At 35.9% G+C, this 121896-nt stretch overlaps 1 protein-coding gene and 1 long non-coding RNA gene across 3 annotated transcripts; both read left to right on the forward strand.

Annotated features, from left to right (window-relative positions):
* Nucleotides 1-55993: 55993 nt before the first annotated feature.
* Nucleotides 55994-106517, forward strand: LOC149537412 (DHHC-type zinc finger family protein). Of its 2 annotated transcripts, none has more exons than XM_089802907.1 (10): nt 55994-56225; nt 74291-74384; nt 86023-86117; nt 86260-86427; nt 86550-86622; nt 86740-86792; nt 105267-105358; nt 105535-105587; nt 105693-105818; nt 105982-106517. In XM_089802907.1, exons 1-10 carry the CDS (start codon nt 56077-56079, stop codon nt 106294-106296), a joined length of 1218 nt encoding a protein of 405 aa, XP_089659033.1. In that variant the 5' UTR covers nt 55994-56076; the 3' UTR covers nt 106297-106517. The 2 variants fall into 2 exon arrangements, with proteins under 2 accessions (XP_089659033.1, XP_089659034.1); XM_089802908.1 differs by having other exon boundaries at nt 105935-106250.
* Nucleotides 106518-108527: 2010 nt separating this feature from the next.
* Nucleotides 108528-109121, forward strand: LOC149537413 (uncharacterized). The gene is made up of 2 exons (XR_016356572.1): nt 108528-108664; nt 108845-109121. It is a non-coding gene; the product is annotated as an uncharacterized LOC149537413 (long non-coding RNA).
* The last annotated feature ends 12775 nt before the right edge of the window (nt 109122-121896 follow it).

Raw genomic sequence — 121896 nt, forward strand, 5'->3', positions numbered from 1 at the left:
GTTAAGAAGATTATGTTGGAAATTTTTTTTGCAGATGATACATTATTTATTGGAAATGATGATTTGCATAAATATTTTTTTGTGGAAATGAGTAATGAATTTGAAATGTCAATGTTTGGAGAGATTAAATTCTTTGTTGGCTTACAAATTCAATAGATGAAGGATGGTATCTACATCACTCAATCAAAATACATCAAGGAGATACTAAAGAAATTTGGAATGGAGGATTCTAGACTAGTTGGAACACCTATGTCTATTGGACATCTGCTTTCCAAAAATGATGATTCCTAGAAGGGAGATCAAACTACATATAGATTAATGATTGGAAAATTTCAGTATGTAGTGCACACAAGACCTAATATAGCATTAGCAGTTGATATGATGGATAGATTCTTTGCTAATCCTAAAGAAAATCATATGATGACAATAAAAAAAATCATGAGGTATTTGAAAGGTACTAAGGATTATATTTTTTGTTATAAGAAAGGAGGCAACTTTGAATTGAGAACATTCACTGATGTTGATTGGGAAGGAAGTGTTGATGATAGGAGGAGCATCAGTGGTGGAACACTTTTTCTTGGAAAGAGGATAGTATCTTGGATAAGAAAAAAGCAGAATTGTATCTCTCAGTCTACAACATAAGCATAATCTATTGCTGTAGTAGTCAATTATTCCAACATTGTGTGGTTCAAACAACTGTTGTTAGGTAAGTAGGAGGAGAGCAAGGACCAAGTTGTTATCTTCTGTAATAATACCAATGCAATCAACATATCAAAGAATCCAATGATGCATAGCAAGACTAAGCACATTGCAATAAAATATCATTTCTTGAGAGAATTGGAGCAAGACAAGGAGGAGAGATTGAAATATGTGAATACAAAAGAACATATTGTAGACATATTCACCAAGCCATTACCTAAGGATGCATTTTTGTATCTAAGAGGTAAGATAGGGTTTATTCCCCCATCTAAAGCTCACTAATCATATTTTAGTGATGCATCAACCAAACATGTTGCAGATCAAACAAGTTGATGAAGTACTGTCAGATTAGATTGCATATGAATCTATACATCAGGTACATATTAACTACATTGATTATTGTCTTTGGCATAAGATGTTAAAGAGGGAGAATTTTCTATCATATATCAGAGAAATTTTGTGAATGTTTGAGATGTCAAAGATGGAGAATTTATCATTTTGTCATATCAAAAAATTTGAGTTGATATCAAAGAGGGAGAGTTTGTTGTCAGAAGGAGATATTACAGTCATTGCAATCAAAGATTGATGACAAAGGGAGTGCACACTAATAGAGGGAGTTCTCATAGATGAGAATTATAATGAAACTAAGGATATTATCCTTCTAATTTTCTTTGAAATTTTTATGTATCATGACATGTTGTGTTGTCATTAATGCCAAAGAGGGAGATTATTGAATACAATCATTCAATTGTATGTTGGCTTTGATGTTACACAAATATCAAGTATATTTTGAGCAATTAGCTGCTCTCACTTAGGAGTCAAAGTAAGTTCCACTGTATGATTAGAGTTTTAGTGTTAACCAAGTTCAAACTCAGTGTCTACTGAGTTCACTAGACCGCCTAAGGAAAGTTTACATGCAACCAGTGTTAACCAGTTCGCTCAATTACCAAAAAAAAGGTTGGCATGGAATGAGTGTTAATTGAACTCACACAGTTACCAAAGAAAGTATGAAGGAAAGTCATTTCTGAGTTAGTGTTGACCGAGTTGGGTTGGCTGACAAAGGGTTTTCCTGTATTAGTATATTTGATCTAGTAATTTTGTTGGTTAGTTTTGGCAGACTCATGGGATGAATTTCATTTGTTTGAAATTGTATTCAAGTTGACTTGATAGGGTAAAACATATAAATATAAGGTCAAGTTGAGGATTGTATTGAAGAAGAAGCATGAGATTGAAAAGACAAATCAAGGAAGCGAATTGGAAGGATAACAGAGTATCCAAGTTGTCCAAGTTGCAAAGAATGTTTTGATCAAGGAGGATCAAGTATTCAAGCTAGAAAAGACATCTATAATTAGAAAATACAATTGCATCAGAAATCATGTCATATCATTGTTACTTTCTAACAATTGTAGCAATGAATAAATCTCCTAAGAGAGTTAGCTTAATAGCTATTTTCCAAATCCTCTAACAAGGTGGAATTTATAGATTGAAGTGTCTAAAGACCTCTAACAATCCCACTCCTAATAGGGTGAACTAAATCCTTTAACAGGGTCACACCTAACAGTGTGTTTTGTAACCTTTAATAGAATTGGCTCCTAACAAGGCTCACTTCATAAGAGTGAAAAATACTAACTAGTTGCAATTGGTGGTTTTTCCAAATTGGGTTTCCACATTAAATCTTAGTGTCTCTTGTGTTCATGTTATTTTCTTTATAATTTTGTATCTAATTTAATCAAGGTTAATCACATTAAACATCTTAAGAAGCAATTATTTTTGTGTTTGTTGAGTGACAATAATTCTTAGTGTTAATCAACTGTTCCTGTGTTAACTGGGTTACATCAGTGTTCCAATTTTAGCAGAGTTTGGTTTTGAATTGTGTTCACATCTTAAGGGATCTTGGGTTTTTTTTTTGGTGGTAACTAATTCACCCCACCCCTCTCAGTTACTCCTCTTATATTTCCAATAGAAGCATGAAGAATGGTAGAAGTGGTGTGAAGAGAACTAGAATATGTAAAGGGAATATTATGTTGTGAAGGAATATATGAAGGTAATGAAACAGGCAGGAAAAATGTGGAAAGAATGGGAAAAGGAAGACTCATAGTTGTAGGATTGGAAACTTGGGATTGATGTGGTAACAAGTGGCAACACATAACTAGGAACACTAGGAATAGAAGTGAAAATTGGTAAGGAAGTTTCAACACTCAAAGGAGGTGGAACATATCCTATCTCTTGAGCATTATCCACTAAAGGTTTAACATTAGAATCAATAAGATGAGAAATGCTAAACAAGAAGGAAATTACATGCTCACAATTGTGAATGAGTTTACTCAAGGCTTCTATTGCAAGAACGGTATGAGGATTATGATTCTCTTGAGCTAACCAATTTTTCAAATTAATTAGTAAGATTTTGGAGTTGAGTAGGAGGAATATGTAAGGTGTCACCATTATCATGAAAAGATTGAGATGAATTATTTTCCATGGTACAATTAGGTTCATGAGGAGCATATTGGTCTCAACAAGATTCCTTGGAAAAAATGAGGAATTGAGATCAAAGTAACCAATGAGTCTAAGACTTCATCTAATCAAAGTACTATAGGTGGGACTCAAAGTAATAAATTTCATGCACAAAAAGATAAAGAACCTAACAATGTAGCAAAGATAGTGTAAACTTTGAAAATCACAATGTATACAGTGTAGATTTAACTAGAAAATGCAATCAATGAAATACAATTATTTTTAAATTTTTCTCTTTTAATGATGAAAAGTAATCAAATTTATAAAAAGGGAAAATCTAACACATAATTATGCAAAGTAAGACTTAACACCAATACCAAAAATTTAATAATCATGAAAGGTGTAGGTTCACCAAGATGTAACATAAAAGATTAAGAGAAGTAAATGAAAGAGGGACTTTTAAGCATAACCTTTTGAATGACCTAAATTAGATTAGAACTACACAAAGAGAATGCAAAGGGGTGTCAATGCTTAATCAAAATAAATTTCCAATATGTATGTTCAAAGGATCTCTTTTTTATAGAATGTTCTTTCCCTTCAATGTCGTGTGATTAGTTGATTTGATTAAGTATTTAACTAGTGCAAGTATATTGACCAATTGAACTAAAAATACATGTAAAAACATATATGATATCTAATAACTTGAAAATATCATATCTAAACCTTAATAGTGAGTGTTATGAAATGGAAAATATGGAATTAAACTCCCCTTTGGAGCCAATGGGAGAGGCCAATTCAAATCTAAAAATGAATTGTCAAATTGTAAAAAAAATTGGACAATACCACATCCAAGCCCCTAAAAGTGAGGTTTGTGGATCCTAAAAATATAGGAGTCTCAAGAAAAAGGTTGGAGGGTCCAAGTCAACTTGGAGGGTTTGGGTTGACCTAGGTTCAGGTCGAGGTCAACCTCAACCTTTTTTGCACAAGAAAACTAAATCAAAGATTTTGATAGAAACATGAAATCCTAGTTCCAAAATCTAAATTTGGTGCTCTCAAAACCTATACATTTGGTCCTACACACATGGAAAATATATTTTTTTGGGGGGAGGGGCTTTCCTTGTTCAAGCTCTAATTTAAGAATTAACCTTGAAATGAGAAAACATGTAAAAGTAAGACAAATGTAAATATTCTACTTACTTGCCAAATCTCTATGGATGCATTTAGATTTGTTGTCCAGAAAGATGTATTAATGCTTATATTTATATGTATGATGTAGAATGATAATTTATGATATACTATGTCTCTATAAATATAATGGATCTCAAAATTCTAAACCATAGAACTATGGATGTATGGTCTCGAATGCTTGAATATAGATCTCCTTCCTTGATGGCTATCTGAACTATCTCTAATGAAGAAATAAGCTAGATCTTGAGAATGAAATGCATGGATGATGACATGAAAATTAGGGCCTTAAATTAATTTTCACTTGTTACACTTGAACTCCTTAAATTCACCTTTAAAGGTTGCTTGGAAATGATGACTTAAATGAAAGTAGGAATCTTGGTCTCAAATTGATTGCATGGGTGGAATTTGTGGATAGGAATAATATATGATCAAGTGAAGTGAGTAAGCCTCATTTTGTAGAAACTTTGGAATCAAAATTGAAAGATTCAATTACATTAGGTAAGAAAATAATTGAAAACCCAGAGGAGCCCAAAATCTTGAGGCAAAATGCCTTGGTTTAAGGTTGATCTCAACCTCCACCTCAAAGTTAAAAATTGAATATTCTATGAGAACTTAGGAAAAAATAAAAAATAGTTTAATTTTAAAAAAAAAATCTTAAGGAAAAAGTAATAAATTGAGCATAAATGCATCCATTTTCTAGAAAATTGCCAAAATCAAGGGCTAAATGGTATACCTACAAGTACAAGTCTAATAATAGGTCTACAATGCTATCACATCTTCCTCACAACCAAAAAAGGAAAGATATAAAGAAGCATCCATGCCATCTCCCACATGATAACATGTGGACATAGGCTTGTGAAAGAAAACATTTAGTAAGATAACCATGGTCAAAGAGAGATCTAACACAAAACAAAACCTAAGCATGTCCTTCTATATGTACACCTATATACTTTAACTATGCCAAGCATTTTAGGCTTCATAAAACCCCAAGTAGGAAGCCATAAAAAAAACCAAATCCATTAAGTCTCTTAGACCAAGAAACAATTTTAGCATGTGATCAACATGCTTTTAAGCATCTCATAATCAAGATGATCAAACCAAATATATATTGCTTGCCCCAAGAAAATAAACTCAATAGAATATTTACCAAACTAAATTATCAACGAATGTCATCATAATAATTCTTAAAATGTGGAGATAACCATAGACTAAATTTTATCAAAATTGATACTCTTAAAGTATCTGTATATTCATAGATCAAAATCCATGTCCACTAAAGATAATTATTAAAAAAAATACTTAAATTTTACAATGGAAATACTTCTCAAATAGTAAACCACTAAGTAGACGAAGGGGGAATGAGAAGTCTCAACAAGATATCCAAGTAATCACAACTCATTCTAAGAACAAAATCCTCTCAAGTCTATACTAGATGAATGATCACCATACTTCCTACAAAAACCATCAAGTGTCTCAACACATATCTTTAATCACAAGAGAATAATATCATCACCTATGTCCCACTTATGCATGAGTACCTATAACTAATCAATTAATCCCAAACTCCAAATATAACATAACACCTTCATGAAGTATCTGTAAGAATTTTCCTTAGGGAAATATTCACCCAAGATCAAGGAACTCAAACACAAGCACAATAGTAGACCAAAGAAAGTATGATCAGAATGATGATTTATTCATTCAATATGGATTGATACAAATTGATATGATAAGTACACTAGGAGTGCCTATATATAAAGGCCTCTAGAATGCTTCTAGAATGCCCAAGAGTCAGCAACATAATAAGTCATACAACTAGGCACATGTCCACCAGATATGGGTTATCCTCCATTAAGCATAGGAGTAAGTGTCATGATGAGAGGATAAGCCTACAAAGGTGTAACACAAAAAATAATGTTTAAGACAACATGTGCTAAAATGAGAGTGCGAATAATGGTGTTGTCTACATGACAACTCAGTTAATGATGCAAACTCCAGTGTTGTAGACTCCAGTGTTGTCAACATGACAACTCATAAGAGTACGCAAACTCCTAAATGTCTCACCTAAGAAATAATAAAATAATGCATTAACCTAAGTAAACTTGAGTAAAGTGTAAATAGTAAATACTTATTTACACCAACACCCCCCCTTAAGTGCAACTTAGGGGAATACACTTAAGCTTATGAAAGCTAGGATGAAATGCATGATGGGTCCCAACTACTAGGCCATGTTAGGTACCCATGTACATAATGTAATGCATAACACATAATGCAATGCAATCTCTCTGTAAAAAGGGAAAGAAGGAAAACCACATGGGAAAAACCCTCCCCCAGAAAGAGAGATATGTACAATAGAGAAATGGGAGAAGGACAAAACTCCACTCGAGGAAAAAGAATCCCCCACCCATAAAAGAGAAGAAGAAGGAGCCAAGGTAGTCCCCCCCCCCACAAATGTAGTGTGCCGATCAGTGAGAGCTGCTCCAATGTAGAAGTTGATCCATGAGTGTTGACTAATGTTCCTCCCCTTTGGAAGAAACAATGGCAGAGGTACATGTGAGATGCTTTCCTTATGTGTAGAAAGAATCTCGATGATGAAAGGTGTCTCTAAAAATTGTTCAAGTGTCCCTCTATTGATACTGATGGTGACTCCTTCCAAAACTGTTGAGAAGAAGTGTAGATCTAGCAAGGATTGTCATAGAACCTATTTCAAAGAACCAATAATCTCCTCAAATGATAGAGAGACCTCCTACAATTGTTGTACATAAGAATCCATAATCACATCAGCTTGAGAAGACTGATCATGTAGAGAATGGACATTAGGGTCAGAGTGAGCCCTCACAACAACTGTAGAAGGATCATCCTCATCAAAGATAAGTGATATATTATCAAAGAAGTCTCCCAAATATATGATGTGTGACTCCACAAACAAACCTAAAATGTCTGACAAGAAGTCATCACCTAAGGCTAGAACTAGAAGACAAAGTGTACTCTACTGTGCTGAAGTACATGAATCGGTCACTATGGCAATATATGAAGAATTTTCCTCAAAAAGAAGATGAATATCATCAAGAATGTCTCCCATGTCCTCAATGTGAGACTCCATGAATAGACCTGCAATATTTGGAAGGAAGTCATCCCATGAAGTTGAAGTAGGAAGACATGGTATATCCTGTTGTATTGAATCCAAAGCATCTATGACTGGAACTGGATTAGTAGAATCAATAGGAGTATCAAGAGGTGTGATCTCAACTGGAGTTGGAGGAACCAATACTGAAGCTATCAAAGATAAAATGTCATCTAGAAAAGGAGGAATTGTGGGATCTCCATATTTTTTCCAAAGAGCCATCTGCATATCATATGGGTGAATGAGCTTATTAATGAAATGCTTAAAATTAGTACTCATATTCAATACAATAATATCCCAGAGTCTATGAACAAGTGGTTGTATTTTAGTGTCAGAGATAAGTTTGTTGGAGGATAAATAAGGAAATACTTCCTTATGTTCATTGCTTAGATGATCAATGACTAAAGCACTCTATTTTTTATAGTTCCTTTTTGTTAGTGGTGGTTTGATTCCAAATCGACATGTAATTCTTAGATGATCAATGACTAAAGCACTCCATTTTTTATAGTTTCTTTTTTTTAGTGGTGGTCTATTCCAAATTGACATGGTTGTATTTGAGTGTCAAAGATCCATTTGTTGGAAGATAAATAAGGAAATACTTTCTTATGTTCACTTCTTAGATGATCAATGACTAAAACACTCCATTTTTTATAGTTCCTTTTTTATATATATCCTACTGCACTGAATCAGGAGCATCTGCAACTAGAACTAGATCAGTAGAATCAACAGGAGTATCCAAAGGTATGATCTCAACTGGAGTTGGAGGAACCAATACTGAAGCTGCTAAAGATAAAATGTCATTTGGAAAAAGAGGAATTGTGGGATCTCCATATTTTTTTCCAAAGAGACATCCACATATCATATGAGTGAATGAGCTTATTAGTGACATGTTTAGTATCAGATCTCCTATTCAATATAATAATATCCCAGAGTTTATGAATAGGTGGTTGTATTTTAGTGTCAGAGATTAGTTTGTTGGAACATAAATAAGGAAATACTTCCTTATTTTCACTTCTTAGATGATCAATGACTAAAACACTCCATTTTTTATAGTTCCTTTTTGTTAGTGGTGGTCTAATTCCAAATCGACATGTAAAACAAAACTCCTCCATGAGATCAATAAATGTACCCCCCAAAATGCAGAAATATTCAATCACCCCCCCAATGTATGATTTGGCACTTAGTGTGATAGCTACATGCCAATTTAGGGCCTATTTTTAAAAGTAGTATTTTTGTCCATGGAACCTATAATCTAATTGCAGATTTGGAAAGTAGACAAAAAATTATGAATTTCAAAAAAAATAAAACCTAATTATGTGTCTAGATGAGCCCGTACAGAGTATTTGAAGTTGCAAAATGTAGGATTGGATAATATAGTCACCAAAAGACAATTTTTGAGAAATCTATGCACAAAAACTAGAAAAGAGCTGACCACTAAAAAGTTCAGGAAATTCTACCCAATTTCAAAAAAAATTGCACCTGATTTGAAGTCTAGATGATTGAGATATGGCCTCCCAAAGTTGGACCGCAAAATTAAAAAACAATCTGGAGAGGGGTTGGATCAGCAAAAGATGGGGTTAAATTTGACAGTCATAAAGCCATCACAATAGTTCAATTTTTCCCTTGAATGACAGTCAAATGGCCATCAAATTTAGGCTCAAGAACTAATGATGTCAGCATAATCGAGCCTTGCACTAATGTCAATAGTGCATATGATGATGTCACCTATACGGATATGTACGGACAAATTTGGCATGTCCAGGCTGAGTTGGCATATGGATCCATGGATTGGGTGCTGACTGTACATGCCAAAGTATGAATGTTGACTGAATTGCGATGAGCTGGTGATTACGTCAGGCTACCACATGTACAGAAGGACGTGGCAGGTTCTCCAAACATGGTGCCTACTAGTAACGCCACATGGCTTGGCCAGGAGTCTCCTTTTGCGGTTGCCAAAAGGTATTCTTGCAGCCCACTGGGAACTTTGAACTGTCACTAGGAATGTGGGGTTTAGTCCCACATTCAATGTGGGACTGAACTCACCACAATTTATAAACCAAAGCCCGCGCTAAGAAAATAAAATGATGAGGTTGCCACTAAGTATATTGACGCTGGTAAGTGTGGTCACCAGTTTCCTATGGCCAGTTTGGTGGAATAGTACTCCCATTGGATTCAAAAAAAAATATTTTGAGAATTTCCACAAAACATTGCAGAAAAATAGTAGAGAACAAAATTGCAGATTTGAGAAATAAATAAACATATCGATTAAATGACCATACCCAAATTCCAAATCGGTGCCTTTGGGTGCTAGTTTGCAAAAAAAAATTGCCTCACGATCAACTTTAGCCTAGCATAGGTGAATTCATAGCCAATTTACACCGAATCAATGTTTTAGATGCAATGGTGAGGTTCGATTTGGCTCTAGATGCTCTCAATTTTTACAAATTCTCTAGATTTGGGTCGAGGTGCTGAAGCAACTATGGTCTCAAATAGCTATGTAAAGAGAATCTCCCTGAGCTCTGATACCATGTAAGAATTTTCCTTAGGACGAAATTTGCCCAAGACCAAGGAATTTAAACACAAGCACAAGAGTTAACCAAAGAGAGTATGATCGGAATGATGATATATTCATTCAATATGAATTGATATGATAAGTACACTAGGAGTGCCTGTATATAAAGGCCTCTGGAATGCTTCTAGAATGCCTAGGAGTCAGCAAAATGAGAAGTCATACAACAAGGCACATGTCCACTAGATATGGGTTATCCTCCATTAAGCACAAGAGTAAGTGTGATGATGAGAGGATAAGCCTACAAAGGTGTAGCAAACAAAATAATGTTGTAGACAACATGTGCTAAAATGAGAGTGCGAATAATTGTGTTGTCTACATGACAAATTAGTTAATGATGCAAACTCCAGTGTTGTAGACACCATGTTTTAAATTAGAGTTGCTTACTCCAGTGTTGTCAACATGACAACTCATAAGAGTACACAAAATCCTAAGTGTCTCGCCTAAGAAATAATAAAATAATGCATTAACCTAAGTAAACTTAAGTAAAGTGTAGATAGTAGATACTTATTTACACCAACAATATCAAATATATGATCATGTACTTAAAAGAAAGAAAGAAAACCAATCAAGATTAATGCCATAGCTCTAATAATGGAATGAGGAATATAAAGATGACATCATGACCTAACCATATTCTCCTATGAAATAACATGTTTCATATGATCATGTTAAATAACCAAGACAAGGATAGCCATCTTTTAAAAAAAAGGATAACATGTCAAAATAAACATAAAGAACTCCTCAACCAAGACTCCTTGAGTCTTGCAAGTTTTCAACACCTCCTATCACCACGAAGATAGCTATCTCCTACCAGTGAACCAAAAACTATGAAATACCCTTCTATAGAAACAAGATCTAAGACATCCTACTACTACTTGCAACACTAAAGAAGACCGTCCACCATCCAATGGTGAATATACATGAGTGCTAGTAACTCTCACTAAACCATGATACTGAGTTACATAAGACACTATGATAAACTACACTATGTCAAGATCTCTAGGACTACACATATACAACTAAAATTTTAGTAACATCGAGTGAAACCAAGATCTCCAAGACAAAAATATACATTTAATTTCCAATAACTATCAATTAGGACTCATTCCTACATTGTAAAGTATTACTATCAAAAGTGTCCATTGAAAAGTACAATCAATAATTAGAAAATATATCACTGCATCATAATAAACTACACACTCTAAGTACCAACACCACCTATAAACATAAACCAACCTCTCATATAAAATACAAATACAACCAACTAAGAAAGTCTATAATAACTATGAATATAACATGGTCAATACATGTATTCTACATATCTATCTTCCATTTGCAATTAAATGGGTGACCTACCCACATAATTACATAACTCATAGATCCAAACATTGAAACATGTAAACTGGCCATCATATTAGTAACCTAAAAATTGACATATCAATGAGAAAAATCATGTAGACCAAATGACTCCTAAATTGACATTCGACTTCCTTTCCAAATATGTTAAGAAGTCTAATGTATTATAGTTAAGAAATCAAATAATCATCAAAGAGATAAGTAACGACCTCCTAACATTTAACCAAATTTCCACTAATCATCGCAAACACGATTATGTCACGTCAATGAAAACCATGCACATGTATACACATAATATCACAATAATTTTTTTTAAACCTATAGTAAACTATCATAGATACGAGACTTTGAGCCTCACACATGTTCAACTATTTCAATAAGTCAAACACAAGTTGTATATCTATCACCTTAAAAGTCCATACTAAAAAACACTTAGAAACCTAAACCAGAAAGCACCAAATGAGATCTAATTGATTATAGAAATATGAATATCTAATAAACAACATGTACTTACTCAAATTTTTCCTCTCAACTCATCTATATAAGCTCACACTCACACCTTGAATCATAAGCACCCATAACTAATTAAATAAGTATAAAACTCTTCATGTTTACCAAATTGATAAATTAATTGCACCAATAGAAAGTACATTCAACATACTCTGTAATACCCATTAAAAATTAAAAAAAAGGTTGACTTCGTATACAAAACTTATGACCAAAATAGTATAAAAGAGAACATTTAGCTTCCAAGCCTTGAAAACATGTCTAAATAAAACTAAACCTATCATTTCTTCTAGTGCTTAGAATCAATTTTCCAATGAGTATAAGAATTTGGAAAAAAAATCTTGGGTGAAAGTTATGCCTCATTAAAAAATATCATATTATACTATAAAAGAAATAATTTGTGAATCTCACAATATTTCCCAATTTTCCTCGATTTCTATTTTTTCAAAACTTTGATTCTAGGATCGATCAACTATGAAATTGAATTTAATTCAACATAAAATTAGTTTTAACATGCACTAACTAGAAGTACATAAAGGTTTCGAAACACATTAGTGGGATTTTATATATTTAATACATATGTGAAAATATGAATAAATGTGGCAATAATTTTAAAAAAAATGACACACTTGTTTGCTATGAAAAATGTGAACTTAAAAAAAAAAAACCAATTCGGTGATCTATGTGAATCAAGTGAATAAACCACTCTTTGGTTCCTTCGTAAAGTTTAAAATAGTAATAGAAGTTAGTAAACATCAAAAGGGAAATGCTTTACGAATAATAAGGATCCCATGATAGCAAATCATAGGAGGATAAACCCGAGATAGGACAAGCCAACCAAAAACATAAAAACAAATTTTTTTCATTCCCTGTTCAAATAGTTTTGAAGCATTCACCAAGCTTCATGAGATCAGAGCTAAAGAGATTGCAAAAGCATAGACAACATGGAAAGTCTTGGAAAATGAGTTAAAAAAAAAAATTGGTTTCAATTTCACACCAGCTAAAGCAAGGCCCCAAAATTGTATAGAAGGTTGAGGAGAAGAGTAGAAATTAGTTCACCATAGAAAGAAAAAACAAATGTGAAGAATTTTAGAAGGGTAGTCCCATAAAAAGAACTATGAGATTTAAGCTAGGTTTACAATTAAAGACATTGGTAGAAAACCTTATGAGAGGAGAATCATAGATAAGGAAGAGATGCAGCAAGAAAGAAAGCATGAATCATATTTTGCATCCATAAAATACACAAAACAAGGAGAAAAAAAGGTATATATTCAAACTATCCCAAAAACCCTAGACAATCCTAACTTTCATTTGTCTAGATCAAAATCATTTTAGAAGTCAATAAAATCCTTGTTGGGTCTTGTAATCCCTATTTCAAACAACCCAATCACCAAAGTCAAGAACAAGGAAATAGTGATTATTTTAGCAAGAGAAAAGACGCATACATTCTACCCCAAAGAAAATTATAATTTATGTAATCAATATCCATAGATAAAATCCCCAAACCCTAAAAAATCCCTCCCTCAAGGTCCAAAAAAAAAAATCAATAGTAGAATTGGCCTCATTTTTTTGATGAAAATTGGTCGAATTTTCTGCTCATGTTGGTCAAATGTTCTACAAATTGTCTTGTTGTTATTTTTCTCATTGAAACTTTAACCAATCCTTGTTAATGTCAAGATGTCAATGAAAAATTTGGTCAAAAATGGCCTTCCTTGTATGTAAGAAGGGTGATCAAACTTTCAACCAAACTTGTTTGAAGTACCCCCCTCGATTGATGAGGATGTCAAACCCACAATGACATCGTGGTCGATGTTTTGGTTGAAAGTGCGAACAAACTTGGTTGAAATGGCTACCTCTATTAACCAAGATTCCAAACCCACGATAACATCCTAGTCAATACTTTGGTCAATCTTTCAACCAATATGTTTGCTTAAAAAAACTGAAGATAAATATCCAAAGTAATCATTGATGACAGCTTGATTGGTGGTTAGGTTGGATATTTATCTTTAGTTGTTACTATTTATTTGTCAAGTTGTTTGGAGAGTTTTAGAATGAAAATCCAAAAACTCCAATAGCAGACCTAATTGGATACTTATAAAATGAAGAAGAATACTCATCTGGTAGTGATATCACATGAGATACAACATATTTGTCATGACTAACTGGGAACAATCAACTATATAGGCAACATCCATAGATGTGATTAAGGAAATGTTATTGATTTGAAAATCATTTGAACGCACCTTGAAAGCTTGCACTAGGAATTTATCAAGTATCGTATATAGTTATGCAACCACCTTTCTATTGTTCCCCTACCATCTCAAAAACCTATTCCCTTGTTCCCCAATTAGGTAACTCCAGAGATCTACGATATAAATTTAAAACTTTTCAATGAGAACCAATAGAAATATGATACCACTTTTTCCATTCCTAAATGAATGTGCAAGAAAGTAAATCAATTCAAAAATGTGTCAAATAATAGAAAGAAAATGTGAAAGAATAAGAGTACCACCTCACCCATAAAGGAATGCACTTGCAAACTTAGCTCTAATACTAGAGTACTCACACAATAACATTTCCTTGCATTTAATTAACAAATCAGATTTGTCAAGGTATGCCAATAAGGATTTCCCTTCAATATGTGCTCAATGGGGAATGAAAACTCTAATTAAACCTATGACAAATTCTTAAAACATAACCTAACTCTGAAGAGCATAATGAGAGGAGGGAGGGGTAAATCAACAATTTAGAACTTTTAAACTCGCAAAAGTTCTCTAAATTAGTAATTTAGAATATACATTTACTACCATTCCTAAATATTTGGGATTATCTAGCATCAAGTAGGACAAAAAATGCAAAAAGTTGTCATGTTTAGCAAGAAATTGCAAAAGTACAAAAATACAATTTTTGAAAAGTTGGCATAAAAATCCTTTTTAACCTCCCAACATTCATAATCATCAAGAGTTGGTTTGAACCAGTTGGTTGAATGTATTTAAAACTTATTGTATCCCTCTCATACCAGATCATCAAGTTGTACAAAAGAATCATCATTTTTATGAAGGAAAAACCTTATTTCTGGAGCAATCTTGTCTTGTACGGTCTTGTGTAGATTGGTGAGGATAGATAATGTACATGTGAAGTTAGATCTTTTTTAATATTTCATTTTCACTTGGTTTGGTTGAATTTGATTAAGTTTGGAGATAGCTACAACATTTTCTTTGACTGCGGGTCTGAAACCCTCAATTCAAGGGTTTGGAGCCAAGAAATGACCTTAACTTGCAATTTCACAATTGGAAATTGATGCCATTTAGTGAAATAAAAGTAGGTAGGATTTATTTTAAGACTCCAAAGTCTCAGGGTAGGAAAAGCCCATTTTCCACTTCAAACTTGATGCCCTAGGCTAAATATAACTATGTAATTAGCCTTAAAATGTAGTGTTTGAGCAAGTGATCAAAAAAAGAAGATATTGGGTTATATTTTCTTGATGGAATAGTTAAAACTTGGTTTTTAGGAGGTCACCAAATCAATAGATTAGTTTCATGCACCCAATTGAGGCAATTCTAGCAAGCCCTAGCCTAATTTGATCACCTAGGCTAAAGTGTTGTTTGTGGTTGCTTTATGTTGTTGGAGTGAAACTGATAGTTGGTGCTTGGGGAAAAGTAAGAGTTGTATTTGAAATTGTTAAGTCCATTTCAAGAAGTATTGAAGCCACAATCTTAACCCTATTTGGAGAGAAGTTGCTAGGAGAGACCTAGCCTACAAGGAGGCCAAAAAGCCATAAATTTGCAATATAGGCAGTCAACCTTTTGATGAACAATTTGGTGATTGAAATAAGTATAAAATCCTTCTTTTGAATGAGTATAGGAATCCCTAATCCTTACATCAAAATATTGATGGATTTGATAGGTTGTAGTGAAATGTTATGCGCATTGTTATCATAATTTGACATATAAAATAGAAATAATCAATTTATGTTCAAAATTAACACCAAAAATGAAATTTCTCAACTATTCAATTTGATTTAATTTTAATTTGACCAATTTACCTATGTCTAATCTCATGCATTAGATTATTTAGTATGGCTTTTAGATTCTTGTCATAGGTGTGCAACCACGACTTTATAGCCTTGCTTTAAGGCAAATTTTTTGGCTTCATCTATGGGCTCTACATTGAATTTTGTGCCCTATATTTTTTGCTTAATAAAATATGTTTTGCATGTATGATTTGTTTAAACAAAATTGTTTGCAACATTATATAATTTTTATATATATGAAATTCCATTGCTACTACTTACAAGTTGAGAGTGAAGTTTCATATAGCCGCCAAAGTCAAATTTCTGTTGGCTAGCCTTTTGTACTCTCGCTTGAGTAGCTTTTGATGTGTCCTATAGTCTATGAATTTTTTTTAATTTGTTAGACTATATATTTAAAAAGATCACTAATTAGTGTATGATTACATTCTACTTAATACTATCATTACATACCTTATTTTTCTCTCTTCTGGTTCAATTCCTTTATCCTATAGCCTTTTCTCTTTTGCATCATCTATTATTTCATTCCACTCCATGGGTGGAATCATAGAAGGATGCTTGTATTTTAGGTTAACCTTTAGAGCCCTTCTATATTGGTCCCTCATAGTCTTTATATTTTTTGATGCTCTTTTAAGAAGTAGGGCACTGCCAAAAATGTTTTTTCCAAAGAGGTCCTCAAATGATGTAAAGAGCTGATTTTTTAATTCAGGACCCTGTTCATTCCACCTTTTTTTGAAAAAATAAAATTGCTAGATCAATAACTTTAATATAATAGAATAAATGGAAGAAAAGAATAATATTGTAGCAATGATATGAATTTACATACGTTTTATGTATGGTGGGTCCAAATAGTTTCAATGTCATTTCAAAAAGAGTATCATAGAAAACATCATTTCCTACAAAAATATCATGAGATTATCATTCCAAAATGAGTCATGTATAAGTAGACTACAATTACACTATAAATAATAATAATTTTAAAGCACCTTGAAGCTTTGATAATTTTAATGGAAACATAGTTTTCTTGTTCAACAACAATGACCCCGAAAATGAACCAGTACTAGTAACACCAGCTGATCCAGGAAATGGTTGAGCTTCACTAGTTGTGGTCTTTGTTCTTCTATCAATTGTAGGTCTATCTATTAGTGTACAAAATAGGTCTATGAGTATAAAATCCACCCAACAGAAAATAAAATAAAAATGCATGATTAGCACATAACAAAATATAGCAAAACAAGGTTTTAATAGTTATACTTGCTATAGAAGATGTATGCAAGCTCCTTGTTGCCAACAATGTAGTTGGTAATATCAGAGCGTTGATCGAAGAAGGTGTCTGCACTTCATCAGGAGTTGAAGAATACATTATTAGCAAAGACATTTGTAATGGATAAAGACCAAATGGGATACTAGCTAGAAGCATCCCAAAGGTTAAATGAAAGGTAAAAGGCTTAAGGATACTTACATGAATGTTATGCACTACAACCCTCACCATATTGACCGCTCGGTCTCACAGGTGTCACAAAATCCTGTAAGAACACATAATATTCTAGATCATGATCCATAAGATAGTATAAAACATAAACATCTATTGAAATTTTATTATTGCTTAAGATTAATTACTGCTACCTTCAAATAATTGACTCTACATATCAATTCATCTTTGAGTGACTCTGTCTCCTCAATTTTGTTTTGTTCGAGGACAAGGTTAAGAATTTCATTACTATATTTTTTTATATGTTGTCTAGTCATGAAGAAAGGGTTAGCACTACATGTGATGTCATCTAAAAATGACACCTCAATTTCAAATTACATTTGATCTGCTCTCTTTTTGCTTTTCCCTATCAATAATTATCAAGTTGTGACATCAATATTAGTAATATTCCATCAAAATAACTCCAAATCCATAAAGAAAAGAACATAATAATATGATTTTTTTTCTATATAATTTATACAATTACAGTAATTAAGGTTTACCTTTGTCGAAGGAGCTATCTGAGGAACATCCCCACTTGTGTCTTTTGGTGGATCCATCTTGCCTTGTGACAAAGATTAATAATTCTTTGCAATCAATAGTGAAATGAAAGTAATAGACTTAGCAAAAAAAAATTATGACCTCTAGTTGATTGTCAACAAAAATTCAGCAAGAAAAAATTGTATTCATTTATTGAATTTTCTTCTAATCTTTTGACCTCTAGTTGATCTCCCTATTTTAGACATGCTAGATGTCTCACTTTTGTCTTCTATTCTCACATTTTCCTCAGTCAAGGGAGATAGTTCAAACAAATACCTATTTGGTGATACTTGTAATCTGTAAAATGAGAGACATACTAGGACTAAAGTTGATGTTGACAATAAAGAGAAGATATGAAAATAAAAATTTGTCTCTATATGGTCTATTGGCTTATACTTGTCGATCCATGTCACTGTGCATGATCCTGGTCAAAGGTGTTAAATAGCTTGCATATGTATAAATCATTTATCTTAAGTTAGCCAAAAATTACATGATATATTCTACAAATTATGTAGAAGAAAAAAATTACATGATGCATTCATGAAAATAATTATATATTTTTAAATTCCTTACCTCTACTTTATGTGTGGTAGTTGTGCAAAATCATTGTATATACTCCACGATAGTAGAGTTCAACACATAATAAATTAATTATAAAAATATACAAGTTAAACAAATTTCTATGAATAAATCAATACATCATACTTGACATTGATCATACCTTGACATACATTTCATTGATCATCATTTCATCCATGTCATCATCATCATTGCCATCATCATACTTGTCACTTTGATCATTGTCATCACCACCACCATCTTCATCACCATCATCATCATCATCTTCATCACCATTATCATGACCATCATCACCTTGATCATCACCATGATCATGATCATGATCATGATCGTCAACATCACCAGAATCATCATCATCATTGTGTAATAGTGATTTTTTATCATCATTTACTTCATCTTCTAATTCTTTAGTATCTTGTTCTTTTGTCACATTATACTTTATCGACCTTCCTCTTGGATCACATCTAATAAAAAATGACCAACCCGATTTATGTGGAACACCAAAGTAAGACACTTGCTCACATTGGCTTGGCAGAACATAAGTCTCATCTTCAACTGGCTCAAATGACCTTGTATTAATCATTGTAAATCCACTATCGTGTTTAATAATAGTCCTATTAGGATCATTTTGATTCAACCATAGCTTGTACCATTTGACAACCAATATGACTAATTTGAATGAATTAAAGTCACACTCAAGTATATCATCCAAAATGCTAGAGTATTGATTTTTAGATTGTTGAGGATGTATGTCATTTCTAGATGAAATATTGGTGACCTCAAAGACTGCACTTATCCTAGAATCACAATTTTGTTGTAGTGTACCTAGATGACATCCTCATCTTTAGCAAAAAAAGGAGGATCATATGAGGCATCTTGAATTCGTGTTGAAGAAATTGTTGGAAGAGAAGTTGATAGTTAACTTAGAGAAGAGTAAATTTATAAAGGAGCTTGTATACTTGGGGTTTGTAGTGTCCCAAGACAACCTAAAGATGGACAAAAGAAAGGTGGAGGCAATCTTGAGTTGGCCTACACTTAGATCTACTACTGAGGTTAGGAGTTTTCATGGTTTGGCTTAATTTTGTAGGAAGTTTGTGAGAAGGTTTAGTGAAATATGTGCACCAATGAATGACACTATCAAAGGAGGCATGAAGACCAAGTTTACATGGACCAAAGCAGTAGATGAAAGCTTTGAGAAGATGAAAAAGGAAGTGGTAACACAACCTATATTGGTTTTGCCTAGTTTTGAGAAACCTTTTTTGGTGGAATGTGATGTTAGTAACATAGTAGTAGGGGTAGTCTTGAGTCAAGAGGGCAGACTAGTGGCATTTTTCAGTGAGAGGCTGAATGAAGCCAAGATAAGGTATTCTTCATATGATCTAGAACTTTATGCACTTGTCCAATCCCTTCAAAATTGAAGACACTGCCTATTTCCAAAGGAGTTTGTGGTCTTCATAGACAACCAAGCACTGAGTTTTATTAACTCACAAGAAAAGCTAAGTGTAAGACACATAAAGTGGATGAAGTTCCTACAAGCTTGTACATTCAAAATAAAACATAAGAAGGGAACAAACAACAAGGTAGCTAACACCCTGAGTAAGAGATTGTTAACAGTCCAAGAGGTCAAGTTGCAGAGCATAGGTTTAGAGGGATTCAAGGACATATATGAGGAGGATGTTGATTTCTCAAAATCCTAAAAGGTATGTAAAGACTTTGCTAACCATTTTTATAGTACATTATTTGAATACACATTGCATAATTGGTTACTATTTACAAGGCCACAGTTGTGCATCCCAAGGGGATCTATCATAGAGAATCTAATACAAGAAAACCATAATGGAAGCGTGAGTGGACATTTCAGTTTGAATAAAACCTTGGACCTTGTGGAGAGGTTCTACTACTGGTCCAAAATACGAAGAGACATAAGAAGATATGTGGAGCAATGTAGAATATGTCAAAAATCCAAGGGGATTTCCTCAAATGTAGGACTCTATCAACCTCTACCCATTCCCAATAGGCCTGGGGAGTATATTAGTATGGATTTTATAGAAGGGTTGCCAAGAACCAAGACAAGACTAGATACTGTGTTTGTAGTGGTGGATAGATTCAACAAGATGAGTCATTTCATCTCATGCAAAACAACATGTCATGCAAGTAGCATTTCTAATTTTTTTTTCAAGATGGTGAGAATCCATGGCTTACCAAGAAGCATAGTGGGAGATAGGGATGTGAAGTTTATGGGGCACTTTTGGAAGACCATATGGAAGAGACTTGGAACAAACCTAGAACATAACTCTACCTACCATTACCAAATAGATGGTCAAAAAGAGGTTATAAATAGGGTCCTAGGAAACCTTTTGAGATGCCTGACTAAAGAGTGTGGGAAAAGTTAGGAGCAGGTGATACCTCAAGCAAAATTTGCTTGCAATGATAGCAAAAATAGAACCAAGGGTTAAGCCCTTTCCAATTTGTGTATGGCACACACCCTAGGGGTATCATGGAGTCGAGGGACTTACCTTCACATGACAACATTAGTGGGCATGCTAATGATTTCGTCCAATCTATGAAAAGGTACATGATCAGGTTAAACAAACCTTGATGGAAGCAAATATGAAGTTGAAAGAAAAGAAAGATGAAGGGAGAAGGGAGTTACAATTCCAAGTGGGAGACCTAGTAATGGTTTACTTGAACAAGACCAGACTACCCAAGGGAGTGCCAAGCAAGTTGCATATGAGAAGGATTGGGCCATGTAAGATACTTGAGAAGTATGGACCCAATGCCTATAAGATAGACCTACCAAAGGACATGACTATCTCTCCTATTTTTAATGTGAAAGACCTTATACCATACAAGGGTCCCAGGGTAGATTAAGGATAGTTTCAAGAGGAACTAGACAAGGATGTTGTAGACTTGTAGGTACCAGAAAGGGAGCCACCACAGGTGGAAAAGATCTTGGACTCCATAGTGAAAAAAGTACAAGAAATAAGGTGTACAAGGAGCACCTAGTGAAATCGAAGGATAGACCTAAAGCTAAATACACTTGGGTTGCAGAGAGTGATTTCAAGAAGTACAATATTAGCAAGGAGCTCATCAATCCAAAGGTACCTTGAACTCTCCCCCTCTTCTTGACATGGGGAGAATGGTGTAGGAGAACCTAGGGGTAAGGTCAAACCCTAAAGGCATTTTGGTTTTTACATGGTTTTACTAACCATGGAAGCAATAAGGAATACTTATGGAGTCTGAACATGAGTGTAGGAAAGTTAATTTGGTTGATTTGAGTCTAGGAGTTAAAGTTGTCAAGTAGGTCCTAGGAAGCAAAAAGTTGCTCAAAATGCTTAAACTGGCAAAATAATGTGAAAAGACCCAATGAGTGGTTAAAGTAGGTGAAAAGTGGTCATTTTATGATATGAATCCATGTGGAAAGGTTTGGAACCAAACTGGTCAAGGATAGAGCCTTGGTTTGTAATAATTGTAAAAGTCATCAAAAAAGTTGCTCATTAACAACTTTTCAATTTTGCAAAGTTGCTTAGCAGCTTTTTAGGTAGTTTTTGGAAATGAAATACTTGGAGTAGTTATGAATTGGTTCAATAGGCAAGAAGGAGGGGGAAGACTATTTAAACATTCCTCAATCCACTCCTAGGAGTTGGATACTTGGATGTATGAACAACACCTGTTAATGCAACATTGTAACAGTTTTTGTGAACTAATGAATTAGAAGAGTTGATTGTGTTACTATTTGCTTTAACTTGGATTTTTTGGATCATGTTCTAAAACTATACAAGGTTTTTTGGATTCAAGATTTTCATTTCCTTAGGTTTAGAAAATCATTTGCTTTGTGTGATACTGCTATCTAGTTTTGAGTTGTTAGCATAGAAATGGCTATGACTTGAACTTCCACGGTCAAACTTTCATGGCCTTTGGAAATTAGGAAATAGTCTTTGTACATGTTGTAAATATGGAAGTTGGAGTTTGTGCAAGGTAGTTGACCATGGTTACAAGTGAGCCCTAGGAAAGCTAGCAGAGCTTGGTAAGGCACAATGTATGCTTGTAAGGAGATACAGTAGTGAATACGGGATTGTTAAGAGTCAATCTCTATAAGGTATGGAAAAAGTAGGGTAACAAGAGTGTTGAATTCAGAGGAGGATATAGGAAGTGAAGAGGAACACCTTAGAAGGAGAGAAACCTTACTTTTACCTTAGAAACCATCAAAATAAGGGTTTTTAGAAACCATATTGTACGGATAGTATTGTGACCTAAAACCACCAAAATCCTTTAGATTAGGTCCATAGGAGAAAAATTCCTTTAGACAGCAACTAGCCTTATTAAGGGTTTTTGGGAGGAAATGCTAAACCATTATTTTTAGGAGGGCGAATAGGGGCTCTTAGCACTATAAGGCCAATTTAAGCAATTTGGAGTTATGGGTGTGATGGACCTAAAAGAATGATACAAAATGGTGGGGAGTGTATCAATGAACTCATTAGGAGAGCCTAAGCTTGGTTAGAAACTAGAATTAACAGTGTGATGAGATTTTCCCTTGTAGGCTTAGATGTGCCTAGTGGAAAGAATGAGGAGAGAAGGTAAACTTGAGTTGTTGGGGAGTTTTCTTGGAGGGAGGGGATATAGAGTGTGATTCCATAGATTAGGGTTGAAGAAAGAACCCTGGGAGGCCATTAGATAGCCTCAATGGAGCCAGTGAGCTCTTGTGGAAGGAAGCTCCTCATCAATTTTTCTCTTCCAATATTTGATATCTTTTTTATCAATTTCTTTAGATGATAACCACCTAAAAGAGATTCAACATGCAAGAACATATAAAGAAGATTTTAGATAAAAATATAAAATAAATTACATAAAAACTAAAGCAAGTATAAATATAATATTGTTGACATTACAGTCAAGTTTGTTTATTAGTAACACACACTTAATCAGATAGCTAACAACTATTGAGCTTATTGTATAGTTAACAATGTTAAGTAAGTAATTCAGGCTCTACTAAGTTCTATAGTTGCTACTAAGTACTAGGAACAACATTTAGTTTGCGTCGAGTAGTTTCTACCAAGTTGGTGATTATTAGTGTAAATTGAGCTTCTTATTGTTTACCGAGTTTCTTAGTGCAAACTAAGTTCTAGGTGGTTATTGAGTTCACGGATTCAACAATGTGAATCCAGTGTTGACCAAGCCACACAGTGTCAACAAGGTGATTCAATTTATATTGAGCTCTTAGTAATAGTGATGACTGAGCTATGCAGTATGAATCAAGTGATTCAATTTATATGTTGTGTTTCATAGTGTTCACCAAGTCACCAGTGCAGACCAAGTTTAGACTACTTGGAAGTGATTAGTATTGAATGAGCTTTTAAGTCTACTGAGTGCATAACGATTCCAAGTGTTGACAATGGATGTCGAGTATCAAAACCTCACCAAGTTTTTCTTCAAAACCCAAGTACCTACAGTTGGGTTGACATTGTGTATTATGGTGAAACTTGTATTGTAGATGACTTTGATGAATTATAAATTGGATTGGTATATATGTAATGTAATATATCACGTCCAATATAGAGAAGTATCGTAAACATATTGAAAATCATAGAAGTGTGAAGTGAAAAGGCTACAACAATATAAAAAGAATATATATCATTGAAAGGTGATCATTACACTCAAAGGAATCTCATTCAACAAATCAAGCTGTAGATCAGAGATCAACCACTGGTTCAGCCTAACAAGTGGAATAATTCAATTCTTTCACAAGGTAGATTTAACAGTCTTTTTTAAATCTCTTTACTGAGTGCATACTTCATTGTATGTTTGTAAATTATTTTGCAAGGTGGACTTAGCAATCCTTATTGCTCCTAATAGGGTAGATCATCATAAGTGATCATTGTAAGCCTTAACAGACCAGATTTATATTACAGTATTAAAGCTTCTGGGTACCATCCCCACCCTAGTTTTACTTTCTATTTGGAAGGTTTTTGGGTCACCATATTATGTGTCAAAGTGTTACGAATGTTTTAATGCTTTCAATTTTTTCATGCATGCAATTAGATTAGAATACACATAAATGATTAATTGGTAAATAAAGATTAAGCTTTATAAGTTACTGATTCACCCATCCCCTCTCAGTAACTTAGCCTATCATATATTTCCAACAATTGGTATTAGAGCTTTGTGGATCTTAGAAGAAGTTTAAAAGCTTGAGCAAAGATCAAAGGCTATGGAGGTATTCAAAATTCATAAGGCTATAGACAATGAAAATCTAGATTTGGAATTGGCGATTGGGAAACTTAAGAAAGCAAAGGATCAACTCTCTCAATCATTAAAAAGAAGAAAAGATCTTGTAATACAGATGAATGACAAACTCTACATTGAAGAAATAATTGAAGACATCCATTCAAAAAGTAATTCAGATGAAGCTAATGAGGCAATCAAAGAACTATTAGAAAATAATGATACACTTCAAGAAGAAGTAAGAAAGTTGAAAAGAGAACAAGAAATTAAGTCAGTAAGATTGTGTGAAGTCATGGAAGAGAACAGACTTCATTGATTAGCTTACTAATGCAAACGAAGAAATTATAAATTTAAGATCAAAGAATGAAAGATTGCAGGATGATCTAAATACTGAAAAACAAAGCAATAAAAGGATGATGAAATCTCAAGTAGACATGAATCAATTCAATGAAAAAATCCATTACAGAAAAAGGGGCAAAGAAAGAATTGGATATACAAAAGAGGGTGAATCATCCAAGCAAGGAACTAAAAAGAATCAAAGACCTACTTGCAATCACTATGGTAAGATAGTTCATACATCAAACAAATATTAGAGTAATGACAAAGCTAAATTCAAAGGAAAATGCTACAATTTTAATCAACATGGTCATAGAGCTAATGAATGCAAGGAGAAACCTAAATTTGAGGGAAAATGTTGAAGGATTTGATCAACACAAATCCACAAATCCTTCAAATACCTGCTTGCAAAAACCTGTCATAGAAGAAAAAGACAAGAGGAGGTAAAAGTTTTGCTCTAAAAAATATGCTAATGTATTTTCAAAAATGAAAAAGATAACCAAATACAAAAGAGATCAATCCTTATAAAAGGAGATCAAAACCCAAAAAAGGGTAACCTAAAAGGAAAAGCTATTTAATAATTACTAATTAATTATTAAATAGAGATACAAAAAGGATGCATAAAGGGAAATCTTAAGATGGGAATAAAGAAAATTTAATAAATGGAATTAATCAATGCGATGAGCAATAATATAGCTAGAAACAATGCAAAAAGAGCAAGGAAACTACATGGCAATGCTAAAAGCAAACTTGGGTCCTGGCAACAAGGCCTGATGAGGTACCCAATCAGAACAAAATCCTTGTGAAACAGAGAAATAGAGAAAACCAAGTGGGAAAAAATCTACTCCAAAAAGAGATAGCAATAAAAGAAGGAAGGAAGGACTCATCACTGAAACCCCCCAAGGACAACTTCCTTCAACCCAATCATAGAACGCAACTGAAGATACCACATGGATGCAAAAGGTTTAGTGAAGACGTCTACAACTTGCTCAACAGTAGGAATATACTCCAAGCTTAAGGCACCATCCTGAATGAGATGTTGAATGAAGTGCATGTAAAGCTCAATGTGCTTGGTCCATTGATGTTCAACTGGGTTCCGTGAAATGTGTATAACACTCTGATTGTCACACCATAGAAAGGTGGGGTTATTAGGAGAAAATCCAAACTCTGTCATCAATTGTCGAAGCCACAAAACCTCCTAACTAGCCAATACAATTGCCCTATATTCTACCTTAGTAGATGATAATGCATGAGCATGATGCTTTTTGCAAGACCATGTGATAAGACCAGAACCAAGACAAAATAAAAAACCAGAAGTAGACTTGCGATCATCAATATCACCAACCCAATCTAAATTTGTGAAACCAACAATGTGAGGATCTCCTGATGTGTAGTGAATGCCATAAGATGTTGTACCTCTAATATACTACAAGATATGTTTGGATTCTTGTCAATGACTCTCATGAGGATCATGGGAGAATCGAGAGACAAGTCCAACCATAAAGGAAATATCAGGACGTGTGAGTGTCAAGTACAACAAACTACCCAGAAGTTGTCTGTATAGAGTGAAATCCACTATCAGAGTAGAGCAAGTGGTAGATAAAACAACACCTAACTGAAAAGGTGTAGGCGCAGGCTTGCAATCAAGCATGCCAAATCTCTAAAGCATATCAAGAGCATACTCTTGTTGGAGTACAACTATCCCATCTGAAGACTGAACAACTTGTAGGCCCAAAAAATAGTGTAGAAGTCCAAGATCTGTAATCTCAAACTGCTCTCTCAATGCTTGATGAACACCTTGTATCATGGAGACTGAGCTTCCTATGATGATGAGGTCATCAACATAAACCACAAGTATAAGTAATTCAGCCCCATGATGTTGAATGTAAACTATAGGATCAGAATGACATCATGTGAACTGGAAAGTGAGCAAGAAGGAATCCATCTTCTCATACCAAGCCCTAGGGGCCTATTTGAGACCATATAAAGACCTCCAAAGCTAGCATACCAATGAAGAGTCCTGCACAAAATGATGAGGCTGCTCCATATAGATCTCCTCATGAAGGTCTCCATGCAAAAAGGCACTCTTCACATCCATCTGAAAAACTGTCCATCACTATGAAGTTGCTAGAGAGAGTACAAGGTAAATAGAGTTCATCTTGGCAACAGTGGCAAAGGTCTCAGAGCAATCAATAACCTCAACCTATGTGAAACCCTTTGCAACAAGACGTGCCTTGTACCTATCAATAGAACCATCTACAACATACTTGGTACGGTACCCCAACAACACCAAACCAACTTTCTTCCTTTTGGAAGAGTACATAGATCCCATGTGTGATTCTTCATCAAAGAAGAATACTCCTCGATAGCCCTATCCCACTTTAAGTGTCCTGTCACCAATGAAAAATTCTAAGGATCATCAAAAATGGCATGACTCAAAAGGCCACTACCTGTAGTCTACGAGCAAGTATGACGAACATCTGTAGGATCACCTGCCAGAGGTCCAACCACATCAACAGTATCACAAGCCCACTTGGGCACTCACAGAACATCTAGTGGAGGAAGCAAAGGGGATCAATCTCAAGATCTTCCTCAAAAGAGGCATAATCCTGTAGAGGAGTAGATGAAGTACTGGGTAGTGAAGAAGAAGCTAAAGATGGAGGATCCATAGAAGGATAATGCTTATCAAACTGAACATCCCACTGAAACAAGACATCTCTATAATTATGATCAAATAACCTGTATGCCTTCACATCCTCACAATAGCCAACAAAAATGAGTGGTCAACTCTTCTTCTCCATGGCTTTTTGCTGAGCATCTAGAATAAATGCCCAAGCCTCACTACCAAAAATGTGGAAAGTAGAAACATAAGGCTTGACATGAGTCCAAGCCTCCTTAGGATTCATGTGTTGCAATGCCTTATGAGGCATCTGATTCTAAATATTGTTTGCACAATTGATAGCCTTAGCCCAAAAAGAAGAACTCATAGCTCGAGATTGTATCATACAATTAGCCATCTCCCATAATGTCCCGTTCTTTCTCTCAACAACCCCATTATGCTGAGGTGTATAGGGAATAGAGAACTGATGTTATAAACCATGCTTAGTGCAAAAATATCTCAAATACTGATTCACATATTCCCTCCCATTGTCAATGTGGATACGCTTGACTGAAAGACTAGACTGCTTTTCCACAAAAGTCTATAAGATTCGAAATGAATCAAAGACATCAGAATTGTACTTCAAAAAGTACACCCATGTGCATCTGGAGAAGTCATCAATGAAGGTGAGCACATATCGGGCACATGAAAAAGATGGAGTGGGAAATGACATAAAATCACTGTGTATCAACTCCAATGGTGCCTTAGCACATGTGGATCAACCTGCTGGAAGATAATCTCTGTGATGTTTGCCAAGTGCACAACCTTAACACACACCATCAGTATAAGAGATCTAACTGTGTATCCCAAGAAGCCGAGTCATCAAGGTCTTCCAGGTGTGATAATTGTGAGGGGTCAGAAGTTCTAGAGAAGAAGTGGTGTCAGCCATTTTTTAGAAAGGGTTTGTTATATTTATTTTTTCTAATATACTAATATAATAATAGAAAATAATATAAAAACACCCCCCCACAATGCAATAAACCAAACCCCAACTTACAAATAGATTGTGTAAATGAGATAAGAGGAAAAAAAGCTTCTAATACAAATAAAAAATACATGGTGCTAAATATTGGTGAAAAGACTAAGAATCTGGAAAGTTCTCGAAAAGAGCTTTCCAATGCTTTTTTCAGATCGAAAAATGGAGATATAACAAAGAAGTTATGCCCACTAGAAGATAACAATAGACTTCAAACACCAAAATAGGTATCAATTTGGAAAAAAATCCTACAAAATTCTTTCTCCATCATCTCCATCTTAGAATTAGCTTTTTGGCACTTTTTTGGAACTAAAAAAGACCCCCGTATGTGAGAGTTATCGTAAAAAAAGCAACAGCCCCCCCAAAAGCTATAAAAAATTATTTTTTTAATAAATATTTTTTAAAGAAAAAACCACCACGAGTGGCGACAGAGCGGAGCCTTGGTGGCTTGATGTGGCAATAGAGTGAAGCACGACCCAGGTAGAGGAGGAGCAGCGATGGAGTGTGGCGTGGGTAGAGGTGAGGTTGAGGCGGCATGGTAGGGTAGCATAGTGGTTGCATGTGAGTAGCGGTCGAAAAACTTAACGTTGACACCTGCACTGGTGCCATTGCCAGAAAAAGGTCTATCAGTACCAGAAAGGGCTTACGAGCAGAAAAAAAAAAATTTGCACCTTTTAATTTTTTTTAATTTTTTGATTAAAAAATTGCATCGTAATGCGTGTAGAGGTCGTATGACCCTGTTGGGCAAAAAAATTTGCTTCCCGAATCAACGTTGTCCAACTCAGACAAACTTTATATGGAAATAGGGGTTTTGACACCTTATGGATCCATCTGGGAGGTCTGTTTGGCCTCAACCTACTCCCAAAATCAGTGACCCCCCTGTTTTCACAAAAAATACTCGAAAAAACTCCAGATCTATTCTGTCAAACCCTCATTCTTCTTTTCTCCAAATATCGAACAAGTTGCAGCAGATCTAGCTTTGATACCATGAAGGATTTGATCAACACAAATCCACAAAGCCTTCGAATACCTGCATGCAAAAACTTGTCACATAAGAAAAAGACAAGAGGAGGTAAAGGGTTTTCCTCTAAAAAATATGCTAATGTATTTTCAGAAATGGAAAAGATAATCAAATACAAAAGAGATCAATCCTTATAAAAGGAGATCAAAACCCAAAAAAGGGTAACCTAAAAGGAGAAGCTATTTAATAATTACTAATTAATTATTAAATAGAGATGCAAAAAGGAAATCTTTAAGAAGGGAATAAAGTGAATTTAATAAATGAAATTAAATCAACACTTTACTCTAACAAATGTCACAAATGCAAGAAGCATGGGCACAAATCTTCTGAATGCAAAACTAAGATATTAAATTCAGCAGAATAGATTGTAAAAGCTATACTTGGATGAGACTACAAAACTTGGTGCAGATGTCATTACTGTGGAGAATTTGGAAACTTTGGAATAAACTGTGTAAAATATCACATGAGGAAAAGAGAAACCACTAGAAGATATTGCATTTGTACAAAACTTGGTTATTTTGCCAATAACTATATGAACACTGGAAGAATTGAAGATGAAAATAAAGCTAAGGCTGAAAATACTAGAAAGAAAATGAGACAATAGTGGATTCCTAAATCTTCTAAGAATGCAATTTCAAGCAATGAATCACATGTCACTCAAGAATTGGGTGACTCAAGCATTTCTACTTGATCTCCCACAAGGATAACTAGAACTAGGATTTTGAAAAAGACATCTTTCATCAGTTCTAGTTAGCTAAAAGAAAAGATCCATATCAACATTCAAGATGCAAAGGGATCATCGTGTACCTGAAGAAATTCTGAACATTATTGTGTGAAGTCAGGTTGCAAGACCCTACCGAGCAAGGTTAGGAGTTACTAAGTTATTGTGTGGACACTGAGTCATGGATGACTCTGTCGAGAAATTAATGCAAGCCGAGTTGAAGATAGTCTATCATTGAGGAAGTGATCGTACCAAGCATTTATGGTGATTGAAAGGCAAAATTTGATAAAAAGGGCAAAATTGAATTCATTTGTCACTGTGAATTTTCAAGAGCTATTTGTGGAGAGCCATTCAAGTGCATCCGAGAAATCTATGTGAATTAGTATTGAAGTTTTATGTGTTCTCACAAACCCTACTAAGTGATGGCATCCTCTAGTAGCAAGACAAAGAAAGGGTCCAAGATGCTAGTTCGAGGATTCGAATGGAAAGCACCAGATTTCAAATTGAGTCCAGCTATTGCAGAAATTCTTGATCCAACCAGAGCTCAGTCTCAAATTCCATATAAGGTACTTCTGGTAAATGATATTCGTTCACATTTTTGATGTTCGATTCAAGATATAGGAACCCTAGAAATGGATTAAAATTTGGAGAAGTTGTGTGTGAATGGTGTGTTAAAACCAAAGGATCAATACTTGGAAGTGAAGGGTTTAACCCACATTCCACATATGGCCTAAGATTTTCAGATAAAGTGGATAAGATTTATCCTCAGCCATGTGCATAAGAGGTAGTTATGGTTGGAGCAACATATTTTGATAACAAAGAAAATGATTCATCTGATCATAGGGCTCCCAATGTTGGCCAAGGGAAAAACCACCAAAATCCCAACTCAGGTGGAACTAGAGAAGAAAACCCTTGCCGAATGGGATGGAAGGGGTGTGAATATATGTTGTGTCATTGATAAGGAGCTAAAGTTTGGCATACATGTAATTTCACACAAGATATACAACTCTAGTTAGCTAAATAGTGTATAATGTGAAGCTGTGGATCTCACTTTCAAATTGGTCAAGAAAAAAATGTCCTTTGACCTTGCTGAGTTGATGATGAACTAGTTCAACAAAAACATGGAAAGTGTTAGAACTTCAAAGAATAACTCTTGTAAGTTTGGTTCACTCTTAACCTATTTATTTTTCTTTGTGCAAAAGTTCTTCCCATAAAAAAAGGTACAGTTTTATGGAGAAAAGATGTACCTATTCTTTATCAAATCAATGAATACATAGCGAAAATGGGAGAAAATTATGTTAGTATCATGGACAACTATTTTGATGAATTCAAGGAAAAGATGAACAATAGATTTAGGATACCAAAGAAACTTGTAGAAGATTACAAAGATGATATTTGTTTTACGGTTGATTGTGATAAAGTATATATACAAGCAGTCAGACCGAGAATTGTATGGTTCAAGCCTCTAGGTTATGAGGTTAATATAGATGAAACCAAAGACATCATTGAACCATTGTTAAATGAGCCTGTGGATCCAAAGGGCACATATTTTGGAGCATATGAGGAAGCCAAAGCTAGAATTGAATTAGAAATAAAACTTCCTCAAGTTGTCAACAAAGGTAAAAAGAGGGTAGCTAAATTGAAACAAACTAGTTCTACTCTCCTGTTGACAGAAGGTAAAGGAGATGACATAGAAGAAGATGAAGAAAAATTAGAAGAAGAAAAGCTGGTTAAGAAGAAAGGTAAGGTTATTATAACCAAACCTGCCAAGGCATCTACTGCAGTGTTTACAAGAAGGGCATCTAGGAAGAAACTAAAATTGGATGAAGAAGCAGGAGTTGTGATTTTCAAATGGCCTCACCCATATTTCAAGAAATATTGAAATAAATTGATTATGGTGCACAACTTTACAAATTTTAGATCATTAAAGTATGAAATTAGAAATGTAGAGCAGAAGCAACAAGTTGAAAACATGGTCATAACAAGGCTAGGTAAATGGAAATACTCTCTAGACCAACTTGCACAATAGATTCCCAATGAATTAATGAAGAAAATTAATCCAAGATGGGAGCATCCAAAGCAAACTACAAAAGATATATATGAGAAAACTCTAAAGCAACTCATGGTGAGTCTAACTGATAAAGAAGTGAAAGAATCCATTAAGAAGAATGAAGAAAAACTTACGTTGAAATTAAACACTTGTTTGATATTGATCAATGACATTGAACATGTGGTAAGGAATGCCACTAACACATGGAAGAATATCTATAATCTTCATAAGCACAATGATTTTTTTGTCAATGTCAGTGAGAATAGGAAGAGATAATTGATGATGAAGAAGTAACAAATTATGACAATATAGATGATGAGGAACAAGAACAAGAAGCCATTGAGGAGAATCTCCCTGAGATTTAGAGCATTAAGGAGACTGACCCTGAGAAGATTGTAGCAGCGGTGATAGCCACTCTTCCTCACTCTCCAAGTGAAGCATTAAAGACATCAAGCTCAAAGAAAGCTACTACCAAGTTGGTTGTGTCAAACATTGAGGCACTCAACCAATCTTTGCACCTGTTCAACTCAATATTTCATTGACAAAAGTGACTAGCACTTCATCTATTGAGTAGTCAGTACTCCTCCTCCATAAATTTTGGTCACTCAGCAACAAGGTATGGCCTTAATAAGTGCAATATCTACTTTTACTATCAGACCTTCTATTTCTACCATTGTTTCTATTATGAGCATGTAAATAATAAGTACTAAGACAATTAAGAGCAAGCCTCAACCAAGTACAAAAATGTCTAGCAAAGGCAAGAATGAGGAAGAAGACATTGATCTTAATGAGGATATAGTTATCCTGAATTGGGATATCTCTAATCTAAATCCTGATCAAATGCATATAGTAGGAGAGCTATTATAGAAGAAAGCTAAGCAACAGAGGCTTAGAGAGGAAAGAAATAGAGAATTTCAAGTGCTTGAAGATGCAAAGAACATTCTTGTAGAGGCACTCATCACTGAGGTTGACACTTCTCAACCTATTTTGGCTTAGTTAGTAGAAGTGGTCCAAAAATTCAATGAAGATTTGATAATAACAAAAACATGCCACATTGAGTAAACAGATCTCATATCTCCAAATGGATTGACACCATCCACTGGTAATGAAAGCTTGAGATTACAAGGTTCTTCTTTAAAGTGTGGCCATATTTTTTCTATGTCTTGAAATGCATAACCATCTGCATGCATTCATATAATGTCATTTTGACTTCTATTGCGTGTATGGTAATCCATAAATTGTGCCAAGAAAGTGCACTTGAATAATTGTTCAAGACATGGAATAATGAGAATGTACTAAAGAACCTTGTGAGACACCTTTTTTGTTATTTGATTTGACCGATATCTACTAATATGACAATCAGAGCATTCTGTTGCAAATTCATATTGTTTATGATATATAATGTGATCATTGGAACATGCATGTATTGTCTGATACTTCATTCCAATTTGATTCATAATGGTAGATAATTCTCGGTATGAATGAGATAGAATGTTTGATGGTGGTAATAAAAACTCACCTATTAACCTAAAACAAAAAATATGAATTGTTAATATAATGAATAGTAAGGGTATGCTAACATTGAAGATGAAAAAAATGGCATACCTTAGCATACATGACATTGTTATATTGGATAAACCAGTCACAACCTTTAAGTTCACCAACAACACTATAGTAGAGAGAAGAGTTGTTTGGAATCCTTGGTATAGGGGCTCGTATGCCTTCAAGACCATCTTCATCATCATCATTAGATGCACTAGTACCATCATTGTGATCATCTTGATTAGTTGCACCAATACCATCTTCTTCAATCATGTCATCTAGCACATTATTATCTTCTTCCATGGGAGCATTATCCTTAGCTTGGATATTCACACCTCCATGTTCCTCTAGTTGGAAATCCATATTCACCAATTGATGAAAATCGTGGCCCATTTCAACATGACCATGTTCCCTAGAATGACTTTGGGCTATTGTGATTGGAATTCTTCAATTCTTTAAGCCCTTACACTTTTTGCAAGGACAATTACATTTATCAACTTTTGTTCAGAATTGAGACCACAATCTAGTAATTGTCTCGTTATTTTGTTATGGGTTCATATTGCCAGGTGTGGTCTTTCTTCAGAGGAAAATATATCACATTTTGAAAGAAAATTTGGTATAATAATGTGTATATCTATAAAAATATTGGACATGTTGTACTTGTAGGAGTTGAGAATCCAACTCCGGAAATGAGCCAAGGTCACCTGCATGCAAATAGCTTGCTGAAGAGAAACCAAAGGAGCAAGAATTTGAAGCAAACAACGCAAGAGAAAATATTTTGCAACAGGAAAATGAAATTGCTATGTGAATGGATGATTTTACAATGAGAGAGAGACCGCTTATAAAGGCCTCAAGGAAGCTTGTAGAATAAGCTTGGAAGGTGGTAGAAGATAAGGTTGACAACTAAGAACACTTTCCACAAAAAGGTGGAACATGCTAGAAGGGAACTAACTCCCGTGTTGTCAACAAATTATCTCTACAACTATTAACTACATGCATTTACCTAAGTAAGCTAAGTAATAGAATAATTAATTAATAAATAAATAAATAAATTTTTAATCTAACACCCCCCCTTAAGTGCAACTTAGGGGAATGCCTTAAGCTCACAAAAACTAAGATGAAATGCATGATAGATCCCGGCAACAAGGCCATGTTAGGTACCCATGTACAATGCAAGAGAATGCAACATCTGAAAATAGAGAAAGAGGGAAAACCACATGGGAAAAACCCTCCTCCAAAAAGAGGTAAAAATAACATGCTGAAAAAAAAATGAGTGAAGGAAAGAAGGCCTCAACCAATCCCCCCAACGACAACTTCTATAACCTCAAGCATAGATCGCAACTGAAGATAGCATGGCGATGCAAAAGGCTTAGTGAGGATGTTTACAACCTGACCGACGGTGGGAATGTAATCCAATGTAATAACACCATCCTAAATCAGTTAATAGATGAAATGCATATGCAACTCAATGTGCTCGATACGCTGATGCTCCACCAAGTTGCGTGAAATGTGGATGGCACTCTGATTATCACACCACAAAATAGTGGGACAATTGGAAGGAGAGCCAAACTCAGTCATCAACTGATGAAGCCATAAAGCCTCCTGACTAGCAAGAACTGCAGCCCTGTACTCAACCTCTATAGATGAAATTGCTCGAGCATGCTGCTTCTTGCATGACCATGAGATAAGAATTGAGACAAGGCAAAACAAAAAGCTAGAAGTAGACTTTTGATCATCGAAATCACCGACCTAATCTGAGTCAGAGTAGCCAATAATGTGTGGAGTCCCCATAGTGCAATGAATGTCATACATAAGTGTGCCTAGAATGTAACACATAATACACCTGGCATCTTGCCAATGAATCTTATTAAGATCCTGTGAAAATTGAGAGACGAGGTCGACTGCAAAGGAGAGATCAGGACGAGTGTGTGTTAGGTACAATAAGCTGCCAACCAACTGCCGATACAAAGTAGCATCCATTGAAGGCAAAGATTAGGAGGTAGACAAAGTGACACCCAACTGAAAAGGTGTAGGAGCAGGCTTGCAATCAAGCATGTGAAAGCGATGAAGCATGTCAAGAGCATACTTCTACTGATACACAAAAATCCCAGTAGGAGACTGATCAATCTGAAGACCAAGAAAGTAGTGCAACAAACCAAGATCAGTCATCTCGAACTAGTCCATCAGTGCATGCTTAACATCCTAGAACATAGATGATGAGCTACCTGTAAGGATAAAATCATCAACATACAAAACAAGAATCAAAATCTCATCTCCAAGATGTTGTATGTACACTGTGGAATCGGAATGGCAGTGAGTGAAGCTTCTAGATAGTAGAAATGAGTTCATCTTCTCATACCAACCTCGAGGAGCTTGCTTTAGACCATACAATGAATGTCAAAGCCTGCAAACCAAGGTGGGATCCTATACAAAACATGGAGGCTACTTAATATAAATCTCCTCAGTAATGTCACTGTGCAGGAAGGCACTCTTCACATCCATTTGATAGACTGGCCATCCCTGTGAAACTATGAGGGATAAGACAAGGTAGATAGAATTCATCTTAGTGATAGGGGCAAAAGTCTTAGAGTAATCAACACCCTCAACCTACGAAAAACCCTTCGCAACAAGACAAGCCTTATGCTTATCAATAGAACTATCAGCAATATACTTAGTACGATAAATTCACTTGCATCACACTTTCTCCCCTTGGGAAGAGGACAAAGATCCCATGTGTGATTCTTCATCAAAGAAGAATATTCCTCCTCCATTGCATTGTCCCATTCAAAATGTCTTGTCACTTCTACAAATGTCTGAGGATCACCACTAATAGCATAATTGAGAAGACTAGAACCTACGGTATGAGAATGGGTGTGACGGGAAGTGGATGGGTCACCAGCTAGAGATCTTGCAGCCTCAACTGTAGCTCGAGCCCATGGAGGCATGTAGGGAGGATCTTGTGGTAGAGGTAAATGTGGATCACCATGATCGTCATCCTCATCATTTGTGGAATAATCTGGAAAAGAAGAGGGAGTAGTGGGAGTTGAAGGAGGCGTTGGAGGTGAGGAATAAACTACAGGAGGGCTCTCATCAAATTGGACATCCCATCGAAATAGGACCTCTCTGGAATCATGATCAAATAACTTGTAAGCCTTTACATCCTCACAGTAGCAACAAAAATTAGTGGTCGGCTCTTTCATTCCATTACTTTCCTCTGAGCATCAGGTACAAATGCATATGTTGTACTCCCAAAAACTCTGAATGATGATACATCAAGCTTGACATGGGACCAAGCCTCCTTAGGAGTCATATGTTGAAGTGCCTTGTGAGGCATCTGATTTTAAATATAGTTGGCACAATCAACTGCCTCTGCCCAAAAACATGAATCCATGGACCTAGATTGAATCATGCAATTTGCCATCTTCTGTAGTGTTCTATTCTTCCTCTTGGCCACACCATTCTACTGAGGAGTGTAGGGCACTAAAAGCTGATGCTGAAGACCATGCTCAGAACAGAAATCTCTGAAAGCCTGGTTCACATACTCCCCCCATTGTCCGTGCGTATCCACTGAATAGAAAGCCCAAACTGCTTCTCTACAAATGCCTTGAAAACTCGAAATGAGTCAAAGACATTAGACTTGTACTTAAGAAAGTACACTCACGTGCATCTGGAGAAGTCATCAATAAATGTAAGTACATATCTAGAACCCAAAAAAGAAGGAGTAGGAAATGATATGAGGTCACTATGAATCAACTTCAAAGGTGCTAAAGCACAAGTGGCTCGTCCATGTGGAAAAGAATCTCTATGTTGCTTGCCAAGTGCACATCCTTGACAAACACCATTTGGACAGGAAATCTGGGGAAGCCCAAGAACAAGTGTCTGTGTGCTCATTTGCTAAAGATATCTGTAATTGACATGCCCAAAAAAATCATGCCAAAATTTGCTTACTAAATCTGCATGTGCAACTAAGCATGAACTTGTGTTATTAGAATACTCAAATCCATCAAATCTATAGAGGCGAGATGCAGAGTCACCACTCCCAATAGCTACAATCATCTCAAGATTATGTAAGTCTCGTATAACCACGTCATGTGGTGAGAACTCAACTATCTTACTAGAGCCAGAGTGGAAAATCTTATAGATAGACAAGAGGTTCGTCAAAATGTCAGGGACACAAAGCACATCCTGAAGAGAGCCCTTGACTAGATCAATAGAACCAAAACCCAAAACTAAAAGTTGAGAAGAGTTCCCAACAACAATTTGTGTGGTTGCACAAGGAGCAAGTGAAGTGAGCAACTTAGGAATGTTTGTGATATGGTGAGAAGCCCTGGAATCAAGAATCCATGTAGGTGCAAAAATCATAGCTCGTGCAAAAAGAGCATGACCTTTCCCTGCAGGTGGGGATGTAGATTGAGGAGCTGAAATCTGATGCTCCTGCATGGCTTCCTCTAAAGCCTCCAATCATTTCCAACACCTTGAAACTGAATGTCCATCCCTCCCACAAAAATTGGAGTTCTCACTGGATTTCTTCTTGGTCTTGGAGGTAGACTCACTTGACTTTGAAGAATCTTTACCCTTGGGAGGGTTTGCTGGAGGAATAGCTAGAGGCTTAGGATCAAATTTTGATGTGTCTTTCTTTGATTTTCCTTTCTTCTTTGATTTCCCCTTAGAATTATGGGCAACCAATGCTTGGCTAGAAGAGCCAGAGGCATCCACCTATTGGATCTTTGCCTGTTCCCTAGTCAACCTATCACAAACTATTTCAAATGTAGGCATCCTATGTCTATCACCAAGGACATCCATGATGGAGTAGAAAGTAGAAGAAAAAATCTAATACTGTCCCCTCAGCTTTGAGAGTATCAAAAATATGCACTCATCATCGGTTTTGTTCTTCCCACATGCCTGTAAAACTGCACATGGAGATTTGAACTTCATCAGAAAGTCCTCAATAGTGGGAAAGTTGGCTGGTGACAAAGAAGTCAACTTTGCATCCAACTAAAGTGCCAAAACTCATTCACCTGACCAAACAAAGTCTAAAATTTCTACCAATAAGCTTGTGGAGTAGTCAAACCATTCAAGTGAAATAGCAAATTGTCTGAAATGTTGAGTGCAATCAATCCCATGGCTTCATCCATTTTGTTCTTGTGTTGTAGAACCTCAAAAGGGTGCATAAGAATAGGTTGGTGATCATCCAGACAAGACCATACACCTCTTGACATGAGAGGCCTAGTCATTTGTGCCTACTAGGTGTGGTAGTTGTGTGGTGTGAGACGAGTCATAGACGGATCCGCCATTGAGAGAAAGAAAAGATAGAAGCAGAAGGGTCTTATCTGAAACAAATTATAGAATAGAAAATACCCCCCCATAAATGATAATATCCCTCAAATACCACAAAAAAAAAAACTATGGAAAGCAAAAAACTAGAAAAGAACCTAGATTGTTGATGCAGAGAGGAAGGAAACAAAAGCCCCTACTTAGATGCCAAAAATGGGAGCTCAAACAAACTCATAATTTGATAAAACTAGCACCAGTGTCTTCATCTCTGAGTCATCTTTCTGGTGCTTCTTTCAAATCAAAAAAAGACCTCTGTATGCTCAAGTTATAGCCAAAAAACTAACTACTGCTCCAAAAAGACCACCTTGCTGGAAAGTTAGTCACTATGTTAAATTTGACATCGTACGACCATCACTAAAAAAAATTTGGTGGCCAGATTGTTGATGTCAATAGTCAGATTGATGATGTCACCTCACTAAAAAATTACGTTAGCATGGGGTTTGGTAGTAATGACGTTAATAGTCGGTAAGATGATGTGTCAACCTAAAAAAGTGACATCAGCACCTGTACGGTGGTCAAAAAGTGACGTAGGTAGTTGTCAGCACACCAGAGTGGTGACAGAGAAATAACCATCGGCAATGGTGGCACTTGGGAGGAAAATTTGGTGGTGTTGCTGTCCAAGGCGGAGCAAAGGCTATAGGTCAACGGAGCTGTGTCCACGAAGCACCTAGGCCTATCCTTCTTGAAGAGTTTTGGTTTTCTTTGTTTATGATGTAATAAGGATGTGATGTGTTAACACCATTCATTTTGTGTGGTCAAGGTTCTCTTTGGTCACTTTATCAGCCAAGAGAGCCCTTAGTCCACTAGGTTGAGTTTTCTTGGTTTTTGAGTGTTTGGGCATTCAATAATGGAAAACAAGTTTGTTTCACCTTAGACATGAATTTCCTACCATTCCTAAAGGTTTGGTATTAGTTGGTGTCCATTAGGATAAAAAATGCAAAAAGTTATCATATTTGACAAGAAATTGCAAATATGCAATTTTGGAAAAGTTGTCAAAAATGTCTTTTTGGCCTCCCAACATTCACAACCATCAAAAGTTGGTTTGAACTTATTGGATAAAGGTATTTAAGACTCATTGTCTCCATTTCATAACTGATCATCCAATTGTATGGAAGAATCAACATTTTATGAAGGGAAAAGCGTATTTTCTAGAGCAAATTTGTTTTGTACGAATCTGTACGGATTTGTATAGATAGATGATGCACATTTGAAGTTGGATGCCCATGTTACCTTTTATTTTCAGTTGAGATGGTTGAATTTTATTGAGTTTGGAGGTAGTTATAGCAATTTTTTTGACTGCGGGTCTGAAACCCTCATTCCAAGGGTTTGAAGCCAAGAAATGGCCATAACTTGAAATTTCACTGTTGGAAATTGATACGCTTTGATGAAATGTAAGTAGGTAGGATTAATTTTCAGACTTCAAATGCTCAGGACAGGAAAAGCCCATTAGCCACTTCAAACTTGATGCCCTAGGCTAAATATGACTATGTATTTACCCTTATAATGCATTGTTTGAGCAAGTAATCAACAAGGGAAGATTTTGGGTCAGATATTCTAGATGGAAGTGTTCATTCTTGGTCTTCAGGAGGTCACTAGACTAATATATTAGTTTTATGCACCTAGTGTAGGTAGTTCTAGCAAGCCCTAGCCTAATTTGATCACCTAGGTTAGAGTGTTGTTTGTAGTTGCTTGTATTGCTGGAGTGAAACCAATTATTGTTGTTTGGGAAAAAGTAAGGATCATATTTGAACTTTCCAAGTCCATCCTAAGAAGCCTTGAAACCACAATCTCAACCTTTTTTGGAGAGAAGTCACTAGGAGAGACTTAGTCTACAAGTAAGCTAAAGGCCACAAATTTGATATGTATGTAGTCAACCTTTATATGGAACGTTGGGTAATTGAAACAAGTGTAAAATCCTTCTTTTAAACTAGTGTAGGATGCCTTAAGTCTTGGGTCAGCATATTGAGACTCATAGTGCCTTGGAGAGAAGTAGGAACCAAGAAGTGAATTAGGAATCTTAAAGAAGGAAGAGTTGAAGTTTGAGCTGATAGTGCATCAACACTTTAATCCAAATTTGAACTTTGGATTGGGAAGAAGCTCTTGTTGTGTAACTTTGCATCATAAATGCCCTAGAAGGCAAATCAAAAGAATTTTTTAATCTTGAAACACACCTTCTCACAATAATATTCGATCAAAAACAAATCCCATGTAAAGTAACAAGACAAAATCTCTTTAAACAAACTCGAAAAGACATTTTTATGTCAGACTGTGTTGAATTCAAGACTTCTCAAAATCAATCAATCTGAACAAAGAAGACACTTTTATGTCTGAACTTGTTGAGCCTTGACTTGGTTAAATACACATCTGACATTTAAGGACTTTGTTCAGGCAGGCAGGTGAGACGTCTGTGTACAAGAGGACAAAATTGTTTGTTCTATATAACCATGTTTCTTGATAAGTTTCTTAAGCATATATTTTACTGCCTAGTACTTCCAATAGCTTATATGATTCAGTAAGATTTTATCAAATAGAGTGAAGAATGTGTGAAAATGGGCTTTCCTCATCTATAATTGTATGTAAAGATATTTTACAATCTCTGCTCAAAAATAATGAAACAAACATCCAAAGAATGTGTGAAAAAGGGCTTTCCTCATCTATTATTGTATGTAAAGATATTTTGTAGTATCTCTACTAAAAAAAAATGAAACATCCATTTTTTCCATGGTTATTAGTGAGCTATCCCAATTCAAAACCTTATTCATAGGAGGAAAAGAGAAAATTTGAATAGAACTGTAGGATATTGAGTTGGTGAAATTTCTTATGAATAAGTCTTCTCAAATCTAATAAGACTTCGTGTTTAGCTAGGAGAGATGTGGAAGAGTCCCCATAGTTTATTTGGTGGCCAAGGATGATAAACTCATTTGGGAAGAGTTAGAATGATTTATCATAACTAATTTAAGACTAACCTACTTTATTCTTCCTTATCTTTGATAAGCATCTCAATAATATATGACAAAGAGTTAAAATGATTTATCATAACTAATTTAATTTAATTTAATCTAATCTTTCATAAAAAATTATACATATTGGAATAACAACATTTATACCACTAGATCATGAAAAAGTATATCAATAAATGTGAAAAGGAATACAAAAGGATTGAATGAATATATAAACATGTTATTTGGAAAGGGTATCCATAGCTATGAAATAGCTAATTTCATGTACTCAAGTTCTTAATAATATAGAGCTATTATTTTCGCTTATAGACTATTTAAGGATTTTCAAAATCAATGAAGATGAATTTGAAGCTGCCATCAACATATTGGTTTATAATAGAATCTTTGAAGAGGGGTTATGTTCATGTAAATCTCATATTAGAATAATTCCTTATCAATATGATTGTGATCTTCAAAAGAAAATAGACAATAAGAGTTAAAAAATCCTTATCAATTTGATTGATATAGCTTCCACGATGATTTTGGAATCAAATTATAACACTAGTAATCTTTGACTTGTTTGATTCACTTGATCATGTCATCAAGATATGTTCATCAAAGTTTTTTTTACCTTTAATTCATTTCATATGATATGATATATCTATTATATGTGTTCATCTTTTCTTATAATCAACTATTGATGACACATGTTGGTAGTAGATGGTTATTTTAAACAACATTGAAGTTGTTAGTTTTGAATGTAATTTCTATGTTCAATATGAAGAATGTGAGATGATGTGATGTATCCATAATAAGTCATGTTAGTAGTCAATATTTTTAATGCAAATGATCTTCGGTTTCTTGATTTACTTGATCATGTGATCTGGATATATCTCATCATTCAAGACTTTTTCTTCAATTCATATGAAATGTTGTAATATATCCATTGTATTTGTTCACTTTCCTTTTAATGGTCTCTCTTTTCAAAAATGATGACACATTTTAGTGGTCATTTTTTTCAAACAAGTTGTGATGCAAATAATATTTACTTTCTACTTTCTTTGACTTGCTTGTGAAATGAATGTGTTTCATCTATTTCTTCTATTGATATGACATGGCATGATGTCATATATCTATTATATTTGTTCTCCCTTTTCTTCTAATCAACTCTTGTGAAAGAGTCAATTCATTAAAGAAAATTAGTGAGGGAGGCAAAGGTAGTGGTATGGGCAAACACACTCTTTGTGTTGGTTCATGGAGGATGTCATGGAGCTTGGTGTTGGTGCAAACTTCTCCCTGTCCTAAGAAAGGTAGGCCATTGAAGCTTAAATATTGGCATAATAGATTGAATAAACTTCTATGCTAAAAAAAAAATTCAAACATAAAAAAGAAATTTGTTGAAATAAACACAACAATGCTTTTTAATCAAATATCACAACCATTAACTTTTATCACAATATTATAAATTATTCAAAATCCCAAACATGCACAAGAGAAACTACTCCAAGCCAAAATTTAGTGAACACTAAACCAAAAATACAACTAGGTAATCTACTTAAATGAATGAATAATATATTTCAATATTTTCCACGGGGTTGAAGCAACCTATGGGACCCAAAATAGAACACATCTCCAAAACATGGCACGGAAGCCTCAAAATCATTTGTAACCTCCTCTTTAGATCTACTCTTTGAAAGTGAGTTTTGATCAATAGCTTTGTTGTTTTCTCCAACTTTTTCCCTTAAACAAGTGCTTAAATTGTTTTTTTTTAATATGTCTCTGTAACTTGTATAGACGTCATTATACATTGGGTACTCCATGACAAGATGTCATATTACAAAATATACATATTATCTTTGCTCGTTCTTAGAAACAATACAAGAACTAAACAATAGAGGCCAAGAGATGTAACATCCTCTTGAGTTCCATATACATAAGAGATAATGTAAGCTACATCAATAGAATAGCTCAATTATCAATAAACTTAGTACCCACTAAATTGAATTCTTGTAGCTATCCTCCTCACATTGAAATCAACCTCCATGAATACAAGAACATAAACAAAAAAAAAAACTAGGTAATCTACTTTAAATAATGAAAGATTTCAATATTGTCCACGTGGTTGAAACAACCTGTGAGACCCAAAATAGAACACACCTCAAAAACATGATTCAAAGCCTTAAAAAAATTTGCAATCTCCTCTTTATATTTTCCCTTTGATAGTGAATTTTGATCAATAGGTTTATTTCTTTCTTTGCTCAAATAATAGCTTACATTGCTTATTTTCAAAATGTCTTCGTAAATGTTATATATGTCATTATACATTGGGCACTCCATGGCAAGATGTCAATCTATCTCTACCAGTCTCATATTACAAAATATTCTAGTTTTCCCTATCTCTCCAAGCACCTTCCAACCAGTTATTGAACCCAACTTTTGGGAGGGGGGGCCTACAATAATAAAGGGCTCTCTCAATAGCCAAGAAAAGAAAATCTCTCTCTCCATCCAGCCACCTTCCTTCCCAATCTCTTAAGTTCCCATGAAGAATACAAGAACTAGAATAAACATAAGCCTAGAAATGTACGATTCTCTTGAATTCCACATACAAAATTCTTGCATAAGCTAAACCAATAGAATAGCCAACTTGTCAATTAACTTCATACCTACTGGATTTAATTAAGCCCTCACATTGAAATCAACTTCCTAAGGATACAAAGACACAACCTAAGATGACCCTACATCAAAGAGGCCTAAGGATCTAGTATCCTCTTGAATCTGAAATGCAAAATGCTTACATAAGAAAGTATGTGGAATAAACCAAATAGAGTAGCTTATCATTGGACTTAGTACCCACAAGATTGGATTCCCATGCCCTCATTTCCCTGAAGTCAATCTCCACCCAACCATCTTTCGTCACATGTATGACCCTCAGTGTCTATAAATGTAAATCATTCAGTTTTAAGTGGGATAGGTACCTATAACATCTCCCTTGTTACTATTTTGAGTTGTAATCAACTATATGTAAGACCCCACAACTCACCATGGACAGATCAACTTTCTTCTTTAATATGAACACAATATGATGATTTAGGTCCAACTTTTCTCAATCAGCCTGCCTTAAAATCTTATATGTAACATCATTATGGGTATCAAGAATTACATAAAATAAATGATACAATATTCCAACTATCTCAAAATGAGATAAATGCAAAGTCTAGTGACATTGAATGCATTTATATTGTTTAGACAATATATGCTTAATGAGTCCAGTTTACTAATAGGAGATACAAACATAACATGCTAGTTTTAGAAGCACTTGAAGTTGTTTGGTTTAAGTAAATTTGACAGATTGATAATTAAAGCATTGGAAGCATTGAGGTAAGTCACTTAGCATGGTTTGAGTGAGTTTGATTGTTTTATTATTATTTTTATAGCACATTATAAGTAAATTAATTCAATGTTGGGGTTTGGATGCTCAGTTGAGACCATGGGTGAAGTTGTCCCTATTAAATACAGAATAGGGTAGATAATTACTAGAATCAATAAAAAGGCACATACATACCCATTAAGACTCCATAATCCCCCATGATGTTTAGTGCTTAAGACTCCAAGGACATGACTATCACAGTCGTGCACTAAAACAAGAAAAATAAAATGATATGAAGTATTGATGGAGCAGATCCATAAACAAAATCTAAATGAAAATGTATCAATGCAAAATGCTCTTACCTCAAACGGCTTTTGCATACATAGACCACATCCAACCTCCTCTGGCTAAATTGATCGTGTAATGACACTTTTTTTCTTTTTCTTTTTTATTATGAACCCAATTTGGTTGAAATTTTGACCAAATCGTGGAAATCGAATTTGGTCAAAATTTTTACCAACTCGGGCATTAAAAATAAATAAATAATTCAACAAGACAATTAAGGGCTTGGTTGAAATAAAAGGTCAAAATTTGACCTATAATGTATTAGTGAATGGATACTATCTCAACTCAAAATGTGAAACCAGTAGGTATAGATATAAAGACATCCTTTTTGAATAATCAAGATTCCAATGAGGAAAACACCCAAATCATAAGAAATGATTACAATGAGAGAAAATAATGAGCTTGTAATGAAAAAGGGGTGCATGTCTATTGGAATGACCCTATATCTAAAATTTCGTAGATGGTAATATGGCTTCAGGATCATTGTAGGGAACAAGTGAGTATTTCTTCATTCTCAAAGTGTTTATTTTATTTACATTGTCAAATCTCTCATATTAGGAATACGCTTCTTTCAATTCCTTACTATTTATATAAAGGACATTCATTATTTTTTTAAAAAATGGGAACCTAACTATAGTGAAATATTGACGAATAAATATTTTCTCCACTTGGATAGAATACAAATCTCTTCATCTTGAAATAAACCATATTGAAATACTTAAAAAGATTGGAGAAGATCTAGGAAATCTAATAGGGATTGAGTCAGACTAAGTTAAGGAAACTAAAAATATCAAAATTCTTCTCAATGTAGAAATAGGCAAGAAGACTTTCAATCCTAAAAAGCCAATAACTAATAGATTCATATATAGACTATCATTTGAAAAATATGAAGGTAAAATAAATTAAACACAAATATAGACAATTATAAAAACAAATATCAAATACAAAGAACAAAAAATCTAAAATATTTATTAAGGACAATTCCCCATCAAGGAAAATATTTTAATCAGAAAAAAAGTCAGAAAAAACATAGGAAAGGAGCCCAAATGACTGAAGGTAGAAATAGTAAGGTGAGGAACACTGAGGAAATATTCAATGAAGGAGAAATTAGAGAACTAGATAGCAAAACTATTATTCAACAAAGCAAAGAAAAAGGACAAGGGAACAAAGAGAGCTCATAAGTAGAAGGACAAGGGGTGGACTTTAATAGATACATCCAACAAAAGTTATCTAGATTACAACAATGCAATCGATGTCAAAGGGACAATTCATTCATCAAGGAAATTAATAATAGCAGAAAAGAATATAAAAAGATAAACCATGAGATATTATTATTCATAATGACATCCAATACCAATTTATTTTGGATGAGCGAGAACACAAGGAAAAATATAGCAATTGCATATAAGAATGAATAGTAGAACAAAAAAATGAGTAGGAAAAGACAAAAGGAAGACATAGAGATATAAGAGACAAAACAATATAAGGAAATACGAGAATCATAAAAGAGAAGTTGAAAATGGACATGGGTGGGAAAAAAATGGATTAAAAACAATCAAAAGACATAAGGAAGTAGCCATTAACAAGGACGAAATAGAACATAGATCTTCAACTTATACACAAATCAATATTCAGAAGGATCAAGAGTGAGTTTGTAAATATTTATTTGATTATGACAACAATCAGATAGAAGAGGTCAATTTTATACAGGTTAATCAATAAGATCGTGATTTTGAAAAAGATAACACCTAGAAAAATTTATGTTTTACTCAAAATGATCCAAAAGGATCAGATGTGAAGAATATATATGAATCATTAGTTCTAAGCAAGGGGCATCTTGGCATAGAAATTGAGGATCTAGACTTGTAGATAAGGGTCCAATCCAAGTCTTCTTATATCCCATCAACATCTTCAAAACATTGGGGTAATGTCACTATTGAGAAAATACCTAAAAAGAGACCCTACAAGTTTTGGCAAACTCCCCTAAATAGAAAAGATCTATTTGAGGAGGTAGATGGAATTCAAAAGGAAAATAACAAAGAAAAATTCGAGAGAATTAAGGGTCCTAATATCTTGATAGAAATGGAGACTTAAATGCATAAGATTATGGCAATATATTTAGAAGATAGATAACTCAACAAGGATAAGGAAAAAACAAGAAGGGTTGAGTTAGAGGACACTCAATTTTGGGAAGAATTTGGGGTAATAGATGACTTTGAATATATCAGAGGAAAAAATAAGAAGAATGGAATAGAATCAACAGAAGGGGTAGGGAAGGAATTGGAGAATGAAGTAATAGATATAGGGGATTAGTTATTGCAAGAATTAGAAAAGGAAGAAGAAATCATAGAAGATGTAGTGATATCTAAGAGCATAAAAAATGTTAGTGAGCATGTGGATAATTTAGGCATCTCATTCAACCAAGGTGGTTTGCAAGTACCAAGATGTGGAAGAAAAAAAATTAAGGGAGGAAGAAAAACCCTTATCGAGTTAAGATCGCCAATAAGACAAGCAAAAAATTAGAAAAAGATCAACGATATATTGAACGTAGGGAAGAGGAAGTTCCTTCTCAATGAGAAATGAAAATAACTACATGGAATGCTAGGGGACTAAATGCCCCTAGCAAACAACACTTATTAAAGTGCAACTTAACTATATTTGATTAAGAAATAATTTTAATCCAAGAGACTAAATTGAACAAGGAAGAGGGAATAAATCTAGGAAATAAGTAAGGAAACTGGAAGGAAGAACTTCTTGAATCAAATGGAGCTTCAGGAGGAATAGGTATTATTTGGAACACTTGGAGAATAGACTTTTGCAAAACAGTTGCCCATAATAATTGGACCAGCGAAAGGGTCAAAAGCTTTAGAAACAACCTTCATTTGACACTTATCAATGTATATGGGCCTATTCCAACAACACATAAGAAAGAAACTCGGAAAGAAATTACTAATTTTATGGAAATTAACCACATGGACAACGTTTGCATTGGAGGAGATTTCAAAGAAATCCTAAATATGGAAGCAAAATATGGTGGAATCCAAATGGTCACACAGGTCATGACAAAATTTAGATAATGGTTTAACATTAATAAATTAATGGGCATACCTCCAAACAATGGTAATTATACTTGGAATAATAGAAGAATCTAGGTTTTTTTCCACATAGCAAAAACATTAAACAAATTTATTTTCGAGGGGGGTCCAAGCTCTTTGAATCTGACATTTCATTCTACTATATTGCCACATGTAGGATCAAACCACTTTCTAGTCAGAATAGAATTTGAGGAAGACCTGAAATTGGTTAGAAACACATTTAAATGTGAAAAAATGTGGTTTTTGGATAATAATTTCATGAACAATATTCAACAACGGTGGAAGGAAAGCTCCTTTGAGGCTCCAAAATGTGTTGCTTTCTGTCCAGACTTAAATTACTAAAATAAAATATATTAAAATGGAACAAATAGCATTTCAATAATATCTTCAAAGAAAAATTAGAAAACGAAGAAGAACCTAAAAAACTAAATGAAGAAATAATGAAAAAAGGGATGGATAATGAAATATATAATAAAGAAAAAAGCTACTAATAAAACAAGAAAATATATTAGCTAAAGAAGAAATATTTTGGAATAAAAAATTAAGAGAAAATTGGCTAAAAGAAGGGGATTGAAACACAAAATATTTTGATAATAGCACCATACATAATAGAAATGTAAATAGAATTACTAAAATTAGAAATATGGAAGACAACCTGGAGGAAGATCCTACAATTATAGTAGATTATTACAAAAACATCCTTAGTAACCACAAGCTCTAACTGTACGATCCAAAATAGTATGTTAAGGGTGATTCCCAGAATAATCACAGATGAGGATAACAATATTCTAAACAAACCCCTTACAATAGAGGAAATTAAGAAAGTACTATTTAGCCTTATTCAAACAAATCCCCTGGTCCAACTAGATTTCAAGCCTCCTTAGATTACAAAAATGTAGATACATCTTAAATAGTCAACCCAAAAATATTTACACCTAGAAACATCAATGCGAAGCATTCTTTGGATTAGTCTTGACCTTTTCTATTAATTAGCCTCATTGCAACAAATAGTAAAATACAACTTCGAATTCTAAACTCTTACAAACCTACAAATTAAGATAGTGCAACACTCATAGATCATACACGATAAAATCGAAACCAAAACTCACAAAATTCATATACACAATAAGGTGAACATTCTCATGTAAATACTTATAACAATCTTTTTAATATATACTAGTTTTTCATAATTGTCACCTTTTTAGATATACAACATAGTAACTTATTGTCATGACTAGACCAAAATAATGTTTGATTATCCAATACTATAATTAAAATACTCTTTGTTGTACATTTTAGCTTCTCACTTCAAGTTGACAATAATAACAACACTAAAATCACACAATTCTTCATTCGGTACCATAATGAACTCATAAAATTATCCATCTACTTGACATCAATGCACATATCAAGTTGATGTCAATGATTTGACATTTAATGCACAATGCTAACAATCTCCCCTTTGGTCATTAATGGAAACACCAATGCAAGATGGGATATTGCCCAAAATTATCTACCACTTTGACATTAAGGAAAAAGGGCACAACACCTAAGAACATGAAGCAAAGGATTCTTTGGTCTAGTTTTGACCTATCTTGATAACAAGCCTCAATGTTAGCAAACAAAAAAAAATCATTGACCATACATTCATCATAAAATCACAAGTCACTGATGTAGGGCATTATCCAATGAGTACTTCAAATTATCTTTCTTGCAAATACCAATTTCTCACACTTGCCACGTTCAAGATATTACACATTGACTTATGATGATCACCATCAATTATTAGAATAACATCTAATCATCCAATACAAAACTTGGAATGCTCTTTCCTAAATAAGAGACATTGTCAACATCTTAGCCAAAATGACCAACATTTACCATCATAGGCGATTGTACCCTTGTATTTTCTTTTATAGAAACAAGCTTTATACTAAACCACCAAGTGGTATTACATGAAACCATGAGATATATTACAAAATTACTAGGCTCACATTTAATATTGGGTAGTGAGTTTTTCCTTTAAAAATATTTTCCTAAAACTAAATTAAATGCATTTTCCAAAATCACATACACAACATATAAAGTCACACCAAGAATGTTAACTCCAAGTGATGCACATCTATTGAGGTCCCTCTAGGTGCAACACAAAGATAATAAACTAAATATTAGACACATTATGAAAGATGGACAATACTTAATTCTTAACATATATGACAATTGATGCTTTAGCTTTTTGGCCCTTTGTACACAACAATAGTGTTAGAATTATTTGAAATTGCCCAAATATTTCAACTACCTCTAGATTTGATCATTAAATACCTACTTATAACCATTGTAAATTTAACAAAACATAATTATATTTGACAAAATGAAACAAGAACTTGACTTTCATTAATGCCCATAGGGCCTGTTTAGTTGCTGGAATATGACCAGAATGGTAATTGAGAATTAGAATATATTTTCTAACTCTTCGTTTGGTGCGCAGAATGGGAATGGGGAATAGGAATATGTATTCCCATTTTAGCCCAAAATGAGCATAAGTCCATTCCCAAAAATATTTGTTATTGGATTGGAGAATAGAAATATATCACTGTCATCTTGAGATCTTTGAGTACTAAGTCTCCCCTGGTGTTCTCACAGGTGCCAACGATGCATAGCTCAGTTGAAATCGAATAGGACTAACCATGGACATCGTGCCTACATTTCCTATGTTAGTGGAAACATTGGATTTAGGCAATTTTCCAGCTTACAAAAACTTCCACAAGGGTTTGGACAACATACATGCTTGACATTGTTGCTCCTAAACAGGTGTTCAAAACTATTTGCTTTACCTGATGGCTCTGGAAATTTGTCTTCCCTAGAAGGATTGAATGCCTATGGTTGCAGAGAATTATTGCTGCTACCCAGTCTCTCATGCTTTCAGTGACCACCCAGGTCAGTTTTTCACACAATGTGTTGAATGGTTTGTGTTTGACCAAGTAAGTTGTTTCATATTCTGTTATCGGATTTCTGCAAACAGATTAAGCCATTTCGTGTTTTTCTAAATGAAGACTAAATTTATTATGACTTTGATGCTAACAATGAGAGACAACCACATTGAGTTGTGGCCAGTTTGTCACACATCTTTTTGAACAATGAAATTAGGAGCTTTAAATCCAAAAGAAGTATTTGAACATTCTATGCAATGAGGGTTTTTTTACTTTGGCTCAATCATGTTCCATACAGTTGAATTCCCTGGGTTTTTTTGGTAACCAAACAAGAATGAGATTGCCATTTTTCCGTTCCCATTCCCCTTTCCCCATTCCCCATTTCCATTTCTATTCCTATTTTCCATTCTAATTTCTTATTCCTATGCTTGTAACCAAACTGGCCTTTAAGGTTTGTTTGGTTCGTGGAATTGTAGAAATCATGATTTCTACAAATCTTGAATTAGCCAAATCAAAGATTTACAAATATTGAAAATGAGTTTTGTAATTTTAGTAGAACTATTGATTTCTACAAATCTTGAAAATGATTTTTACAATTTTAGTAGAACAGTTTGGTTCACTTGGAATATGAAGATACGTTCTTTGTGTTTGGTTCCTCAAATTGAAATTGGAATTAGGTTCCAACATAGAACAAAAGTTCAGTGTCCTCAGGCTGTTATGAAATACTCTCCAACTAGTTCAAAAAACTCTCGATCCAAGTTGGTTCTTGCTATCTGGTTGAACTAGATCCAGTGTTTTCAAGTTGTTTGAACTGGTTCAACACAATCGTTAGTTAGTATAGTGTTCTTCAAAAGATCAATATATTCCTGTGGCCTTCATAATCTAGTTTATAGTGTTTAATACAACTTCCCTACCTTTTCGGTATGTGTGCCTTGTCGCATACTTTGCAAATCTCAAATCTTCCACAAAAGTGATGAAAGCAACTTTTAGTGACTCTCCTTCACAATGCTTGATATATTCTAACAACAACCTCATAATTGAGTACTCAAAAGAATCAATGCTTGATCTAAAATCTTTCAAAAGCTCACACTCAAATACTGCTACAATATCTTCAGATGTATTTCCCTCCAAGAAACCTCCTATATATTTCTTTGTAGTTTCTCGGTTGCTAGGGGACTAACGACCTAGCATAACAGATATCATTTCTTCAATAATCTTTTCCAGGAAAATTATATGATCGTTGTCCTCTTTATCAAGCCTAACATCTAAATTTGGTAATAGCTTCATTCCTAGAGAAGACAGGACAACTCGAATTCAGGTTTCTTCCTTAACACTCCAACAATCTACTTTTGAAAATTGCATACACTTGTTGATGAACTCATTTGCCAGTAATTCAGATGCAATTGAGAGAATGGCCAGACATTTGTTGACATCAAAGAAATACACCCGCTCGCCATACATGAGTCGAATGCATTTTACATACCCATCAAGGGCCTGTTTGGTGAGCGAAATAGGAATACGTATTCCAAAAATTGTGAATTCTTTTGTTTGGATGCACCAAAACGAGATTGCAATACGAAGCAAAAATGGAATACGTATTCCATTTTTGGCCCAAAAATGGAATACGTATTCCATTTTTGGCCCAAAAATGGGGTTTTGCAATTCCACCAAAATAGGTGGTATTGGAATACGTATTCCTATTCCATTTTTTTTTAAAATTTTAGAAAACATAAATTTTCGGATTTGCGAATTCCCATCAAATATTCACTGAACCAAACGGAGAACAAGAATATGTTCTATTCCAAAATACGTATTTCGGAATACGTATTCCTATTCTGCTCACCAAACGGGCCCCAAAGTTATGAGAAGTAGTTAATGATGGTCGGTCAAACATTTTCACTTTGAAAAACTCTGAGCACTTTATTGTTGAGCATTGAATGATGGTTTCATCATGTCTTTGTGTGTTTTAGTTACTAGTGGACTTCAAAAAAGGGTAGATTGTAAATTTTCACACTTTCCAAAAAAAAAAACTAGATTTTGATTTTCAATTTTAAGTAGTTAGTAGAAAGTATGGTAACATAGTTTTGAGGTAAAATTAGATTTCTGCATTTCTAATTCCATTTTGAAAATTTGGACAGAAATACAAAATTATTGGAATCCATTTTTGCAAAAGCCAATTCCAGTCTAATTCCACAAACCAAACAGAACCTTAATTCAATTATAAGATTCTTGAAAGCTAAATGTGTAACCACTATCTTCTTTTAGCCAATGACAATTCTTAAATCTAAGATGTCTATTATACGAGACTTTTCGTACCATGTAGGGGTTGATTAATGATTCGATTAAGAACTCTAGATTTACTAAAAGATAATGACATTTCCACTAGAAAGATGACAACAATAACTTGCATAATACAAAGCATTAATTATTGATTGGACATGAAATATAGAATGAGATACCTTGCTTGTATATGATGTGAACATGACCTCAATGTAATTAACTTCTAGAATGCCAGAGTCTGCCATTGAGGATCTAACTTAACATGTAAAAGGAAATTAATTACACTATAGAAGGCCTTGACTAGTACTAGGCATTATGCACTCTAATAGACAACACATATTAAAATTGAGATGAAATGCAAGCCACTTGAATTACACAAACATATGATATGCAAGTTGAGTAACATATGAAACTAGAATATCATCTTAGATTGGTTGTCAAAAATGAGATCAATCTTGAGGAACATTGAAATCGATCTACTATTAACATGTATGGCTTGAGACAATGTGTTCAAGTAAACTTTCTCACTTTTATCTTCTCGATATAATCAAATGCACTTGGTTGGTGTCTAAGGATACTGTTTAGGACTTTATTAGCTCAATAAGTGAATGAGTTCTCCTAGATCAAACCCTTGTTAAGTAATTATTGATTCTTAGAAATAATAAACACATCATTCACATATAAGTAAATGGTGAAGATGACAATCACGTGTATTAATTCTTCAATTTCATTTAAATTGAATCATTCTTTAATAATTCTTCCTATAACCATATATTTCATATAATTCTCAAGTGAATTTAAGTGCACATTAAATGTCTATAAATATGATGACATAATACCATGCCATACAAATGTATGACAAGTCATTTCATTATGCCTACTAAAAGGGAGTAGGAAACTTACAATTTGAAAATTTAAAACTTCAATCTCCATTATGGAGTTGAACCATGGTAATTTGAAGCCACTTGAAAAGAAGCCTTTGTTACTAAAGTAGTAATTTTAAGGCACAAAATAATTGTATGGAAGTAAGTGTAAATGATAATATCATAATAGCAAGTCTCTTCTAAATATCTCAAATATATCTATCATTTAGAACTATTTTGAAAATATGTTTATATTATCCACTATTACAATTTTCACTTGTAAATGGCTATTTATTTAAGATAAAATTTTCTTTATTGTTAATATACTATTACACTTCACCCCTTTTATTATTGTAAAATGTCTCCTCACATTAATTAAAAACAATACTTTTGTAATGTCTATAAATGAAAGATATTAAAAAATAATAATCATAATAATAAATAAATAATATCTAGAAATGAAGACTAATCAAATAAATTTCCATTTAAATGTTATTGCATTTTAATTATTTAACCAAAATAAATATAATAATAATAATAACGACAATTGACTTTTGAAAAAAACAACACACCGGAATATCCCAATTTAATTAGCCGTGCAAACTATCTCCTACTTATTAATATAAATACACTCAATGCTCTTAAAGAATTAAAAAGAAATTAACAATAATTATTAAAAAATGGACATCAAAATGTTCTTTTTCCACGTCAGGTTTGAAAGTCAAAATCCATTTGTGTATGTACACAGTGCACACACAATATATGGTATAAAAATACGCGTTTACATTGGAGCGCTATATTTGTCCGAAGATCCTTTCGTTGGATAAAAATGGTGGAGTGGAGCACAGGAATGTGAAAAGGAAAACAGATGCAAAATCCATGGATCTTCAGTGGGTGTTACTATTGCACGGCTGCTTGACAATCTTAGTACTTGTCGCTTTTTTGTGCGGACAGTGGCCTATGTTTGAAGGCACATTTGTGGAGAAAATCAATTATTTCATCACTTCGGGACTCTACGATTTAATTCTGTATGCAAATATACGTTTCTCTTTTTAATTTTTTAATTTTTTAATATTTTATTGTTAATTCGATTTGATAAGATTTAAACTCTCCGGTCATATTTCATTATTCGCTATTCGTTATTTTTCATGAAGATTTTGATTTCAATGAACGCGAAAGATATTTTGAATTTGTTGATTGTCCAGTGATATTTTATCCAGTTTCGAACTTTATGGGGCGTGGATCGATTGTGTAATAGTATCTTAATTATCTGCAACATTAGGGTTTAACTATGTCATCTAGATAAATTCTACCAGTATTTGCTAGTTCCACGATATAAATAATAATATAACAGATATTCTGCTGTGTTATATCTTTTTATTTACAAAGTTTAGGTTTAGTTCAAGTAAAGATGCAATTCTTAAATCTTAAGTCTTATTTTGCCTTTAATATATAGTGGTGGTTTGCAGTTAAAATGTCGAAGATTAATTGATTTACTTAAAGAGTACAATGTTTTACGAAAAAATAATTTATTTTGAAATCTAGATTACAGCGTGTTACAACACAATCTTATAATTTTAACTGTTGAAAGTTTTTTATTATTTTTTTTCGTTGACTCAGTTACGGGTAGAGTTCTTTATTTTCTTCAGAAATTTGTCTTTGAAATTTTATTCATTTTCTTTTTGTTTTTTAATTGGTTTATAGAGTGTTTTATTATTTTTCCTGACAGTTTAAATTTAATTTTCAGATATTGTCTATAATTTAAATTTGGAGAGTCTACTTATTCTTTACATTTTATTCTTGTTTTTATATAGAGGATATGAATTTTTTTCTCAAAGCATACTATTTAAATTTTAATATATAGTTATACTTTAGGTTTTGAAAGCGGTTGATTGATTTCTGTGCTGATGGGCCAACCAAAGATTTCAAGGAACTATAAGCAATTCTACTGCGTTCTCTATTTCCTTTTTGTCTCGCTTGTCTTTCTTTATTCTTTTCCCCAGTCTGTTGGCAGTCAGTTGAAAGTTATGGACATCTCCATCTGTGCTGGGGGATCCTAGATCCAACCTTGTCATTCTATAGGCAGATGTGGTAGCCTGACTAGGATCCTTTTGCACTGAGGCAAGTGGAATTCCCACAAATAAGTTTTCTGAATTTTCTTACTTCATTAGTCTAAAGGTGGTCTTAAGCTTCTTGGGCTTACAGGTCATTTATGGTAGCTGCCCGACAATGTTATCAACGAGCAAGTTTAGAACTGCGCCTTTTCTCTTTCTGGTCAATGTACTTTCAAACCAAGATGGGGAAGATGTAGTACACATAGCTAAGGAGTTTTGGGTTGAAAATTGGAGAGCTCTCTTCAAAGGAGTTTTGGTCACAATTTGCAAGTTAAATGGCAAGATGTTGCTTATCTTGATGATGGATCATGGAGCATGAACCAAAACGCTGATGAATAAAAGTGTGTGTTACTCAGTTAAAGCTAGGAGCTATTGAGAATCATTACGATGAACTGTGAAAACCTAATGTATCTAAATGGGAGGAATCTTGTCAGATACATTCTTGGAAGAATCCCATATGGCAACAAAAGAGTCAACATCCATTGTTTCTATCTCTTATTCTTGTTTATTCGATACTCCTATCACCTTCTCTTTCTTATTATTGTTCTTCCCTTTTACACTTGTGGTTTTGGGTGGGCCATCTCCACTAGTCATTTCTGTAACTTTTCTCATATCAAGTGGCTTGTCTCAATCCCCACTTCCTCTTGGAATAGTTATTTGTGGAGTCGGATTAGAGATTGTGGAAGAAGAGGTTCCCACTAAAGCTGGATTGGTTTGTCCTCCAAGCTTTTGCCTTCCTTTGGTATATAATGTGGAAGTATCTACCTTCTTCTTAGCTAACTAGATTTGTGTTCTGTTTAGAACTACAACATTCCTAGTTTAGAGGTCCTTATGCTCTCTAAGTTTTTCTTCTATGGGAGCGAATGGTTTTATCTGGATTTGAGAAATGTAGATAATGTTAGAAAGTAAAGTCCACTAATATAACGGAGACGGGGGGGGGGGAGGGGTGAATTAGTTATCCAACTATTATAACAATTATCAACCTTAGTAATACTTAACCATATGAGCAATATAATCAGCAACCATAACAAGATACTCATACGCAATAACACCACATATGTTAACTTGGGAAACCCTTGATCGGAGGGAAAACCCTGGTGGAGATGGTACCCATAAAATGATGTACTAATATAAACGTTCCTTGTTAGAGGATGGACTCTGTTAAGAACCTATGAAATACATTTAGTACATATCAGTCCTTATTAGGAGACTTTTAATCCCTGTTAGGAGATTCCAACCCTGTTAGGAGTTGTAGAAGGTAGATGGACCCACTTTCTAAACAGCTTCAGGGGCAAGACCACTGAACTCACTGTCCAACTGATCTCCGTATTATTCCTCGTAGAATAATAGAAATGAACTGTACTTGTACTTTCTCTTACTTTGTTCTGTCAACCAAACTTCTCTTCTTCTTTTGATCTCGATACCAGATCACCAATTTCGCATCCAATAATCCCTTGGATCGCTTACTCGCATGTACCAAATACTCTGCTCTTGTTCGCACACTTCGCACTTCATCCATATACAATTCACACTTTACCAAAGGGAAAATAACCTTCCTGTATACCATGTCCTCAAAACAATTTCTTGAGTCGGCCTTGAGGCTTTCCCAATTAATTATAATAGGATCTCATTAAGATAATTAATTATATTTCAATTACACAACATTGTCGGCTCACAGTCTTTGCAACTTCTCACACGTACATCAGCTTATAGTCTCTACAACTTCTCACACGTGCGACTCCAAACCTTGTGCACTCGTTGACATCATCATTAGGCTGTCTACTATCATTGTGCAACCTCTCGTAACACGATTCTATCTTTGTTAAGAGATACAATCCCAACATCAAAAACTGCTTCTTAGATACTCTGTTTGTATACTGATCTTTGTGAATCAAGCATATCTTCTGCGTGTCTCCAACTTTCTTGATGCACACTTAACCACATCATCAGAACACATTGTAGAACATGTCCTTAAGCGCGCTTGACCTGATCATCAATTCTCTGTTCGTACGACCTCTATCTCTATCTGTAACTTTGCCAATCTTCACAGAAATACTGCTATGTTGACATCAATGCCAAACATAGTCATGAACGCAACATGTCAATCATGCTAACAATCTCCCACATGCTCTAGCAATGCTTAGGATACTCCCCCAAAGGAATACTATCAACATTCATGCTAACAATCTCCCCTTTAGCATTGATGGCAACATAGATGAAAAACATCTAGGTTCCAAGAATACCAAAACAACACTTTGTTGCTGCTGATGTTCTCCTCTTTTCAAATCCTCTCCATTAATCAAATTTGAACTTCATTAGAACACTACTTTGTCTGCATCTCTTTCTTTAGGATCGACATCAGTTGTTCAAACTCTAATTCTCAAGAACAACTCTCAACTTCTCCCCCATTCGATGTATCTCCTCGTCGACATCAAGAATACTTTCTCCCTTATTGTGCTTAGAGGATCTTCTCCCCCAATCATGATATTTTTCTATGCAAATCTCTCCTCGTAGTACTAAGGAGATGTTTTTCATGCATTCTCTTCCCCATTGACATTAATGACAAATGCTTCATTATGTCAATCATCTGCTTCAAGTCTTCAATCAGCTCAAGTGTCCAAAGACACTATTCTAAAATAACTACCAAGAGTCCTTGATGACTCTGCTCATCTCAGATACTCCCTAATACAGGAAGCATCGACATTCCATCTAGTCAAACAATAGTGCTTTGTACCACTAGACTAATGCAATCTCTACATCATCTACTCTGAAGTAGGCAGGGGCATAACCCCAAGCATACCTCGCAAGTACTCAAATGTATCTTTAGGCAAAGGCTTCATAAAGATATCCGCAATTTGATTTTTGTACTCACACACTCCAATCTAATTTTCTCTGTAACTTTTTCTCTCAAAACATGATACTTAATAGAAATATGCTTAGTCTTAGAATGCAATATAGGATTCTTAGACATACTTACTATACTTGTGTTATTACAATGTATGATAACAGGTTCTGAAAATTTTATTGCAATATCTTTCAGCATATCCTTCATTCGCATAATCTGATTACAATTGTTTGCTGCTGCCACATACTCTGCTTCAGCTGTGCTCTATGAAATACAATCATGTTTCTTGCTCAACCAAGAAACCAATCTTCGTGGACAAGAAAAAATGCTCCACCACTAATGCTTTTTCTGTCATCCATACTGTCTACCCAATTCGCATGAGTATAAGCACACAAAGTGAAATCGCTTGATCTATCATGCCATAACCCATAATTAGGTGTACCCTTCAAATATCTGAATATCCTCTTTATTGTTGCATAATGAGATTTCTTAGGATGAGCTTGAAATCTTGCTACTATGCCCACTGCATTTGCTATATCTGGTCTGGTGTGAGTCAGATATTGCAAACCTCCAATCATTGCTCTATAATTTTTCTGCTCAACTGTAGGTGTCTCATCCTTGCTAGATAACTTGTGACCAGTTACCATTGGTGTACCAATAGGCTTACAACTTTCCAAGCCAAATTTATTCAACAAGTCCTTTAAATACTTAGCTTGTGATATGAAAATTCCATCTCTGTTTTGCACAATTTGTAAACCCAAGAAAAACTTCATCTCACCAATCATACTCATTTCAAACTCATTCTTCATCTCTTTAGAAAACTTATCACTAGCTTCATCGGTACCTCCAAAGATGATGTCATCAACAAATGTCACAATGCTCAACAAACCATTTTCAATTTCTTTCAAATACAGATTACTATTTGCCATACCTTTAGCAAATCCAAGGTTTGCCAAATACTTATCCAACCTTGCATACCAAGTTCTACATGCTTGCTTTAGACCATACAGTGCTTTCTTCAATCTGCATACCATGTCTTTTTCTTTTGTTAAAGGAAATCTTTCAGGCTGCTCAATGTAAACCTCTTCTTCAAGTTCTCCATTCAGAAAGGCTGACTTGACATCCATATGATACACTTTAAATTTCCTATTTGTTGCATAAGCCAAAAACATTCTTATTGCTTCCATTCTGGCTACAGGGGCATAATTTTCTTCAAAGTCTATGTCTTCTTGTTGTGAATATCCTTTGCATACCAATCTAGCTTTGTTCCTCACAACTTCACCTTGTTCATTCATCTTGTTTCTGAATACCCATTTAGTTCCTATATCATTATTGTCTTTAGGCCTAGGAACCAACTCCCATGTTTCGTTCTTCACAATTTGATCTAGTTCTCCCTTCATTGCTTGAATCCAATGGTCATCCTTGCATGCCTCTTCTGTGCTCTTAGGTTCAACTTGAGAAATCATACATAATTCCTCATGTACTCCATTTTTTGTCATTACTCCTTTGTCTTTACTTCCAATGATTTGCTCTGCAAGTTGATTCTTTGCCAAATTCTTGTTTGGTGTAGGAGTTGCTATCTCAACTCTTATTTCTTCTCTTGGTTCAGTTCCTCTTTTCTCAACAATTTGTACATCATTCTGCAAGTCATTGTTAATCTCAAAGAAAACTTCTACATTCTCTTTAACAGATCTAGGGTTATCTTCTTCCTCATCAGAATTATAACCCATCATTCTTTCTTTAAACTCCAAACTTTTCATCCACTTTCACATGTGCATACTCAACAATTGACTTAGTTCTATGATTAAAACATCTGTAAGCTTTGCTTTTTAATGAATAACTAATGAACATACCTTCATCGCTTCTTCGATCAAACTTACCAATATCATCATCTCTCTTTATGTAACACTTACTTCCAAAAATTCTGAAATACTTCACTAAGGGTGTATGACCAAACCATAATTCATAAGGAGTCTTGTTTGTACCTTTTCTGATCTGCACTTTGTTCATGGTGTATACTGTTGTATTGACTGCTTCCCTCCAAAATGTCTTAGATACATCACTCTCAAACATTATTGCTCTTGCTGCCTTTGATACAGACCCATTCCTCTTTTCTGCTGTCCCATTTTGCTCAGGAGTCTTGGGTGATGATAACTATCTCTTAATTCCATTCTCTTCACAAAACATGTTAAAATCTCTAGAAGTAAACTCTCCTCTATCTGATCTCAAACACTTAATCCTTACACTAGATTCATTCTCAACTCTATTCTTGAGTATCTTAAACTTCTCAAATGCCTTAGATTTTTCCTTAAAAAATGCTATCCACATCATTCTAGTGAAATCATCAACAAAAATCTTAAAGTACCTTTCTCCATAGAAACCTCTTGTTCTGGTAGGGCCACTCAAGTTTCTATGAACAATCTCCAACTTTTTTGTAGTAGTGAATTTCTTGCTGGGAAATGAAACCTTCTTCTGCTTAACAATAGAATTCAAGTGATTTTCACATGAAGATAAGCTTGTCTCTAATTGGAAAAAGTACAATTGCCTTTATTAAATAAAATCACCTTAGGACAAGGTAATATGCCAAGGGCGCCATCGATGACTAAAAAATAGGGACAACTTAAGTAAAATTTAAAGCATCAAACGTTTGCATTTATTTAAACACCACTCAAGTTTGTGAGATCAATAATTAAACAAGACTTAGCAATTTATCTAAAATATATTAAGGCGTTATTCAAGAGGGGACATTACAGTCCTCCCTTCCCTAGATTGTCGGTCCACTAGCAGTCATAAAGTTGGATGTTGTAGGGTCTCCTCGCCTTCCTAGATAGCATCCTCAAGGAGCAAATCTTTCTATTTCTTTTGATTGGTTATGCAAATCCTTCTATTTAATCATATATTCACAAATCATTTTGTTTCTCAACTTCTCTCTCCAATCTCCAATGCCTTTAGGAACCAATATCAATTTACCTTCCTCATTCGAGAGTATGTTGCCCCAACACCCTTTTGTAAGAAACATGAAAAATGTTCTGAATTTTACTCCCTTCTGCAACATCCAATCTATATATACTCGTCAATATTTTATAGAGTCCATAAAAACTTGGCTTCAACTTTTCTGCACCACTACTCTTCAATGTAGTCTGCTTGTTTGTTTGTAGCCGTAAGAAAGCCAAATACCAAACTTGAAATGTTAGCTCAGCTCAATGCCTGTTTGCATACATTTTCTGTTGATTCTATGCTTGTTGGATATTATCTTTTAATGCCTTGAGAATGTCCTAGTAACCTTGAAGTGTCTCCTTTGCCTGAGGAACCTTGCTGTCATCAAATATTAAATCAATGAAGGATAATGGTTCGTATCCATACATGGCCTTAAATGGAGACATGCCAATTGTCATCTGATAAGTAGTGTTGTAGCAATACTCCCCTAAATGAAACCATCTGATCCAAGCCCACTGCTGTCTTGAAACATAGTTTCTGAGGTAGCCTTCCACCCATTTATTCACAATTTCCGTTTGCCCATCTATCTGGGGATGGTAACTGTTAATTTGTGTCAACTCTATTCTTGTAATCAAAACAACTCCTACCAACACATACTGACAAACTTGCTGTCTTGATTGTTGATAATTGTCTTAGGTAGACCATTCAATTTGAGCACGCATTGGAAAAATAAATCAGCATCTTGTGATGCTTAGATCAATAGCAATAGTGAAGAAATGAGAATAATTATTGAATCTGTTCACTGCCATATAGATACATTCTTTGCCTTGAACTCATGAGAGTTTAGTGATGAAATCCATAGATATTCCCTCTTATGGGTGATTAAGGGTACAAACTACAAACACACACAACTTAATAGAGAGATAAGCAAAAAATTACAAGAGCTGAACAATTGCAAGAGCATGAAACTTGATTTCTATTGTCTTCAATGAAATGATATTACAATATTAAAAAACATGACATACTACAATCACATGGACATGTTTATTCCAATAATTTGCAAGCCAGTGCCACCATATACACCATCAAAACTGCATAGATAACCCTATGGACTTTCTTTATATAGGAGGATTTTAATCACCCTAGAAGGTTCTAGAAACTATAACTCTTAATTTTGAGGCCGAACATCCCTAAAATTCTATTATTTATCTTTTCTGACATTGGAATATGCCCCAAACAACTTTTAGAACTCAAATGAGTCTTTGAATGAATTTTATTTGTTTCTATTTTGAGTAGTGCAACTTCTAAAGACCATAACTCTTCACTTGTTGACCCGATTCGCTATTATGACCTGACTTCAGAAATGGTGCAAAAGGCTGTAAAGGTTTGAGTTGCAAAGCACTACGTATGCCAAGGTTTGACCCCTTTTTAGAGCCTTTAAAAACTTCAAAATTGAGTTTGAAGTTTTTCACCCATCTTCCAGAATTTCAATTATTGAATATCTTGTGATGAGTCTTTACTGGTAGACCGATGTTAACTAAAGTAAACCTCTAGGGAAGAAATTAGAACATTCTGAGCTCCAACAAACAATTTACTAAAATAGAAAATTTCTAGAAATAGTAACTCTACACAAAGATTGCCCTTAGTGAAAAATTAGAAATTATTATTGGGTGAAGCAAGATTGCTCTTACACCCCAGATGCTCCTGCATCAATGGGTAAAGGTTGTAAAAGACTTGTTGGGAAAGTGTGTTTTGACTTGTTCTATTGGCAGGTCAAACATTCACAAACATGTTGCAACACATCATTCTTAAGACCCTTCCAGGAAAATGTCTCCCTTAGTTGATATGTCTTGAAGAAACTTGGACGTCCAGCTAGAGGGGTTTCCTGTAGCAACCTCATAATGTTACGCTTCAACTTAGATTCAGGTGCCAAGTAACTCTTTTTTTGTAATATATCACATCCTTAATTACAAAATATCTCTCATCTTGCACCTAGACATCCACTAAATCACAAGCAAAAGAATTTTTATTATAGACGACCAACAATTGAGATTTCCAATGAGCCGAAATATCTGCGAGTAAACAAAAAATAGATCTCCTAGAAAATGCATCAGGTACCACGTTCTTTTTCCATTTGATAAATTCTTCATCAAAGTCATATGTTTGAATCTTGCTAGCCCATTTTTGTTGACGTTTAATTAGTTTTCCTGGTTCTACTACAAATGTGATAGCACTGCCATAATATGTGGCATGTGTTTCCCAAATGGCAGTGACCTTTTATTAATAATGAGCAAGGGCTAAGAAGAGACATGTCCCTTCATGCGACATGTCTATTTTTCAATTTGACAAATAATATAATAATAAATATAATCATATATACACACACATATATCATTATTATTATATTAATTTTTCTCATTTTATAAATTTATATGTAATTATATATCATATATAATTATATATAGTCATAGGTTTATCCGATTGAAGCTACCAAACATCAACACTTTTGTTCCAAAAACAACTTCACATTATTATGACCAGTCCTGACACTAAATTTTGCCCTTGCCAAGAATTGTTTGAAGTTGTTTAGGATAAGCATGATAGCCAACATTTCTTTGTCATAAGTGGAGTACAACTTCTTTGGATCTCGGATCCTTCTACTTTCAAACACAATAGGATGCCCATCCTGTATTAAAATTGCTCCAATCCCTTGCTTGAAAGCATCACACTTACAATAAATGGTTTTGTGAAATTAGAGTGTGCCAATGCTGGACATGTGCTCATAATTTCTTTGAGTTTGTCAAATGTAAATTGTGCCTCTATATAACATTAAAATGTCCCCATCGTAGTAAGATGGTTAAGGGAGAGGCTAACTGTGAGAAACCATGAACAGACCTCCTGTAATAGCGACATAAGCCCAAGAATCCTCTCAAATCAGTCATGTTCATAGGAGGCAGCCAATCCATAATTGCTGGTATTTTCTCTTGGTGTACCTTAACCCCTTCAATTCCTATTACATGTCCCAAATAAAGAATTTCAGAGATTCCGAATTTATACTCAGAAGCTTTTGCAAACAATGGCTGATTTTCCACGATACTCAAATTTTGAATGCCAAGGGTCAAATATGAAGTTTGGTGTGTAAATGACTTGTATGACACAATTGAGAGCATATAATTCTGATAATTATATCAGGGCAATAACGCTGGTGAAAGATAATAGGAAATGGTGATGTAATATATTACAATAATAGATAAGACGTCTATTATTAGTTAATGGTTATCTTGTAAATATCTTTAGCTTTAGTTTGCTTTCGTTTTTTGCTTTCTCTGGAATAGAATGTTTCTATTCTTTACGATCGTTTCCTAAGGAAACATCGTCTCTTCCTTTTGTATAAATTGACCTTTCGGTCTCTGTTATTAATAAGCAAGTATTTACCAATTACCTTGTAATATGGTATCAGAGCTAAATACTTAAATTTTTTCAGAAAAATTTATAATTTCTTCTTGAAATTATTTGTTTAAATTTTTCCAAAATTATTTCAGCTAATTTCTCCAAAACCCACCTAGGGTTTTTCTGCTTGGAGAAATTCCTGAATTACGAGTCTGCAAATCGCGTGGAAATCGTGGCCATTTTTTGGAGACTCGCGTTTTTGGGGTGAAAATCTGCATGTTTCTGTATCAAATCTTCATGCTCTTAGCCGTCTCAGTCTGTCATCATGCTCTGGGAAGCAGATTCGACCATTTTTCATCAAGAAATCTGAAGTTTTTTCAAGCTTTTTTCAGCTAGGGCCGTTTTTTTTTGAAACCCTAATTTTTGGGGTCGAAATTTTTTTTGTTTGCAGATTCTTGGTGGGTTTTTCGAGAGCTCAACTGGGTTGTCGTCCGTTTTTTCTGGGTGCCTCGATTTTTGAGCCAGCGGATTCAGAAAACAACAGTAGATTCCTTCTGGGTTTTTCGAGCTCTCTTTTGGTTCATTCTCTGATTCTTCTGGGTCTTCCGTATTTTTGCCTCGAAGAATGTGCCTTAACAGATTTTCACAGTTTTTCATTGAAAAACGTGCCATGGCATCTCTGACAAATATTCTGCTCAAGCATAATTCCAAATTCAATGGTCGCAATTATGGAACCTGGAAGCAGCGCATCATCGCAATGTTCGAATATCGAAACACCGATCAACTTGTTCTGGGTGTTAAGCAGCGTCCGACTTCTCCGGGTCCTGATCAAGATACATGGGATCTGAACAATCGAGAGGCAGTAATGCTTCTCAAACTCTCCGTAGCTGATGACCAACTTTCTCAGATTCCATCCGGCAAGACAGCGGCCGAAATCTGGACACATCTAAAAGGTCTTCATGAGACTTCCGACAAGAGCAGAGCCTTCTTTCTGAAAAACACTTTGTTTTCTATTGTCATGGATGAGCGCACCTCGCTCCAAGCACACCTGAATCGGATTCAGGAAATCCGTGATCAGTTACTTGCCATTGGTCGCAAGATGGAGGAAGAGGATATTGTGGTAATCACTCTTCGGAGTTTACCAAATTCCTATGAGCATTTTATCGAGACTCTCAACATCACATCTACTGGTGTTGATCTAAAGTTCATTGATCTCTGCACCCTGCTACTTCAGCAAGATCGGTGGAAACAACAGTTTGGTAGCAGCTCCAGTTCCACCTCCACTGAGCAAGCCTTTGCTGCGAAATCCTTTCAGAAGGATAAGGGCAAGTTTCAGCAACCATCTCAGCAGAAGTCTTCTGCTCCAGCATCCGATGGTACCAAAAAGAAGAACATTCAATGCAACTATTGCCACAAGTATGGTCACATGAAGGTTGCATGTCGGAAACGCTTAACTGCCCAGTCTAAGCAATCAGGTTCGCAACCCAAAGCGAACAGTGCAGAGCACACTGAGCAGGTGGAATCTGCCTTTTACGCCTTCATGGCTAAAAGACCCGCAGATCATGTACAGTCATCTGCTTGGTACATTGATTCAGGTGCCTCTCGACATTTCACTCACCGCAGAGACTGGTTTACTGACTACCAGCCTTATTCAGATTCTGTTATCTTTGGTGGTGGAGAAGAGTACACGGTTGTTGGTAAAGGCAACATTCAAATTCAGTCTGTTGGGAGGAAGCTCATATTCCTTGATGTGTACTACGTTCCAGGGATGGAACTAAATCTACTCTCGGTCAGTCAGTTGTTGCGACATTCTCCACACTTGGCAGTCACCTTTAGTTCACATCAGTGCACCATCACTGATCGGGCGACTAAGTCTACTATTGCAGTTGGTCTTGAGGATTATGGTCTTTTCAGACTTACTGATTTTGGTGATTCTCTGGACTTAGCTATGGCTGCTCGGCGATCTTCCATCAGCACACTTTGGCATCAGCGATATGGGCACTTAAATGTGCATTATCTCTCACAACTTGCTCGGGATGAGCTTGTTCTTGGTTTGCCAGAGATTCAAACCCAACACCTTGGATTTTGTGATGCATGTCAGGCTGGGAAGCAACATCGCACACCTTTCCCCAGTGGCGATTCTTGGCGAGCTTCTCAAGTACTTCAGCTTGTTCATGCTGATATCTGCGGCCCTATGGTCACTCCTTCTGTTCTTAGGTACAAGTATTTTCTGTTGTTTGTAGATGATTTCAGTAGAAAAATGTGGGTGTATTTCCTTAAAAAGAAATCCGATGCATTTATTGTATTTCAGAAGTTTAAACCCTTAGTTGAAAAAGAGTCTGGAAAATCTATTATTACTCTTAGATCAGACAATGGGGGGGAATTTTGTTCTAATGTTTTCTCCAGCTTCTTGGATACACATGGCATCCAACGCCAGTTCACCACACCCCACACGCCACAACAGAACAGTGTAGTTGAACGTCGGAACAGGACAATCACCGAGATGGCTCGTTCCATGCTCGAACACAGACATGTTCCGAAGCGTTTTTGGGCAGAAGCAGTTAACACTGCAGTTTATCTGTTGAACCGGTCACCCACAGTGGCGGTCAAAGGTAAAACTCCGGAAGAGGCCTGGTCAGGTCGCAAGCCCAGAATCAGTCACCTGAAGGTTTTTGGCTCTCTTGCTTTTGTTTGGATCCCTGATGCTTCACGCACCAAGTTGGATGCCAAGAGTCAGAAACTGATGCTTGCTGGATATAGCAGTCTTCACAAAGCCTACCGCCTTATTGATGTTGAGACATCTCGTCTCATATATAGCCGCGATGTAGTCTTTGATGAGCAACGAGGACCATTCATGCCTGTTTCTCTTGTTCTTGATCCAACAGACCAGCCTATGCAGGTTCATGATTTGGGAGTTCGGCTTCCATTAGGTCCACCTGATGGGAGGGCTCCAGTAGCTCCTACAGCTCCAATCCTGCCAGTGATACCTGTACAGCCACCTCCGGCTTCTCCTGCAGGATCACCTCGTTTTGAAGATGCTTCACCTGAGTTTGATCCAGATTCTTCTGATCAGGATCCTGCTGATCAAGCATCTCCTAGTACTACTGTTGGTCATTCTCCTCTCCGGCCTAAGTGGTGGGCTAAGACACTTGCTGATCTTCATGATGATGAGCTCATTGATGGGAGAACTACTCGGAAAAAGAGCAAAACTATAGATTCTGTTAACTTTGCTCTTATGGCCAACATTCACAGTGTGTTTGAACCTCAAACATATTCCGAGGCTAAAGGAATTCCAGAGTGGGAACATTACAATAATAGATAAGATGTCTATTATTAGTTAATGGTTATCTTGTAAATATCTTTAGCTTTAGTTTGCTTTCGTTTTTTGCTTTCTCTGGAATAGAATGTTTCTATTCTTTACGATCGTTTCCTAAGGAAACATCGTCTCTTCCTTTTGTATAAATTGACCTTTCGGTCTCTGTTATTAATAAGCAAGTATTTACCAATTACCTCGTAATATGGTATCAGAGCTAAATACTTAAATTTTTTCGGAAAAATTTATAATTTCTTCTTCAAATTCTTTGTTTAAATTTTTCCAAAATTATTTCAGCTAATTTCTCCAAAACCCACCTAGTGTTTTTCTGCTTGGAGAAATTCCCGAATTACGGGTCTGCAAATCGCATGGAAATCGTGGCCATTTTTTGGAGACTCGCGTTTTTGGGGTGAAAATCTGCATGTTTCTATATCAAATCTTCATGCTCTTAGCCGTCTTAGTTTGTCATTGTGCTCTGGGAAGCAGATTCGACCATTTTTCATCAAGAAATCTGAAGTTTTTTCAAGCTTTTTTCAGCTAGGGCCGTTTTTTTTCGAAACCCTAATTTTTGGGGTCGAAATTTTTTTTTGTTTGCAGATTCTTGGTGGGTTTTTCGAGAGCTCAACTGGGTTGTCGTCCGTTTTTTTTGGGTGCCTCGATTTTCGAGCCAGCGGATTCAGAAAACGACAGCAGATTCCTTCTGGGTTTTTCGAGCTCTCTTTTGGGTCATTCTCTGATTCTTCTGGGTCTTCCGTATTTTTGCGTCGAAAGACGTGCCTTCACGATTTTCACAGTTTTTCATTGAAAAACGTGCCATGGCATCTCTGACAAATATTTTGCTCGAGCATAATTCCAAATTCAATGGTCACAATTATGGAACCTGGAAGCAACGCATCATTGCAATCTTCGAATATCGAAACACTGATCAACTTGTTCTGGGTGTTACGCAGCGTTCGACTTCTTCGGGTACTGATCAAGATACATGGGATCTGAATAATCGAGAGGCAGTAATGCTTCTCAAACTCTCCGTAGCTGATGACCAGCTTTCTCAGATTCCATCCGGCAAGACAGCGGCCGAAATTTGGACACATCTAAAAGGTCTTCATGAGACTTCCGACAAGAGCAGAGCCTTCTTTCTGAAAAACACTCTGTTTTCTATTGTCATGGATGAGCGCACCTCGCTCCAGGCACACCTGAATCGGATTCAGGAAATCCGTGATCAGTTACTTGCCATCGGTCACAAGATGGAGGAAGAGGATATTGTGGTAATCACTCTTCGGAGTTTACCAAATTCCTATGAGCATTTTATCGAGACTCTCAACATCACATCTACTGGTGTTGATCTAAAGTTCACTGATCTCTGCACCCTGCTACTTCAGCAAGATCGGTGGAAACAACAGTTTGGTAGCAGCTCCAGTTCCACCTCCACTGAGCAAGCCTTTGCTGCGGAATCCTTTCAGAAGGATAAGGGCAAGTTTCAGCAACCATCTTAGCAGAAGTCTTTTGCTCCAGCATCCGATGGTACCAAAAAGAAGAACATTCAATGCAACTATTGCCACAAGTATGGTCACATGAAGGTTGCATGTCAGAAACGCTTAGCTGCCCAGTCTAAGCAATCAGGTTCGCAACTCAAAGCGAACAGTGCAGAGCACACTGAGCAGGTGGAATCTGCCTTTTATGCCTTCATGGCTAAAAGACCCGCAGATCATGTACAGTCATCTGCCTGGTACATTGATTCAGGTGCCTCTCGACATTTCACTCACCGCAGAGACTGGTTTACTGACTACCAGCCTTATTCAGATTCTGTTATCTTTGGTGGTGGAGAAGAGTACACGGTTGTTGGTAAAGGCAACGTTCAAATTCAGTCTGTTGGGAGGAAGCTCATATTCCTTGATGTGTACTATGTTCCAGGGATGGAACTAAATCTACTCTCGGTCAGTCAGTTGCTGCGACATTCTCCACACTTGGCAGTCACCTTCAGTTCACATCAGTGCACCATCATTGATCGGGCGACTAAGTCTACTATTGCAGTTGGTCTTGAGGATCATGGTCTTTTTAGACTTACTGATTCTGGTGATTCTCAGGACTTAGCTATGGCTGCTCGGCGATCTTCCATCACCACACTTTGGCATCAGCGATATGGGCACTTAAATGTGCATTATCTCTCACAACTTGCTCGGGATGAGCTTGTTCTTGGTTTGCTAGAGATTCAAACCCAACACCTTGGAGTTTGTGACGCATGTCAGGCTGGGAAGCAACATCACACACCTTTCCCCAGTGGCGATTCTTGGCGAACTTCTCAAGTACTTCAGCTTGTTCATGCTGATATCTGCGGCCCTATGGCCACTCTTTTTGTTCTTGGGTACAGGTATTTTCTGTTGTTTGTAGATGATTTCAGTAGAAAAATGTGGGTGCATTTCCTTAAAAAGAAATCCGATGCATTTATTGTATTTCAGAAGTTTAAACCCTTAGTTGAAAAAGAGTCTGGGAAATCTATTATTACTCTTAGATCAGACAATGGGGGGGAATTTTGTTCTAATGTTTTCTCCAGCTTCTTGGATACACATGGCATCCAACGCCAGTTCACCACACCCCACACGCCACAACAGAACAGTGTAGTTGAACGTCGGAACAGGACAATCACCGAGATGGCAAAGATGAGCACCATCAGATTAGTCTTAGCCATGGCAGCACAGTTTGGCTGGAAGGTCCATCAAATGGACGTAAAGAGTGCTTTTTTGAATGGTGATCTCCATGAAGAGGTCTACATGACGCAGCCTCCTGGTTTCAAGGTTGCTGGTAAAGACCATCAGGTTCTCAGATTGGTAAAAGCTCTCTATGGTTTGAAGCAGGCCCCTCGGGCATGGTACATCAAGATTGATACGTACCTCAGTGATCAAGGCTTCAAGAGGAGTTCTTCAGACTCAAATCTGTACATCAAGACTACTGACAGTGACATCATCCTTCTGGTTATCTATGTGGATGATCTGATCATCACTGGCAGTTCGGCATCTTTGATTCAGGGAATCAAACAACACTTATGCCAGTCTTTTGATATGACTGATCTTGGGCTCATGCATTATTGCTTAGGTGTTGAAGTTTGGCAACAGTCTTCTGGTATATTCATCTCTCAGTCCAAATATGCCAGAGCCTTGTTAGACAAATTCCGAATGCAAGATTGCAAACCTGCATCTACACCTATGGAGAAAGGTCTCAAGTTATCAGCCAAGTCTGATTCTCCTTCCGTTGATGATACTACGTATAGGCAACTAGTAGGCAGCCTCATCTACCTATCTGCTATTAGGCCTGATATCAGCTTCGCAGTCAGCTATATTTCACGCTTTATGACAGCTCCTAAGGCTGATCATTGGATGGCAGCAAAGCGTGTGCTTCGTTATGTGAAGGGCACTTCTGATTATGGACTTCTGTATTCTCGGAGTTCTAATCCTAAACTAATCCTAAACTCAGTGGGTTCACAGATTCAGATTGGGCAGGCTCTGTTGATGATAAAAAGTCAACATCTGGATATGTGTTCAGTTTGGGATCCGGTGCAGTCACATGGACCAGCAAGAAGCAGCAGGCAGTTTCTCTCTCTTCTACAGAGGCTGAATATAGAGGGACTGTTAAGGCAGGATGTGAAGCTGTCTGGCTTCGTCGGATGCTTGGGGATATGCAGATGTCACCAGCAGGACCGACTACTCTGTTTGTTGATAACGAAGGCGTTATCAAGTTAGCACGGAATCCAGGCTTCCATGAACGAACCAAGCATGTGGATGTTCATTGTCATTACATACGACAGCTGGTTGAAGACGGGACTATAGATCTGCAGTATGTTCCTACCTCAGATCAGACTGCAGACATTCTCACCAAGCCTCTTGGTCCTGATAAGTTTGTCAAATTCAGAGGACAGCTTGGTGTGTTAGATAGATTAACCATTATGGGACGGTATTACAATAATAGATAAGACGTCTATTATTAGTTAATGGTTATCTTGTAAATATCTTTAGCTTTAGTTTGCTTTCGTTTTTTGCTTTCTCTGGAATAGAATGTTTCTATTCTTTACGATCGTTTCCTAAGGAAACATCGTCTCTTCCTTTTGTATAAATTGACCTTTCGGTCTCTGTTATTAATAAGCAAGTATTTACCAATTACCTTGTAATATAATATTGTTAGCTGAGAGTGTTGTTATATGTCTGCCATAAATGGTCTTTAATCAGTGTAATTGGCCACTTCTATTGTCTTTAATGCTTCACAGCTAAAACAAGAATGTGAGAGAATTTATATATAAATAGATTCTCTCCTTTGGGCTTATTTTCTGTTGTTATAGGGTGTAATTAGGAATCAACATTATATAAATTTTCCCAGTAGCTTTACATTCAATTCTCATGGACTGTTGAAATCTCATGTTCTTTGTTAAAAATTATATAGTTAAATATAAGTTATGATTATATATTTAAATTCTAAATTATGTTTTCACCCTTGTGTTCATTACAGAAAGTCAGCTGCAGTTGTATGTGGAACAAAGGGTAGAAATGCACTTCTGTCAGTTGAGTATTATTGCTGTGACCGTCCAAATCCAATTTTGCAGGTATAAATTTGTAGGTTGACTAGATTAAAGGATTTTTCCTTCGTTCACCAACATTAAAGATTTGGATACATAGGACATGCGTCTTCCTACCTGTAATTTTGAATATACTGTTCTTTCTGTTACTTTGCTGGGATAGTCTTTTAGTTTTTTCTTATTGTAATGACCTTTAGCTTAAATTATAAATGATTTTTCTTATTTTATTGATCTATAGCTTAACTTAAATCATACAATTTTGTAACTAGATGTACTTTAATATACCATTTACTTGCATTGGCACCCGTAGACATTCATGCTATTTCTTTCTTTTCTTTTCAGAAATTGAAAGTGTGAGGATTACTAGTCTATTTTCTAATTTCAAGTTTTATGATTTGTGATTAATTAGTCAATTTAAATAAGAAATTCTGGTCTCTTTTGCAAATCTATTTGATTTTTTTTAAATTGAACTTTTGAATCTAGATAATCATTTATTGGACTGAACATTATTAAACAACTTTTTAACAATTAACCCTAATTTTATTTGTAATTGGATTTGAAATCTTTTTTACTTCATATTTTATTGCATTTCTAAATTCAAATTTGACTTTTGCTTTACCACAATTTTTTTTTAGTAAGGGTAATTAGGGACATCATTGAGCATTCATTGAACCGTGGCACCCTTTCAAGGATGGGCACTTTAGCATTTCAACATTTATGAATAATCAAATGGGTGGCAGGCTAGCCTATTGTGATTGAGATTTTAGCTTTGGTTACTCCAGAAAATTTCCCTTGCCATAAGACAACAATCTGATAGAATTCATATATTTATTATAGGGGCAATTGTTATTTTTCAGTGAGGATATGGGTCCTTCCTTTATATTAAAAAAGAGAGATGTTGTATTCTATTTAGATTAAAAAGTTCTGTAGTAGGATAAAATTTACTAACTCCCAAAGATAATAAAGATAATGGGAAGATATCATCAACCCTGAAGTAGTCGAAATTCAAAAAAATGGGGAACAATACAATAGAAAATTCTAATCATCAATATTGGCAAAATCCATGGCACCCACCTGCTAGAGCTTCGAATGCCACCACACGGACTCTCCTCTTGCAAATGAGGAAGACAATAAGAACACAAGAAACGGTTCTGTGCCACCAGGGTATGCGACAGCAGAACGGTGGCAGCTAAAGCATTAGAATCATAAATTAGGCAACCATGAAATCTTGCATGTGGGCCTTCTATTGAGTGAGTGTGGTCATGTTTGTCTCCAACTCTTTGAAAGCACCCATGGTGGGTGAACCTTTTGATTCTACTTTGGACATGGGTTGAACCATCTTGGAAAAGTCTCAATCTATCCTGTGTGCTTCATCCAGATCTCATCTAAATTCAGCTTGAACAAAACCAACCACATTTTAAATGGCCACAGCCTTATCTGGACTAATAAGAGAAAATTGGAGGAAACAAGATTATTCTAGATTTTGCCCAGCTTCTCTTGCATAGTGGTACAATCCAAAATATCCATAATTGCCTGATTTGCCAAACTGCTTTGTATGAAGACTCTCATTTGGAATTTGTGATTGAACTACGAATTACCATCTCTCATTTGTTTGCATATAGGAAAATAGGTGGCTCCATGACAGAATGATAAAACCTAGTAAAGTAAAAAATAGAGAAGGGTGAGATAAATAATGAATTTTTCTCCTTTACAATTGAAATACATCATTAGCTTCACAAAGGAAAAAATAGTTTCCTTTACCTCGCCTGTTACAGGTCCCATTTATAGATAAAACAGTAATGAGATAGGAAATAAAGGGCATCCTTCCATATTGGAAGTGAAAGAAAGCAAGGTGCATGGAAATACTGCCTTCCCCAATTTAATGAGAAGAGTAATGTGCAAATTCTAAGCTTTATAACTATAGAAAGTAGAAACACATATGAACGTAAAATAAACAAGTGCCATGTAGTGGTTAGTATTTGCCGAAAAATTAATTCTAGTTATAATATTTAATATAATTATAATTATAATATTAGGTATAATATTTGAAGTAAAGTTATAATATTGAATGTAATAGTCAAGGTTGCACGGGGACGAGGGTACTTGGGGTACTTACGATACGCATACAGCTATTTTTCATAATAGGGGACAGGGGTACTTGGGTATGTCAAACTTGATATTTACTTAATACTTTTATGTTTATAGAAAATCTGAAATTACGAGTCAGGACAATGGTTTTTCAAAACAAGAACAGTGATAAAGTTTGCAAATGTAATGTATTGTTTTCAGTTTCAGATTTGCTATATGTTTGTAATAATAGCATATGATAAATGTTTAAATGCATAAGAGAGAAGACAGACTTTAAACATGAACAAGAAGACCATAAATCATATGACAATGACATATTGCAAATGATAAACTTCGAACTTGAACAGTGAAAGTTTATTTTTAATTTAAATTGTACCAAAGTTTCAAACTGATTAGGTATTGAATTAAGCTTGATAAACAAGAAGCTGATATGCAGACAAAAAACCAAAAAAAATTTCAAAAATCTTAATCAAGGTCCTTAGCTAAGATGCTCTCCACCGAGTACTCAGTACTTGGGATATGTGTACCCGGTACTTAGGTACCTGGGTATGAGTACCAGGGGTGTGGGTACAAGTACCCATGCAACCTTGGTAATAGCATATAATTTAAATATTAATAAATCAATAAAATATACATAAATCAATTAGATTTTTTTTTGAAAATAAACATAATCTTTTAATATTAACTCTTGCACAAATAATAAAGCAAAAAATTAAATTTTTTTAATTTATTAATATTATAAAAGGTTATAGTTTCTAAAATTATTTATTTATAAATTATAATAATGATATGTAGAAGGTCACCATAAATCAATGTGAGCTTATTTATCTCAAATAATAAGGTAGTGGATCCAAAAATGTTGCCTCAAAAATTGCAATACACAGCATTTCCGTGAAATTCATGTATTAAGGCCTCAAATTGTTTAGCAAATGAGTGTAAAGATAAATAATTTTGATCATTTTGTTAGTTAAAAATTTGACATGTTTACTTTAGAAAAAAATTTAAAAAACTTTTACAAAATAAAAACGCTGAATTCTAATTGCTTGAAAAGAATTTTTAATAACTAGTTAACAAAACTCATTGCAATAGTATATGCCTACCGGCAAATACTAATAATATACCATAACAACGCAATGCATTATTTAGTAAATAATATACCATAATAACTCAATGTTTTTGGTTCACATATGGGTCTGTACTTGTTAGTCATAGAGACACACTTATGGTTTTCAGTTGTATTTCTTGTTCTCAAATATTAGATTTGCAGATTTGTCAGTTTTGTGGGTTGTATTTGACTTCAAATGCTCACAAGATCAAGGCACTAGTTTTAATAGTGTACCCTCTTATGACATTAATTTAAAATTTATAAAGCATATCATTTGTTTTAATTTTTTGTAGTTTTTAGGTCCTACCAAAGGAATCTCTGGCCAGTTGAGCTAGAGCTGAGGGGAGTCATCTTAAGCGATGGATTTGTTTGTTGTAAGAAAACTTCTAACAAAAAATATAACCGTTTCCACTTAACCCATAATAGATCTGAAACAAATATACCATTGAAATCTACATGCAAGAGAATAGACAATATACCCACAAAAATGTGACACAAGATATACTCTGGGAAACCCTCATTGAGGGAAAAACCCAGCCTCCAAAAGCATCCAAAAACACCATTGCAATATAACCATGGAAGACTTCAAAGCCATATCCACAACCAAACAATCTACGTGAACAAGCATGAATCCACACATCCCATGCCATGCTTCCAACCTTCACAAATGCTCCTTTGGCTAACCTGTCAAGCCTTGTTCCGCTCGACTCTTTCCTTTTTTGCTTTCTGTCTTCTCTACACAACAACTACCCTTGTGGCTGCTTATATAGTAGCGAGTTCCACAAAACCACCAAGTGTTATTACATAAATCATGTGCTAAAACCATGTTCTACCTAACCTATTGACCCCACATTTAATATTGGAAATTTAATTATTTTTTTCCAATATTAAATAATTACATGAAATATTATCACAATGTTACAATACAACTCATCAAGTATATCCCATGGGAATCTTTGCAGGTTGCACGTCCATCTAGGTGCAACATTACATAATAAAATAAAATAATACAGTATAACAGTATTATGCAATATGTGCAACACCCATTATCTCAACAATCTCCGAGTTGTTGTATACACCGCATAGGGTCAATCTGTAGCCACATAAATGAACAAGGGAACAATCCCTCCTAGCACATCTACCATCATGGATCAAAGTACATGAAGTGCTCCATCCTGGTAGCCGCAACAAAATCAAAGTATCCAACATTTCAAACATGAATGATCTCACCTTCTATTATATCACTGCCACTGAACATACATAAAAGTCATCCAAAGAGAAAGCCACCCAACTTGTCACATTAAAAGATCATAAAATTCTGTACCAATTGAAAATTTCAAGCACAAAAAACCTGATCCAAAGGTTAACACATATATCCGTAGTTGTCAAAATATCCATAGCTGAAATAACACCCACAACAAGTGTGAAACTCATCCAACTATTCAGACCTCTTAAGGTATACTAAGTGAATCTCACATCACCGACATATCCAATCTGTAACTTGCAATTGCAAGCTTCAAGAGCAATACTTGCCACATATATACCAAAAAACTCCCACTGCAAAAGATAATGTCAAATCTATAACCAATCCACTCACAACATCTCAAAGAAGTGAATCTATGTAGTCTCAAAGACATCCACAACACATAAACCAATAATCTGCAAGAAAAAACTCTCATAACAAGTCCCCAATGCTCTCCTAAGTTCTCCACAACCAACAAAAGAAAGAGATAAATAAATAACCACATCATCTTTCATATGACATACATAAGCACAAACCAGTGATCACAATCTTTAACCAATTTCAAATCCAATGTAAGTAAAACTGAGCATCCAGGAAGATAATCAAGACCAAAGAGAAACTATGCAAATCATAACTTGTATCATGTCCTTCTACACACACCTCTCGATGTAAATTGTGCAAGTATGATCCCTCCATAAAACCCCAACCAAGAAACCACAACAACACCCAAATCATACCATATAAATAATCATGGATGTAAGCCTCTCACAAGAAGATCAAACTCATCAAGCATTCCTAATCCAAGGAATATGCCCAATATAAAACCATCTCCCAAACTCAACCAACATAAAAACATATGTAAATGGAGATAACCAATGCTAAACCATCTCTCAAATGAACCCTCCAGAACTTACTCGTGTACCATAGCTCAAGATCCATATCCATGAAATACAAGCATAAACATAAAATGCACCTGAGAGGAACAATGAGCTATACCTCTTAAGTAGTAAAACTACTGAGTAGACCAAGAGTGGGGAATGAGAATGCTTATCAAGATATCCAAGTCTCCAATCGAGACTCATGTAAGAACAATCTTCTCTCAAGTCCATATTAGGTGAATGCCCTTCCGACTTCATGCTGAAACCATCAACCGTCCCAACAAATACTTCTCTAATCCAAGAGAAATCAACATCACCACTGTCTCTAAGTATCCATGAGCATTTATAACCAATCAATCCATGCCAACTCCAAATGCAACATAGCAATATCATGAAGTATTCGGCTTATGATTAATGTACTCGATATCAAGAAACTAAACCAAGATCATTGTCAAAGTTCCAACCATGGCCTCAGGAACATAAACATGACAACATGATCTAACCATCTCAACCAAAGAGATAACATGCTCCATATGAACATACTATAACATGTCACAACTTTAAACGTGTATGAAGAGTATACCATGACATAAAAATGAAACCATCCTAACATCAAGGGTAACATGTCAAATGAAAGTATAAATCACACCTTTACTAAGAACCCCATTAGTCCTCAAGATGCAACCATCTCCATACACCATGAAGGAAACCATCTCCACATACCATGAAGAACATCCCCACACACCATGAAGATAACCAAGAACCCCATGAGTCCTCAAGATCTAACCATCTCCACACACCATAAAGATAACCAAATGCACCATGTGAATGTCAAAGATGCTTCTGCAGCAATAGGATCTAAGACAAATCTCCAACATCTGCAAACACTCAATAAGTGTATCAATACCAAAAAAAAACTCGCACTCAACTATGGTACTGAGTCACCCATTGCATCATAAAATCCATTTCCTACATGAAGATCCTCCAGGTCTACACTCACACAACCAAAGTGTTAGTTTCAAGTGAAAACAAGATCTCCAAACACAAGAAGATACAAACCAAACCAGGAACTAATTCTGCACTGTCATCTCATCACTGTCACAAGCTCCCACTAAACCATGTATCCAAGCTATCGATGACATCATGATGAAAAAATACCATCCTCTAACTATGAGAATCAACCAAGGCATCAAACCATCAAAGAACTCAAAGTGCATATCATGAGCTCCTCAAAAGAAACCAACGAACCATGATCCTCAACCAAGAAGATATACCCCCATAACCAAATCAGAAATCCACGACAATGGACATCAAGGATGTACTTGTATATCCAATCATGTCATGCCAAAATCCATGACATCGTGATCACATCCATGAACCGAGCATTTGACTCAATATGTCCAACCTGTCAGCACAAAATAGTGAACCACAGTCTTCCACCATGATTGTACCTGGTAACAATATCTCATCCCTTCTACATGAAGAAAAAATCAACAAATCATGTGATTTAGGTCATAGACAACCCAAATCCAAGCCACCAATTTGAATATGCATCAATAATGAAAGGTCAATGGGCAAAGGTAACCCATATCCAAGCTACAAATGCAATCTGTAAGTATAGACTGCTTACAACATCACACAACTTGTAGACCCAACAAGTTATCATATATATCCAAACCAAACACTGATAACCATATCATCATGAGACCAATCTGAAATATGAACAGAGTATACAATGATATCAAATCTTAAATCTCCAAAATATACAATGTCATAAACTCATAATGTCAAACATAGTCAATACATACCATAAACTGGTCAGATTAACATATCACCAAATAAACCATGTCAAACTTACACCAAATTTGAACCAATATGCAGAGCTCTTCAAGAGCTTTTTGTTGACTACTCAAAGTCCAAAATCCGACTCCGTATGCACAAGTTATACCCTAATTTATGCTCAAAATAAACAACATTTGACTTTTAGGCTCTTAAAACCTGACAAAATGTCAAAATCACAGAACCAAACTTACACCAAGTTGTAGTGCTCTGAATTAGCTTTCCAATGCTTATAAGAAGTCTGTAATCCGATATTTAGAGAGAAAGTTATGACCGTTTTATTAAGACAGTCTTTTTACCATTTTCACTGTGATATTTTTTTTTATGTGACAAAAATTCCAACAGGAATAAATTTGACAGTCATCACGGGTTGAAAATAAAAAAACTCTTTCATTTCCTCTAAACATGGCCAAACTAGGGCATATTATGTATCAAAATTTATGGAAACAACGACTTGGATCCAATGGTGAGGTTTGTTTTTACCTAGGAGGTCATTTCTGCAAGCCCCGCCCCCCCCCACCCAAACATCCAAAAAATCCATTTGTCTAACAATTTCACATGCCTAAAATCTACCAATATCCCATCATAACAACAAACTCAAAACCCTCTGATCTACAATAAACAACTCATATATCTTGCCTTTTCTTTTATCCTCTCATGCATTCCCATAGATTCAATCTAGGGTTACAACAATAAAATCATAGCTCTAATACCACTTGTAAAGAAACTTGCAACAAAAAATATAATTGTTTTCACATAACCCATAATAGATCTGACATAAATATGCTATTGAAATCCACATGCAAGAGAATAGACAACATACCCACAAAAATGTGACACAAGACATACACTGAGAAACCTTCGTTGAGGGAAAAACCCAGCCTCCAAAAGCATCCATCACCATGTATTATTTAGCAAAAACACCATTGCAATACAGCCATGGAAGCCTTCAAAGTCATAGCCACAATCAAGCAATCTATGTGAACAAGCATGAATCCACACATCCCATGCCATGCTTCCAACGTTTACAAATGCTCCCTTGACTAACCTATCAAGTCTTGTCCCGCTCAACTCTTTCCCTTTTTGTCTTCTGTCTTCTCCACATAACAACTATCTTTGTGGCTGCTTATATAGTAGCAAGTCCCACAAAACCACCAAGTGGTATTACATAAACCATGTGCTAAAACCATGTTACCTAACCCATTTACCCCACTTTTAATATTGGAAATTTAATTATTTTTCCCCAATATTAAATAATTACATGAAATATTATCACAATGTTACAATACAACTCATTAAGTATATATCATGAGAATCTTTACATGTTGCACATCCTTCTAGGTGCAGCATTACATAATAAAATAAAATAATACAATATAACAATATTATGCAATGTGTGCAACACCCATTATCTCAACATTTGCCATTATTTGTTAGATACACATACCTACAGTAATTTTCTTAATATGGCGTCTTATGGGTTTGCTTGCAATTGTTGTTAGGGCATGGTTAGTCGAGGTCTAGGCTATAATCTTTTATTGTTGTTCAATCGTCTTGTTTAGACCTTAGCGGAACACCCTTCAAGGTTTACCAAAGCTCAAAGAAGAAGAGCTTGCTTACTCTTATTAATTGTCTTCAAGTTCAAATCATCTATTCTATGTGGATGAACCTTGCCTCTTAGCCTAGGATTATTTTATTCTCTTTATCTTGGTTTTAAGTAGAAGCTTTAGGAAAACAGATTAATGGTCTTGAACACCGACACTTGTGAGTATATATTTTACGTGCTTCAAGAAAGTAGAAAGGTCCCTTGCAGTAATTGTAAGACCCAACAATTAATGCAAGCTAAATACAATAGGAGAATGTGATGAGTGGGAGGACAATATTCACAATAGATAATTTAAGTTATTTGCGTGGCTCTTTGCATGTATCATAATAATGTGATGAACTTGTTGAGTGAATTCAGAGTGCAAACTAATTTTTCCAAATTGCAACTAACAAAAACATGACAAGTAGTCCGAACAACATTGTCTTGAGTCATGGAAAATGGAAACCATATATTTGTGACACGTTACTTGCAATACTTCTAATAAGAAGAGATTCCTATTCGTAGGCCATGCTTGAGAATTCAGATGTTTCCATAGTCAAGGTTTTTAAGACTAGGTTAATGTAAATGAAAGCTTAATTGTGTGTAGTAGCATGTAGCAGCTGCAAGGAACTCCAATTATTAGATAGTTCCATGAAGTTTTAGAATGACAGGATGTTGTAGAGTGGGAACCAAGGACACCTTTATTTAGGGGTGACAACTAGTTGGGTTCTTAGTGTGGAACCCTTGGGGGGCTCAAGGTTTAGTGCCCTTAGGGTCTATGGACAAACATTTTCAAGATGACACATACCTTCATAATGCATGCCATTTTCATAATTCTATCACTGTGTTTTCTTCTAAACCAAATTCACATTATTTCTAACCAACTCTTCATTCTTGAAAGAACTAGTGGTGAAGTTGAAGAATTTATTTAGTTTAAATGATGAGGACTGCAGCTTTTAGAGCTCTTTTTAAGTGTTCAGGGTATTGGAAGAGCCCTTTAGATTTCAGGGTTAGGATTAGTAACCCAAAATTTTAAAAATTGATCGAGCTTCTTGGGAATATTAGGCACTTTCTAGAAGTCTCTAAATCTGGGGGATACCCTAGTAACATTCCCTCTCTAAACGAGATATCTCAGGGATGTTTCCTATGTACTAGGAGGGATGGCAACATGGCAGGGACACTTCTCATCCATGGGATGTCCCTATCTTAGAATAAATAGAGAATTTGGCGGAGAGAATCCTCGCAGACTCTTGATTAATTGGTTTAGCTAAACTGAAATAGTAAATTCCTTAAGTAGAGGGGGATGGAAATTATGTAAACCTTGTACAAGATAGAGATGGAAAAGCCATATGATAAAAGTAGATAGGTTATCTAGGTTAAAGAAACAACTAATGAATAAAATAAAAAGTGAATCTAAGGAAATAATGTTAATAATGATTAAGGCTGGTTGCAATCTATTCCAGATTCCAAAGTAGAAGAAGGACCAATGTCCTTAACAAATTTCTTGAGAGGTCCAATACATCATCTGGTGATGTTTATTGGGAAATGCCATAGGCAAGATGGTCTAGGTTTATAATCTTAAAGCAAGAAAAGTACTCAAATGATTTCTTCTATCTCTAACAATCTTCCAAAAATAAAGAGAAAATTGTTAGTACACATTTGCATTTGTGGCTTGTATTGTAAGGTCATTTCAAAGATGAGTTAACTCTCTATGCATGGTGTGAGAAGATGATGACTAGGGTACTTCAGTGGTTGTGTGTGATTAAGATGCTGTCACATTGATTTACCATCACATATGTGGATGGTTATACTAGCAAAAGGTCATTTAGCAGCTCTGTCAACTTGAATGGGTAGAAAGGATGTCTATAATTTAGCAATCTAAGCATCCCATGTAAAACTCAACATCTGTAAGAAAATATTTCCAAAGGTAAAGGGTCCTGAGCACGTGTTTAAGCTAATAAAAGTAACTATGGATCTGGCCATCTCCCCACAAAAACAATAATCTTCATTTGGACCTCATAATAGACATGAAACTTGAAATAGAAGGGCGTATCTGTCCATATCTTGGAAACAACAAATATTAGAAAGCTTTTTGCCTGTGGAAGGGCAGTAGACACTGTTTGTTATTGTAGATTAACCATCTCAAGTGGTTCTCCATGTAAGAACACCTCCTTCAGTATGATTGAAATATGCCATGATGGCAATATTTTCAATGAAATTCCAATATTCCTTGTGATACATGTTAGTCCATAGTTTTACGTTGATGTAGACCTGCCACATCAGGCCTCTTTGGTCATTGGTTGTAATTTGTTGCTGTATCTTGAGATACTTAGTGATAGGGTTTCTTTTATCCCTCAGGGGGACCCACTTCTGTCCTCATTTGGCATCTATTTTAAACTAAAGACATAAGATTTCCACAGTTTATAATTATGTGGATTTGAGCTTGTGGTTTTAATTTTTAACTGAGTACATCAACATTTCAAATCATACTCTATGATTCATCATCAAGATGGAGAGCTAGAGAAGAAAATATGATGTATCATATAGTATGATTTGAAATGTTGATGTAAAAAGGAACACAATTAAAACCAGAGACAGCTCAAATTGCATCTATTTTAAAAAATCTCTCCTGCAAATTAAGGCAAGCCTTCAGCTCTAAATGGAAGTTTTTGGTCACTTTTATGAATTGCTGCAATTTGTTGGACCTTAAAATTTGTATGCAATTTCCATTTTAGGTTCTTGCTTTGCCATATATCTGCACTCGTCATGCTCACTATATGTGTGAAGTTAAACCCTTAACTGTATTATTTTACCTTTTGTGCATGAGGTATGCCCTAAAAAAACCTATGTTGACCCTAATGTGTTTTTCTTGTCTTTGACAATGCATATAGTGGTTAATGCTTGTGGGCTTTGTTTTCCTTTGGCAGATATTGTATTTAACCACCATTGGAGTAACTTACTATTTTGTGTTGAAGTCTTCCTACAGCTTTATTCCTGGTTACTATATCTCGGGAATACACTGGTAAGAATTAACACTTCTATGCTAGGTATCTTTTATGTGATTGGAGTCTTGGACCGTAGAAATCACAATATGATTAATGCTTGACATTTACATTATTTTGTGGTGAATATTCCTTAGAGGCTGTACAATGATTCTTGTGCAGGTATATGAGTATGATTGCTGTGCTTATAGGGATTATTCTATTTACAATTACCAGTTTTTCTGATCCCGGTACTATCAATCCTGGAAATGTTTCAAGGTTCCTTTCAGCATACTGTTATGATGGTATCATATATACTGAAAAGGAATGTGCAACATGCAAGATTTCAAGGTTTTCCTTACCCTCTCTTTCATTGTGCATTGACAAACAAACTATTGAATATTTATTTGACAAGTGATTATTGTGACTGACTATTTTAACTGAGGTGTTTGTTCTCATGTTGGTTCTTTCAGACCTGCAAGGTCTAAGCATTGCAGTATTTGTGACCGCTGTGTTGCGCGTTTTGATCATCATTGTGGGTGGATGGTCTGTTTACATTGGCACCTACATTTCATTCCTTGAATTGACATATGCCTCTTATGTTGGCATGGATATATTGTTGTTCAGACATATCTGAAATCATATTCTTTATATCAATTACAGAATAATTGCATTGGCGAGAAGAACCTCCGTTATTTCTTGGCATTCTTACTTTGGTAAATTTTCTCCTACTTCTGTACTATCTAATTGGATAAATGTAATTAAGACTTTATTTTCATTATATTTCTATTTACTGTAGGACAACTAGTTTTCAAATCATGTGGATATGATTGTTTCCTGATTATGCAATTGCTGCAAATGTATTTGTAGCCCATCCAAATGAAGTTACTGAATTTGGAGTTAAAAAGTAAATTGGGTATCTTATTCAGCAGTTCTAAGATACTGTTTCTATTTTGGATCTTAGCTTAGTTTGCAGGTCTGGTTTGTGGATTTGGCTAATTTATTTTGAGCTGGGTTTGTTTGAGTTATGTTTTACAATGAAAAACAGTTAAAACTATATATGCATGCATACATCTATCTATATACAATTTAGTTCAGAGCACAATGAATGATTATGTAATAAATAAAACCACCATAAACTTGAATGTCATGATAAAAACGAATATTACAAAAAACAATCAACTATCAAATTTCAATATTAGAGTAAAACGTTAAAAAACATCATCATTGATATTTATTATTTGATGATGTACGAAGATTTGAAGAAAAACATCATCATTGATATTTATTATTTGATGATGTAGGAAGATTTGAAGAACCGCAATCTTTATTGATGAAGGGGACTACTTGATTATATAGAGTAAATGATGTACCAGATCATACCATACAACAATACCGAAAATAAAGTAATAATCACAACAACATGACAGAAATATATGATCTTTATTTCCAAACATAATGTATACAATCCTCACAATACTACCTTCCAGTAGGAAGTAATTACATATATAGTGCTAGGTGTTCAGTTAAGAACTTAAGATTAGAAACCATCAACAACTGTTCAAAACTAATTGGAAGTAAAATAACGTTATATCGACAACTATTTATTCCAACCATCTTGATAGCATCCATCAATCACGTCCGAGTTTTCTCTAGCTTAGCTGCCTACTGTTGCAGATGCTGCTCTTTCGTTACCAGCGTGACCTCGAGAGCTAAGTGGCAATCTTTCTTTGATTGTATGACAACAAATAGCTCTTGCCAAATCTCTTCATGTTGGCATATTGTAGATGCCTTCTCCATTTGGGCATTCTCCAAGGAAATGGCTACCTTCTCATAAAACACATCCCCTAAGCACAACTCCATACCATATAGTGCAGAAAGCACCTTACCATGTTCACCTACTATGGTGGGGTGTATTGAATGATAAACCTCCTGCAGCTGAGGAGTCTTAGTAGCTGACCATCCCTCAACTCCAAAGCACTCTGCAACCTTCTCATGGTCCTTCCTACATAAATTTTAGGACTTTCTCCATCTGAATGATGACTAATGGTGCTAGGCCAATGTCTATCTGCCCTAGAGAGTTCTACTATCCCTTGATTGACCATGGCACTGTTTGCTAATTTCAAAAAGTATTATTGTAATGAGCCCAAGGCGTCATTTGGATATGGTCTGGAAACTGTGATGTGTATCCTGCTTCTCCTCTACTCCTCTTAGCAGTGCAACTTAAGCTTTGGCCTTAGCTGTAGCCTATTGTACGACAAGCACAATATCTTGCTCGCTAGGTGTTGTAATCTCTACAAACTCCAACTCTAAGCACATAGGCCTTTCCTTGGCTGCTTCATCTTTGCTAACCCTCTTGCGTCTCCCTCAATGAACTCTATTTCTAGGTGATAATGATGGAGGGGTGATAGGTGTTGCTCGGAAATCCCTCAAACAATCATTTGCCTCTGCTTTACCTTGCTTGGTGACAAGCAATTGTGACACCGACACCTAGTAGCTTGGCAATTGGCATATTCACACTTAATAGGCTGACGCCTAACAGGCTAGCATTTAACAACACCTGGCAGGTTAGCACTTGGTAGGTTGGCACTTGGCAAGCTAGCACTTGGTAGGTGCAGACTGACACATGGCAAGTGTAGGCTGGCACTTGTTAGGTTAGCACCTAGAAGGTTGACACTTTGCATTGGGTAGTTGGCATGGTGGCAATGGACTGTGACGAGTATGACAATTGGTACAATGGTGATTGGCAATGTGTTCATTGGTGAAACCATGTTATGTTTAGAGCTACTAATTGAATGACATGTGACATCACTGGTGCCTAAGATGTTAGTGGCATTGGTAGTGATACTAGTGGAAAAACCACTTCTAGCATTGCTTTTGGGAAAATTGCCATCTCTAGCAGTGGTACTGGCATAATCATCATCTCTAGTGGTGCTACTGGTGGTCTGCCACCTCTAATGATGCCATTGGTGAAATAGCCAATGATGACGTTGCTACTAAACAACTCCTGCCAGGGTATTGCCACATTGCTGCCAAGTCCTTTACCCAAACAAATTGCTTAACATGTGCTGAGAGCCAAATGCTAGACAACCAACCTCAAAATTGAGTTGTCACAAAAAAGCTCCATACACCATATTGCCAAGTTGCTGAGTGTTGGGCTATTGAGGGTGTCTGTACATTGTACAACAAAATATGTGCCAAGGGGAGAGTGTCATCGGTAGAAACTGTAGCCGACAGGGTGTTGTCGTCAGTAAAGATTTTGTAGCCGACGGACCCCTTAGAAAAGGTTCGGCGGAAAGTATTTATACCCCGTCTGGGTTCATTGTAAATCATCTTATCTTATTTGATCTTATGCTCTGTATATAATCTGTTGGCATATGTGAATAAAGGAGTACTGTTGCTGCTGTTCCTGTTCATTATTTGTGTGCATTACTTAAATAATCTATGCAGTAAACATTTGGTGCCATTGCCCTATGAACCTGGAAGGAGGGAGGAATGAAGCATAATGCCAAATCAGCTTAACAAGGATCGAAATAAGGTAAAGGGAAAAGATGGAATACGCATTGCGCAAGAAAATTTAATTTTGGCACAGCAAGCCGACTGCCGAAGGAGGTTCTAGAAGATTGCCGACGGACACAAAAGCGTGGAAAGATTGTTGTAGGACACTCGGCAGCGGGTGGAGTTGGTGGAAGAAGCAAGGGAGGAGTTTTTGAATTTGTATTCGCCGAGGGAAGAGAATCCAGACAGAAGAGAATCGATTCGCACGGCTCGGACTGCCGAGGGAGCACGAGCGTGGAGTGACCTTTTTGTCTGCAATACACTTTCGAAAGGGACAACTTCAGAAGATCCTTCTTCACCAAGGTTCGCAGCTATTGAGACCGTCGGTGTGGGAGAGCAGACCGTCGATGTGGGAGAGTTGACTGCCGGTGTGGGAGTGTAGATCGCCAGTGTGGGAGAGCAGACTGCCGGAATGTAGACTGCCAGTGTGGGAGAGCAGACTGCTAGTGTGGGAGCGCAGACCGCCGGTTTGGGAGTGCAAAGCCACGGTGTGGGAGTGAACAACGCCAGTGTTGTAGGACCGAACAACACCTATGCACAAAACCCAGTAGTGATGACAGGACCAAAGGAAAAGTTACCGAAGTTTGATGGTGATGGTACGGCCGATTCGATCCGACACTGTAAAACATGCGAAACGATTTGGAGGGCAAATGGCATAATAGATACAAACGAATGGGTGTGGCAGTTTTCGGCAACCCTATGGGGTGTTGCAATCGATTGGTTCGCCGATGCAGATCCTCAGAACTTAACCTCTTGGGACAACCTTAAGGAGTTTACTGTCGAATTTCAACTATTGCACGACGATAACGAAATTGTTGCAGAGAAATACAATACAAAGCAAGGGAAGAATGAAACTGTCCACGTCTATGCCAAGAAATTAAAAGATTTGATAAGTAAAATGGAAAATAAGCCGGTAGACGGACTGCAGAAAAGATGGTTCGTGTAAGGCCTATGCCCGAAGTTGCGGAAGAAGATGAAAATTGTGCTGCCGTCGTCATACACAGAAGCATACAACAGAGCGATGAACTTGGAAAGCGAGTAGAGGACGAAAAAGAAGAAGAAGAATAGTTCCTTCGACTCAGATGACGACGCATCCTGGGGAGAGGATAGCAGTGATGATGAAAATAGTAGCAAGAAGGTCTGCGCCCTACAGAAGGACATGATCCGTATGATGAAGGAATTTAAAAACATGCAGAAGGAGACAAAGGGAAATGAGCTGTGGTGCACGGAATGTAAGACGAAAGGTCATACTAAAGGGTCCTGTCCAAAGAATCAATTTTGTGAGATTTGCCAGATCATGGGACATTCCACAAAAGAATGTCCCTTCAACATGAAAACCAGAGGACCTCAACAAGTGTTTCTGGCACAGGTAGCTTCCACGTCAGGAGGGAATGGAAATGCAAATATTGATGGTGCCACTTCAGGTGGGTACAAGAATAATAGCAGAGGGCAAAACAACAATAAAAATGTGAACAATAACAATAACAATGGCAACCGAAGTTGAATCCAGTATGATGCAAATGGACGACCGATCGTTCAATGCCGAGCATGTAATTTGTGGGGTCATTTTGTGCGAGATTGTACAACGGCAAACACATTGAAATTATTATGCAGATGGTGCGGACCTGGCGACCATGAAGATGCCAAGTGCCCAAAGTCCGGAATAAATTTGATCATTGTCAGGACGGACGAAGAGGAGGTTCTGGCAATTACACGAAGGCAAGCAAAAGTGTACCTCGACCCGACGGAAGAAGAGAGGAAATTGGGGGAAGCGCGGGCAGAAATTGAAAAGGTATCACAGGTAGAAACATCTCAGTTGACGAACACCACCGACACCCCGATAAATAACTCCACGGAACAAAACATCATACGGTAGATCTTACAAACGGAGGTACCGGTCAAGATAAGTGACCTTACAATGCCCCACTTATGGACGACCATTCTGAATTATACATTGTTTCCGAAAGCAACGGAGGACACAAGAAAGGACAGGAGTGAAGCGATGGCAACAAACCCAATGCTTCTGACACTCATAATAGGAAGGCATCCGACGATCGTCGAGATGGGGATTTTGGGAAATGTTTTGATAGACACAATTGTCGACGGAGGGTCCGGCGTGAATGTGTTACCGGAGGATACCTGGAAGAAGTTGGGAAAGCCGACGTTGTGGCCACCTACGTTCCAGTTGCTCACGACAGACCAGCATGGGATCAAACCATTGGGAACCTTGAGGTCACAACCAATAACTATTGGAACGCATCCATTTTTATTGGACTTCGTGGTCATTCCATTGAAAAGAAAAGGATATGATGCTATTTTGGGATGGAATTGGTTGGTGCAAGCAAAAGTAAAACATGATTGGAAACAAAATACCCTATCAATGGAGCACGGAGGCAAAAGATTCATAATTGACTTGCACACACAAATGGTAGGTGAGGAGGCAGCATCATCAAATTCAAATGGTGAAGGCGAAAGTGACGACGAAGGAAAGAAGAGAATGGAACAGGACGAAGGAGTATTGAGAGTAGTAGGATCGAATGATGACGACCTAGACTTGGTGAATGGCCTTTTCCACTGGCAGATAGAAGACTACGAACTGTTTCCAAGTTGTAATATGTTAAGGGTTGACGAAGGTGAGAAAACACAGGAAAATGAATGTTCGAAAGAATACAGAGAAGCGGAAGAAGGAAAGGTGGTTACGGCTGAAGCTGTGGGGAAGAATATATAGTCCGAACCTAGGAAAAAGAAAGATCCCACTATCCGGTACATGGTGAACGAACCGCAAAGAAAGAGAAGAATACTCCGCACCATAAAATTAGTTGAAGGGTGCCGACAACAAGGAAATAATCTAGATGAGTGATGACCACAGGCACAATGGGCCACGGAGGTGACACAGAACAGACGCAAAGCGTGGCGTGATAAGCACTTGGAATTGAATAGGTTTCAGCTGGGGCAGTTAGTGATGCAGTACGACGGATGACATGAAATCAAACCAGGAAAGTTTAAGGTCAAATGGGTAGGACCATACCAGATTTGGGAGGTCGGCGACAATGGAGCAATACAATTGTGGACCTTGGACGAGCAAGAAGTGCCTCAAGCAGTCAACGGGTCGAAACTGAAGATGCACCATGCTAGGAAGACTCCATCGTCGTCCCAGAATGGCCAAGTCCGAACGACTCCCTTGTTGCAGAATGGCGAGGTCTGGAGGCAAAATTGAGGTGTTGTATTTTTTTATTTAAAAAAAAGAATGGAAAAAAAAGAGCAAAAAAAAGAAAAAGGAAAAAAAAAGAAAAAGGAAAAAGAAAAAATAAAGCAGCAAGCAAAGTGTGGTTGCGGGCTACTGCTCTGCGGGCAGGCTATCCCGCGGACACCTATCCCGCAAGTGGTCTTGTGGACACCCCATGGCATCTTGTTCTATGGGCTGTTATTGCTTTCCTGTGGGCACTTATTGTTTTACCGCAGGTGCCTACTATTTTTCGCGGGTAGGTGGTTGTTGGCTTTTTTTTTGTTTCTGCGAACATCTTAACTAAACTTCCGTGGACAGTTTTGCTTCTACGCGAACTACCTATCCTCTCGTGAGCTGAGTTTCTCCCGTGCCCTACCTTTTCACTCTTCGCGGACGGGTGGTTGGTGACGAGTTTGCTTTATGTCCGTAGACTCTTCTGTTCTCCCACAGTCTTTTCTTGCCTTCCGCGATTTTCATTCCCCCATAGTCTAAGCGTCTTTCCGTGAATGCTCTGTTCATGTCACAGATTAAGTTTATGTTCTCATGCGGGTGTCTCTAAAGTTTATGTTCTAGCATGGTCGCTATATGGAGCAGGTTACCTTATATCCCTTCAGATTGCAACATTCTCCTCGAGCCTTGACGTGCTCTCCATCAGCACTCTGCTTATTTTCATGTTCATGTATGTTGCTTGGCTCGTGAGGTGGCATTATGTGAAGGACAAGACTTGTAGACGACATGCTGAGTTGTTGGCGGTGAGTGAGTGCTTTCATCTGCTTTCATTCCCTCTTCCGCAGAGGTGTGTTGAGTTCGGCGGTCGGTGTTTAAATCTCGTGGAGTGAGCTTTCAATCTCCCACAGATAGATCTTAAAGCAACAGGAAGGGAGCCATTCCATACGGTTAGGAATTGGAGAGGGAGAAGAAGATTGCAGTACACCAGTAGACGTAGAAGAAGGGTGATAGGAGGTTTTCTAAAAAAAAACGACGACAGATTGAAGCAGTTTAGAATGAGTAACATAGGTGCCAAAAGGAAAGGAAAACATCAGCGGTTGCCAGAAAGAGTGTGGGATTAGAAGAAAATGACAGAAATAGTGTGTTCCATGCAGTTTTGTGTGGGTTTTGGAGTGCTAATTTGGTCTTGGCGGCGAGGGAGCGCACCTGGGGCGCTGCCCCTTGACCCCGCTAGGGCAACGCTCCTAGACCCCCAGTCGTTGCGGTTATCAGTCGTGGGAAGAGTGACCGTTGATAAGACTTGGAGCTGCTGCAGGCATGGAGTGTCTGTGTACCAGAGGCACTTGGAGTAGTTGTTGGATGTGAGGCTATCTTGGTGGATGCATAGAGAGCTCGGGAGGAGTTGATCATCCAGTTGAAGGCAGTTCAGTGATGCTTGGCTCAGGGTACCTAGAAGTTGGAAGCAGAGAAAGCGGCATGGGTGGCTATCAAGGTCAGACAGTATTGTGTTCGCAGAGGCTGGAGATGCAACACATTTTGGAGACCAGTTAGTGTATTCTGTTTTGTTAATCTGTCCTGGATATGTTGTAATTGTATTTTGTAATTGTTGTCCGGAGACGACTTTCTTTTTGGGGGGGATGATGTCATCGTAGAAACTGTAGCCAATAGGGTGTTGTCGTCGGTAAAGATTTTGTAGCCGACGGGTAGATTATATTGTTATGTAGCCGATGGACCCCTTTGGGAAGGCTCGGTAGAAAGTATTTATACCTCGTCTGGGTTCATTGTAAATCATCTTATCTTATCTGATTTTATGCTCTGTATGTAATCTATTGGCATATGTGAATAAAGGATTACTTTTGCTGCTGTTCTTGTTCATTACCTATGTGCATTACTTAATGAATCTATGCAGTAAACAGAGAGCTATGTTGTACGCTAGTCAAAAGGTTTTGTAAATTGTGTAATAAAGGAACTTGCGAGTAATTGTTTGGTTGAGTCTACGCATTGTGTTGGAAGGTTCATTCACCGTACATAATGGTTGAAATTTTGAGGAATTACTGTATAGGAGAAGTCTTTGCTTTGGGTTGTGTGTTGTGTAGCAAGAAGATCCCATACAATAAGAAGATGCATAATGGAAAGAGGACCCTTCACAACAAGAAGAATCCATACACAATGCTAATTATGTGAAAAAACCGTGAGAAGTATGGAGTGAAGTGTTCCTCTTCTATAAGTAGATATTGTAGTAGATACTGTAGTATCTACATGTTTTCTTAATTGACAAAAAATATTGTTAGTTAGGGTGCCGTATTGCCAGTTTCCAGACCTTGTGGCCAATTGCTAGTTGCCCATAATTGCCAATTGCTTTATTTTTCCCTTCTGGTCTTTTCTTTTCTTTGAGGGAGTTTATTCCCTTAGACGCTTCAGACCATTTTTAATCTTAGCCCTGACAATAATTTCTTTAATGGTTATACTAATACTCTTCATTACTTGCACTTCGATATTAGTTCCTTCTGTATGGGATTCTAGTTGTCACCAATTGAGATGACCTTCAAATTGTTTTCATCAACCAAATTTAGATTCCTTAAATGTGGCCCCTCCATTGCCAACATGCTTACTCCTTTCTTCTTTGGGTAGTTAACATCTTCATGGTTCTTGGACACCACTTAGATAGCAAGCTTGAGTTATTTTGATTGCTTTAGCTTTTGCAGTATGGGCAAAATGACCCCATTCATTGCACTTCTGAAATTGGATCATTGGTCTTCCTTTTTCATTGTATTGATTTTGTTTTCTTGTACCACTATTGTTATTACCTCGCTTGTTGTTACAATATCTATAAAAACCCTCAACAGGCTATATCCTTAACTATTTACCGCTTGGGGTAATTAGATTAATGCATACAGAGAATGAAACAGGAACATGCAACAAAAGTACTCCTTTTTATTATTCGCATATGCCAAAGACATTACATTATGCTTCTGATGATGATTATAATGATAATCCAAAGTTGTACATATACATATACCATTCCGAAGAACCTTCCCGAAGGGGCCCGTTGGCTACATAACAATTATTGAAGGGGTCAGTTGGCTACATAACAATTACTGATGACATCAACCTGTTGTCTACACAATCTTTACCGATGTCCCCCCCAAAAGAAAAAGTTGTCTCTGGACGACAATTACAAAATATCCAAGACAAATTAACAAAACGGAATACCTTAATTGACTAACTACAATAGATAGATCTATTTCTGTCACACCACTTTCACATTCGTTTTGTGCCTACATCAAAACTGGTCTCAAAATATGTTGCATCTGCAGCCTTTGCTAACACCACTGTTTCCTTAGCTGACCTTGATAGCCACCCGTGCCGCTTTCTCTGATTCGAACTCCTGGGTACCCTGAGCCAAGTGTTGTTGAACTGCTTTCAATTGGATGATCAACTCCTCCTGAGCTCTCTATGCATCCACCAAGACAGCTTCACGTCTAACACCTACTCTGAGTGCCTCAAAGCGTATCACTCCTCTTGAAAGGCTTGCTCTGATGTTCTCTTCACCTCTGGTACACATACACTCCATGCTTGCAGCAGCTCCAGGGCTCATCAACTGGTCATACTTCCCACGATTGATAATTGTAGCGACTGAGGGTCTAGGGAGCATCGCCCCCAGCGGGGTCGAGGGGCAGCACGGGTGCCCCTTGTCGTGATACAGGGCAAGGTCGAGGGGTAGCGCCCCTACTGACAAGACAAAAATCAGCACTCTCAAACCCACAGAAAACTCCATGGAACACACCATTTTTGCAATTTTCTTCCGATCCCACACTCTTTCAGCCAACCACTTACATTTTACTACTTTTTATGTCTTTCCCTTCCCATTGGTATCATATGTCACTCATTCCGAACTGTTTGAATTTGTTGTCGTTTGCTTTTTTTTGCTCCTTTCCCTTTTGACTGCTTCCTTCTGCTCATATGCTACACTCCCATGGCCGTACGCTAGTCAGAATCAAATACTAGTTTCTGCCACTAGCCGTACGGTTGCATTCAACAACACTTCTAGTCTTTGAAATACCGTATGGTAGAAGCACTTCACCTGCTCCTACTTGGGTAATTAGATTAATGCATATAGACAATGAAACCGGAACATGTAACAGCAGTACTCCTTTTATTATTCACATATGCCAAAGACATTACATTATGCTTCTGATGATGATTACAATGATAATCCAAAGTTGTACATATACCATTCTGAAGAACCTTCCCGAAGGGGCCTGTCGGCTACATAACAATTACTGAAGGGGTCTGTCGTCTACATAACAATTACCAACGACATCAACCCGTTGCCTACACAATCTTTATTGACAACATTAACAAACATCAATTTGCTTTTGCTAATCAACAGTTTGATATTTTGTCGAACATTTGGCAGGCAAATTATTATCACTCAATAAATAATGCTTTAGATTCACAGCCAGCTGCTCACAATGTTAATTGATTAAATCTTTATCAATTTGGACAAATGAACACCACTAAACAATTCAAAAGTAATTCTATAATTGATGGCAATGCTACTAATATCCAATTTAAAAATTGACTTTTGGAAATTGACAAGAATGCAATAATGAACCTAGAAATTGACTTCTAACAGATGAAATATGGATTGCAACTCTCAAGAAATAATCCAATTTACTCGCAGGTTCAGAAATACATGCTCCTCGCTTGTAATGCAGGTGCTCTAAAACCTGATTGCTGCCCTCCAATAATTGATTGCAGCCTTCCACAAAGTCTGAAATCGCTGCCAAATTCAGGGACAACAGCTACAGTACATTCCTCTTTAATCACACCAAACAGTAGACAATAATGGCGTTCTAAATCACAAATTCTCCAGCCACAATGAAATTCCCAGGTACAGTACATAACAGTTGGGAAATACTATAATTTAATTAAGACAATTCTTAGAATTAATTCACAATACCTCAGCTGTGAATTACCAGACACTTCTTAATTCCAAACCCTTATACTTCAGCAAGGGCAAAGAAATCGGCAAACTTAGAAACTCTTCGCAGGCAACAAAAAAATAAAATCAATCAGTTGCTTTAGTCATCAAATGGGCTCATATTTATAATCTCCAAATGATACAAAGTTTCCCAAATGAGCTTCACTTAAGAAGCTTCCCACACACAACATTGAAACATAATAAAGTGCCATTATAAACTAATTTAGTAATTGCTTTTGGCTCCAAAAATGACCTTTTCCACTATAACTTCAAATTCTGACATGTAAGGCCACTGTTTCTTGTTCCCATGATTTAAAACTTTCCCTCCTAGTTCCAACGAGCTATGATACCGAGGTGACCAACCAACAACACCAACAAAAATAACAACCTCAGCGTATTTAGATGAATAATAAAAATAATTCACCCGTCTTGCAAAAACAACTGAAGAAGCATCAAAATCGAAATATGACAACACCAAAGTGATCCTGATGAAAGACGATGAATGAACCTGACGGGGTGACTTACTATAAATAGACGCTACTTCCAAGATTCTTGGAGCCCAAACTGGAAGCCCGAAATAAAAACTAAGAGCACCCTCCAACTCCTCCTCTAACTCAACTAAGCTCATCAGAATCAACAGATTAACTTACTATAAATAGTAAGTCCCTTAAAATGGAGCCAAAACACACCGTAGGCTGTTGGAAAGGCTATAACCACACAACTAAGACCCTCAAATCCTACTATCAGCTCACGAGGGTCGTGATGGTGAACTGACTTAGCCAATTATAGAAACTTGCTAAAAATGGGGACATTACAGTCCTCCCTCCTTAAGATTGCTTGTCCCCAAGCAGTCCTAGAGAAAAAATGGACATCACAATCCACTTGGATCCCAAAGGTAGAACTGCGTACTATCCCTGCTGTTTACAAACAACTCTTGTAGCACCAACACTCAAATAAGGATATCAACATCAGAATCATTTGAAAACTGACCCGAGGCACTGATGAAGGCAACAACTCATCGGAACTCAACCCAACTAAAATACCAACTCTGTCCACACCTGAGTCTCCATTAAATTGACACTCACACCCAACTGCGCTGTGGAGATGGTAACAACCATAAGTACCTGAAGGCTGAAACACTACCACCAACTCCAACCTTTGCCAAATTGTCCTGGGTGTGTAGATACTACAAGGGGCCTACTTTGCAGTTATTAATCCCATCTGCAAAAGATGGTGCTAACCCATCCCATAATGGATGGCATGAAACTAGAGCCAACCCACACTGAAGTGAAAAGAAATCCTTTACCTGTGGGTCAAAATAAAAGTGATGAGCACTCCTTACAGTGTAATGTCGATAAAAACTGCCGATCTCTGTCAAGGGCTTATCAGTATCAGTCTGCGAATTAGAAGATGGCTCCAATCTCTGACTCTGAACTACTGGTCGGCCAGGATCTTGGGCAATCCTCTTAGCAAACCCAACCTCGAAATCCTTGTGGGGAAGCATAGTAGACAGAGTCTCTACAATCTTTCCCACAAATCTCTGAATGGCACGAGAGCCTTGGATGAGAATACCCTCAGACACTCTGTATAAATCCTTCCGCACATCCAAACTCTCCAAAAGATACTCCATGAAAGACTCTATGCAGTAGAAATTATATGTGGAAGCATCAACTTGCTCCCCTGCAACCCACAACTGATCCCTCTGAAAATGTGTCACCGCTAACTGTCTAATGCTATCAGTTGTATGAGATGAAGAAAAAGATTTGCTTCCGATAGAATGAAGCAAATCAACATGAGAGCTCGACTCCACTGATACTCTTACTTCATCCGTACCTATTGCATCCATATCTGAAATGGATGTGTTTGCTACATCATCACGTTTATCATCCCCAATCGTAGAAGCAAACTCACCACCAACCACAATATGAAAATGAACTGGATCTGGGGTTGGTGTGTTTGAACATGCTCCAACTCTACGGTCACCTCATCCAATCGTGACTGTGACTCCTAAACAACCGAGTACATTGAAGAGAGCCCACAGTCACCTCAAGCTCTTGGGTGAGCTCAACCACGTCCTCCCCTTTCTCTAACAATGTCTCATAACAGGTGCTACCCCACTCTAGAAGGTAATCCCTGTCAGCAACTAGCTGCAAATAGTTATGCTTTAAGATTTTGATAGCCTCTTGAAGTGCATGAACCTCTGCTAGAGAAAGAGTACTATCACTGTGTTCATCAGACATAGGAGCACCCCAACAGATGTAGCCAGCATCTGACGAATCACATCATAATGCTCAAAAGCTAAAGAGATGTCACTTTCACTCACCTTTAACTGACTGGTCACATGATGCCTTTGTAACCCCTGCCTCCTATGCAAGCTCTTTGTCTCACTAATTGCATTGTGATAGGAAACCGAATCAGAACTACCCACCACAAGATCACTCACTACATGTGTGCTATCGACCTTGCACAACTCTGCATCTGACATCCAACTGCTATGTACGTCAATCAACTCCTCATCTGAAGAAATGGAAGCCCTCGCAATATCGATATCTCCGCATGTCTCAGCTTCCACCTCAAAATATAGATCCTAGGACCCATCCAAAACCTCCTCGGAGTCATCAGTTGATGTCTGGCAAGGGATATCATACCCGATGCAACTCATATCATCATCAAATGTGTCCATACTATATGCATCCACATCTCGTAATAAAGCCTCAATTGCTGACACCTGACTCTGCTGACTCAACATCAAATTGTGAACCGATAATGCTAGATTATGGACCCTCTTCTACTGACTTTGTTGTATCACCCAAATCATCAACATCAAAGCTGGGTGATTGCATACATGCATCAGTCCCACTTGATGAAGCAACTGCCTCCTGCACCGGAGCAACACTATGACAACTCACATACAAATCTCCAATAATAATCCCGTCCTCGAGAGAGTGTGAAGTATTAGTAGTAATAATTGCATCAACTGTCTGTACACTAACTTTAGCCACAACTCTGGGAGCCTCAACCTGCTGAAGCTCAATGCCGCTATCCACTAGGGGTACTGACATACATATCTACTGATCTCTGTGAAATGAGTCCATCATCAACATTGCGGATGGGGCTAGCAGGTGTTGTACTAAATATAGGTACATCAGCATCGGGAAAACTCAAGCTTCCTTCCCTGCAACCTCGATGTCGACCTTCTAAATGCAGAAACCATCTACCTCGCTGCACTCGCAACTATCGTGGGATCCGACAAGCTCTCTGCCAACCTCTGTTGATGAAGCTTCAATTTCTCCAAACTCTCTTGCAAGGCATTCATTTTTTCGCTAAGTTCCTCATTACTCCACTGACTTTTAGAACTGCTAGTCCTATGTCTATCTATAGTTGGAGAAAATAAAGTGTTGGTCACTCTAGAAATCAAATCTGAAAATCTTCAAAGTCAGTACCAAACAAAATAAAAACTGAGTCCAATTCCTGTAGGTTGGCAGGAAACCGCTCTGATACCACTGTAAAAACCCTCAACAGGTTATATCCTTAATAAACATCAATTTGCTTTTGCTAATCAACAGTTTGATATTTTGTCAAACATTTGGCAGACAAATTATTATCACTCAATAAGTAATGTTTTAAATTCATAGCCAGTTGCTCACAATTTTAATTGATTAAGTCTTTATCAATTTGGACAAATGAGTACCACTAAACAATTCAGAAGTAATTCTATAATTGATGGCAATGCTACTAATATCCAATTTAAAAATTGACTTCTGGAAATTTACAAGAATGCAATAATGAAGTGGGAAATTGACTTCTAACAGGTGAAATATGGATTTGCAACTCTCAATAAATAATCCAATTTACTTGTAGGTTCAAAAATACATGCTCCTTGCTTATAATCGTAGGTGCTCTAAAACCTGATTGCTGCCCTCCAATAATTGATTGCAGCCTTCCACAAAGTTTGAAATCGCTGCCAAATATAGGGACAACAGCCACAGTACATTACTCTTTAACCACGCCAAACAGTAGACAATAATGGCGTTCTAAATCACAAATTCTCCAGCCACAATGAAATTCCCAGGTATAGTACATAACAATCGAGAAATACTATAATTTAATTAAGACAATTCTCATAATTAATTCACAATACCTTAGCTGTGAATTACCAGGCACTTCTTAATTCCAAACCCTTATACTTCAGCAAGGGCAAAGAAATTGACAAACTCAGAAACTTTTTGCAAGCAACAAAAGAAAATAATCAATCGGATGCTTTACTCATCAAATGGGCTCATATGTATAATCTCCAAATGGCACAAAGTTTCCCAAATGAACTTCACTTAAGAAGCTTCCCACACACAACATTAAAATATAATAAAGTGCCATTATAAACTAATTTATTCCAAAAATGGCTTTTTCCACCATAACTTCAAATTCTGACATGTAAGGCTACAATTTCTTGTTCACGTGATTTAAAACTTTTCCTCTAGGTTCCAATGAGCTATGATACTAAGGTGACCAACCAACAACACCAACAAAAATAGCAACCTCAACGTATTTAGATGAATAATAATAATAATTCACCCGTCTTGCGAAAACAACAGAAGAAACATTAGAGTCGAAATCTGACAACACCAAAGTGATCCTGATGATGAAAGACGATGAATGTACCTAACAAGGTGACTTACTATAAATAGACGCTCCCTCCAAGATTCTTGGAGCCCAAACCGAAAGCCCAAAATAAAAATTGAGAGCATCCTCGAACTCCTCTGACTCCACTGAGCTCATCGGAACCAACCGATTGACTTACTATAAATGGTAAGTCACTCAAACGGAGCCAAAACACACCATAGGCTGTTGGAAAGCCTATAACCACACAACTAAGACCCTTAAATCCTACTATCAGCTCATGAGGGTCGTCATGGTGAACTGACCTAGCCAACTGCAAGAACCTGCTAAAAATGGGGACATTACAATATCCACTAGTCAAATGGCTTGAGTTAAAAGGTGGTTTTGGTGGTGTGCCACTATTGTTTGTACTATCTTCATTGGCTTCACTTTCAATGTCCATTGTCGAATTGTAAGCATCAATGTATTAGGATGGGTGTACTAATTTCATATTACTCCTCAATGAGGGAATTAGATTTTCAATGAATCAATGGATCTTCAATTCATTTGTCGGCTAGACCTCCATCTTGCTACACAACTCCTTGAGGCTACAATGTAAGCCTGTACAATCTTGTTATTTCCTTGTCTACTATTATAGATTTCAGCCGTAATATCCTTGTTGTCCCCAAGGGGTTCATAATCCTCCTCTAATGCCTTCTTAAAAAATTTCTGAAGGTTCTATGTGCTTTTTATCCAAGCTTGAGAACTAACCAATGGCTATTCCTTGTACCGTGGTAGAATATGCTCTTAGCAAGTAATGCTTATCTACTTGCCTGCTTGTGAACCATATGGCTTTCCATGTCTTGTAATGCTGCATTGGATCCTCCAATCCATTCCCATGAAACTAAGGGAGTTCCTGTGCGTCTAGACCAAGACTTGTTGGGGTGGGGGGTCACCAGAATGGAATGGTACACATTGCATTCTTAGGACCTAATTGGAGTACTTTGCTCGTGTCCATGTTTTGATGCTTCTTTTGAGCTCAGTTTCGTGTGAGCCTTCTACATGCCCAGCATTGGCATCTCTTGTACCTTGGTTACCTTCCTTTAACCTAATCTTCGTCCTCACCGAGGTCTCTATCTCAAGCCCATCTATTCTTTATTCCCTTTTTAGTAAAAAGTTCTCTGTTGTGTATGAGTATTCTCAAATATTTGGGCAACCTCATTCTGAAGGTTCTTTTGTTTGTTGTCTTCGTCATGTGTGGAGTGAGTTGACAAGCACTCTCCATGGAGTTAGTCTCTTAGTCTTCTTTATATAGACAAATTATTTGCCTAATCAGCAAGATCTTCTTTGACCGCATCTGGAAATGCTAGGTTTCTAGCACTCTCCTCCCACTTGTGGTTCGTACGTCATGTTGTGTCTATCCTGCCAAGTGCCACTTCGACTTTAACTTTGTTGCAGGCTTTGAGCTTCCTTGACTATTTTCTGTAATCACCATCATCTTTCTCTTTGTTCTTTGATTTAGAGAGATCTTCTCACCCATACTTCTCTTTCTTCTCGAGTATGAATAATATGTCTTCTTTTGTCTTTGTTTGGCTGCAGGCACAATTAATGTTGAAAATATTAAAGGTACGATGTTTAGTTGTGTTACACTCTTCCTACTCCCCCCCGGTTCCTTTCCTTGTACCATTGTATATGTTACCGATGCAGTTCTCGATCTATGTTTTCCCAAAGATCTTGAAGATTTATTAGATAATGTATGGGCAAGTGCGATGACATTGCCAAGAGTCGCTCAACTTTTGTGCTCACCCTTAACCCTTCTCGAACTTTGCTCTTAGGGACCCCTCATCCACATGGTTGGATTTAGGCAAAAGGAGGTGACTATGCAGGCGACATGAAGCGGAGGCTTGGATTCAGCCAAAGCCTCCAAGAAAACCCAAAATTAAATTCTCCAAGAACATTGGAATTCTTCCAGCTCATCTTGAGACTTGTGGAAAAACCTCAAAACTTGTCAATTGTTATGAAATACTATGGTGTAAAAAGGGGGACATTACATCTCTACATAAAACGATTCCAAAATGCTTCAAGAATTCCATAGGCCACCTCCTTCACTTACCAATTGTCAGCAAGTACAAATATATTTGTTGAATGTTCTTCACTCAGCATGGAACACATTCTTCTACACAAACACTTAAAGGGTCACAGCTAACACGGATCAACAAACTATAATACCATATTAATTGAACACACAAGCTATAAAAATCACATTGTGGAGTGTCTGATCATATAAGTCCAAAGATGAAACCTCAATGCTATAAATAAAGGTCGGCCTTATAACAAAGAAGTGACCTATGTTCAACAATGTGATAATGATAGCACAATCAAAATGATGCCTAATAAAAATAACAAGCCTTCATTGCAATTATGTTAAAACCATTGAATTAATCCAAAAATTACACTAGTGCACAATGAGTTATTTGGCACTTTTTTTCTTGAATTGGTCTTGGGTTACTATTCATTTTAGAGATATTTTAGGGATACTTCCATGACAATGTTTTGATATGTACTGTGAGTACCATTCCCACTTCAGTCATATTTATAAATATTTATATTAGGAAAGCTCAAGTAAGGAATTTTACTTTGTCATGTTGTGTTTGTACTGTACCTTGATTACAAAATAATGACTGAAAAGTTAAAACTGTGTGATGTGTAATGTGTTAGCGAAGAATTTCACTCATTGCACTAAAATGGTCTATGTAGGTAAATGATTTCTTTCCATGTGTACTAGCATATATATTTGGTGTTAATCTCATGATATGCTGTAGAGCTGTTGCATTGGCCTCAATGTAGACATTGCTTCTGGTGACAAATTTACAGGCATTTTTTCCTTTGCTCTTATGGAGTGGTCGTTCTTTGTGCAATCCTAGCAGGAGAATTCAAGCAGCACAAGATCTTCCATATTTTAACTGGTATAGCAAATTAGGTGAAAGCATAATTGAAACCTTGTATACCATCATAATCATGTCCATACTGTAAACATGTAGTTGTCAGAGTTGATTATATGGAAAATTAGTAGATCCTCAGCTAATTATGAGCTAGAGATTTTAAAATTTACATCCTGATTTTTGTTATTATTGTTTTCCAGTTTACTATGGTATTGAGAATTCATTTTTCAGCTTGGCTCCCCACATTGTACAGGTGATTTCTATGATAGAGCATTTTTAGCTGCTTGTTGATGCTATCGTCACATGTTTTATAGAAATAGTGATTGAAAATTTATTTAATGATATTGTTCTGATGCAGTGGTTGCTAAATTTCTACAACACACAAGTACTTCTAATAATATTTCTGGCAGTGATTTCGTTACTGCTAGCAGGTTTCTTCTTGTATCATGTTCACCTTGTTATCACAAACACAACCACCAATGAGGTAGAACTTATTCGTGATTTAGTTTGATATGTAATTGACAGTTTCAATCTTTATGTATCTTTGTGCACCACCAATGCATTTTTATTAGGATGTTGATAGGTGATTTTAAAATTTAGGGACTTTTTGGGAAGAAATATTTTGTTGATAACCATGGCATTTGTAGACTTTCAAGTGGGACAGCTACAAGAGGTGGCAGATTAGCTTAGATCAAGTGAAAGCTGCTACAGAGTCACTCAATCATTCTGCTAAACCTGTCGGCGTCGATCAACAAATTGTAGCCAATGCCAATGATGCCAAAACAAAGTGTTGCTCATTCAACCCCATTTTCAAATTGAATGTCTGGCATGCAAAATGGCAACATGAAAAGCAATCATTTGTCAAGAATAATGTCTATGACCAGGGAGTAATCCACAACATACGTGAAGTTATCTATCCAATGTCATGTAGGAAATTCTTTTCCTCAAGAAAATCAGATTAGTCTCTCATTAGACAGGTTTAACTTACGTGTTCTTAATCATCACTGGACTCTTAATGCAAGATTGCCCTTTGCTATTTCTCTTCATCTAGGGTGATTGTTCATGTAATTTTGTGGATCAAGTAATTAATTTGTTTGGTTATCTGTAATCGGAAAAGCCAATTTATTATTAGTTACAATGAAAACTGATGCAAAAATAATATGAATGCAATGGTTTAATTCAACCTGGCAAGTCTTGATATTGTAAAACTTGAAAGGCATCTAGCTTTATCAAGATGACCTTATAGTTGATATTGTCAAACAGAACTCAACATGCTACTTAGAAAGCTTTGTGGCAAGGACCTTCATATTCAGTTTTTATAATAAAGGAACCCAAAAATGCAAGGATTATAGATGATCCCAATTTTCTGTGCTGCTGTAAAACTACATTATGCTGATTTTGAAAAATAGTGGATATACCTATCATTACCATGCCCATAAAACTTATGTGGTGCACAGGTTTTTTAACTGCTACTATAAGCGACACCATTGCAATTTCTTTGGTGAAAAAACTGTCTGCATGGGAACATTATGTGATTGCTTTGTGCGCACAATGCATGACTATTTACCACTGACAAGAAAAAGGATTATACAGCTAGTGTAGAATTATAGCACTTCTTCTATACTTCTACAAATAAAGTTAGAACACTGCAGCATATCATTTAAAGTCTTCCCAAGTGAGTAATAAAATTTAATTTACAGGTATGAAAGGATGTTTTGATCAAGTAATCGGGAAGGGCCCAAACCTATGTCCATTATAGTCTAGTAGGTGGCAGCAATGGGTCTCATGATGGCTGAAACGACCAAAAACATGTCTTTAACTGGGGCTAGAACCTGTCAGAAACAGGTGTCCCACGCTAGGAAATGTGCTACTCTTTCAGAACAAATGAAAGAGGGGGAGAAGAGGTACTAGGACCTTTCCTCTGTCTCTACTGGCAATAGTCCAGGCTATACCATCTTCCAAACTCCCATAGGGAGGGGGAAGAAGAGGTGGTCATTCTCGGGCAGACAAACAGCCAAGGGGAACAGGAGTAGAGGGCAAGAGGTGGACAACTGCCACTGAAAAATGAACCATAGCTGATGGAGCTACAAGAAGATAGCAATTGGAAGAATTGGAAGAATGAACCTAAAGAGGAACCGCAGAAGGGATGGCGGGCTCCCCGACAGGGCATTCCTCAGAATCCTAGGAAGAGGCATCCACAACAGAGGCCAAATCTGCAACTGTCAAGTGATCATCAGAATTATTCTTCCACCAAGTAGCAGGCCTCTTCTGATGACTCAGCACAAGATTAAGCCAAAATCCAGTAGCAAAGCAATGGTGACAGCAGAAAGGGAAGCCCTCATAGTCCACAGGTTGTGACCAAGGCCAGCCCCAACAATAAAAGCCATCTCTGCAGGAAAAGGCAAAGAGTCCATGGGATGAAAAGAAGTTTAACAAATGGTTTGAAACCCATTAAGTTTTTTCTAATGGAGCGGATAATGTTCATCTCCACACACAATCATGGTGAATCAAGAAGGTAGTTCCCTCATTAGTCATATAACAGAAATAATTTAACTGACAAAAGTGGCATTCTATTTAGAGAAGACCACTTCATGTTCAGAAGGAAACTTTTAACTGCATAATTAGAAAGAATCCTGGTTGCCAGGGGATGCCAAGAGTTGTACAAACATCCCATAGAAGTTCAAGTTTTTTTGGTATGCAAGGCTTCACAATAATGTTAAACCAAGGAAGATGAATTATTGACAGATTTTGTCATACGATTCAACGAGAATAATTCTTTTCTGTATGCACTTGAGTCGTAAACCATAATACTATAACCATAATTCTTCTGTATGCACTTGAGTCTTAAACCATAATACTATAACCATGTGACTTTTTAACCAAATCATCTTACTGTAATGCAACCAAGATTGTTAGAAACAAGATGATTCATGCAAGTAAATGAATAGGTATATGGCCAGTTCTCATATGCTTGTATTATGGGATGTAAGAAAACTTGCAGGTAAACAACATAAACAATCGTAGCATTATCTAAGAAAACTTGCAGGTAAACAACATAAACAATCGTAGCATTATCACATTGAAAATAAAATAAAACAAATGAATACTTGAGCAAATCCTGATTTGAGAATTTTGTCAGCAGGTAATTTGTTACCAATGATCTGCTGATATCGTACTGAGTCACTTTGTAAGACCTGATTACAGAGCCAAACAAAGAAAGAAAGAGTTGCAAAAGTAATTGGAGGTGGAAAATCTAGTTAATAGCCTCCTGGGCGATTCAGGCATCTTGGGGACTGAATTACTTTTATAGTTGAAATTGTCCAACAGAAAGTAGGCACATGTAAAGTATTTGAATTTTCTACATACGATAGAATTTTTTTTCACTGCATTCCAAAAAAAGTCTGTAGAGGTTCAACAATATGAGATGTTTTGCATTTGAAGCTCTTGTAAAGTACTCAACTCATTGCCTATAAGAGATCCACTTATGGGGTTATTTTTCATTGCTTGTAGCTGCCATTGTGCTGGTTTGCTACAGTCACGTGGTTGTTGATGTGCATTAAGTGCGATGAGGAGGTATGAAGAGTAGTGGCCATGTTGTATAGATGTTTTGTTGCCAAGAACATTATGTAAGATGATTATATGGCCTCTCATAAGGAGTAAAAACATAAAGAAGATACTGATTCAGAGAGGGGAAAGTCCCACTCTAGAACTTTCACCAACCTTGGTTTCACCAATGTCATTTCTTGTGTTATTGTGGCCTTTTATAATATGGTTGCTTTATAGTTCATTTATTTTTCTTCCTTTATTGATTTGTACACTAAATAGTTTGCAAGTTAGGATATCAATACTAATTTTATACCATTTTCTACTTAGTATAGCAAATATGACTAAATTTTAATTTGTATCTTCTAACTTTAGAACAATAATCAATTTGGCAAGACTAATTTAATTTTTTATCTTTTAAATTTAGAACAATAAATCAATTTGGTAAGACTGAATTTAGGGGTCATGGGTGTTAATGTAATTTAAGATACTTGTGATGGCCTCTTGTAGGGAGTAAACATAATTTTGAACAATAAATCAATTTGGCAAGACTAAAGTTAGGGGTCATGGGTGTTAATGTAATATAAGATGTTTGTGATGGCCTCTTGTAGGGAGTAAACCTAGCAAGAAAATAGAAATAAGAGTAGGGAAAATCTGAACTCTTCTAAAGCTTTCACCAACATTAGGTTTGCTGGTACTACTCCTTAAAGTACAAGGTTGTAATAGTCACTTTCCAACTTTGGGGAAGATTTCAAGCTCTCTCTCACTGTCATGTCCCTCTTTCATTCCCCACTAGTATCACATGCGTCAAAAGTTCAATACTCACATTCATGCATTAGGTTTTAACAATTTCTAAGCTTCGGTAGTATTTGACATGCCAAAACTTTGATCCTCACCTACTTCCTACTTCAAGCATTATCAATTCTTGATCCCCAATTCCTTTTAGGGCTGGTTATCTTTGAAGCCAACACCTTGCTACCTCATGCATAGGGTGTCTTTAAGCGTAATTGGTGCTCCATGCATTAGGTATGCCCAAAGTTGAATCCTTGCTGCCCTATTGCTTTGCCTATTTGGACCCTTAGATCTTTGCATCCTTCCATCCTATTCATTACAACTTAGACCCTAGCCATTTGGAGAACTTGAATTATCAAATGGATATGTTTTTGTGCAATATCCCAACTCTTAATTTCTTGGTCCTGCTTACATTTTCATCCTCTTGGTATGCGATTTTTAGTTTTACAACATACACTTGTATCCCTATTGTTCGAGCAAAGGATTTAATTGACTACAATGGTTAAATAATTAGTTCAATTATCCAAATGTGAAATGATGAGAAATTGTGAATGGATTCTCAACACATGTTGGCCCATACCAAGCCTTTAACCTCTAATAGAGTTTGGGAACCTTGTCACTGAGATCATATCTTGAGTTTATTAATCACCAAAACTTGAGCACCCTTGTTTAATAATATAACCGTTTGATTTTGGAAATAAACCAATTTGTTTCTTCACATATATACTATTAGTCTTATCCAATTCAAAATTGATGAATTCATTGTAGCAAATAGGGATGTTAGATCACCCATGTTTTAGTTATTACCAATCAAATATGTTTCAATTCACAATAATTTTTTTTTACTGAGGCATGTGTAATTAATAACTTTACTAATAACTACATGTTTCCAATATTTTCATATGAAATTTTGGATGCATGTATTGATTCAACCACATGTTTTTCTATTAGAGAAATTAGAAGTAAATATTCTTTCTACCAAATGTTAAAAATTAGTACAAATATGTAGGCCTTGAGTGGTGAGTTATGTGCTTTAAAACAAACAAACAATAAAATAACAAACCAACGAGAGTAAATGATAGAATACCCAAAATTCCCCTTTTGAAGCATTTATAAGAGAATTCTGAAATGTTTCAAATTTGCACATGCAAGAGGCTTTGGGAAGATATCAACATGTTCTTCATGTGTCAACATTATCTTCTTGAACACGTTCTTGTATGAGGTGACAATCAACAAAACATTGGATTATGAACAAGGTTGAGAACACTCTAATGCTACAATAGAGGATTGTAAGTTGGTTTTGAGGTTTCTCAAGACTTGGATTAAGAAATGCAACCTTTATATTCATTTTATATAGTTCCTCCAAATCGAGCAATTGAAGCAAAAATCACTATAGTAGTTTAAATTTTTGTTATGGCAACTAAAGTTTCCTTATACTCCATCCTTTTTTTTCTAGGCATAACTTTTAGCTACAACTCCAGTTTTATAGTTATCTACACTACCATATACCTTATACGTAGTCTTGAATATCTGTTTACATCTAGTTACTTTCATTCTAGGTGATTTATCAATAAGATCCCAAGTCTTGTTTCTCATTAAGGATTGATACTTTGCATCCACAGTCTCTTTCAAAGGCTTTGACTATAGTGTTTCCTACACATCAAATAATGAAATATAATAAATTATTGATGTCATCAATGCTAGATTTACCTTATAATGAATTATGTTACAAGTCCTTATTCCTGAAGTGAAAGTTTCTAAACTCCATCTAGCTTTGCATTGCAGATGCTGCTAGTACACCACCTAGGCACATGTCTTGTGACATTTGCAAGTATTGAATTAGATCGACTTTGAACATTCTCATTAATTTTGTCATCCATGTTGGAAATTGGAGGAATATCCATATTAGACATTGATCTGGATAGTGAAATTAAATCATTCTTATAAAAAAGCATATCTCTACTGATTTATATCTTCTTTGTGTTAGGATTTATAACGTAATAAACCTTAGACATATTTTTGTGACTAAGTAGAATACATTTCATAGATTTTTCATCAAGTTTCTTTATTTTTTGTTTATGAATGTGCATGTATATTTTCACAAATGTAGATGATTTGCCCCTTTTCAAGCTTATCCTAGTGTGATGCCATCAAGCACTTTGTTGATGTATGTATGATTTAGAAAATAAATCATTATATACATAGCTTCAAACCTATATGCATGTCCCTAGTGAGAACCCTTCAACACACTATGTACTATCTCTATAATGTCATTTTTTCATTTAACAAATTCATATTACTTACAGTGTATGTTGTAGTTGACTCCAAAATCGATTTTCTTTCAACTAGGGAGAATTCTTCATTGGTTTATTGCCCCATGATTTGAGTGGAGGAATAGGATAATTCGTATCTTTCTCTACAAGAGTACAAAACTCTTGAAAGCAGGGAAATGCTTGATCTTCATGCCACAAGCTTTATATGCACATTTTCCTTTTGTGGCTATCGACAAAATGCCGAAGTACTTGAATCCATTGTTATTAGATGCCATGAGCTTGCATAGATCGATATGCATTAATTATAAAGGTTGGTTGGCATAATGCTCACTAGGGTAGAAAAGCACAATGTTGTTTTCCAACAATACCAGAGCAACTAGTAATTGAGTAGTGATGCAATCCCTTTAACAATTTACTTCTTAGAAAACATAAGTAAATAATGTGTGCTTAAATGAACAAATTGGTGATGTCATAACATAGAAGGGTCACTATCCTTAGTCATTACAACTTAAACATTGTCATTGGAGTCAAGCCTAAATATTTTAATTTTAAATACTTTTCATAACATCTAGATTATTAGAACTATCAAAAAATGTCATACCTTCTTATTTTTATTTTTGTCATACCCAATTCTAAATTTAGGATCAAGAAATTTATTAATGGATAGAAGATTTTTGGTTAGTCAGGGTATCTGCAAAACTTTAAAGTGCCTACAATGATGTAAATCTAACTACAAAGATGTGTCACCAATGCCTTTCATATACTAGGTGGTTTCATCACCAAAAAAGAATTTAGCATGATGGGGTTTAAATGCAAGAAACCACTCCTTTTGTTTACTTATTTACTTTGTAGGACCTAAGCCCACATACCAAAGTGAGGTTGATTATAAACTACCTTTTGATGTGTCATCTTAAAACACACTCTTCTTTTGGAGACTATTCCTCTTGAGCAACATTGTCACGTGGTGGAGATCAAAGGACAAAATTGTTCAAATAATATTTAATGACAGAGGAAAAATAATTCTTTCAACTCACATTCTTCTGAACAAGTGGTAAGGTAGTCGTCCTCCCACTCTTGAGGATGGCGACTAGCCTTTATGCTTGTGTTATTTATATTGTGTATTATGTATTTGCCAATGTCTTGACTTTTAGTGTTTTGTTAATGACCTCAACTTGTAATTTGCTTTTGTTTAGTTATGTGCTTTGTAGGACCTAAATGTACATACCAAAGTGAGGTTGATTATGAACTTTGTACACATAATCTTCTTCTAGATATAATTTCTCTTTAGCACATTGTCATGTGGTGACGACCTTAAGGACATCGTTTGGATAGTTGTTTGACAAAGGAATTAAAATTATTCTTTAAACTCATGTTCTTCTTAGCAAGTGGTGAGTGAGTTGCTCTCTCATTCTTGAAGAGGGGTACTAGCCTTTATGCTAGAGTGCTATATATATATATTTTATAATGTATTTGCCAACACCTTTACTTTTAGCATGTTATTGATGACTACAACTTGTAGAGGCGAACAACCCTACTAATGTGTTGTTCTATTTGACGCCTTTAGACAATGATTGTGTTAGGGTCAACTCCATTGTTAGGTTGTTGATTTTAATCAAAACTTTTCCATGTTTCTAGTTGTTCGTCTGCTTCCATCACGTGTTGTCACTTTGGAATGATTTTATTTTATTTTATGTGATTTCAAGGATGATCCATTGGTTGAGAAGATCTACCAACAATTTTTGGAACATGTCCAACCATTTCACATTTTGGATATTTTTTAGAGTTTTGAATGAACTTATATATTTGGGAGGTGCACAAAATTGCTTCTTAGGCTTCTTGCCTTGTTGGTGTGTGCACATTGCACAATCTTTCTCACCATGCTCTTGACTTATATACTCTTATTTTCAAAGGAGATTTAGGCACATCTCAATTTGGGAGTTTGTTATGTGATATTCAATGTTGTTACAACCACTTTATATTTAGGTGGTAGTTCTCACAGAATAATAGACACGATACTACATCGTTAGTTATTTCTACTAATGCTTATAGTGAAGCTCTCAACACATCAATCCATTTGAGAAAGAAAATACTAAATATTTTCTATTTCATCATATACACTATCATGACCCACTCTAATGTATCTTTGACCTTGGACGAGTCTTGGATAAATGATTGAACTTCATCAGTTTAGTTTGTCCTTAATTCTTGACTTTATGGTTAGATCTCAAATTGGTTTTGACAAGGCAGTAACAAAACACTTAGTCATTATCTATTAGTATTTCACTGCAAGCTGAGTGATCAGAGCGAGCCAAGCAATCAGTGCGAGTTGAGTGATCAAAGCATGCCAAGCAGATAGTATGTGTTGAGTCACTCATGAGCCGAGTAGACTATACATGCCAAGTGATTCAGGAGCCAAGTAAACAATGTATGCCGAGCCATTTAGAAGTCGAGGTACAACATTGAGAATGTAGTGATGGTTGAGCGTTAGAGCCTTCAAATGCTAAATAAATGGTTTTGCACATAGTTGTTTGTAATGACACAAACTTCTATGTAAACCATTTTTGGGCTGACATAATGATTATTTTACAATTCTAGAAGATAAGTATGGAGGTATATTACGAATCCCTATGCAATACATGCAACCAATCAAATTAAGGGATGCTTTAAGAGAAAATATGGATAAACCTCAACTGTTGATTCCTACCTAACCCATTCCACCTATGTTTATTTAACAAGGCAAACCCTAAAGAGTTTGTATGTGCAGAAGCAGACAAATGCTAAGTTCAGAGAGAGCATTCGTGGTGGATATGGAGGTTGTGACAATGATCCGAAATGCAGAATTAGTTAGACAGAACATAGGAAAGCATAGAGAGGACTAAGGAGACATATCTGATCAGAAGGATCAATGATTTATCAGTAAAGAGAAGATCTAACATCTAGCAACAAAGTGCTAACCGCAGGATCATGGTGCTGAATCATTTTAATAGGTGATACAGAGCAAATCTCCTAACAAAGTATTCTTAACAGACTTGTGTAAATCTCTTAACCGAGTGCTTATTTTATTTTAAGTTTGAGTACTCTAACAAGTCACACTTTTATCAAGGTGTTGAAATCCTTTAACAGGGTGATACCTAACAATCTTTGTAAGCCTTTAAAAGGACAGACCCCTCATAGGGTAGATCATAGTTTATGGTCAAATTTATTGTGACCATAATTGGGTACACTTTACTACTGCAGTAGTGAAGGTTTGTGGGTGTCATTCCCACCCTAGTTTTACCTTCTCATTGGAGGGTTTTTGGGTAACAAATTTATTGTGTCATGTGTTATTTGTTTCATGCCATGGACTCATATGTGTAGTTAGCTATTTCAATTTACATGCTAAATTATGAGATGGATGTGTGGTGAATATTTTATGGTTAAAATTTTGAAGTGTTGATTCACCCCCCTCTCAGAGTTTACTTTCCCATTGTTATTTCCAACACACACACACACACACACAACTATTATTTATACTAGCTTGGCCTTGGCCTATTTTTCCTCATTGTTTCTATAGGCATAGACTATGCCTGCACGCACCCATCAGCCGATGTTTAATAGCTTCAAACTCAATTACTTTATCAATCAATTCTATAACTGAACCTATTTGGTTCACACACACACACACACACACACACACATACATATACATATACATATATACACATACACACATACATACCTATATATATATACACACGCGCGCGCACACACACACACACACACACACACACACACACACACACACACACACACACTATGTTTATATTGTTTGTCCTTATTTTTGACTTTATGGTTTCCTATATTTATAGATTTTAAGAATTATAATTTAAATATATATTATTCTACACTCACATTATACACACATACATGTTTTTAATTTATCTTTTACATTATATTTATTTAGTTAGTGTGTCGTAATTTTTACTTATATAAATATATATATTCCTTTACTAGTTCCTCTTTTCTCATATTTTTAAAAATTTCTTGGACCTCAAACTTTTCTTGATTGTTGTGCACCCATCCCCATTCCTTTCTCCTTTTATTCACCTTTGGTCTGCAATCTTACCATTTTTCTCCTTTAGCTCTCTCATCTTGACGATGGATCATAGAGTGTGATCTGAAACATTATGCAAAAATTAGAACACAATCTACCCAGAAAATACAACAAATAATTTTAATGGATCATGGAAAGCTACTATCTACAATTCATCAATTACACTGAACATATGATCAATTGTTCCTTTACACAAACTTAAGCGGGTTTATTTTTGTTGTCAATATTAGTCTTATATTGTAACATGATGTTGTTGACCACATTATAGGCTTCCTCAAACTCAAGTGAATTTTGATTTTTGTCTTCCATGTGGAACAACTATTTCTGTGTAGTAATTGGGAATTTAGAAGAATAAACTATATATAATTGCCTGTTATTGGTTTAGCTAGATATATATTACTTTTTCCTATTTCTTGTCATTGAAACTAATAGTTCTCTACGAAGGAGATTATGAAATGTGGGAAAAATTAATGCCTTGTGTTTATAGTTAAGTTGAACAAAAATACCCATGTGCAAGAGAACCAAACTCATGACAGTGTTGTTGTTATTGAGGCTATTAAGAAGCTTATTACTCATAATGATAATAAGATTGTTGTCTTGCATGGTATATTTCATCTTATTAATACTCATGCTAAGCCTTTGAAAAAAATGTTCCCCAAGAGTTTGGATAAAATCCTCCTTTCACAACCAACGAACCTTCCATTCCTATTTCAACCTCCATTCATAGCATTCTCACTTATGTGCCACCTCTTATGACGACTTCTATACAAGTCTCTAATCCTCTTAGTGTTGGTATTTTGAACATTCATTTTACCTCTATACCATCTTCATTACCTTCATATAATGTCGTTCCTTTCACATATTCCAATCCTCTTCCAACACCTTCCAATCCTCCACCAACATCTTTACATATTCCTTCTATTTCCTACAACAACTTTACTAACACATCCAATATAACTATTGGACTTGTCATGTTGTAGCTAATAATTATTTATTTAATTATTAGTTTTTTATACTATACACTTGAACTAAACTTAGGCTTCTTATCATTCTTTAGGGTTTTCTCCTTTAGGGTTTATTGAATCCTTTTATCAAGATTCTCTCTTTGTATTTTCAATAAAATTGTGTAATGTAATTTCATTTTTTGTTGCATATTCAATATGACTCCTCTTTTTCTAGATCATTAATGTTTGGCCTTGAAATCTTTTTTGCTTCTCTCTTTTTGTGATAGGTTTGGAGTTGTTATTTCCTCAACTCTTCCATGGTATCATAACACTAGATCTGTATGCCCTTATTCTCTTCATGAGAGATTTTGAGCTCTCTTTCTCCAAAATTTTGGGCTTAAACTAACCTCACGACTTTGCTCATAGCATCCTAAAACCCCTATTTCCATATCAATTTATCACTTTTAGTCACAATCTACATCTAAAGAAAATTATTTTACCTCGAGGCCTTGACATACCAACAAGGCAAAAAAATAAAAAAATAAAAGCACAAAAATATGGGTTTTTGAAAGTTTTATAAAAGTTTTTCATAAACTTTTTTATAAATAAAACTCTTTATAAAACTTTTCAATAAACCTTTTTTATAAAAAAAAAATCATAATTTTTTGACCCTTTTGAAAGTTTTTAATTAATATGGAAAAATGACCCATATCACTGGAAAGAGCACAAAACCAACTTTCTAGTGATATAAAGTTTTTGAAAAACGGAGTGCAGATGCTCAAGTTATGCCTCCCAGAGTGCAAAACTAAACTTTTGTGTTTGATAGAAAAGACTGCCATCAAAAACGTAAAATCAACAACTCAAACCTCTAGAAATGATAGAGCTTAGAAAGAGCTTTATGATGATATAAAATTTGTCAAAAAAACCCCTTCACAAGCCCAAAATATGACAAAAATCCATCAACTGCTTTTAAGAAGAGTTGGCTTAACCATGGACAAAACTCTATAGTTAAGCACACTTGAGCTAGAGTAGTATTAGAATATGTGAGTATCACCTATTTCCAACGAGTGCTAAGTGTTCCATTCATTCACTTAAGAGATGGGTTCATGTGAACCACTACTTATAAAACACGAGTTAATGAGTTTGGCTCAATAGCTAGATAGTTGAATCCTAATAGCAATATCATAATTAAAAAAAGTTATTAATGGTCTTGCACTTTTTCTTGAAGTATCCTAATTTCATGTCAGTGCATGCACTTACTTCAACATTTACCACCTTCAAACTATTATAAAATTTATTCTTTTGTCATAAAAAGAGTTTAATGATTTTTTGGTCATACCTTGGGCATATGAAGGCATTTTCTGAAAAATCTCATATTGTTGGAAAGCTCTTTCCAATCTTTATCCCTTTGTGAAGGTTTGATTTTCTAACTATACCTTTTTATGGTGTTTTTTTCTATCCAATACAAAGTTCCTTTTGTACTCCAGGAGTCTTAACTTGAGCATCTAGCCTTCATTTTAAAAACTTTATATTTTTGGAAATATGGTTTTGTGTTCTTTCCATTGATATGGGTCCTTTTTCCAAATTCTACTCCAAAAATATTTTATTTTGTGTATTTAATTTCTAGATCTACTAAATACCTTGGATGTTTCAGGTCTGGGGATATCTTTTGTTGAGTGGGATGACTCATCTTTGGATCTTCTTTCTATATTTCTAACCTTTTGTATCTTCTAATCATTGCAGATATATTTTGTAAGCATTTTATTTGCACAAGCACACAAAGATAAAGTGCCACTATGCATTCTATACTTGGGATCGAGCACATTTTGTGGCTTATTATACATGCACTAAATTATAGAGTGCTATGGGGGTTTTTTTGGTCCCAAATGATGTTGAGAGAGGGGGTGAATCAATACAAATTCTCCAATTGGTCTGTTGAGTTGTCACACTTAGTGTTCTAACTACTAGTTGCTTTACCAATAACACAATGATGAAAGCTGCAAAATAAAAGTATACAATCTCACACACAAATTCATACATCAATGATACGTGAAACCCTTGATGAGAGGATAAAAACTGCAATAGGAGTAATATACCCACTAGCCTTTTACTATAGATAAAAGGTTGCTTAGTTAGAGGCCACACATGTTCTTTTTGGAACACATCGAGTTATGAATGACAATAACATATTAGAATTACATAAGCCTTTTAAACCCACCTTTTTAAAGGATTTTCAATACTTTTTCTAGGAGGTACTTGGTTAAAGGGTTTACAATATGCTTGCTATTGAAACATGCCCGATTAAGAGTTTGCAAAATGATTACAATGGTAAGAAAGGACTTAGAATGGTTGATCTAAATAAATGACACACCTTGTCTTATAGATCTCATGTGTATACCTTGAAGATTCCTTGATCTTCACTCACTGTGTTGGCTTCCTCTATGATAGAGGTTGTATCACCTTTCTCTTTTTTTTCTTTACTCTATCTACAATTCCTCTGCTCTTTGGTTGTCTCCTCTATTCATCTTATCTCTTCCTCTACTCAAAATATCAACAAATTCAACTACTTCCAATAATGAAGTTTCTGAATTATATACATTCTTCATCATCTGCCAACCAAAACCCTAAAAAATGTCCCACCCAAAGTCGATGCATTCAAAATTTGAATTGCATATTTGAACTTTTCATAGAAAACCCATGACACCTACTTGTAGGGATCTAGAATGGTAGCCAAGCTAGTCCTTGTGAGAGCCTGTAACTAGCTTATGTCCTTGTATCCTTATGTCACTTCATATGTATGTCTGTCACATCAAGGTGACATGCGTGTCCCTCTATTGTGTCACATCGATGGTGACAAACCATGTTGTCTATTTTGTTTGTGTGTGTGTGTGTGTGTGTGTTGCCTTGTCCTCAATCCTTACTTAATCTAACCAGTGTAGAGGTCTATTAGTAGCCACAAAGACAATATGCCCTTAACTTCCTTTGTTCATCGGTTGACAATCAATGAAAACACTTTGGTGTAATGTGTTAGCATAACCAATCTACAATCGTCATGCTTATTAGATTTGTAAGTTCAACAATCTCCCCCTTTGGCATTTATGGAAAAACCTTTGATCATTCTTGACCTTATTGCCAGAGCCCTTTTCCTCCAACCTTTCCTTCTACACTTTTTTGACTATAAAGATAGACAAATCTACACGAGTGTGGACTTAATAAAAAATACACGAGGACTTCCCCTTAACTCAATCATCCTCTGTACTTTTATTCTTCCCCTGTGTTTGTGTTTCTTTTTCTTAACCTCTACTTCACATTTGTTCCTCTTTATTCTTCTCCTGTTTATTTCAATCTTCTCCTCCTTGTGCCTTTTCCTTTTTATTCTCCTCTAATCACGATTGTTCTCCCCTTTTTGTCATCAATGACAAAGGGTCTAACTGCTTAGGTCACAACAACCCTCTGTATCAGGATCGGGCACTACCTAGTTGTGTTTGCCAAGTGTCTTTGAGATATTTGAGAGCAAGTGTCTCAATCCTTATGTCTTCCAAATGTTCCTCGATCTCATCCATTGTAGTCATGGGTCCTTTGGCAACCTGTATCTCTTCATCTTTTACATTCTCTTGTATGATTCTCACTAGGGGTGATAGGAAGCACTGCATCTCTAAGAGATTGAGAGTGGATTTCTCTTGTTCAACCTTGATCCTGTTGATTAGGCAAACTTTCTCTTGAATATGTATGGTGTATTTTCTTGCTAAAATGGTCACTACATTAAATGAACTCCAAAATTTCATAATCTCCTGTTGAGATTTCTTCATTGTGATGTCTAAGTCAAGCATGTATCACAATGGATGTGACACTTTCTAGAATATTGGTGTAATGTCCTTTAATGCTTCCACTATAGCGTCTTCTGCTTCAACTATAGTGTCTTTCGCTTCAACTAATTCTACCTTTATTTGCACAAGCATATTTATGAGCTTATCTTTCTGTTTCTCTTTCACTTTTCCAGTCACTACCTTGACAATGTCAATGTTGTCATCAATTTGTTCTCGTTGACTTATCAATTCAATATTTGAATCATATTGAGCTTCTATAGCTAAGTCCATCATTAATTCTCTAGTCTTCACCGATGTTCTTGCTCTCTTCTTTCTTTTTCTTGATTGCATCAAGAGTCTATATTGTCAAATCAATTTATAGAAATAATTTACCTCTTTTTCGCTCAACTCATTGAATTTGCCTTTTATTTTGTCAGTTTTTTCACTCACCTTGTTGTATTTGCCTTTTCTTTAGGAAGAAATAATGGCATAAGTGTAAGAATGAATCCTCCCCAAACTTTAGAAAAAATCTTCAATATGTATGATGCCTCAAGCAATTGATTAGGAATATCCAGTACATGATGAGCATGATCAACCTTAACCATGTAATGTGACATCTCAAGTGAAGTTTGAGACTTATGAATGCCAATCTCCAAAGACTGAACATACTTTGTAAAGTGAAAGAGACCTATTCCAAATGATATATCAAAAGGTCCACAATCATGTCAAACTCGAAAGAATGATCAATTGAAGAATGAGGAAGGGTTGAAGTGTTCCCTTGCAATAAATGAAAGAAGGATTATCCTAAACAAAACAGAAAATGAATTTCATTAATAATGTTTCCCAAATCGTCAATGTAGGACTCTACAAACCAACTTGTAATGTCTGTTAAGAATTCATCCCATGGAATTGAATCTAGAAGACAAGGGATAGTTTATTGCATGGAATCACAAGAAACATCTTATTGTATTGAATCACGAGCAATATATTGTTGCATTGAATCATAAGAAACTATGATTGTATCACTACAAGAATCATTAGGAGAAACAATAGGTGTGATCTCAATACAAGAAGTAGAAGATGCTTTGGAAACTTTAGCAGCTTATGGTGA

The sequence above is a fragment of the Cupressus sempervirens genome, chromosome 9 (genome assembly GCF_028749045.1).
Source record: "Cupressus sempervirens isolate cs-2001-9-10 chromosome 9, ASM2874904v1, whole genome shotgun sequence".
NCBI classification, from domain to species: domain Eukaryota; kingdom Viridiplantae; phylum Streptophyta; class Pinopsida; order Cupressales; family Cupressaceae; genus Cupressus; species Cupressus sempervirens.

Bases quoted from the DNA above. Each gene is read 5' to 3' on its own strand.
- LOC149537412 (XM_089802907.1), top strand. From the start codon at position 56,077: ATGGATCTTCAGTGGGTGTTACTATTGCACGGCTGCTTGACAATCTTA. The intron at 56,226-74,290 runs GTATGCAAATAT...TGTTCATTACAG, and splicing joins GGACTCTACGATTTAATTCT to AAAGTCAGCTGCAGTTGTAT. The intron at 86,793-105,266 runs GTAAATTTTCTC...ACAAATTTACAG, and splicing joins TTCTTGGCATTCTTACTTTG to GCATTTTTTCCTTTGCTCTT.